Below are 130,955 nucleotides of genomic sequence, written 5' to 3' on the forward strand. Positions count from 1 at the left end.
ACACTCAAGTATAACTTTTAGTAATAAAACATCTATAAAAGAAACTTAGTTTTAAAAAATATGTTAAAAATACTTAAACTTGCTGTTGTAAGAAGAAAGTTAAGATGAAACTGAGAAAAAACCTGATGGAATGCTCATCTGTTTTTTTTTTACATTTTTAAACTGATACTGTAAAGTGTTTAATTGTTTTGAAATGTTAAGCAGGAACTTAAAACGAAATTAATAAAATTAAACAAAAAACCAAAATAAGTTTAACTTAATTTTTTTTTTGCTAAGCGGGCCACAAAATTTTCTTTTGCGGGCCGCATTCCATTCAAAAAATAAACGTGCTCGCGGGCCGCAGATTTACTCTTCAAGGGCCACATTTGACCCGCGGGCCGCAGTTTGCCGACCCCTGGTTTAGATATATCACAGATTATTTAAATGGTGTTCTAACAATAAATACCAGTGCCTTAAAATTGATATTTTGGAAAAGCTAGATGATAATTGCACTAGTTGGCGCTCTCTCATTAAAACAAAATTAGGTGAAAATAAAACTTTACCATACCCTAGAGGAAAAAGGAACCACAATAACGTTCTTTAAATACTTTCTTATTTTATTTTTTATCTCACTTAATCTTATTTACTAATTAATTAATTTACCTTTTTACTTAATATTCTTGTCATATTTACTGTAAGTTTTCGTTTTTGTGTTATTGTATATACAAGTTCCGTGAGCATGTCACATATGACAGATTTTAGCTGTTATAATTATTGATAACAATAGAATAAATTTAAAAAAAACACGTTTTTTTAATGTTGTTTAACATTTTAAGCAAATCAACACTTAATTACGCAATCAACCTATATATTTATATAAAAAGTGTAAAAAAATGATACAAATACTTGCTTGTAGTAAGTATTCGTTTTTTAATTTTAATGAGAAACTAAGATAGTAACTATTTGAAAAACTATAAATTAGATAAGTGTCGAGGAAAAACAAGGAAAAAAATAACGGTAAAATTATTTTAAGCTAAGTAGTTGCTTGTTATAGTAAGAGTTAACTAGTGAGTTTAATAGGAATAAGACAGAATATAGTTAGACTTTACAAACTTTTATTAGGAGTTGAAAAAAAACAGGTCAAAATTAAACAAAATAAATTTTATTTTAAGTAATTTTAACAGTTTTACAAAGCTAAATTATTTAAATTAACTATGTATTGTATAAAGTAAAAATAAACTCCATTGATTTGTAGCCTTAAAAAATAAATAAAAACATACATTACATGATGAAATGTAAAAATGTATTTGATAAAAAAAATTACAAAATGATTAGTTTTTAAGCGTGTAAATTAGTCCAAATTCAATAAAATATAATTAATACACTAAAACTTTTATGTATGTTTGATGAAAATGATAAAAAAACACTTGAATTAAAAAATATGATTAAGAAGTTGTTAAAATATTTATACTTAAAAATATTGATTTGACAGTAAATGAATAACATTATATGAAAGACATTTTTAAGGAATTCTGGGCATAATATTGATAAATACATAACCTTCTGATTGCATTGCTTTTCTCAGTTCTATCTGTTTAAATTTTGTATATTATATGCTTTATCTATGTAAAATAAGCTTTCAAGCTTTCAATTCTTTTATCAGCATTAATAAAAACTATTATGTTTAAAGTATCATTTACAAACTTGATCTTAACAAAATGCTGTACCATAGTTTTATTCAACACTTTACACAGAAACACATTACGTACTTATGATGTACTTGTAATTATGAATATATACATTAGGGTGATTACAAATACGGCGACCTTTGAATTTTCAGCTTATTTGAAGCCAATGGGTGTTGATGACCCAACATCCAGAGGTTCATTTACCCTAGAAAGCTTACGCTTAGGGGCTAATTTAAGTGTGACTTTACTATTGGAATTATTTTATTGACATAGTTAACACTTTAGTCTAGACTTAGTATTACTAGATATAAATAACCAGGCACAACAATTGAGTGGGTTTTTTTATTAAACGAACTTCAATGAACACAAAACCAATTGTAAAAATCATAAGATCTATTAAATATGTAATTTGTGTACTAAAATACAGTATAATAACCACTATAAAAAACTCAATAATATTTTAAGAAATACTTAATATTAAATACAAAACCAAGTGTTGAAAAATTCATGAACTATAAAAGTATGTCACTTATGTGAAAAATGCTTTATATGTAACCACTGTAAAAAATGCTTTTAATAAATCACTTGTTGAAAATAAAAGGAGCTTCAAAATGTACAGTAAGAAAGTTAGAAAACTTTCTTTAAATAACAATCTTTAAATCTAACAAATACAATTATATATATGTATACTAAAACTTTATAAAACAACTTAAAACCAATATTCAAGTGTCTTTCTTGTAAACAGTCTCTGCAGCTCCTGGCGGTTCAACACATAACTCAGTCTGGACTGTCAGCTTGTGACTCAAAACATCAAAATTCAGCTAAAAACTCTTAGGTCCCATACAGTGTGCATTGGGGCGGTTTTCAGAAAATCAAATGTTGCCAAGTCGAGAGGTTCTTAAAATGATTCTACTATTATTTTTTTACTTCTGTTTTCAGTAGCCTTACAACCTTCTGTTTGAGATTAGCAAAGAAAAAATAAAGTCGATACTGTGGATCAACAGCTGTTGTGAAAAAAAACAAGTCTTATCATGAAGGTTTATTCGTGTGTTGTTATAAACAGTATAAAATCTTCTTTCAAAAGTCTCTCCTATATTTTTTGCCAAGGTTGTAGAACTACTTTGACCTGGTGGACTATTAGTTTTATGATAAAAAAAACTTTTTTAGTTCTGCTGAATGCGGGATTAAACTTGACAGTAATGTGTTATTTTTATTACACTGCTGCATTACTATGTAAAAAGGTTCGAGCAGTTCATTAAGGAGGCTAAAAGTTTCCATTAACTAACTGTAAGGATATTTTCGGGTTTAAATTTATTGTTAGCCACGTAGTTCTAAACACTTATTTTTTATTTTTATAGTCTTTTTAGCATAAGGTAAGTTGAGTTCCAGCTTGTTTCAACATCTTGCACAAGTAGCAATGCTTTTTGCATTGACACTGATGAACCTAAAGTGACCTGGAATTTTTTATTAGTTTCTCGCACGCTGTAGAAGAATGATTAAAGTGGCCAACAGTTTGACGGGCCTTGGCTATTGATACACTTATGTTATTTTCTGAAACCAGTGAATCTTTAATTATCAGTTGAAGCGTGTGAATGAAACAGGATGCTGAAGAGGATTCTAACAACAACATACCAGCCTTCATTTAAATGCATTGTCGCGCAGAAGAATGTGAATGAAACTCATATTAATAGCTCAATTTTCAAGTATATCCTTTATAATTTCACAAATATTAAAGCGGATGTGACAACCTTTTATTTCCTTACAGTGCAAATCTCGGTGTTTGTACTCAAAGCTTTCATTTAACCAATGCGCTCTTAAAAAAAGGTATGATTTCTTTGTCTTCAAACTTGTCCATATGTCACTTCTAAATGACAAAAACGAAGCTTCTGATACTCAGTTTGTATTTTTATCTTCAAACTTACTTTCATAAGTCTAAGGAAGCATTATATCAGTGAAATACTTAGTACTCGGAATCAAGTAACTTGGCTCTAAAGCAGCCAACACGTCTATGAAACCTTGATCGGTAGTAATTGAAAATGGTTGGTTGTCCATAGCAATACACTATTTTTAATCTAACGGATGTATGTACCTGTATGTTTACAACAAATAATTGAATTAACTAAACTTTAATTAGTCTGTTTCGCTTAACTAATTTTATATATATCAAATATTCAAAACACAATAATCTAATTATAAAAATCTGAAAGAAGTTGATCGCGGAAAACAAAATTTTTCCAAACTAACTGGATCTGGCAAAATCTCAGCTAGTATCCGACCGGATCCTGATCTTTTTTAGCATCCGGATCCGGATTTTGGATCCGGTAGATCACTAATTAAGATGTAGTTTTAAACATAATAATTTTCTTTTCAAAAGTTATTAGTTAGAAAAACTAACAAACTTTATTTTAACCCAAAACATTCTATTAAATTTCATTTACCTTAATAAGTTCAGCATTCAACAAACATTTATTATTTATAAAACAAACTTAAGCTTCGAAAAGTTTGAGACTAGTCTTAGTTGGCTTAAGTTTGTCTAAATCTTTAAACTAGCCTGATAAATGGTAACGCTGATTATTGTACTGACACTTAAAATATTTTTAAAATCTTATAAACACTTATTTTCATTTTAATTATGCTAAACAACTTTACTTATATGTTTGACTTCTACCATTGTATTATAAATTATTATTATTAGCCCAAAAACATCTATTTTACGTATTTAATTTAGCATTAGTTAAGTTTGAGACTTAAAGCAAGGTGTCTTTTTTATTAAGAAAACTCACAAATATTTTTGTTTGCATCATGCAAAATAAGTCAAACTATCTCAAATAAACTAAATTATTAAATAAAATGCAAAATAAAAGGTATATTTAACAAAACTTATAAAGGTTGACATCTTCCAAAACGTTGTTAGATTATGATATAAATGTTAAATTTTGAGACAGCAAGTAGTTCTTTAACAAAAAGGTCGGTGTTTATTTTAACATCCACACCAACAGCACGTTCAAGTATTGGGTTTTAATAACAGTTTTGTAATGACTAGGATGAGCTCTGTTTGTAAAACTTGCATTGATAAAAAGTGTTCGCCAATAAGTTACCAAATCAAGGCATGATAGAGAGGCTGAGGTTATTAGTGTGAAGGCTTTTATTGAGAAATTCTTAATAACTAAAGCAGATAATAAAACTTATTTGAAAAGCTTTAATGAAAAGTAAACGTATCACCTAGATCAGGGGTGGGCAAACTACGACTCGCAGGCAAATATGAACCGCAAAGCAAAAAGTTTGGACCGTGAAGTACTTTTTAGCAGAAAAACGGCTAACGCAGGAGAAAACAAAATTAATAAAAGACTACTGTTTTTTTCTTTTGAGTAAATGTTTGTTTCATTGTTTAGTTGCTTTTGTGTTCATATTTTTTACAATTAAAATGTTCAAAAATATTTTATACAGTGATAAACTTTTTTCAGTAAATTTGACAAGTTCCTTACAAAAGTCTGCCGACCTCTGTCTTAGATGATACTAGCCCCTTATATCTTCCTCTCCTACAAATAACCTAAAGACTTAAAGTAATTGAGGAAATGGATAGTAAGACCTTTGACTAAATAAGTTTTTTTGTAAGGACTGCACTGCTTGCAAAACTCATTTTGTTTAGGAAGTTGCACTGGCAAGAAACTGATCTTACTTAAGTCCAACTAAGTTTAAAAGCAAATTCAAAAAAACCATTCTGAAACTTTTTAGCAGCATAGTAAACTAACTCACTGCTTAGTTACCTTTAAAGTTAAATCAAAGCATTTCAATTCTCGAATAAGCTGGTATTTTATTAACTTTTTTTAACATTATCTTTTCTTGGCAGGATATACTATAATTGGTATACTAACATTTCTCATCCGCGCACAATTCCCACCCGATCGATTCCCAACTGAATCAAATTCCATCCAATTAGTTTCCACCCGATTAATTCCAGCACGAATCAATTCCCATCCAAGTTGTTCGTCACTTTTGCAAGGATCATTTTTTTAATGCACGACATCATTTCATACGGATTTCATTTTTGCCTACAACGTCATTTTTGGACGAGTATCCACTTTTGCATGACATCTCTTTTGAACAAGTCGTATATTTACACAGATGACATTTTTGCACAGTTTAAAACTTTATCAATATCAAAACATATTTAATATAAATTAAACTAAGTATTTTTGTTTATAGCTTCATATACCTTAAAAATATCAAATAAATCTGAAACTATATTTCAATTTTTATAATACAATACTTTAATTTATTTAGTATAAAATATACAAAAGCTAAATAAATTTAACTTAAAACTAAACTTAACAAAATGTTTACGGCTAACTAAAATTTATTATTAACTAAAGTATTTAAAAAATTAAATTAAATAATAAAATATATGCTTGTTTAATTTCTATCACTTTTCTAAATAAAAATTAATTTAAAGATGACTTTGATTTAGTTTTAAAGACACAAATATATAGACGCACAAAAACACGCACGAACCAGGGTTTTTGACAATGATTTTAAATTATAATCTTACAAGTTTAATTGTACAAATGTCAAAAGTGTTTAGAAAACTTTTTCAATTGAAAACTTTTTTAGGTACAGTAAAACAACAGTTTGATAATTTTACTTATTTTTAGCTAGTTTAAAAGTTTATTAGTTTTAGTAGTCTTTTTTTAATGTTTAACTTATCATTACGGCTTAAAAATTTGCTTAAACTTGTAAGTAACTTGTCCTTTATATTTTTTTAGACTTAATTTAAAACTATTAGTGCATGTTAGTATTTTAACATAAAAGTAAAGTTTAGTCTAAAAAATAGTAAAAAGTGTTTTAGTTTATAACTGATTGCCTCGTATCGTGTGTAAGTGCAGTTTTAAGCAATAAATTAAATAAATTACTATTTTGTTACATAACTCAGGGTTGCCACTCGTTTTTTCAATTTTTTTCCAGGTTTTCCAAACATCTTTCAGGTTTTTAAAAGTACACATTTTTGGGTCTATTTATAGTTTAAAGTTAAGTTTAAGGTAAGAAACTGTGTTAAATAGTATGAAAACATTAAAAGGATACTTTTAGCTAATTTAAATATGTTTTTAGATAAAAAAATTTTTGATGATGACAAATTTTTTTTATTAATATTATAGATTTTTTGAGTCAAATCGAAATCTTACTACTGAATATGTTGAGATGTTTTATGCCATCGATAATAAACAATGAACTTTACCGCAAGATCAACAACAACAACAACAACAAGATCAAACGAGCGCAGACTATAATCTCACAACAAGCTGACAATGTCTGAGACGTTGAGCTGTGAATGATATAGCTGTGTCATTTTCTCAACTTTACCCACAAACGGTCACTTCAGTACTTAGTACTTAAGCCCGCTTGTTTAAGATCACAATAGCGGTTTCTCGCGACTATTCCTGCCTGAGGAGTCCTAATAAGGACGAAACCGGTCGTAGGATTGTCTCGGATGCTGTTGTTGTTGATCTTGCGGTAAAGTTCATTGTTTATTACTGAATATGTGAAAATTGTTAAAATTCCAATTATTTCCAGGTTATTTTTAGTAATCTTTGTTCAAAATTCCAGGTTTTTTGCCTAAATTGTCAAATTCCAAGTTTTTCCAGGATTCCAGGTAAAGTGGCAACTTTGATAACTTTTACCAAGATTCGTGTGTAAATACTGTTATACAGTTTTATTACAATAAAATTATTTCTTACAAGCTCAATCTGTTCTACAACGTAGAACTTATTTGCTGTAGAATGTATGTACTGATTTTTGTTTTAGTGTGCCTTTTAGTTTTTTTTGTTTTACAAAAAAGTTTATGTAACTTCTAAATTATTCATACTTAAGCATATTAAATTATATTTAAAATGATAGGCTAAAACTATATAAACTTATTTATATTCTTTTTTTTGAAGTATTTTAGCAAAAGGTAATCTTAAAAATTGAAATTCAAGCTAAGTTTAAAATATTGTACAAATTCACGTGAAATAAAAAAAACTCTATTGCTTTTATTGTCAGCACTTAACTTATCTTGAAAAATAATAATGTTATTAGACTCTCTTTCGAAAAATTTATGCTTTAACAGCGTATAATTAAGTGTAGATATTAGGACCTGGTAAAATAAAAACAATGAATATCAAAGTAAGTATAGAAAAGTTAGTCCAAAAACACAAAACTTAATGAAACAATTTGTTCTCTGAATCGTCCGTATTTTTATAATAATAACTTTCATATATATTTTTTACTCTACTTAAAATAGTTTTCAATTAACTTTTACAGTAACCTCTCGCTTATTTACGCACATAGAGTCCACAGAAAAACTGCATAAAGGTACGAGAGATCGTAAAGATACGAGAGGTACCAAATATACTTACTAAAATGGCTGTTTTTTGATATTGCTTCTAATTAAAAGCAGACAGGGGACTTACTCACTTTTTAAAAAATTGTTTAACTTATTTCTACATGTGAAAACAAAAGATAAAACTATACATATATTTAAAAAGGATTTAAATTTATATTAAATAATAATACTTTTAGGAAATTTTTACTAATTTTAATAATAAGTAGATTTTATCTTTATTTATATGTGATTTATTTGATACTAAACATTTTTATTCTATTCTACTTTGCAAATTCAATTTATAATTAAGCATTTGTGTTAAATGTAAACTCTATATTTATTAAGTATCACTGCTACTTTTTGCTAGGAAGTTTCATAAGATTTCTTTTTTAGATGTTTGTTCATATATAGGGCAAGAGTGCTGTATTATTTGTTTGTGTTTTAAATTTTCATTATTTCATTATACTTTTATTATTTAACTAAGTCATATTTCTTTCAGAATTTTAGTTTAAACTCTTATTGTTAACAAAATTCCTGATATACTGAGGTATAACTAAATGTTTATCAATTAGTCAAGGAACATAAGTTTACAAAGTCTAAAGATATAGTGAAGTGAGTTAGCATTTAAAAACATATTTTACATCAAAAATATAAAATAAACCTAATTTATGCAATATTTTTAATTTTTTAGAATTCTAAAATGCGTAACTAAACGAGAGTGCGTAACGTCACGAGCGCGTAAAGATGTGAGAGGTTACTGTAGTTGTATTTAGTTTAGCTTTAATTTAATTTCAAACTTATTTTTATTTATATTCAAGTTAGTTTTATATTTATTCGTAATTAAAGTTTAAACAGGTAAAGAATAAATTTAGTACAATTTTAGTTTAATTTTTTTATAAACGTATTTAGATAAATTTCGTCAACTTAGTTTTATCAAACTTTTGAAAAAAGTCAGCCGTGCAAAAGTGACGACTGGTGCAAAATATGGCACCAGTAAAAAATTGATGCCATGCAAACAGAACGCTTTGTGCAAAATGCAGTCATAAAAAAGTTATAATTCGTGGAAAAAGGACCTATGCAAAACTGAAACTATGCGAAAATAACTCTACGTGCAAAAGTGATTGGGTGGGAATAAGTTTGGGTTGGAACTGTGCGCGGGTTGGAACTGAGCGGTTCCCACTAGAATCAAGCACGATTAAACATCATTATTTAAGCTTAAACTTCTATACAATTACCGTAGCTTATTACATGATGTTACATACCAACTGGTCGTCGTCATGGCACAAACCAACAACCGCTCCACCACTTCCGGGAAATTTTGCAGATGTTTTGAATTGACGAGCTTTTTCTACCATACGCACCATATTTTCACCAATGCATTTCTCCCCGTATATTTTTCTCCGTAAATCAAAGTTCATGTTCATGATACTGGCTAGCTCTTTCCAATTCTCCTCCAAAATTGCGATTCTAATATTATTTACATAAAGTAAATTGCAATTTTATCTTTTTCCTTAACTAAAACTAGTCAAAAAACAACTTATAAACAAATATGTACACGTTTGAAACAAAAGGAATGTTGCAGTTTAGAAAAGTATGTTTTTCAATCTTTGTGTAATTAAATACTTTAAGTAAGAAATAATCTTACAAACAGACTTACTGTTACCATTTTTTTAATTACTTAATTAAGTAAAATTTAATACGACAAGTCCAACAAAAACCAGTGTTATTAACTTTGCGTTTTCAGTATATTGCGCAAACTTTTTCATTGCTTCCAAAACTTCTGTTTCTCCTAAATCATATCTTTTTCTTACATCATTGTGAATTCTTCCTATGATGATTTTAAACTTACGTAGTTTAAAAAATTTCTTTAAAAAGCTATTATTAATTTAAATAACTCTAAAATTATCAATGCGAAATCCAATTTAGAATTATTTAAGTCTACCTAAAGAATTGATAAAACTAAATAATATTTTTTTAACACAGATCCATTACCAGAATCACTAGGATTTGCTAGGTAAGCAAGCCAAAATTTTGGTAAATTGTGAGTAGGAAGTGACTCATACAGGCCATGATTTTTCGATTGCATTAGTTCCTTATTAAAGTCCATGTAAACGAGTCCTTCATAAACCTGATAAAATTTTAAACATAGTATCAAAATCTGATAATTATAACTTTAAACATTACATTCACAATCAGTATTGTAGTCATACATTTAAAAAAAATGCATGTCAAATTTAACAGTATTATTTGGGTACACGACATTTCAAATTCCAACAATTTACATTCTTAAAAAATGTTTAAAGGGCCACAACTCAAAAAGTAATATATATTTGGAAAAAATTAAAAACTGTTTGTAGGTTTGGTTAATAAGATTATGGTAGTAAAACAAATTCTAAAAAATATTGAAAGAAAATATTAAAAATTGATTAAAAACTACTATATTTTGTAACTTATTTCAGCCATATCTCAAAAAGTATTGAAAATTAAAAAAAAAAGTGTTTGTAATACTTAATTAGACCTAAAAGACTTTTTTTTTCAAATACAATGACCTCTCACATCTTTACGCACTCATGACGTTACGCACTCTCGTTAAGTTACGCATTTTAAAGTTCTAAATAACTCAAAAAATAAAAAAATTAAAAAAATTTAATATTGCAAAAGTTAAGTTTGTTGTATATTTTTAATTTAAAATATGTTTTGAAATGCTACCTCACCTCTCTATATCTTTAGACTTTGTAAACTTATGTTCCTTGACTAATTTATAAACATTTAGTTATACCTCAGTATATCAGAAATTTTGTTACAATAAGAAATTAAATTAAAATTCCGAAAGAAATATGACTGTGTTAAATAATGGAAATAAAATGAAGTAATGAGAGTATAAAACACAAATAAATAATACAGCACTCTTGCCCTATATATGAATAAACGTTATATATGAATCTAAAAAATAAATCTGCTAAGTAGAATAGAATATAAATGTTAAGTATCAAAAAAGTCACAAATAAATAAAGATAAACATTAAATCTACTAATTATTAAAGTTAGTAAAATGTTTCTACAAGTACTATTATTTTAAATAAATTTAATTCCTTTTATTTAATATATGTATAGTTTTTTTTTTTTTTTTTTTCATTTTTATAAATAAAGTAAACAAAATGTTAAAAGTGGGAAAGTCCCCAGTATGCTTTTAACTAGAAGCAATATCAAAAAACAGCCATTATAGTAATTATATTTGGTACATCTCGTATCTTTACGCATTTTTTCTGTGGACACAATGTGCGTAAACAAGCGAGAGGTTACTGTATATAATACTTTTTGAATAGTAATCCTTTAAACATTTTTAAAGAATTTGGATTGTCCGAATTTAAAAAGTCGAGCACCCATAAAATTTACAGTCAAAAAATATTTAATAAGTGTTAAAAAATAGTAAGATACCAATAAATTATTTTTAATGAATAAATTTGATTTTAAAAATTGTATAAAGACTTTAAACAAAAGTATTTATATAAAAACAATTAACAATATTAATTTACTTATTATATTTGTTTTTCTTAACTTTTATTTTTTGTTTTAAAAATTAATCAACCTGCACCACTCTGTCTTGAAGTCCAGCATTTATAAAAAGCTCATCAGTCTCAACACTTAATATAAAACTTGCACGTACTTCCTTTGGCATATCCTAAATATTTTTAAACATTAAAAAAAGTTTACCTTAGAAACGTTTTTTTAGTAATTTAATTACTTCATTTTTTTAGCAGTAATTAAATAAAATGTCTGAAAACTTGTTTAAATTGTTCTGTTTTATTTAGACAATTTTGTAACCAATCAAGTATCAACACTTATATAACACAAGCTTCCAACTAACATGTTCACTAAGATTGTAAAACTTGATGAGACATCCAACAGCTGACGTCACGATGGCACTGGAACCTGCCAAACCAACCTGTCTTGGTATATTTGTGTCATACGAAATCGTAAAGTTTCTACGGTGAAGTGCTACACTGTACAAAAAGTTATTTTGTCAGTACTTAAACATATTGCATTAATTAAGAAAGGAAAATTTGTTTATAATGTGACGATCCGTTCAACCTCAACCGCTGTTCTCAATGTTGCATCTAAGAATAGTAATAGAACGATGCGAAAGCCACGTACAAAAGTTCGTTAAAAAGTAATTTAAGCTTTAAATAATAACTCATATTTAAGTAATAAAGATTAAGATTAAATTATAAATACAATATGTTTTAAACTATGATGTATTAAAAATTTATTTTTCTTCTCGTTTGCTTTTTAGAGTAGAACTTAAAAATTTATTATCTATATTTCACAGATACAAAAAGTAAAACAACTACAAAATCTTTAATTTTTTTTTTAATTTGTATTCTATTTTAAGCAATTTATTTAAGACTTTTAATCTAAAAAAGACAATGCAATTTTTTTGTTAGTTGAATGTTATTACTTTATGCAGCGGTATAATAATTATTTTGTAAGTTTATAAGTTAAGCTGTGTTTAATGCTTCAATTGCTGAAAAATATTTGTTTAAAGTGTAAATTAAAAGCAAAGTTAAGCAAGTTAGGTTGTAAATTTAAAGGTTTTTTATATTAAAAATAAAACATTTAATACTTGGAAAATTTATAACTTTTATAATTATTTTTTTCACAAAAGGCTAATAACATTATAAGAACTGCTGTGATTATTTTACGCTAATAAATAGGATTATAAAAATTTCATAATAATTATACAATTATTATCTTTGAATTTATAAATTACTTATTATTGTACACTATCAAGTATATTTAAAGCTTTTAACGAATAATAGTTTTATCTTACAACAATAGAAAATGTGCTTTAAAAATGATGTCGCAAAAAATATTATAAAATACAATTAAACTTTTTATTATTTTTCATAATTTTTTTCAACTTTTATGTGATGTTTTGATAATATAGATGTTTTTATTTAAGTATTTTGATCACATTCAAATTATACATTCTTTAAGATTGTTTTTTATTAATTTTAGAAAAGTAATTAAATACTTAAACTTATTTATGTACAGTCAACTATGTATTTTAAAAATTAATTTAGGTTGTTTAGAAATTGATAAATATTAAAGCACCCTTTTTTAGCACAATATTCATAGAACTTTTTGCAAGTAGCTTGAAGTAGCCGCAGACCTCCGAGATACCCTTCTTTCCTGCTAATACCATGCAAGTCTTGCAAACTTCCAAAACTTGTTGGATCATTTAGTGGATGCGGTTGGAGAACCTTTTTTCAATTGGCTCGATTTTTTTTTGAAACTATTATTTTTTTAAACTAACTTCTTTCATTAATAAATTCAAACTTTTTTTCAATCTAAGTAATACAATATACATATATTTTTTAATCACTATTCAAAATTCAAACCGTGTCCATAAAAGTAAACAAAGACGTACCAATTCTCTTGATTCTTTTATTGAAACTTCTGCCCAAAAATTTTCAATTGACAAAGAAATAGTTTTACCATAAAACCCATCACTTGGATTTCCTACAAGTCCAACTCTATTTGGTTTCATAGCATTTAACATGAGATGTATACTTTTAAGGTAATAATTAAAGTATACGACTTAATTTCATTTCACCGTTAAAATCTGCTTTATTATACTTAATTATAAATTTAAGTGTTTAAGTATTTTGAGATACAGTTTATCTAAAAGTTTATACTAGTTTTTAAAATGTACGATACACTTATAACTGTAAAACAAAATAAAAATTACAATGCTGTACACACTTTTCCAGATTATGTAATAACACACAATTTTATAATGTAAAGTGTATTATTTTTTTATTAAGTTTAAATAGAAAACTTAAATACAAAATTAAGAACCTTGAGACTTAACAATAGTCTTTAAATAAACTTCAAGTTCTATCTTCTCTAAACCCATGCATTTAAATTACTAGTTTTTAAAAAACATGTGTTTAAACATAAAAACACGTAGCTGAGTAATAATCTAAATTTTACATTAATTCTAGACTTTAAAAAAACCTTGCGTAAGCCCGACTTGTAAATGGTTTGTCTAGTATCTTTGACTCTCTTTTTTCACGAAAGTAATTTAACCATTGTGTGTAGTCGCTGAGTCTCTATTAAAAAAATAAGTATTTTCTTATTGAAAAAAATACAAAACAATAAAAATACCGTACTTAAATTTACAAATTAAATATATTTAAAAACTTTTTTTAAATGTATTAATACTTAGATAACCGGAAAATTTATTATTAATTATAACAAATTTATACAGCTTTTTAGATCAATCTTTTAAAAACATTTAAAATATATATAGTTATACTTATTTAACTAAAAGCTTATATTTTATACTTAAACTTTTTTTTTTAAACTAAGCAAAAATCAATCTGTTATAAAATTTAAGCTTTTACAATATTTACATAAATTGAACTTTTACCACTGGAATACAATCTTTATGACTAAAATGTTTTAAACCGCAATTAAAAAATATAATATAAACCTTTTTTGTTTCATCTATACTAAACTATTTAAAAACTGTTGTCTAAAAACCGTGTGATTGTAAAAGTTTAAAAAATACTATAATTAATCACGTTATTGACTACTAATTAACTATTTTTTGATAGACAACAATACTTAATAAAAATTAAACAATTCTTTTTTTAAGGTAAATTTCGATGGCAAATTACTAACGAATTTATGTTTTTAGATTTACAAAAAACCTAAGCTATCAAAATACTCAAATATTTTATATGAACATTGAGCATTTATAAAATCTTAATTTATGACTAAAACGAAAAATAACAAAAAAAAATCAAACTTTACTTTATAATTTTTTGAAAAATATAAAATTTAGTAATAAACCCAAAACATTACACACATAAATATTCATAACTATTTCTTATTTAATATTTAGTTTTACGATTACCTTAACCTTACAAATAAAAGAAACTATTGAATGGTGCAAAAAAATCTATATTAATTCCTTTAAGTAGAGTTAATTATTTTATCATTAAATTTTAGTTATGCATAGATTTTTTTATAAAACAGATAAAAAGTATTCACAGAATAATAACAACTAAATAAAACACTAAGTAAAACGTTTAAAAAATTTAAAAGTTAGAAATATTAAAACATATTCGGTTAGTTGCGAAAAAAAAAGGCTTCTTATTACTAAAAATAGAAAAAATAAACGTTCTAAATTAAAAATATATATAATAAGGAATGTTAAAAAATTGTAGACTATTGATTATTGAAAATAATTTTCGCTGCTTGTAAATAAAATCATTTTTATCATAGTTTAGTTGTCCTTATAGTAAAGTATAAAATAAAACCTATTAATAACTAAATAAAGTTTTAAACACATATAATGCAGAAACTTTAATCATTATTTTTGCACCATAATAACATACATTTACTAATACTTTGGATACCACTGCCTTTGGATACCACCGCATAAACTGAATTCAAAAGATTTTTTTTTTATAAAATATTTTAATATATGCAAGGGTTATTCCTTGGGCACAACAGGTCTCGACAATTTAAATAATTGGAGACAAAGTTAATTTTTTAATTTATTTATTTACAAGGCAACAATGTTTCTCCCCTAAGGGATCTTCAGGCCTGTAAAATAAGATAAACATAAGACGATGGACAACTTAAGAAAATACAATAATGCAAAAAATTATAATTGAATTCAAATTAAAATTAAAAATGTATAGCGCTATTACTAGATAATTAGTTAACAAAATTAAAAGTTTTATAACAATGAAAAAGACTTTTTTTAAAATTTTAAATATGATTTATAATTACAATAGATGATTTGTTCTATATAGATTTGGATTTAGCTTATAACAAAACAAAACAAAATGGCGCTTAACAAATGAGGGTACAAGTAATAACAAAAACAGAACTAAGTGATAGAAAAATTAATACGCTAAGTTTTAAAATAAAATTTCCTAAAGTGCGGGCAGGTGTAGAAGAGCTCTTGTCTTTTGTTTAAAATTCGTTTCTTATTAGCAAGTGCTATTTCTATCTTTTCCAAATTGCAAGTCTTACAGATTTTACCTATATTCTTCAAATGCTCCAATCCAACTTCAAACACAAGCTTGAATATGAAAACAAAGCCAACCCTGTTGACAAGAAGAAACGTAAACGAACAAGAAGAATTATGTATTTTAATCCCCCATACTGCCAGTCAGTAAAAACCAACATTGGGGGGAAATTCTTAGACCTAATTGACAAACATTTCAAAACAGAGAGCATGAAAAAGATCTTCAACAGAAGTAATTGCAAAATATCATACTGTTGTATGGATAATGTCAAATCACTAATAAGTAGCCACAATAAGAAGATACTAAATAAACTGGATCATAAAAACAACCAAGAGGAAAAAACGTGCAACTGCCGCGACAAAGACTCCTGCCCCTTAAGTGGCAAATGTTTGCAGGGGAATGTTGTTTATAAGGCGACGATTACCAGTCAGAACGAAACAAAAGAATACATAGGATCCACAGGAAGCCAGTTCAAAAAGAGATGGTATGCGCACATTAGTGATATTAAGAATGAAAATAACAAGGGAACAGAGCTTTCCAAGTACATTTGGAGACTAAAAAACAATAACACCAGCTACGATTTAAGATGGAGCATAATGCACAAGATCAGGGAAATGAAGAATATAGGTAAAATCTGTAAGACTTGCAATTTGGAAAAGATAGAAATAGCACTTGCTAATAAGAAACGAATTTTAAACAAAAGACAAGAGCTCTTCTACACCTGCCCGCACTTTAGGAAATTTTATTTTAAAACTTAGCGTATTAATTTTTCTATCACTTAGTTCTGTTTTTGTTATTACTTGTACCCTCATTTGTTAAGCGCCATTTTGTTTTGTTTTGTTATAAGCTAAATCCAAATCTATATAGAACAAATCATCTATTGTAAGTATAAATCATATTTAAAATTTTAAAAAAAGTCTTTTTCATTGTTATAAAACTTTTAATTTTGTTAACTAATTATCTAGTAATAGCGCTATACATTTTTAATTTTAATTTGAATTCAATTATAATTTTTTGCATTATTGTATTTTCTTAAGTTGTCCATCGTCTTATGTTTATCTTATTTTACAGGCCTGAAGATCCCTTAGGGGAGAAACATTGTTGCCTTGTAAATAAATAAATTAAAAAATAAAATATTTTAATAATAAAAACATTTGATGAAAATTTATTTTGAACAAAAACTGAAAACCATAGTTAGTGATTTTTCTTAAACACACTTAATAAAAAGAAGATCTAGTAATATATGACTTTAGAAAATTGATAATTAGAGAAAAAGATATTTAAAGTGATTACTTACAACATCACCTATAAGTTGAAATCTAGATGGTAACTTCATTCCATAAACTATAGCTTCCTTTTCACTTATCAACCAGTCCTAAATTGTTGGCTATATTTTATTTTCTATACATTTTTAACTTCTTAATAAAACAACATTATTAAAAAAACAAGTATTCGATCAACTCCATATGTTAGTGCTTAAGTTTATTTACAAACAATTGCATCTTGTTGTAAGAATTAGATTCATCAAATTAATCTGAACAGCATTGACGTTCTTTGATCGACTGCGCCAATTTTTGATGAGCAGGGTGGCCCATTTCCTAATTTTTATTGAGGAAGTTATCTCAGATACTGACTTAGTCAAGTTATTCTCGGTACTAAGTACTTCTCTCCTAATTCAATCGTCACCCAGACCTTGCATTTCATAACTTACTGATTTCTTTATGTAGCTTTTCACTTTTGCTTAACACGTTCGCATTCACATAGTATTGTAAAATTACAATTTTCTGCTTTGCTCGAGTGGCAAAAATTGTGAAAGGTTTATCATTGTCATTGTGCAGACTCATAAGCTTTGCTCTTTTCTAAACATTTTCAGATGTTGAATTTAAAAATATGCCAATGTTAATATGGAACATTCTACAATTAATAATATGTAGATGAGCTGGAAAAAGCGTTAACACCTTAATAACCACAAACTTTTAGACTACTTAAAGTAGAATAAACAACATTAGGATACTTAAAAATAAAAAGTTTTGTACAGTTTTAAATTATGAACCAAGATTAACATATTTTAACTATAGATAAGAAAAAGGAATATTTTACATGATATTTAGTTAAAATTTCAAAAAATTATTTGTTGCAAAATAAAATTCCCATAATTGTTTAAAGTCAACTTTTAACATTTGTCGAACTTATTTTAACTTCTAATAAGTCACTGCTTAAAATTCATTATAACCTGCCATATAGAAGCCCCTATTTACAAATACTTACTTAGAACTCAAGGCTAGCATGTTAATTAAAATTAACATTATATATGTACTTGCAAAATTATTTGTCTTTAGCAAAAAGAATCATGTGAAAACTTTAATGTTAAAAAAACAACTAAAGCATACTATTTTGTTTTGCCAATAAATTCTTTGAAAACTACATAAATTTACTAAAAAAAAAATCTCACTAAAAAAAATAATAATATAAGAAAGGTATAATGACCCATAAAAAAACTACTATTACGGCCTTGCAATTTTAAAACTTTTTGAAATTTTACCAAAACTGAAGGGCTGCATAATACAGTTGTTGTGTTAGAAATTAAATTTATTTACAATATAATTTAAATTTAATACAAAACTAATCAAGATGTACAATTTATTATGATTCTTATTTAAGGATAAAAAGAAAAAACAAAAACTATAAACTTAAGGATATAAAAATCAAGTTTTTTTTATATACTAAAATTAAAGATATTCAAGGGCTTTTTCTAACAAAAACACTTCATTTAGAAGTTTTTAATCATTTTCAATGATTTTTCTAAGGAATGAAAAAACCTAGATACTTTTAAATATTGGAAGATAAGTGACCAGTAATATATATTTCAAGCAATTGTCATCAGTAGAGTACAAAGCTAACAAGAGATAAGATTTTACAAACTTATATAGTAACCAAGTAATCATAAAGTAATCAAAAGATTCTTAAAAGACAAAAGCAATTAGTAACATTTGAAATCATCTAAGTTTACTTAAGTTATAATTAATCTACAGTAAAACTATACATCAATATAATAAAAGTATTACGAAAAAAAAAAAAAATAGTATAGTCAAAATCTTTTTGCTTACATAAAACAGGTTTCCTTGACAAAATACAAATAGCATCTAGTTTAATCAAATCGAAAACTTTACTACAAGTTTCAATAATTCTAAATCTATTTAGATTATAACTGTTTGCTCATGTTGAATTATTAACCAAACGTTATGCAATGGATAAACGTTTAGATGCATTTAAAACCTTAACCGGTATATCATATTTCTTATCTGAAATACAAAAATTCTCTACACTCTTTGGGACATGCTCTTTTATCCTTTTCCTTAGATGTCTTTTTTTAATCCAATATAGCTTACAGCTGTATTGGTAAATTACCATACTTATATTTAAGTTTGATATTGGATTCTTACCATCTGGTGTTAATAGTGGTTTAGAGGTGAAGACGATTCTAGGGTTTGTTGCATAATAAGCATTTCTTACCAATTGTCTAATTTACTTTTATAACATTTCTGACTTTTTATTAATGAATGGAATTTTTAAAGAAACTGCACATTTTTCGGTTCCTAATGTCTTAATTTTATCAAAATTTTTCAAATGCAATGAATTGTTTTGTTATCTAATTCTTGTGGTAATCCGTTTTTGTTTCATAGTAACTTGATCTGTTTGATTTCACTTAAAAACTTTTACTTTAATTCTTGATTTTTAGAATTTCAAGCTTAAGAAACTTGTTGCAATCCTAACTGGAGTTTACAAAACTCACCTACCTTTTGTTTTTGTATTTAAGTATAGTAAATTAATTTAATAAACATACAAAATATCTTGCTTTCAGGTTATTATTAGGAATTTAAATAGTAATTTTAAAATATTTATTTTAAAATAACGTAAAATGATTAAGTGATGTTTTAACAAACTTGAAAAAATATGTATGTTTATTAGCGAAACTATAAATTTTTAACAATCTAAAAATGGCTATAAAATCCTTAATATTTTTAAATCAATATTTTTCATGTTGATATTGACTTAATAACAAGGTCTTAAAGAAGTGGATTATACAATTATTGTAACGAAGTAAGAATAAATTATTTGTTTAGGTGTGATAACTTCTACATCAACTGTTAATACAAATATTCAATTTTATAGTAGTAACTGTTAACATTAATAAAGTTTTGATAAATCACAACTAAAAAAAATATTACAATAGATGCAAACCATGTACTTTCCAAAAGTTCTTTCTTCAAGACGTTTGTGGTGCAGTAGATACTCAGATACTGTGGACAAGGTTTCCATTTTGAAACAGTAAAAAACGATACTTGCTAGCCTTGAAGTGACATTATCAGATAATGAAGGTTTTTCCACAAATTTTGTAATTCTGAAGTTGTTGAAACTTTATTCTAAGGTTTATTTTATTTTCATTAAAAAATATGTTAATTAATTTAATTGTTTAAACAGTAAGTGGATTACAGAAAATTTATGTTAATATTCAATAAATAATACGCAACGTCAATTAGTTTTTCTTTTTCCAACTTGATGTATAAACTACAAAGAATGAACGTTATTAAAACAATTGCGTGGCAAAAACCTATTTTTTGTTGCCTTTGTAGATTATTTGACACAGTAATGTTTTAGCACATTTTTCAAACTGTGAGCAGGCTAATTCTTCATATAAAACATTGTTTAGCCAGTTTTGGAAAGCAATTTTCGACTCACGCATTGCTTGATGCTATCTCAACAAAGTTTTCGGCGAGTTTAAAATTGTAACTATCAGGATGAGTTTACTGTTACTTCTTCCTTTAATCAAACATTTCCGAGTCAGCGCATTCTGCATTGACGAAGCATTGTAAAAATTGCTGATAGTCTACAACAGTGGTCTTCACGTCAGCACGAAATTCATTTTAGGGTGCACAAAACTCATGAAGGGATGCACTAAACTCTAATTGTAAATATTCTGAAACTTACACTAGATATTCCGCGGCTCGTGGTGAATAGAAAAATAAAGGTCTACAGCGCACTTTACCGAAAACTCGAAACTTACACTAGATATTCTGGGGTTTGAAATGAAGATCAAAAAAAGACAGTTTTGAGCTTGGGGTGCATAAATTTTTTTCAGTTTATTGTGCACATATTTCATTAATATGAATATTACAGGTTTACACCAGTAAGACTGTGTTTGCTATTTTAAATGTATTTGTCACACGAATTTATTAAAAATACAAAAATATAAAAACGCAGGCATTAAGCATTGTAACATTGCTTTTATGGTGAGTCGGAAGTTTCCGATGCGTGTATTTTTTTATGATTAAATAAAACAAGAAATTCATGTATTTATTCAAAAAAATAAGCTTGCAATTACAAAAGGCATCTAAATAGTTAAGTTGTAGTAAAACCTTTTACTATCGCTGTCAACTTCAACTATTCCCCGAGTTTGCTGGTTTTCACAACTTTCCATTTCATAATATATTGCTAAGTTTCCATCTTCCTTTTTTATTCATTTTATTGAAACAAGAAAGTTTAAAGCTAAGTATTTATCATTTTGAAGTTTTATTTTAAAATTAAAAGGCTTTAATAAATAAAAACTATCTTAATAGAATAAAAGCTTTAGAAGACTCTTTCAAAATAATATGAAATTAACCTTGTGTTGGAAATACCTTATAACTTGCGAGATGTCAAAATTTTGGTCTTCAAACAACATATCACCTGCGACCTAAATTAATATTTCTAATTAAACACTTTAATTAGGTTTCTTTATTTCTTTGTCTACCAATTAATAAACTTGTAGAAAACTAAAAGATTTAGCGTCATTTTCTACGAGTATAAGTAGATTTTTATTACATTAATTAAATAACTTCTCACGCCTTAAGTAAACATTACTAGCTATATAAAACTTCATTTAAAAAGCAAAACTGTAAACGTACTTCAATTTCTATGTTAAGTTAATTTAGAGTTGTACGAAAAAAAATGTTTTGAAAATGTCTATTTAGATATCAATCACTAAAAAAATTAAACTAGAAAATTTCAAACCCACTAAGTTATCAAAGTTAGTTCTTTGATATTGAAAATAATAAGCCTGTAAACCTTGAATTTTGATACAAAAACTATTCAAAAACTTACTTAATCCTAAGTAAACTGTCAAACTCTCTTCAGTGATGAGTACAGTTGAAACACGAAAATTATTTCAAAATTTATGTAATATATACCACATAATGGTACAAAAATATTAAAACTATGTGTAAAAATTTTAAAAAAATGACAAAAAATTGAATCACAAGGGCGTTCATTAAACAATGTAACTGTATTGTTAAAATAGTTCTTAATTTAGGTTTAGTTTCAAATATTGAGTACAAAAAATAAAGTTTTTACATTATTACAATTTCTAATAAACTTAAAATTCAAGCTTTTTATTCTTATTTTGTTATTTATTTTTAATTCAGTCCAAGTAGCTCAGTAATTTTTTGAAATTTAAGCTCTTGGCTCTAAGAACTAGATAAAATTTGTCACTCAGTTGTAACCGAAAAGACAGTTGTAACTTAAACAGTTTTATGGTTTGTCGAAAATTTACTGTTTTCTTGTAAGCCTTGGTACCGGATTCCGTCTATCTACTATCTATAATTTTTAGTACCTTGTCTACTTAGCAAGACAACTTTATGCTCATTCAAAGTGGTGATTAAAGTATTAAAAGCAAGAATAAGCAAAGTCGAAGCCTCGACAAATTAACTATAAACTGCTTAATCTTTTTTAAACAATATATTTGCTAAAAGATAAAATCTACTATTTTAAAATATGAACGATTTTTTTTTCCTTTATATAAGAAGTTTGTTATCAAACAAATTATAATGACTCTAAATTTTTAACAATAATATTTTATATTACATCTAGTTTAAACTGATAAACAAATCAATAAGTTTGTTTATTAATCATGTGCTAAAATCAAGTAACTTATAAGGATATAAACTTCAATGGTAGGCTATTTTATACGTCTTCATCAAAGTAAAGTCAAGAACAGCTTTAGTTTTGCTAAGATTAGTTTGTTAAAGCATGTAGCATGTTTCAATTTGTTTTGATTTCTAACAAGACTTCTTTAAGTAAAAATTAACTAGAGAGTTGCTTTTATCTTTTTTTTTTTGTAAACAGTGACTTCGAAGTAGACTAATTTATAAATTTATTAGTTTTATAAAGTTTTGTGATTTAATATAATCTGTAACAATGTTTGATACACTTAAACTTGTTAAGATATTTTAGAAGGTTGCTGCTTGTTTGTTAAATAACCTCATGATAGATAATACTGACTTTTTAAGTCGTAAATAACTAGTTTTCTTTACTAAACAAAAGCTATTAAATGATGAAAAATGTAAAAGTTACTCAAGTATTTAATTAAACAAATTATTCAATTTTTTATTGTATATAATACAAGTTATTTTTATACGTACTTATAGTTAAATGAAGCATGTTTGTAAAAACCTTAAAACTATCTCAAAAAAAATGCATGAACTAGTTTTTTAAGTAAGAAATTAAAATGTTGTATAAAAAATTATTATCTTACTTAAAAAATTTATAATTTAAATGTTTTTTGAATTAAGTTAAACTTTAATGTAAATTAAGTTTTCTAAAAGCTTTAATCAAGTTTTTTTTTTCTTACTGAACTCCTTTTTTTTAATTCAAACTTATTTGTGCATAATTTTATTTTTTGTTTACACATGAGTGTGAAAATAATCACTATTTTTTACTCTTTTTTTTAGTATAAGGGTTGAAGAAAAAGTATAAAAGCTTATCTGACGGAATAAATACAATAAAAAATTAAGAGTAATAAAACAAGAAGTTTTTTTTTTTAATTCTGAACTTTTGAATATTAGTTACGTTTTTTTTTTAAATAACAAACCACCATAACATCTTCATTAATTTTTTTGTTACGTAACACCAATTCAAAATCTGATACAGAACCAAGTCTATTTGAGTTAGTTGTAGTTCCATCATTTACAATATTTTCTACAGGAAAATCATTTGCTGTAGCCCAACGCTCGAAATACTTGTATCTACAATTTATTTACTTAAACAACGTTTCAAGTTCTAAAAGTTTTTATCTAAAATTTATTATTTAATTCAAATCTTTAAAAAGTTGTTTGAAGTTTGAAATTTAAAGAATTTTCTTTAAAAAAAGCTTATTCCAGAACAAATCTAAATCTTACTTGTCAGCATTAGTCACCAAATAAACATCACTAAAAAGATTTCTCCTGTCAAAAAATATCATAAGAAGTATTGATAATAACTATATTATAATTTTGTTTAAAAATTACGTAAACTATAATTAAAACAACAACAACTATTGAATATAAGTAACTATAGAGCTAATAAACTAGTTTTGCATCAAAATATTTTATTTTATTAAATAAAATTTAATGGATGCAATTTTTAATTATGTACCTAAATATCTTTTATGGAGACGTAAATTTTCATCATAATCAAGTTTATAAGTAATTTATAACAAGACTTCGTACGTTTGAAAACTTATTATACAAAAATGTAATACAACTGAACTTTACACAAATACTTTATTGATTTATGTCGTTTAGCTGCTCATAAATTATTAAGGGCGTAGAGGGTCCACCTTGATTTTTACGAGTTGATCTTATTTTATAGAGTTTTATCTGAGATATCAGAAATTTTTAACCGCTTGAAAAAATTCAAAATAATTTTTGAGATATGAGCGATCAAAGTTGGTGACCTCAATAGGTTCCTAATGGAAGGCGCAAACTAAAAACGCAAAAAAAGACCACTTCATTTAAAATCTATCTCCTTTATTTTTTAAGCAATTTTCTTCAAATTTTTACAGAAAGTGTATTGTTAAATTTTAAAATGATTGAATGCAGGATTTTTTTTTAAATTTTGAAATATAAAATTTTTATTAAAAAAATACTACCTATTTTTTTTGTTTTTTTTATCTAAAATTTTTATTTTTGAATAATTTTAAAATTCCAACATTCAAAGTCTTTTAAACTATAAAAGGAACATCTCCTGAAAGTTTGAGGTCTCTAGCTCTAAAAATGAAGAAGATAAATTTTTAGTGGTTTTTTAAATTTCCAAGAAAATAGACCCAAAAAAATTTGCGGTCCATATGTTGTTGTACTGGAAACTTTTTATAAAAATTACAATATCTCAAAAGTTAAATGAGATTTTTCAATTCTATAAAAACTGGCTTGTAGTTTGTACTTTAAGCTTTCATATAAGATCCAATGTTATTTTAAGTTTAAAAAAAAAAATGTTGGTCCCCCCTATGCCCTTAACAGATCTACAGAGTCTGTAAAAGATTAACGTACACAAAAAGACATGCAAAATTATGCGTTTATCTTAGGAGCGTTTTTAGACTAGTTTACACTGAGAGACCCCTGAAAAAACATAAGAAAATAAAAAAACATCCATGAAAAGGTTTTTAATTAGAACTTTTTTAATTTTAGTACATTTACTTTTGGTTTTTACCAAATCTATAAATCATAAATAACTATAACTTATAACTTTTGAGAGAATGTTTGCAAAAGAAAACTTATAACTTTGTTCTATGAAAATACAAGCATAATTAAATAATTTAAGATAGTGCAATAGCTTTGAACTAACATTTCTAGTTTTACAAAAAAAAATTGATTAACTCAAACTATTTTAAGCATGATATAAAGCTTTAGTTCTAATTCTTAAACTTTACAAAAACTGACAATGTAGTCTCAACTACTTGACTAATATAGTGATATAGTGACATTCGAGTATTGTTTATTTGGCATTTAACTAAACAAGGCTAAAGTATAATTAAATTCTTTATTTTTGCAAAAATATTAATTAACATTACATGAGAATTTGATTATACTTTAGCCTTATTTAGTTAAAAGCCATTTGTTTAATTTTAATTTTTACTTATGTTGATTACGCTTAAATTTAGTTAATTGATAAATTAGTATGTTTTTTATATACATTGTTTGTGTTTTATCTTAGTTTATTGTTTCAATTGTACTTTCCCTGACGAAAATTGATAAATATATTGGAAAAGAAATATTTTGAGTCAATCTATTTTACAGTAAAATTAAAAACAAGTCTGATACTTCAATTGTTAAAATATTTATTATATATCTTTTTAATGTTAACCAATAGCTAATATCTCCTTACACTATCTACATATTTAATAAAAATTAATCATTTAGCTTCTTAATTCCTAAACTTTTGATCTGTCGTTTATAATCAGTTTTGTCTTTAAGTATCAACCAACAGTAAATACCTACTAATAATACATGTATACTTATGAATAGTATTTAATTAGAACTAGTTTTGTACTTGTTTTTAATTTATATATTCTTTTTTTCCTGTATTAGAGTTTTAGCCAATAGTTAATAAAAACTTTATTTTTGTCAGATATATTTATTATTCTATACTAATAATACTTCTAATAGTACTATTCTATATTATTACTTCATATTCTGGTATTTCTAATAAAAAATTTTAAAAGTCTTTACTATAATTTACAAGGGACTTAAAAATTACTCTAAATATTTAGGGGTTCATAATAAAGAGTAAAAAGGTGTTTGGTATAATTGACAGAACTTACACTAAACTTACACTATAAAAAAAGGAACATTCTAGGGTTTGGAATTTTAATCTAATATTAGACATTCTGAGTTTTGTAACAAAGTATGTAACAAACAAATGAAAGTTAAAATCTTGATTTGAAAATGAGATCTGGCAGAATCTTAACTTGAATAAAAAATCTGGATCTAGAACCTACCAAACTCAATTTTTGAAAGAGATCGGGTAGACCACTCACTACCATTCAGTATAGCATTTCAAAGATTTTTTTGGGTTATAGCTACATTATATTGTTACAAAATTAATAGTAAAAAAAAAATTACTGAAATATATTTTAAGGTAGAAACTATAATTATTATTATGTTGTTTATTGTGCAATGTTGGACTCAGGCATCAAAACCTGAGCCACTTAAACAGGACACACAAAAAGAGAAAAAGAAAATAAACTTATATTCGAGACTTTAAAATAAATTACATTTATATATATATATAGACATAATTTAAATGAAAACCCAAAGTTAAACACAATATGATATACAAATGAACTAAATTAAAAATTCAATTCAAAAAATTCAAACTTATATATTACTTAGTACACACAACAAAGAAGTTTATCTAAAATCATCGCTTATAAAAGAAAAATAATGATTACAAAATAAATAAATAAATAAATAAATAAATAAATAAATAAGTAAACTAAGAGTTTGTAGGGGAAGGCGTAGGGAAACGAATATTTTTTCTTTTTTTTTATAGTGGAAAATTAGTAAATTTTACTGGTATTAATTGTATTTAAATCAAATCTTTTTATCTTTAAACAAAATTGTTCTATCCCCTCACAAGATACTATATCCTGAGGTATTCTGTTCCACATAGCTTTTGCTCTGTGAAAAAATGCGCCTTGCCACTGACTGTTTTGAAAATCATGTTTACATTTTATTTTCAAATTATTTCCTCTTAGTTGATATTTATTTTGGGAAAAATAAAAAAACTGGTTAAAAAAGCTTTTATATTTGCCATTGATAATTTTGTTAAGTTAATAGATCAAATTCCCATCTTCTATATTCCAGTGATTTTAAGCCAAATTTAATCAAAATTAATCAAATTTAATCAAAATTAATTAATTAAAAACTTAATTCCATGAACTGTCAAGATTAAAATCTTAAAAATATATATATTATTTATTTTATTTTTTATTTTTCATAGTAATTACATTGCTGCAGTATTTAAAAAATATACTTATTTTAATCTTAAAAAAAAAAAGCTTTATCGGATATTTATTTAACAAAACTTTGCAACTAACACACATTTTTAAAACATTCCACCAGTAGTCCAAAATCTTTTTACCATCTAAACCTGGAAGCAGTGCCTTTGGAACTCCAGAAAGTCTTTGATATTCTTCATTTAAGCTTTCCTGTATCATTTATTTTTAAGAATTTAAATAATCAATTTACAAAAAAGTATAAAGAGCATTTTCAGTTGTAAGAGGATTGGTATGAATAAGTTTTAAATGTCATTAATAGTACTACTGAAATCCTTTCAGAAAATTAGTAAACATATAACACAGATCATTAGTTTTAGATTAGAACATTTATTTAATTTGCTAAAACTTATTGGTTAGCTGTCTTGCAACAAATCAGTTTGTTAGTATTAAAGAAAATAAAGTAAGCATAATTTGTAATAGTTTTTTTCTGTATTAACATTTCAAATTATCTTCAACAATGATAATTAGATATAGATTTAAATAAAGACGATAAGTACATATGCTTCAACTCAATGTAGAACACATATAAGTATCAAAAGTTAGGCAAAACTTAAATTTTTTTAACTAATACAGAAACATACTTCTATTATTTAAAGCAGTAAAAAAAAATATTCACTTTCAAATCCTTTTCCAATTGAGTTTGACGTCCAGCAACCAATATTATGCACAACATTGTATAAGAAGTACAATGTTAAGTCAATATACAAGTTTACAACTGACTGAATTAAGACTCAAATAAATTTCCCTAACTATAAATATATAAGTTTATTGAAAGAAATCAACGCTCAAGTGCTGTTGTATAGAAAGACTTTTCAGTCATCTAGCTATTTAACAACTATTTATTTTATATACTATTTTGTTATATAAAACAAAAAAGTTGTGTTTTAATCTGTACTTTTAGAGTATAAGAAGAAAAACATACATTAAAAGAGAAACAAAACACAATACTGGCTTGTCAAAGATTTTTGAATTTTTCTTTTTAAGTTTTCTGATTTTTTTCTAGGCTTTTTTAGTACAAGTTTTTCTGCACATTTTAAGTTTAAAGTTAAGTTTTAAGTAAAAAACTTTCTTAAATAGTATAAAGAAAATGTAAAGATATTGTACTTTTAATGGTTTTCATAATAAATAAAACTCTTAATACTACAAGAAAATGTATAGCACATATATGATAATTTTTTTGGACCTAATGTAAATTTATTTTTTCCATATAAGAATTTAATAAAAATTACAGAATTTTAAACTTTTTTACTTTTTTTTTTTTTGAAAGTTTTGTGTACAAGATTTTCTGTACATTTTAAAGTTTAAAGTAAAAAACATTCTTAATCAGTATAAATAAAATGTAAATATATTGTACTACTACTTTTAATGAGTTTCATAATATATAAAATTCTAAATAATACAAGAAATTGTATAGCACATATATGATAATTTTTTGTATCTAATTTAAATTTAATTTTTCTCATATAAAAATTTAATAAAACTACAGGATTTTAAATATGTTTATTTTTTTTTCCAGGTTTTTTCAAAATATTTCAATGCACAGGTTTTTTATTTTAACTATTATAAATATAAATTTAAGCATTTTCTAATAAAGATACAAGGGAAACAAGTTTGCTGGAATATTCAATAATAATAATTTAAACAGTATTTATCTTTATTACACTAGCTCATGTTTCTGTGTGTTAATCATGTCAAGAAATACTGATTAAATTAAATATACTGGAATCAGTATTTCTTGACCTTCATAGCTCCATTTAAGTGTGTTAACCCTTTAACAAACAGAAACATGTGTTAATGTAATAAAGAAAGAATACTGTTTAAATTTTTTATTATTATGTTTTTTTATTTTAGTGATTTTGTTTAAAATTCAAAGTTTTCCAGGTTTATTATCATTCAAGACTTCTCAAATTCAAAGTTTTATGGCAACACTGCACAGTATACTCATATACAAAAAACCAACACATTTAAATAAAATTACATTTAAATCAAAATAATTTATCATAGAAAAAACTATAAATGGTAGTTTAGTAGTAGAATAAATTTTTGCTTAGAACAATATACTTAGGCCTACTTGTTTTAAATCATATATATTGCAAATATATAGCTAGTAAGCAAACCACAAGAAAATACACTAAAATTGCATACTACAATAACTTTATCATATGAAGAAAGTAAATACAAAACTAGCTAAGATACTTAAAACTTTTTTTTTTCTAGTAACTTAGCATAATTATTAATTTAATTGTTAAACTTGTTAAAAGCAATTACATCAAGACTCTGTAGATGTACCTATACATACAACATATTATTTTATTAAATCAAATTGTTAAAAGTATAAAAAATTTTAAATATAATAGTATTTGATACAATCTAGACTTAATCAACGTCATTAGAACCCAATTAACAAACTTAGCAAGGACTTTCCTTATTTGTAGTAATTATCAGTGTTAACCTAAAATATGTTAAGTAATTATTGTCATTATAACCTGTATAAACTTTATTCATTTAATTATTTTTTCAGTAAAAAACTCTCAGATTGACCTTGTACCTTTTAAAATGGTACTACTATTTTAATTACTACTATTTTTATCAATTATATACATTAATTATAAGGATTTTTTAGTTGCACTCAAAATTCAAAGAGAGTAATATGAAATTTAAAAATAAAAAGGCTGTCTAAGCAAAAACGACTGTAAAAGCACATTTTCAGACTTCTGAAAGTTTTTTTAATTATAACATAGAAAAATAAAGTTTTAACTAGTTAGCATAAAATACTTACTTTAAAAATGCTAAATCTAAAATTACCACTTGTCTTAAAAACAAAATAATTAGATTTATTAAATTTATTTAACAAGAACTAAAATATTTTGTTTCAAAAATATTTTGTTTCAAAATTATTTTGTTTCAAAATATTTTGTTAGAGAAACTTTTACAACAGTTGTTTGCTGCAAAAAAAATTAAAAAGATTTGAATTGCTTGAACGAGTTCTCTACAAGCTCAAAATTCAAAATGTTTGGTTCAAAACTAAATGCAGTTTTATGTTTTTTTTTATTGTTGTTAATTATGCAACGATTTATTAAAACATCAAAATCAGAGCCAAGCAACTTGTATGGAAAATAGATTTATCGTTTAAAACTTAAAGATTTCATAATAACTCGGCCGTTTATATTAATATCCATTAACAACTGTCGGTTGTACAACAAACAACCAACTCACTAGTTAGGGTGGGTGTCAGAATAGCACAGTGACACTAAAGCACGGGTCGTCACTTTAGCACGGTGCGTCATTTTAGCACGGGGTGTCCTTTTGTACGGTGGGTCACTTTTGCACGGTGTCAGTTTTACTGTTCTCAATCTTTAAAACATTAAACACTGTTTTACTTGTATAGTTTAGCATTTTAGTAATGCAAAGATTTTCTTTAATGTATTTGAATAAGTTAACATTTGCATTTTATAATTTAATATGTTTACAAACACAGCATTCTTATTTTTTAAGACGTTTTAATTCAAAAATTCGAAAGTTAAAACAATATTGCAACAATTAATTGTTTATTTATCGTTTATTTTAAATTATATATTATATAATAACATGTTTCGTTTAGTTTTGTTATTTCTGAAACATTTTTATGAAAAGCATTATATTTAAAGATAAATAAACATAAGCAGCCATAAAAAATAAAAGATAAACTTAATAAAAATTTTGGTTTACAATCAAATTGAATTTTTTAGTATTTAAAACAAAAGTATCTAGCTACTATAATTATGAAACTTTAAAATATTTATTTTGTTTAAATAGTTAACACCAAAACTTAAAACAATACATTTGAAAACTTAATAACAATAGTAAATTTAATTTTTACTTTAAGTTTGTAGTACAAACTTTGTACAAGGGGCGTTTTTGACTTGTTCCCTGTTTCCTGTGAACCCCCTGAAAATAAAAAACAAAAAAAAAAGATTCTAAGATATCAATAACAACGTTATTTATTGACTTTGTTTTGGTTATTTGATAAACTTTGAATAATGAATGTTAAATTTATAACACCGAAAGATTATAAGTTTCCGTAACAAAAAATGCTCATTTTTGCCCAGCTAGAATAGATTTCAAATAAAACTTTAATTGTGACGTGATAATAGGTAAAAGCTTTAAAGTTGCATTTTTTTTCTTAGAAACTTTTTATTAAGATGCTTTTAGTTCCCATCATAAATTGTTACTTGGTGTAAATAACTTTTGATTAAGTATTGTTTTTCAACTAGTAAGTACAATTTTACTTAAAAAATGTCCTATATAATCACTTAAGTTTTATTTTACTTAGTTGATTGTAAATAATAATGGTGTGAAGCTTTTAAACCTTGAAAAGTTCAATTCAGAGAGTTTTCAAAATCACATTTAGACCACTACACCACCTGGCAGTTTGTTCTTTTATCATTTAATAGTATTTTTTTTTTTTTATATAAATTATTTTACTTTTGTATATCTGTTGACCACAAAATTGATTCATGATTTTTTGAAATTTTCAACTCAGAAAGTTTCAAAACCATCATTAGAATCCCTGCAGCATCAGGCAAATATTTAATTTTTATTTAAAGATATTTTAATTTAATTGTATAAGTCTAAACAATTTTTTAGTGAAATTTTATTTTTATTTAAAAAAAATTGTACAGTAATCTTTCCTTTATTGCACCAACATATGTTTCTGTGTGTTAACGAATCAACACACTTCAACTGGGTTCTGTAAAAAATAATTACTGTAATTAAAGAATAGAATCTGTATGGGATAATTAATTCAAACAACCGACTGCTACTTAATCAACCAATTATTTTTTTATATATATTTTATATTTTTATAATTATTATACACAATATATATGTAATTTTAAGTCATTGTGATTTTATGTATGTCACTGCAACTTAATTATCGGTCAGTACTTTGTAAGCTCATTAACAAGTTTGGTTTTTTTTGTGTTTTGATTTCTTAAATTTTAATTTTTTCATTTTTCATTTTTACATTCTAAACTACATCTGCTTTTTAATTGTATATAATTTTGATTTAATCTTTACAAGCATTTAATACATAATATACATGTTACATCTAGTTTCTGTGATTTTTATTGTCTTCGTCGTTGTTAAGTTTTATTAAATTTTGTTGATTCACTAACTAATGGTTGATGTTTTATTTTGTTTAAAATAGATTACAAACATAAAAAGTAAATTAACAAACTTTGCAAAATAAATTAAACAGTTGAAATAACCTCATTTATATTGTGACGTAACTATTAGATTTAATGAATGCATTTCGTTCATTGATTATGAACATTAAATTTGAATTAGTTATCTTTCCCATCAACAAGAGTGTTTTATTTATATTATGATTTGTTGTTTTGTTGGGTATTTTAGTTTACTTTACTTGTTTTAGACTTAATAATTACAATTATTATATAGTTTTATAACAGTCGGACTTAATATTAAGTATTTTAAGATGTAACGTTATAAGGCGTTAAATCCTGGAGATCCTGATAAGCTAAGCTTATCGGAATGTATATCACAGATGTTCTTGTGCTAAAACTTTATTTCAACTAACGGCGTTTCACTGCTCTCAAATAAATTTAAGAACAGATCTACGGAGTCTATAAAATGTTAACACACATTAGAAAAAAAGCAGAAAAAAGCATGTATAATTATGTATAGTATTTATCTTGGTAGTAACTATAAATGGACTTTATGGTTTAAAAACAAAGTTTGGGATAAAAGCATAAAATTATAAAATTGTCTACAAAAAAACAAATTTAATAAAAGTAGGCACTAACCTCAAAAAGCTCTAAGAATAGGCCAGTTTTAAAAATGAAAATTAAATTGAGTTGTGCAGAAATGTTACGTCATAATAATTTTAACAAATTGTTCAATAATTTATACAGCTTAAAAACATGAAGTATTAAACTTGCAAGTATATGTGAGTTTTGTGAAATAAATTAGTACATAAATAGACAGAGTTATTTAAAGTAGAATCGTCGGTTATGGGGACAGATATTCGATAAATCTTGCCGCTTATTCAGAAGTAGGTCTTTATCTTCTGCTGCAATTACTGCTCTTTCTGTATTGCAAGTTGGGCAAATTCTACTTACTCCGTTGGATGCATGTTTGATTTTTGAAACAATACTCCACTCCATGTTTGGCCTTTTACCGTACCTGTGAAAAAAGCTCCAGACATAATCCGATAAACGCGTGCTTTGTTTTTTATTTATATTTTTAAAAGTATGTTTATGATTAGCATATCTATCCTTGAAACTACCTGCTGTACTTCCGATATAAATTTTATCTGGGCCCTTACTTTCAACTTTAATTTTATAAATTACATTTTTAATTAAACAATTACCTTTTAATGGGCAGTTATCTTTGTTTAGTTTACGGCAATTACATGTTTTAGGCATATTACTTAACTTATTACTATTAGGGTTAGTTGGTTTTGAATATTTATTTATAGTTTTATTGTTATGCATTTTACTTATACTTTTAGCGCTATTATCACTTACTTGTTCTAAGTTTTCTTTTATCATTTTAGAAATACTTCTAGTTATACGTTGATTATTATAATCTACACTATTGTTAGTACTATTGATATGGATATTTTCATTATCATTAATATTAAAGTTATCATTATAGCTTATATCTTTAATGTTTAAAGTTTTAATATGTTTTACATTATTGTTACTATAATTAAAATTTTTACTATTAGGATTATCATTATTATTACTGTTATTAAAATTATTATTATTATTATTATTATTACTGTTATTATTAATTTGATTAGTATAATTAGAAATATTGTTCATATCTACGTTATTACTAACTTTATTACTAGAGTTATTATTTGTGTTAGCTTTGATATGTCTATTTTTAAAATTTGAAATTACTGTTTTGTTGTGCGATTGTATTAAAGTTTTAACATTACTCATGCAACTATAAGAAATTTTAACTGTCTTTCTATTGAAAATTTTGTTATAAAAGTGGCTATCGGGGAAGTGTTTATCGACTAGCTTTAAAAATTCTTTACCTAAGTTTATATTAACTGAAGAGCAATATGGAGGATTATACCACATTATATGTCGGTTACGCGGTTTTTTGCGTTTTTTATCTACATCTAATTTTTCATACTTTAATTTACATTTAAAACCTCGATTTTTTAATTCATTTTCGTACGGTGCTTTTATTTCGTTAAATATCTTTTCATTCGAAGAGAGGGTGCTTAGACGTTTTTGTGTCATTACCGGGAGGCATTTTTTTACATGATAAGGGTGGTCAGAATTAATATTGATAAAGTTTAATAAAGAATTCGGTTTACGGTACGGACGGTAAGTATTATTAGATAAATTTAAAGTAACATCTAAAAAATTCGTTATTTGCGCTCCTATTTCTAAAGTTATTTTAAAACCGATATCAGACATTAATCTAAACGTTGACTTTTTAATTTTTTCGTAAACAAGAGGTTTTGAAAGATCAATAACACCGAGTCCATCATCTCTATACAACCCACAATTATCAAAAATACTTTTAAGTTTATCTAGGATGTATAAGCCTACAAGATCGCATACCTCCGCTCCATGAAAACTACCCATTGGTATATCAAAAAACTATCGGTATCATTTCTGTGTAAAATTAATACCTTTTGAATCTGAATTAATTGATTTAATTAATAAAATTGAACTTAAACCCGGTAAAACTAATAACTTTCAATATAATTTACGTAAAAAGATTAATTCTATAAAAAAGTCTAATAAACTTGTTATTTTTGCAGACAAAACTAATAATTTGTATAAAATCAGTCCAAAAAATTATGATAAGTTACTTTTAGATAATATCACAAAAAACTATAAAAAATGTACCAATAATCCGGCTGATACGATAGACTCCCGTGCACAAGAACTTTTAAATGAAAATAATATTACTGGTAAACGTATACCTAAGTTAGAAAGATCGCAAGCATATATAACAGTAAAAGATCATAAAGATAATTTTCCTGCAACAGTCAAGTGCAGACTAATAAGTAAAAGTAAAACGCATATTGGTAAAATATCTAAACAAATTTTAACTAGTATAATTAAAGACGTAAGAACAGCCACTAGTCTAATCCAATGGAAAAACACTGGTGAACTATTACAATGGTTTAATAATATTAACAATAAAAGTAGTAAGCGTTTTATTAGCTTTGATATCGTCGAATTTTATCCGTCTATTACAAAAGCGCACTTAATTAACGCACTAGATTATGCATCCCAATTTTCGAATTTTAATAAATCAGATACAGACATTATATTCCATTCGTGCGACTCTTTGCTTTTTTCGGGTGATGATGTATGGAAGAAAAATGATACCGATAGTTTTTTTGATATACCAATGGGTAGTTTTCATGGAGCGGAGGTATGCGATCTTGTAGGCTTATACATCCTAGATAAACTTAAAAGTATTTTTGATAATTGTGGGTTGTATAGAGATGATGGACTCGGTGTTATTGATCTTTCAAAACCTCTTGTTTACGAAAAAATTAAAAAGTCAACGTTTAGATTAATGTCTGATATCGGTTTTAAAATAACTTTAGAAATAGGAGCGCAAATAACGAATTTTTTAGATGTTACTTTAAATTTATCTAATAATACTTACCGTCCGTACCGTAAACCGAATTCTTTATTAAACTTTATCAATATTAATTCTGACCACCCTTATCATGTAAAAAAATGCCTCCCGGTAATGACACAAAAACGTCTAAGCACCCTCTCTTCGAATGAAAAGATATTTAACGAAATAAAAGCACCGTACGAAAATGAATTAAAAAATCGAGGTTTTAAATGTAAATTAAAGTATGAAAAATTAGATGTAGATAAAAAACGCAAAAAACCGCGTAACCGACATATAATGTGGTATAATCCTCCATATTGCTCTTCAGTTAATATAAACTTAGGTAAAGAATTTTTAAAGCTAGTCGATAAACACTTCCCCGATAGCCACTTTTATAACAAAATTTTCAATAGAAAGACAGTTAAAATTTCTTATAGTTGCATGAGTAATGTTAAAACTTTAATACAATCGCACAACAAAACAGTAATTTCAAATTTTAAAAATAGACATATCAAAGCTAACACAAATAATAACTCTAGTAATAAAGTTAGTAATAACGTAGATATGAACAATATTTCTAATTATACTAATCAAATTAATAATAACAGTAATAATAATAATAATAATAATAATTTTAATAACAGTAATAATAATGATAATCCTAATAGTAAAAATTTTAATTATAGTAACAATAATGTAAAACATATTAAAACTTTAAACATTAAAGATATAAGCTATAATGATAACTTTAATATTAATGATAATGAAAATATCCATATCAATAGTACTAACAATAGTGTAGATTATAATAATCAACGTATAACTAGAAGTATTTCTAAAATGATAAAAGAAAACTTAGAACAAGTAAGTGATAATAGCGCTAAAAGTATAAGTAAAATGCATAACAATAAAACTATAAATAAATATTCAAAACCAACTAACCCTAATAGTAATAAGTTAAGTAATATGCCTAAAACATGTAATTGCCGTAAACTAAACAAAGATAACTGCCCATTAAAAGGTAATTGTTTAATTAAAAATGTAATTTATAAAGTTAAAGTTGAAAGTAAGGGCCCAGATAAAATTTATATCGGAAGTACAGCAGGTAGTTTCAAGGATAGATATGCTAATCATAAACATACTTTTAAAAATATAAATAAAAAACAAAGCACGCGTTTATCGGATTATGTCTGGAGCTTTTTTCACAGGTACGGTAAAAGGCCAAACATGGAGTGGAGTATTGTTTCAAAAATCAAACATGCATCCAACGGAGTAAGTAGAATTTGCCCAACTTGCAATACAGAAAGAGCAGTAATTGCAGCAGAAGATAAAGACCTACTTCTGAATAAGCGGCAAGATTTATCGAATATCTGTCCCCATAACCGACGATTCTACTTTAAATAACTCTGTCTATTTATGTACTAATTTATTTCACAAAACTCACATATACTTGCAAGTTTAATACTTCATGTTTTTAAGCTGTATAAATTATTGAACAATTTGTTAAAATTATTATGACGTAACATTTCTGCACAACTCAATTTAATTTTCATTTTTAAAACTGGCCTATTCTTAGAGCTTTTTGAGGTTAGTGCCTACTTTTATTAAATTTGTTTTTTTTGTAGACAATTTTATAATTTTATGCTTTTATCCCAAACTTTGTTTTTAAACCATAAAGTCCATTTATAGTTACTACCAAGATAAATACTATACATAATTATACATGCTTTTTTTTGCTTTTTTTCTAATGTGTGTTAACATTTTATAGACTCCGTAGATCTGTTCTTAAATTTATTTGAGAGCAGTGAAACGCCGTTAGTTGAAATAAAGTTTTAGCACAAGAACATCTGTGATATTAAGTATTTTATCTATTATTAACTATTATCTTTAGAAATTATTTTATCTTAATGAAAAACATCTATACATCCGCTTTATTCTATGCTTCTATTTTATCATTACAGTAATTATTTTTTACAGAACCTAGTTGAAGTGTGTTGATTCGTTAACACACAGAAACATATGTTGGTGCAAAAAAGGAAGATTACTGTACAATTTGTTTTTTATTTATATTCCAGTGAAGGTACTTTACTAGGATCTTTTATTAGCAAACGGTTAAACCTATTTTTGAACAGTTATTTTTATTTAAGTTGTTTTATTTTTGTATATCTATTAGCCACAAAGTTGATTCTTAATTTTTTGAAATTTCAACTCAAACAGATTTCAAAACCATCATTAGAATCCCTGCACCATCAGGCAAAGATTTAGTTATAATTTAAAGATTTTTTAATTTAATTGTATAAGTCTTAACATTTTTTAAGGGACATTTAAACTTTTGTAGATTAAATAACTTCAAAAAAAATATTTTATTATTAATATGTATAAAAATGTAAAGAGTTTAAAACTTAAAAGAAAAATTGGAAAGAACTCCATCTATACTAACATTTAAATCAAAATTTGTAAGTATATAACTTTTTTTTGGTTCTTTTAGTATTAATTTATCTAAATTTAATACAGTGTAATAAGAAAAAAAAAAGTTTTTCTTTTACTACTTATATGTTTTTTTTTTCTAAGCAGAAAAAAGCATTTTAAACACAGAGTTTTTCGGCTAAATATTGCGTACTTAACTGGCACTGCATACTTAAGAAATGCGTAATTAAGCGGCAAATTAAGAACAAAAAAATTGTGAACCCCCTTTGAAAAAGTCTAAACACGCCTCTGCACTACACCATTATGCACAGATAAAATTTTTCGATATATATTGGACAAGGTATCTTTGTATAGCAAATAACAATAATAAAATGTTTTATTTATAAACAACTACTTAATATATAAAAATAACTTACTAAATAAAACTTTAAGTATTCTAATTGAATCAATATTTAGTATAAGTTACGTAAGATTATTATTTTTAACTGTAAAAGAATGTGTAGAAAATATTTACTAGGTTTGCTGTAATTATAAAAATTTTGACTTAAAAGTTATTTAGAACTTGTTTAAGTATTTAAACAAGACTAACTGTCCTACACAAGACATTAAAAGGTATGTGGTAGACGACTCGATAACCGAAAGGTTCTTTATGCTCCAGGTCTCAGGACCAAATATTTTGAGCATTTTTTTTTTCCTTCAATAAACTATAATACAAATAACTAAAGCAAAAAAAAAATGAGTACGCACAGAATTATTTTATAAACTTTTAAATTTGTATAAGTAAAATAAAATTTACAATAAGTAAAAAAGAAAATTTAATGTGTTAAAAATAAATAAGTTTTCAGAAGACGCTAAGCAGATATTTCTTAAAAAATTTTTAGTTTTAAATAATGTTATCACAAATTTATAAAACTTAAAACTAAATTAATATTCTATTTGAAACTTTATTTTGGTAAAATATTTAGGGCTGATGAACATAATTATGGCAAAGAAAATAAAATAGACTGTATGCCTTTGTTAATGTTTTATTCTATAATTTTCTTGAATTTTAATAAACCTTTGAGTGATAAAACTGTGAACTTATAAAACAAACTAAAAATATTTTGTCTTATTTTTTAGGATACTCTGGCATCAAACTAGAAACTTTTTAAACTTGATTTATTCATTTTATGTATTTCAAAATTTCAATCTAAAATTTTTTTTTACAAATTCTTACTGTTTTCTTTAAAAATAACCACGAAAAACAACCATTAACTAAACGAGTTTTTTTTTTAAGTAGTATTTCTAGTTGCATTTGTTTTTCATTAAGGTGCTTTCGCAAAATAACTTACATAAAAAAATTATATTATTCTGATATAAAATTTAAAAAAAAAGGATGAAAATTTTAAAGTAAAAACGTAAATTTTTAAGAAACAAAAAAAAGCATTTGAAACTTTAAATGTTCTTGAAAAAAGTAAGTAAACAACAAGAAAAATGTTTTGATATTTGATCTGAGAAGTTTTTTATCAAAAAATGGATTTTTTTATGTTTGGAACATTTTGGCGCGTACTGTTGCTAAGAATTTGTAGATGTAAATACAATTAGGTAAAGGTTGATGTGATAAGCTAATGAACATATTCATGAATATTTTTTTAACTTTATTCCAAAAGATTAAACATTTTTTAATCATTTATCATCCTAAAAACTAAAAATAATTTAAAATCAAATTACATGTCAAAATTATTACAAATAAATTCTAAACTGATGCATCACATTATCTATACCCAAACAAAAAAAAAGTTCAAAAATTTCACTAGGTACGAAATTGAAAAGTTTAAAAAAATATTAATAAATATTTCCAATAGAAAGTTAGGTAATCAAGTACAAAAGGTCCACATGTAGCTAAGTTTTTTAGTTTTGATACTCATTATTTTTGCTTTTATATTCATTATTTGTTAACTAATAGTGCCAAATAAATACACTTTGTAACTAAAGAACAAATTAAATTATAATATACTAACATTTTAACTGCTAGCCTTAAAAAAATTAAATTTGCAAAGAAAGACCAAAATGTAACTGTTTCAAAGATAAAAATAGACAAAAACAAACTACAAATTTTTAAAGAAGTCTTAAAACTATTTAATATTTAAATCTAAAACATTTATCTGGAATTTTTATCTTAATACTTAAAATAGTTAAAAAAAAAAACAGTTATAATGTCATTAGAAGCTGAAAAGATATCATTATCTTTTGTAAGAAAGACACTATTCAGGGTTTGTGCGCGTCAGGCTAAATCAGGCTAAGTCAGGCTAAATCAGTTTTTTTGAAAAAAGTTGAAAAACGTCAAGCTAAATCAGTTTTTTTATTCAAAAACTTGAGAATCTCAGTTTTTCTCAGTTCAAATGCTCAGGGTTCGTGCGCGTCAGGCTAAATCAGGCTAAGTCAGGCTAAATCAGTTTTTTTGAAAAAAGTTGAAAAACGTCAGGCTAAATCTGTTTTTTTTATTTTAAAGTTTGAGAATCTCAGTTTTTCTCACTTCAAATGCTTGAAAATTTTTGATTAGAAAAAAATGAGAAATCTTTTTAAGATCAAATTAAAATGTGAATTTATTAAAGACAAAATCAGTCAATGTTTGTAAATATAAATGCTTAAGACCTTTTGTTGAGTTTCTAAAAAGTTTTTAAGAATCTTCATTGTTTTGTTTTGAGTAGATTATATACGTCATAATTATGAAAATTCATAAAAAAAATACAGTTTAAACATTACAATTTTATTCAACAACTTAGCTGTTTGTTTGAATTTGTTTATGTCAGCTATGTTTTTTAGAGCTTAGTTAGTTGAACTGTTTTAATTTCTAATTTAAAGGCACTATACCAAATAGTTTTTAGATTAAAACTCTTAGCAGTTTATTCATTTGTTTTACTGTTTGTTTAAAGTTATTAGAGATATTCACAACACTAAAACTTAGCTTTAAGATTCAAGTACTAAGTTTTGTGGGAGTACAAATTTTGCAAAACATATGATAATTGGATAAAAATGTATAGAAACAAACTTACCACAATCCATAAATATTGGAAAAACTTAAAAGAAACATTTTGATTATCAAAAAAATATTTTCAGAAAAGTATGTAGTAAAAGTATCTAGAAAAAGTAGTAAATTGGCTTTGTTGAAAAATAAATAGATACTATTAATATAAAATAGAATAAAAAGATAACAACAGAAATAAATTGAAGTGTAATTAAAGATTTAAACAACTAATGTTTTATCTTCTACCAAGGTCTTTTCAGCCTTAAAAATCCATCCTCAAATATGCAAATTTTTGCAACTTTTTCGAATGATTTTAATTCACATACTCAAACAGACTCTGAGTCTTGTTGTATGTAACCGTGTTTCCCTAATATTTGCTGAGTAGGCAAAAAAAAAAACATTATTCTATTATTTCTAGAATATAAAAACTTATTATATTCAAGGAAATACTTTTCTTAACTTTTTAATTTGAAAATTTTAATTCATAATCAACAAAGCAATCAAAACTGTTTAACATGTTTTTTGTTTAAAAACATTAAAAATTGTAAGAGAAAAAGACTTTTGAAAACACAAAATTAATATATCATTACTAAAACTAAAACAGCAAATATAAACTATTTCATTAAAAAATCTATCTCCTCCTACGTATTTTAAGATAACTACCTCACAGCTTCAGGAAGTGTTCCTTGATATAGTTAGAAAATTCTGTCAGAAAGAACTTGAAAAAAAAAATTCTATATGAAAAATTAACAGATAGACAAATATTTTTTTGTTTTATTGTTCTAAAATTTTTATTTTTCTAATTTTGTTTTGACAGAAATTTCTAAATATTGCAAGGCACACTTCTTGAAAATTTGAAGAAGTAATTTCAAAAAACGCAGGAGGAGATGGATTTTTAGTGATTTCTAGTCATTTGCTGTCTCTCATAAGGATCTTATTGTTGCCTTTGACTTTGACTGGCTATGTCTCAAAAATTATATTGAAAATTTTAAAATCTGTAAAAAGCATCTTGTAGCTTAGTAAACACTTAATAACATAAATTTAATTTCAAAAAAAGTATTAAACCCACCCCCCATATGCCCTTAACAGTTAATATATTTAATAAATAATCAAATCTATATGAAACAACCATTTTTTTAATTATTTAAATTTTTATTTATTATGCATAATACAGGGTTGCCACTTTACCTGGAAAAACCTGGAATTTGACAATTTAGGCAAAAACAACCTGGAAAAACCTGGAACTTGAGAAATTTTGAAAAAAGATCTGGAAAAACGTGTAATTTAAAAAAATTTCACATGTTCAGTTGTTAAATTTTGATTTGACTCAAAAACTCTATCTTATAAATAAAAACATTTTGACATCAGCAATTTTTTTTCATTAAAACATATTTAAAGTAGCTTTACAGTATCTTTTCAATGTTTTTATACTATTTAACACAGTTCTTACCTTAAGCTAAAAATTGACTCAAAAATGTGTACCATTAAAAACCTGGAAGAAATTTGCAAAAACTAAAAAATATTTTGAAAAAATAAGTGGCAACCCTTATAATATTTAAAGAAGAATTACAGTAATTTTATACCAACTAGTACAGGATTTCCAAGCACTCATGCAAGTTAGAAGTTAAAAGAAAACAAAGGTAACTAAGCTTGTTTGGTTTTTGCAAAAGTAGACAAATTGGATATTTTTATTAAATCTCAGGATAATTTTTTTGATATAAAACCTTTTTATCTAAATTAATGTGTTTTTATTGATTAATTTAAATATTTCTGATGCATTATAGAGTTTAAACTTGATTACCTAGTATATCAAATGCAAATGAAATTTAAATATTATTTTTAGGAATATTTTGATATTGATTACTTCTGTATGAAGATAAAAGATAAACATGTTTACCCCTAATTCTGCATTATATACTTTTCAAGTTTTCATTTTTATATATTTTTAGGATTGCTAAAGCTTTTACAAACGTATGTTTAAAAGAATGTTGTAATGTATTTTTTTAAAGCAAACATATATTTAAACAGCCATGCTCTTATTGATCTTTAAATAAAATGTTTTTATACTCAAGCACAAGTAATGATAATTTTTTTTTGTTATTTTTATACATTATTGGTGGTTAAGACAACTTATCACATTATTTATCTATCATAATCATAGGATTGCCACACACTCAGAATAATTAACGCTAGTTTGAGCTTTTTTCTAAGTTTCAGGCTAGTGTTCTTGGCAGGGTTGCCACACACTCAAGAGACTCAAGATAACTCAGGATATTTTGATTTTATTTTAGTTCAGGCTGACTCAGGAAAGTTTTGTTTTTTATAAATTCATGATAATTTTAAGAAAATAATCTGGACATTTAAAACATTTTTTGAATGTGATCTAATTAATTTAGTTGCAATATTCTTTTATTTTATAACCAATTTTGTTGAAGAAATAGATTTTTATTAATTTAAGTTAACATATTTTTTCAAGGATTTTAATAACTCCAGATAATTTAGGACAGTTTTTGGTCATTCAGGACAGTTTTTTGACTCAAATAGTGGCAACCCTGTTTTGAATTTTAAAGCAATTTTTTTAAATAAAAACTGATTATAAGTTATTTTATTTTTACTTTTGTGTTTTTTAGGAGTTTGATACGCAGATTTTTTCTTTCTGATTTTGCCTCAAGTTATTACTATTTTACTTAAAATCAGGCTGAATAAGGATAGTTTTTGGTCACTCAGGCTGTTTTTTTTGATTTAAAGGATATCAACCCTGAAATAACTGTTCAACATTAAGAATTTTTATAATGTTTGATAAACAGTGTAATTATAGAAAACCAAGGAGTATATTTTAGTTAAATAATTTTAAATCTTAATATTTTGATGTTAACTTATATATTTTTTTTTAATTGTTATATTTTTTAATTAAAATTAGGTTATATCCCAGTAGTTCAATATAGGTATAAAAAATGATTTAAACTTGGATATATCCTAATTATATTTCAATTAACAGCATTTAGATAAAAAATTAAATTGATATAAGCTGTATTAGCAATCATGGATTCTGTTCTTGCATCTCAAATTGTTCAAAAATGTCAAGACAAAATTGCATTAAAAATTCAGGATTCTTTTTCTGACTTTCTACATGAGTAAGTTTAGAAAATTTTATAATATTTTAAATAAGTAGGTTGTGCTCATTTAGATGAATTTAAATTTTAAGTATTAAGGTCTAAAATTGTAGTATTAATTTTTATAATAAATATAGTAATTTATATAATACTAACATTGGATATTAGCATTATAAAAGGTTCATCACTATGCCATGCAATGCTGAATAAGAGTTTTTTTGAAGTTCTCATATAATTTAACATATACTATTTTACAAAACTTACTTATATAATTTTAAGGTAAAATTATAGTTAAAATATGGTTTAGTTATGAGTTTTTAGTTACACAAAACAATCTCATTAACTTAAAATGTTCTATTGTTTGCTATAAAGCATTTCATGATTTATTGTTTAAATTTCAGATTTTAATTGCTATGCATTACTGCTAGTATATAATACAAGATTGTTGTTATGAAAATTTGGTCAAGTATAAAGTTTTTACCTGTGAACTCTAACAGTAAAGAGTTTTTTATGACAAAGTATTGAAAGGATAAAGCCTAGACTAGTACTAACTCAATATTTGTCTAAGAACAGTTTTATACAAACATACTTTTTAATAAAATTACTTTATTTAAAAATTTTATTCATAAATTAAAAGCTTGAATTTTTTATTTAAAATAAATATCTGTACAGTATTTATTTATTAAAAGTGTTTTTTATTGTTTTATTATGATTATGTATTACATTTTCACGCTGGTTTGCTTTTTCAATAGTTTTGAATAATTCAATAAACCCTAGTTTAAACTTAATCTCAATGTTTCGGAATCATTTCTGATTTCAGGTTTAATTATTTTTGGAAAATATGTAGAAATTAATATATAAAAATAAGATGTAGGTTTAACTTTATATTAAGTATTTTATATGAAGAATCTAGTTTTGGTTAGAAGTTATGCATACGATAAATTGTATGATTTATGTTAAATAATTTTTTATTAATTTCTTAAATTAATGGTATATTTTACTAGATTAATATATTACTAGATTACAATAATTATTTCTTTTTAATAACAGGTGTTTTTGTTTTATTTACAATATTTCAACAGCTGCCAGGTAGACGGTAAAGTTAAATATGCAGAATTAAGCTCTCATTTTACCAACATGGAAAATAACACTCTTGATATCAGTTGGCCTGATGTGCAAAATTACAATGAACAGCTTGCTGCAGCAATTTCAGAAGAATATTATAGGTATGTTTCAAAAAGCTTAGGTCTCAAGTATTTTGTTAAATAATTTAAATAATTTTAATAAGTTGAAATAGTAAAATTGTACTTAAAACCGTTCAGTTCAAAATAAAAGTGTTATTTTATCAAAAAAAAAGATAATTTCTGAAATAAAGAATTTTAGTTTTTTTTTTTAAAACACAGATTAAATTGTTATCAAAAAATAATAAAGTTTTAAAGTCTTAAGTTATTGTTAATTGCTATACAGGGTTTCCAGAAAACCTGGAATCCTGGAAAAACCTTGAATTTGATAATTAAAACTAAAAAAAGCTGGAATAACCTGGAATTCTAAACAATTTCATTTTAAGTAGTAAAATTTTTAATTGACATGAATAATCTACCATACAGATAAATTATTTTGTCATTATCAAATTTATTTTAAAACACATTTAAAGTAGCTTTACAGTATATTCTCAATGTTGTTATACTACTTAGCCCAGTTTTTAACCTTAAACATAGCTTAAAACTAAAAATAGACTTAAAAATGTTTTAAAATCCTTGAAGAAATTCAGAAAACCTGAAAAAAATTTCTCAAGAAAATTTAGCAACCCTGTATATAAGTATAACTAAGAATATCTAAGAAAATTAATAATAAATCTAGTAGATGTCTTGTTTAAAATTTAGCAGTCATATTAAATTTCCTACTCTAATGCAGAATTTGAACCTAATTTAAATTTAAACTATAAGTACTTCAGAACTTAAGAAAACAACAGTTTATTAAATATCAATTTTTATTACATGTTTTTACTAGCTTTAATGAAAATAAAACAATGAACCAAAGAAGTTTACTCAAAGCTATTTTTATTTTTATAATATTTCCAGGGTTTCACTTCCCTTTAAATCCCTATAATTCCCCATAAGTTTGCAATATTAAAAAAAAATCATCCCTATGAATCTCTCAAAAAAATTAAAAAATGTGTGAAAAGAAATGAAATTTTGCTTGGTGATTGAAATTTGAAAACCAAAACAGCGGTAAAGCATTGTGAAAAACACATAAAAAAAGTTTAATTATTTATTTCTAAGTAAAAATAATTGCAAATTCAGTACAAACTGAATTCGTAGCTCCACCTAGTGGATAAAAGTTTCTTTATTTAATTTTAATTTTTTTTCTTTAGTTTGCTTGTTTAACTAAAATTAGAGTAATAAAACACTCAAACTTTTTAAATTTGCTTATAAACGGTTAATTATATATTTTATTTTATGTACCTTAAAAAAATGTTTGTAGTGTTTAAAATTCCTTGTTTTTTTTTGATAATTTCCCTATAAATTTGCTATATTTTATGGATTTATCTTGAACTTTTTATTAATTTTAGTGGGAACCCATCCCTGTATTTCTCTACAACATTAACAAATTTGAAACAATTCTATGCTTGTTTGATAATTCAAATAAGAGTTTATGAAAAATATTTGTTTATAAAATAAATCTGTAAATAAGTACTGTATAATATTACTTGAATTAGTTTTTATACTTAATACTATCGAATGTTTTTTTTTAAATTGACGTTTTAATAAAATGCAACAAGTATTTACATTTTTTTTGTGTTTTAAATATTTACTTGAGTTGGTAATAATGATGGTGGTGATAACAAAGCATTAATTTAAGACCAATTATTTTTACTCTGTTTAAGTATTTTTTTGAGCACCAATTTATTTTTTTAATTCAAAGTTTTTGTTGTTATTTTAAAACAGAAAAATTATAAAATAGTATAATTAAAAATAGAAAAAAAGGAAGATAAGGGTAAATAACACACAAATTTTAATTAAATAAATACTTCAATATTTGTATTCAGAGTTTTTTTAGACTAAATTTTATTTTTAACAGGTTTTACCCATATCTCTGCCGTGCTCTTAAGGAATTTTCACTACAACACCACAGTGAAATTCAAAAAAATAAGGACATTTTTGTTGGTTTTAAGGATTTCAATAGTAAACAAAAGTAAGTTGCTCTTTTTATGCAAGTTTAGACTAAAAGTCATTTTTTTAAGTTTTTATGTTTAATTTGTTTATGTGATTTTACAAAATTATTTTTTACTTATAGTACTTTTATTAAATATTACCAATGTAATATATCTAAATAAAAGATAGATAATTAAAACTAGTTTAGTGGTAATATTTTTATTTAAATTAATGTTATCTAATATCTTTGTGTGTCTTATTGCAGATTTTATCATTTAAATTTTTGAGAAAGTCCGTGAAAGTTTTTAATAAATAAATTTAAAGCATTTTTGATTTTATTTTAAAGAATTTTAACATGGGTAGCAGTTGCTGTTTTGTGAATTTCAAATTAGTTTTTGAGATATGAGCGTTCGAAGTCAGAGAGTTCTAGAAGTTTCTGATGGAAGGACAAAAGTAAAAGGCAAAAAAAGACTATCTCATAAAAAAACAATCTTCTCCTACAGTTTTTAAGCAATCGTTTTGAAGCTTTCTCAGTTTAATCTTAACTTAAAGGCATAGGGGGTATTTCACCCTTTTCACAATTTTTTCTTATTTTATTAAGTTTTAATTAAGCAACACGTTGCTTTTTACAGATTTTAAAAATTCAAAATAGTTTTTGAGATTAGCAGGTCGAAGTTGGAGACTACAACAGGTATCTTATAAGAGGCGCAAACCAAAACGGCAAATAACTAGAAATCACTAAAAATTTATCTCCTCCTACAACTTTTGAGATAAACACCTCAATTTTTCAGGAAATTTTCCTTGGAATATTTAACAAAATTAAAAAAAAGTCAAAACAAAATTAAAAAAAAAAAGATAAAAAAACTTTTTTTTTTGTTCATATTTTTTAATAAATTTTTATTTTTAAATTTTTTCTAAATTTTGTTCCTACAGAGTTTTCTAAATATCCCAAGGAACGTTTCCTAAAAGTTTGAGGTGTTTATCTCAAAAACATATGAGAAATATATTTTTAGTGAAATAGTACTTTTTTGCCGTTTTAGTTTGCGCCTCTCATGAGGAACCTATTGTTGGCTCTGACTTTGAACTGCTATATCTCAAAAATCGTTTAGAATGTTTTAAACCTGTAAAATGCATCTAGAGGCTTAGTTAAAACTTTATAAAATAAGATAAAATTATGTAAAAAATGATTTACTCTCTGCCCTTAATGATAAACATTCCTATTGTAGGAATTTTAAAGATTTCAAGTTAAAGAAAAGATAGAGAGAGTTTAATTAGAATTTCAAAATTCCAAGAAAATGGGCTACGAAAAACTTCTTACGTTTTTATCAAAAACTTTTTTTAAAATTTACTCCATCTCAAATTTTGATATTTTTTTTAAAAACTTTGTGAAAAGTATCTTATAGTGTTTAATTTTAGTTTTCATTTAAGGGACAATGTTAATATTTGTAAATAAATCTTACACCCCTTATGACCATAATTTTTCTAGTATACTAGTTGTATTATTACAAAAATTTTGTGAAATATTTGTTTCTGTAACACTGAAGTAAAAACAATTTAAATTTGCATACTTTTAACGAAAATTTTCAATAAGTTATGATTAATGAATATTATTAACAAACAAAATAACTTAACTACTTAGTTGGAAATTATTGCAATCTATTTGATTTAATCATAAGTGAATAGTTTTCCTCTTGTAATAAATTTTAAGTTATTCTTAAATAGTAAAGTTGTTAAGGAAAGTAAATTTAAAAGTATAAACACAGTTCTTTTGTTTTATAAAAGTTCAGTATCTATTCATCTTACATTTTTCAAAAGTATTTATTAGTGATTTTGATGTTTAAGATGCATGTTGTTACTTAAAATATAATAGTAGTCCAGAGTATTAAAGTGATCTTATTAGCCATTGCACTATAAAAAAAAGTATCGAAAGTAACTTATTTCAAATAGGTGTTTTATCATTATACAATTGTATCATCTAATGATTAATAGAGATAAGTATTGATCTAATGCTGTAATTTCCAAGCAAATCAGGAGTAAAGCTGTTGTTCTGTAGCTAAAATCTGTTAAAAATAGTCAACAAATTAAAATACAAAATCTATAAAAAATATAGAATCCGAGAACTAAGGAATACTAAGGTTGGATCTCTGTTGAGCATTTGTGGTCAAGTAGTAAGAACTCACCCTGTCCACCCTGAAATAGTTTCAGCAACTTTTACTTGCTTGGACTGCCAAACCGAAATACCGGACGTTCCTCAGCAATTTAAGTACAGCCTAGTGAGTTTTCTGTACTTTCGTTGATCTTTTTAATATACAAAAAATTATTATAAATCATCAATTAAAGTTAGATTGTTTAATTTTTTGAACTAATTTCACTTATTCACATGGAATGCTGAGCTTTTTTTAAACTAAACTATTTTTTATATTATTCAGAATTTTTTATGTGTTTTTATTGTTTTAGTAAAGTATATATAAGTTTTGTATTCAATTTATATATGCAAACAACAAACAATAAAGTTTTAACATATATGAAGTACTTTATACAATAAAAAAAATGTTTCAAGTTTATTTGTTCAAACATAGAGCTATCTTGGGGAATTCAAGTATCTTTTTTGTACAAAAAGACAATAAAAAGTATAAATATTTTAAGATAGTTTGGTGTTCAAACAAATAACTTAGAACATATGTAGAATACTCTTTGTTTTCATTATAATTATACTTTTCATCCCTTTGTTCGAATAAACTTAAAATAAAATATACTTACTGTGAACATGTTCTTTGCAAAGCACAGTTTTCAATTTTCATCCCAACTTTAGAGAAATATAGTTACAAAGTATAGAACTAAATTTTATTTTTAAACTTTAGTAAAGCTAAAAATACTAAATTATTTTTATTTAACACTTAGTTGTATAATTGGTTATTTATATAGTTATAGAACCTGCTTTCTGAAAGATTAACATTGTAAAATGTCAACAATTATTAACTAAATGTTAATTTCTTTTTAAGATTTTTAAATATAGTACATTTGCTAAAACCAATTAATCTTTTTTTTGATAGCCAACAGTCTGCAGAAACCCTCAATGCGGTAACCGAAGAAAATTTATTCTTAATCCTCATAAGTCTAAATTTGTAGATTTTCAAAAAATCAGAATACAAGAAATTCAATCTGAGCTTCCGAGGGGAGCTGTTCCTAGAACGTTAGTTTTAGTATTTTCCTTAAATATCATATTAATTATTATAACTTTTTGGCTGGTAAAATCCTAGAACTTTGTAAAAATGGACAAAAATAGTTAAAAAATGATAAATTTTGAGATTTTTATAAATATGATAATAACATGGACTTTAATAATTAAAAATTAACTTTATTTTTGTTTGTTTAAAAATAACCAAATTTATTATGATCGATTAAGAGATTAATTTGTTACACCTAAACTACTACTTTAGATTTTTATGAATTATAATCTTACAGTGGTTTTTAACGCCTTTTTGTAGTTATAGATTGCTTAAAACCAATATATATATATATTAAATCTCTCAATAATCTCGACCTTATTGTAAAAAGAGTTAATAGTTTTACCTTTTCCTTATCAAATTCTATGTACATCTTGTGAACTGGGGTAAAATATCTGCTTACAGCAAGTTAAATAAAAGTTTAAGCAGTTTCTTTAGTAAGTTCAACTAATTTAAAACTTCACTTTAAAAACAACACATGATTTTAATTATTAATAATTTTTTTTTAAATTTAATGGGAACTAAAAAGTACAAAACTTGCTTGAAAAACATGAATGTTTTTAATTTGTTTTCTACAGTTTAGATGTTGTAGTTAGGGCTGAATGTGTTGAAAAAGCTCAAGCTGGTGATCGGTGTTTATTTGTTGGCACATTAATTGTTGTTCCTGATGTAGGTAAATTAGCTGGTCATGCTTCACCAAAAGTTCAAACTGCAGTAGGTGAAAAAGGCGGTGATAAGGTAAAAAATTCAAAAACATTTCTTCCAACTATATATGTATATATATTTAACCTTATATAATCAAAAATAATACGTATTTACTTTGATGTTAAAAATAAAGTCGTTGTTACAAATAAAAATGTGCTATCAGTTTTTATACAACATTTTAAATTACGTATTTATTATCCTATTCTAAATATAAAACTTGTGTCCTGTTGTGCTTATCCCAAATGTATTTTTGGCATTTATTGTTATATACAAAATCAAGTTATACAATTGTTAAATAAATATCTGTAATAAAAATAATTTATAAATTGCGTATGATCGTGAACTTTACAATATAAAATATATTAGATGCTTTGTCATACCTTTTTATTTTTTAGAACAATATTGAAGGTATTCAAGGATTGAAGGCTCTTGGTGTTCGTGAACTGACTTATAAACAAGCATTTCTTGCTTGCCATATATCTAATCTATACATTAACGTTAGTATTTTTGTTTTTCCCTGAATTTTTATATTGTTAGTTAGGTTAATTAAATAGTCAAAACTGTATATGTTTTGACATAAAAATATGTTTTTAAAAAACTAATTAAGTAAGCTTAAGCAGAATAAGCAATCAACTTTACTAAAACAGGCAGATGTTGGCGTAAGTGAGAATGCGTCCCTAAAAGATGAACAGTGGAGCAAGGTAGTTGACATGAGTCAAGATAAAAACTTGTACAGAAAACTGTGTTCAAGTCTGTTCCCTACAATACACGGTATGTTTTTATTTGTTACTTACAATTTCAGTGTGGTATAAAAGAAATAAGATTTAGAATAAGGGCTGGAAATAAGAATGAAACTCAATTTGCATTAGTTGTTTTTCTGAAACAATTTCTGGAAATGTTAATTTTGGCGCGTAAGCTATAGTTGTGCAACTTCATATCATAAACTATCGAAAATTGTCTAAAGGACACAAACTTGACTGATAACAATATTGCTTGAAATACGTATGTCGGGTCTAAATGATAATAGTTTTAATTACGCCATAATTAGATTTACCTTAGTTGCACTATTAGCATGGTTACTTGAAATACTTATTTACTTTTAATGTTTTTATTTTTGAAATATAGAACATTTTATGTGATAGAAATTTAAACATTTGATGCTTTAATCGTTTTAACATAATAATTTTTTCAGTTTTTGGATTTAAAAACTAGTTGTAACTGTTAGTTTAGAATTTAGATAAGTGTTTTTTTAGAGAAAGTCATTAATACGTCTTTATGGTGGAATAAATAATTGTAGGAAGAACTACATAAACTGTAGTACTTAGCTTTGTATTTGAGAGTGTTACACAGGGTTGCCACTTTACCTGGAAAAACCTGGAATTTGACAATTTTGGCAAAAAAAAAACCTGGAACTTTGAACAATTATTACTAAAAAGCCTGGAATTTTAATAATTTTCACATGTTCAGTTGTTAAATTTTGATTTGACTCAAAAAATCTATCTTATGAATAAAAACATTTTGTCATCATCAACTTTTTTTTATTGAAAAAACATATTTAAAGTAGCTTTACAGTATCTTTTCAAAGTTTTATACTATTTAACACATTTTCTTACCTTAAACTTGACATTAAACTAAAATATGAACTTTTAAAAACCTGGAAAAAATTTGCAAAACCTGGAACCAAGTTTGAAAAAAACGAGTGCAACCCTGATTACAGTTGTTTTAAAAAAATAGGTTTTTATCAAGCTTGATTCTACTATTTTGAGTTTGTTAGTTGATTCCAAAATTGTGTTTTAACAACACCAATTTGGGTCGTGTAACCGATGGGAAATATTTGTTCAATATAATTTTTTATTTTCACTGTATTATATTTTAATGTTTGCTTCTATCTAAGTGCTCATTTTGTACTTGATTTAATTTTTTCTCTTAATTAAAACTTTAGATATTGTTTTTTCTAGTTTTGTTTGGTTTATACAGAGTTGTTTACGATAACTATAAGTTTGATATTTTTTCTAATGGTGCAATAGTATTCTTAATTAGTTATATTAAGTAATATCATTTAAAAGTAGAATATTTATAAATGTAAATTGTTGAAACGAGTACTTAAAAAAAGCAAAATAATTTCAGTTGGATTTGTTTTTTTGCAAAATACTGAGTAGGTTAAGAAAACTGCTTGGCTGCTTTAATTAAAAATCTATTATAAATGCATTTCTTCAAGTAATATCTGCAAAAAAAAGCACTGGTTATAATTATATATATCCATTTAGATTTTCTTTTTAATTATAAAATATGGTTGTTACTTTTTAAGGTTACACATGTTAATTCAGGCCGAGTCAGACTGTTGAAAACTCACCCTTGTTCAAAGTTTTACATAAAACTGATGGCTCTTGTATTTTTAATGCAAAACTTCGTCTAGTTTTAATTTGAAAGTTTAGATAAATCATTAAAGTGTTTAGAAATATATATTTTTTACATTCTAGTCGTGTTCTACCGATAACTTTTTTTTTATATTGTGGAATATTTAATTTTAATTATTGAAAATATCTTATGTCGAGTACAATTTACCACTATTTTTAAATTTAATATATGTATAATAAGTTTCAAAAGTTAGTAAATTGATCAATCTAAATGAAACGAGTAGCTATAAGGCTATTCTATTCTTTGTAATAAAACTAGTTAACTTTACTTCCTTCGTTTCTTTGCTATTAAAAAAACAATGTTTAATTTTCCTAAAAATATAGGAAATGAAGAGATTAAGCGGGGAATTCTGTTACAGCTGTTTGGAGGGGTTGGAAAAACAACGGAAGAAGGTACTTCATTGAGAGGAGATTTGAATGTTTGCATTGTTGGTGATCCGTCTACTGGAAAATCTCAATTTCTAAAGTTGCTTGCTTTTTCATTGAAAAAAAAAGTGTTATATGTATAGTGCAAAGATCGGTTATGATATTTATTTACATTGTAAATTGAGCACTGTGCAAATGGTTGTTTTTATATTAAATTAAAGTTTTTGTTATACAGAAAAATATCTGAGTTTTCACCACGAACGGTTTACACATCTGGAAAAGCTTCTAGCGCTGCTGGATTGACTGCAGCGGTAGTAAGGGATGAAGAAACTTCCGAATTCGTTATAGAAGCTGGTAAATTTATCTATAATTTTTTTTACTAATAGCAAAAGGGTAACATGACGATTTGCATTCCGACATACAAGATTTTTATGAAAACAATTTAAAGGACCATATATCAAAAAGTAACTTGAAGTTCAAAAAATCTAGTTCTACTTATTAAAATAATGGTAGTAATAACAGAAAATATTTTAAGTTAAAATTCGTTCTACCAAAATTGCACGAAGATACTTTTGCACGAGTTACAATTTTGCACGGAGGGTCATTTTTGCATGAGAGTAAAAAAAAACAAAAAAATACTAAAAAATAAATTAGTAAAAAAACAAAAAAAAGTTACTGACTGAGGGTAAGGGTTAGAGGTAACAGTGATAGTAAAAAAAAATCAATTCGAGCAAAAATGTCTCCGTGCAAAAGTGACCCTTCGTGCAATTTTATCCGCTTGTTCAAAAGTGTCTTCATGCAAAAGTATTGTGCCCTCGTGCAAGTTTAACAACTACCCCCTAAATATAGGTGTATTTTAGTAAGTTTTAAAACACTTTTCAACATATCTTAAAAATAATTTAAATTTAAAAAAAAAAAATAAATTGTTTTTCTAGGTCTAGTAAATTAATACTATGATGGTCAAAAATGAAAAAAAATATTTTAAGAATAGATAATTTAAATAACTTAAGTTTTTTAGAGTTTTAAACGACAAAATTTAAATGATGGTGCAACCAACAAAAAATATAAACTAATTTTTCTGTTTTGTTTGCTACTATGTGCTATTTTAATAAGTATAAACATAATTTTAATTCAGTTAAAACAAATCAATTTTTTGTAAAGACATATTTATAATATTTAAAGTATTTAAGCAGGGTTGCCACTCGGTCAGGAAAAGTCAGGAAAAATTAAAAAAAATGACAAAAGTCAGAAAAAGTCAGAAATAAATGGGGGGTTTTGAAGAAAAGTCAGGAAGTTTTATAAAATTTAAAAAAAAGGTAGATTTTGTCAGTTTAAATTTACAAAATTCATTGTTTTCCAAAGCCTTCAAATGGTAAAAATTGATTAAAAGTCCGTTAAAGTCAGAAAAAATTTCTAAAATTTTCCTAGAAATTTACAAAAATATTTAATCTTATTTCCAATGCCTTCATCTGGTATAAATTGGTAAAATATCCTTTATAAAATTGCAAAAATTTTTCTATTAACATATTGAACAAGCAGATTTTGTAAGCTTTTTAGTATTGATGATCTGTAGCAAGGAAACTTCCATAGTGAAACTGTGATAAATACACAAAAGTTTATCTAGCATAGTTTTAGAATCAAAGTGTTTTTTGTTTAAGTAATTAATTGAGTTCTTTATAACTAAGCATTTAGTTTAGTATTTTATGTAACAAGTTAATGTGTATACTTTACCTCTTTATAATTTTTTCAAAATTGTTTAAATTTATGAAATAAGTTATGAGAGAGGTATATGCCAAGATTAAGTTTATTTATTATTTGTATTTTTTGTAGAGTAACTTAAGTTTTTAAAGTAAATAAGATTATATTTATTTGTTACAAATTTTATACTAAATGATAAGAGGAAATATTTTATACAACAGATATATAGTTTACTTTTTTATGTCTTTTTTATAGTTACTTAGGTATATTCTTTTTTTATTGATTTTTAATTTAAGGATTTTATATTAGATATTTTGGGTAGTATTTTATTAAACTAAGTGAAGAATTTATATAAGTAAAGCATGTTTTAAGTAAATACATAATGTCGTTTCGTTTATTTAGATACATTTATGCTAGGAAATTCTAAAAAATTGTGTTCTTTATTGTTTTAAGGTTTCAACTGTAAAAATTTGTTATTGTTTTAAGATTTTAGTTGTGAAAGTTCGTTATGAATTCAAGGTTTTAGTTGTAAAAGTTCCTTATATGTCGTTTGTGTATCTATATACATTTATGCTAGGAAATGCTAAAAAATTGTGTCTTTTTTCAGACAGGCTGTGTTTATAAGGTAATAATACAAGTATTTTGCTGATAGAGCTGTTTATTGCAAATACATCAATCATACACAGATGGTTCAAGTGATGTACTGTAAGTTTGATGATAGAATTCAGCAAAAAAAACTGTTGTTTTTAACCTGTATTAAAATTAGATTGAAAGCTTTATATAGTTTCATGTGTTAGATTATGTATTTTAGAGTAAGTTTAATTTAAGAGTTTGATTTAGAAAAGTCAGGAAAAAGTCAAGAAATTTTTCTCAGCTTGATCAGTGGCAACCATTTAAGTCTGTTGATTTACAAAAAAATCATTACAATTACTATGATATCATATAACTGGTTACAGGGTTGTCTCTGAATCAGACTGTTTAAAAAAACCTAGGCTGATTCAGGCTAGTTTTTTTTTAGAATTTCAAGTCTAGTAATAAAATACTTTGAAAAATTCAGACTAGATTTTTTATAAACTTAAACGAGTGGTTTTATGTTAAGTTAGCTTATGTTCTATTACTTCATTTTTGTAAATTTACAGTGTTGGTTTTATTTATTAGGTAAAATTTTTCGCTAGCTCTACATGACAAGGGTATTTAATTTTTTTTTATGTCAACATAAAATGTGAAAAAGAAATATGTTCTTAGTAATTTAAAAAGATCAATAATATAATATATATATATTCAGGGTTGCCACCCGGTCAGGAAAAGTCAGGAAATCAGGAAAAGTCAGGAAAAATTAAAAAAAAGACAAAAGTCAGGAAATAATGGGGGGTTTTGAAAAAAAGTCAGGATTTTATAAAATTTAAAAAAAGTCAGATTTTGTCAGTTTAAATTTACAAAATTCATTGTTTTCCAAAGCCTTCAAATGATAAAAATAAATTAATATTTTAAGCACAGACTACAAACAGGGTTATTACCATCTGCTATTGGCTGCTCTCTTTTTATCACCTCCCAAGTTAATTTAAATTCAATGTTTTTGCGCTTTAGGCCGCAAACATACTTCGAAAGCTTAGTTTCATTTTTGTATACACCACCTTTAAAAGATTTTTAATGCTTAGCATACCGAAATCTGAACTGAGTGGAGCATAAGCCGATTTAGAACTTCTTTTTAAGGTCAGAGTTAACTGCTGCCTTGTAAATAATATTCTCAGAACGGCAATTGCCCCCCTTCAAATCATATTTACAGCCACCAGCGCAATTACACTGTATTTTGATTAAATTACTTTTAAAATCAACAGCCGTTAATTAAAAGAATCAACAGCCGTTATGTATGCGTTAAAAAAGGAAGGTTGTTTAAATAAGAGGAGTGAATTCATATCGTCGTGTCGACATATGAAAAAGCTCCTCTTAAAATACAATAAATTTTGAATTTTGAAGTATTTTATAGTCACTTTACTGTTGTTTTTGTTAATTTTAGTTGTTTAAAAGTTAGAAGATAAATCGATTTTTGTACTGAATTTTTTTAATGTACAATATTACGTCATACTGTTTTTTTTTTTTGTATAACTTTTGCATCTATGTTTAGCAAAGTGCTTTTTATTTTGAATTTAGCTGGCTGATGATTAAGGCGTCTAGTCTTATCAAACACGTGTACCAGTATTTTTAAAATCTTATTTTTCTAATAAATTATTTAAAATCCCTTTAAGTGGGCTCAGTAGAAGGTTTTCAAATTGAAATAACTACCCTATTTTATATATATATATATAAGCTGAAAGAATTGGTTCTCAGCATTTTGAAAGCTGTGCACAATGTACTACTGAATAAAGGTGCTTAGTAAATAATTTAATTTAAACTTAAAAATAGAGACTTTTTAGATTGAGTCGTCTTTATAGTTGCTTTACGTGTTAAAATTTTTAATCATTATAATAAAAAACAAAACAAGTTTTTTTTAAATATATTTTTAAGCATACTCTTCTACTTCAATTTATTTTTGTCAGAATTGACATTGGCTTAAATTATTAAGATAAAACCAAAAAATTATTTTGAAATTTTAAATTAAATTGAAGCAATTTTTTTTTGCCTCAAAGAGTCACATAGTTGTAATATCACTTGACTTATTACTTATAAAAAAATAAAAGAATAGGAACTAAATAAAAACTTCAGACTGCTACAAGATAGTTAAAGCTGGCAGCTTTTTTTTGACCGAAGAATTAGCTACCTATTTATTAATATTTATATTCTTTAGTTAGGTATTTGTTTATATATTTTGACGCTTTATGTATATTAAATTTAACTATGAACATGTTGATATCTATTAAAAGCCTATCAGCTGTTCTTAATGCTCTGTTAATGAAATTTAAAAAATCTCAAACAGGAGCGCTTATGCTTGCTGACAATGGAGTTTGTTGCATTGATGAGTTTGACAAAATGGAAGTTAGAGACCAGGTAGCTATTCACGAAGTTATGGAACAGCAGACTATTTCAATTGCTAAAGCTGGGGTTAAAGTGAGTATTTTTGGTGATTATTATCAAATTAAATATAAATAAAAAATAGATTGACGGAATTATTTAATACCACAATGTAATATAAAATACATATTTAATATTTTTTTGTTGTTCATTACCGTTTATCTTTAAAAAATTGGAATCATTTTGAATACAAATTTAAAAACATAAAATTGAATACAACAATTATAAAATATATAATTACATAGGCTTCTCTAAACGCGCGTACTTCAATATTGGCAGCTGCAAATCCGATAGGAGGAAGATACGACCGTAGTAAATCTCTGAGAAAGAACATATCCCTCTCCGCTCCAATAATGTCTAGATTTGATCTTTTTTTTGTTCTTGTTGATGAATGTAATGAGGCAAGTTAATTTATAATATTAGCTGTTTTAATAAACGAAGTTAAATATAATTATATACAAGATCTATCACTATTGCATTTTTATTAGTACGTTTTCTTAAAGATATTACCTTTCTAAAACTTTATTGTTAATAAGCTTCTGTGAAATTTCTATCAAAGTTACTTATAATCTTAATAATATTTATCTAATAATAATATAATCTATTATCATTATTAATCTTGTTTATTATAATTAAGGTTGTAGACTACTCTATTGCAAGAAAAATAATTGACCTTCACACAAACTTAGAAGAAAGTTATGACCGAGCTTACTCTTTGGCTGATATCCAACTGTATATTCTCGTTGCTAGACAACTCAAACCTAAAGTTTGTAATTCAATGATTGTAAAATACTTAATGTCTTTAAACACTTAAATATAAAATGTTTATTATTTTCATTACTGTGCAAGCCTAGGCCCTTGACTTAAGGCTTTAATTGTAATTTTTTTTGTCAAATACACGGAACCAAAATAGGAACATAAAATAATTGCTTTGAAAATTAAGGGGAGTAATTAAACAATATAGTGTAAAAAAATGTCACTTACATTGTAATCTAACTACAATTATGAATGAGCCTTATCCATTGTTTTAATTTTTACTTTTCAGATAACTTTAAGACTAAACGAGCTAATTTAAAATAAATACCAAGATAACCGAAGAAGCTGAAGTCAGGATAATAACGGAGTACAAACGAATGAGGGAGCGAGATTCATGTGGAGTTTCAAGGAGTAGCTGGAGAATTACCGTTAGACAACTTGAAAGTTTAATTAGGTAGATTTTAATACACCTTTAGATGCATACATACTTTCTTGATTAAGATTCTTGCTTAAATCGTTAAAATTTAGCTATTATAAAATTATAATTAACGTTTCTAGTGACTATTTATGTATTATAAGTTTTCTAATTTTTGTAGTTCCCTCCAAAGAAAGAATATTTTGTACTTTCAATGAGCTAGTGAGGATATAGAGTTATGTAGCTAGTTGTATCGTATTTCATTAACTATTGTTATTTTTACGGATTGTTCGTTACTTAAAACTAACTAAACAATTTAAATATTGACTTCTTCTTCAACTCAGACTCTTAAACTCATGTTAGTTTAATTACTTTTTTAAAATCCAAGACAAGTAGTTTGCTAGAACTAGAGTTTTAACAGTAATAAATTAGAACTTTCCTAGTTTCCATTATTTTGTAATTATTTAGGTAATTTATTCTCTACCGTTATATTTTTGTTAAATGCAGGGTTGCCACAATGTCAGGAAAATTCAGAAAATCAGGAAAAACTAAAAAAATGACAAAAGTCAGGAAAAGCCAGGAAAAAATAGGTGTTTTTGAAAAAAAGTCAGGAAATTTGAAAAAAAAAACAGATATTTTCAGTTTAAATTTACAAAATACTTCAATTCTTAGCCTTTAAATGGTAAAAAATAAATTAAAAATACTTCCAAATCAGAAAAAAATTCCAAAATTTTCCTAGAAATTTACAAAATTATTTAATTTCCAATGCCTTCATCTGGTAGGGATTAATAAAATATCGTTTATAAAACTACGTAATTTTCTAGTAACATATTGAACAAGTAGTACCCTACTAGAACAAGCAGTTTCTTTAAGCTTTTTAGTATTGATGATCTGTAGCAAGGACACTTCCATAGTGAAACTGATATATGCGAAAAAAATTATCTAGGATAATTTTAAAATCCAAGTGTTTTTTAAAAGTAAATAATTGAGTTCTTTATAATTAAGTTTAGTATTTTATGTAACAAGTTGATGTGTATACTTTACCTCTTTATAATTTTTTAAAAGTTGTTTAAATTTGTAAAATAATTTATTTGCAAACACATCAATCATACACAGATGGTTCAAGTGATGTTATGAAAGTTTGATGATTGAATTCAGCATAAAAACTGTTGTTTTAACCTGTATTAAAATTAGATTAAAAGCTTTATATAGTATTGTATATTTTCAAGTGTTAGATTATGTATTTAAGAATAAGTTTAACTTAAGAGTTCGATTTAGAAAAGCCAAAAAAATTTTAGTAAAATGTCAGGAAAAGTCAAGAAATTTTTCTCAGCTTGATATGTGGCAACCATGTTGATGTTAATTTAGGTTGTTAGACATACATCTTACAGCTAACTCCAATTTGATATTATATTAGTTTTTTTAAGGGCATGGGGGAGGGAGGTGTAAATCACTTTTTTTTTAAATTTGATCTTATTTTGTTGAGTTTTAACTAAGCTATAAGTTGTTTTAAAAAATTTAAAAAAATAAAATATATTTTGAATTAAAGCCGGTCAATGTCGGAGACTATAATAGGCTCCGTATGGGAGGCGAAAATTAAAAAGGCGAAAAAAGACTATTTCACTAAAAATCTATCTTCTACGTTTTTTGAGATAATTACCTCAAACTTTCAGGAAGTTTTCCTTGCAATATTTATAAATTTCTGTCGGAGCAAAATTACAAAAGATAAAAATAAAACTCATTTTTTCTAAATATTTTTTCGACAGAATTTTATAAATATTGAATGAAACATTTCCTAAAAGTTTGAGATAATTATCTCAAAAAAAGTAGGAGATAGATTTTTAATGATTTCTAGTTATTCGCCGTTTTAGTTTAATTATGAATTTTAGATATAAGATGAGAACATAAACAGTTCAGATTATATAGTTAAATTTAATTCAGAGGTAATATCATTATATTGAACTAAAATTTAAAAAAATAACAAAATATTTTTCTAAACATGTTCTTATAGATTGAAGAAAAAATTAAAGCATGTAAAAGCATTTATATTTAAGCATGTTATAAATGGTTTAAGATGACTTAATCTAGTCTTTGCAGTCAAGCTATTTATATTGCAGCAAATAGTGTCAACCCTTTACTATTTATCACTGAACATGTTAAGTTGTGTAATACAAGACTAATGGTATAAATCAAGTTGTTTAATATGTCACCTGGTCCTCTGAGTGAATAAACTGATACAATGCAAAAATATTCAGCATATTTTTCTTGGATGATTTTGTTTTAAAACGTTAAAAATTTTTTGCCCTTGATTTAAAAAGTAATTTAACTAACATTTTACAAGTTTAATTTAAACAGAATCTACATACGTATAAAATTGTTTTTTTATTCAACAGGGTTGCCACACACTCATGGTACTCAGGGAAACTCAGGATATTTTAAAATTCTAAAAAGTCTCAGGGTAACTCAGGATATTTTTAATTTTTTTTTAAACTTAGGATGACTCGGCGCAGCTTTTTTTAAAGTCTCACAATAGTTATTAGATTTTTTAAATTCTTAGAAATTTTTATCTAGACCTCGAATGATTAGTTTACCCAGTTTCAATATTTTGTTATTTTATATACCCTATTTAGTTCAAGAATATGATTTTTATTGATTTTGAAATGCTTATTTAAAAATTTTTAGCCTTGTGGCTAGTTCTTCACTAATCGTAGAGATAACTTTTTAATTTTGTTTTGAATCTGAAATTAATATTTATCATGATTTGAGTTTATATTAAACAGAAACATTTTAGAGATATGAAAATTTAACTATACATAAATGAATTTTAATATACTTTGTAACTTTAGCTATTTATGTAGTTTAGTAAAGTTATATTGCTTTATACGTCTTTAATTCATTGATTAAGTTGTTTGTTATAACTGATAAATACTTGTTTTCAGTAAAAAAACTAAATAATTAGTATAGACTAGTGTTTTCTTATCTTCAAAAACAATATTTCTCATAAGTTTAGTTAACATCTAATGCAGAAGCATAATTATTCAACCTTTTTTTAATTACTAAGAAGAAAAATGAACTTAAGGTAAAGGTAGTTTGCGCCAATGGCAATTTTTTTTAAGGATTTAAAAAAGATTCAGGGTGACTCAGAGCAGTTTTTTGATCACTCAGGGTAGATTTTTCGACTCAAACAGTAATAACCCTGATTCAAAAAAAAGAAAAAAACGTTTACAACAAAAAACCTAATGAAATTTTATAGTTTGCTATTTAATTTATAAAAAAGTAGGAAGTTGTTAAAATAAGTGAAACGTTGGTCGAAAATATCAAATATTTTTTTTTATAATAAGTTTTAATTACAAGTTTATTTGAAGTATAAATACTAAACTGGAAAACATCCAGAATAACCGTATTTTGAAGTTCTTATAAAAACTAACAATTATTTAAACTGTTTACCTAAACAAAACATTATTACTAAAAATATAAATAAAACTATAGAAAGCTCATGTTTTAATCACTGCGAGTATTTAGAATCAAATAGTGCATACTAATCAAAAAAAGTTACGTAAAAAAAAGATTACTTCTTGTAGCGTTTTAGATCATAATATTACTTTTGCTATTTTATGCTTTTGTTAAACTTAGCAGTTATTTGTAAGTATATCGTGGTAATAGCTATTCTAAAAATATTAAAATACTAAAATGGCTTACATACTTTAATCCTTTAAATTTTAAAGATTATCAGAGGCGCTTGCCCGCTTGCACATGAAAGATGTGGTTTTGGCGAGTCACGTGGCAGACGCAGCGCGCTTATTAGACAAATCTGTCATTCGCGTTGAAATGCCTGACGTTAACTTGATGGAAGATTTTGAAGTTCCTGCTCCTGAAACTAATGAAGTTGAGGTTTATAAAAGTTTATCACTGTATAGTTATTAAAAGCTTATTTAGTACTAAACATAGTTTAATTTTCAAAATATAATCTATTTTTTAAGGCCTTAGTTTTATAAAACTTAGTGATTTACTTGATCGATTTTTTTGAACATCCGTTTTTTATGAAAAAATTAATAATGTTTATGATTCAAAATAATTTTATGAGAAAAATATTCAAGATTATATATATTTTCTTGTAAGTATCTACTAAGCAGTTTCATATTTTATTTTTGCTTGAAAAGGTCGCAATCTCTTGCCACCGAAACCGGTCGCGAATAAAATATACAATTTGCATAAATCTATTTATTGTAAGTATCTACAAAAATGATGAATCACTAAAGTTAAATATCCTTTAAGAAAATGTTTAAATCACTTCAACTTTAAAAAAATCAAATTTCTTGTTAACTTTATTTAAATGTGTTTACAACATTTAGTAAATGCGAAAAGAATTAAATTCTGCTATTCTGAGCTATAATTTAAAAAAAATAAAAGTTATTTTAAGTTTCTTGAAAGGTTTGCACATTTAACTGTATAAGCCTTAAGTAGGTTTGGCACAAAGTCAGGAAAAAATGGGTGTTTTCGAAAAAAGTCGGGAAATTTGATATAAGCATGCTCTTTTAAGGAAGTTTATCAACACTTAAACTGCATTTTGCTAATGTTGTTTTCTAAAAATATTGCTTTTGCAGTTTATCTTTTTACAGGATTTAATTGAATTTTTGGAATAAATTGAAAACTTTTATGGCCTCACGTATGTATTTTTATGTAGTAGAGAGTGAGTTTATTTTTTGTTTTAGTGTGTTTATTTATAATTACTTGTACAGAAAACCAATACTTTATGTATATTGTTTTCCAATTTAGACTGTTAATTGTTGTTTTTCATTCCAGATCAGTTTATAATACTTAGGTAAATTTGTTATAGGTATATCATATTTTAATTATTTCAAAGTCAAAACCAACATATTTCAAGAAATCTTGACTTTGTAAAAAAATCTGAATGGCTCATTAAAGATGACCATAAAAAGAATTTTTAATGCAAATAGTGTTCATTAGGTAGAACTATAAATACAGCGACCTTTGAGTTTTCAGCTTAAGTTTTTTTACATTTGCCAAATACCACAAAAATGTGCAAGATTATAGTTCTACCTGTGCAAGATTTTGGACGATTTGAAGAAACTTTCACCTTGGTGGAATTTGATTTTCTGAAAGATTTTTTGGCAATTATCACAAAAACCCACTGTGAACAATTTAAGACAATTAAAAAATTTTTTATGGTGGTACATCTTGATTTTTTGAACAATAAAACTAGAAGTTCAAGAAAACTTACAAAAAGTGATATTTGTTACATTTAAGAAAAGGTCAGGAAAACTACATAAAAAATCAGGAAAAGTCAATATTTTTTTTTTCAGCTCTATCTTGGCAACCCTGCTTAAGTTTTTTTTTCTTGTGAAAAAGTTAATTACAAACAATTAAATTTTCAGTAGTAGAGTAAAGTAAGTGTGTAGACAAGCACAACCTGAAATATAATTGATCGTTATAAGCTGAGTTTTGACTCAATTAGAGTACTTCGAACTGTTTTAATTAGCAGCTGAAATGATTTAGATTTATGATAGAGAACAAATATATTTCATATGTTATAAGCCATAAACTTAATGGTTATCTATAATTTTTCCCGTTTGATAGAGAAGCAAGAATTGCTCGTCCCGGAAGAAAATATAAGACAAAGATAATTATAAATTCTATTGTACTAGAGTAGTAAAGACTTTATTAGCTTTATGAATAATGCCAATTGCAAACCAGTTCAATCTTTTCAATTCGTGAAAAATCTTTAAAATGGTCAAAAGTTGAAGTTCAGAGAGAAATTTATGATAGCAGTTTGGCTAAAAATTCGAAAACCTTCTTTCCTTTAAACTGTAAATAACTGTAAATTATCGATTGAACCATGCGACTTTTAAATGAATAATTTAGTAATGTCATACTAAAAAGTTCTTAGTTTAGAATCTTTATTACAAAATTAAATTAAGTTCAAGCATGTTTGAAAATTCTGTACACTGGGAAAATGAAGTTCATAAATTACACAAAATGAAAACTTATATTCAGTTCGTCATTTTGGTCGCAGATTATTTTGTTAAAATTAGGTAGCAGGATATTGTTGGTTAAACACATTAAGAAGTAATGTTTTTATTTTCATTTATTTAAAGTCTGGTTAAGATAATACTCTATGTTTTTAGTTTAGTTTGTTATTCTGAAGTTTATTTTAAAACATTTTTTATGAATTTAAGTACATTTTAGTCTAAATAAGCAATAGACCACAATATTTTGAATAAGTTTTATCTAAGTTAAGATACCTTATTAATCTTTAACTATTTGTTTTAATATATAAAATTGAATAAGTATTTTCTTATAGAACAATTCATACAATATTTAAAAAATATATATATATAGCAAGAAAATCTTTCTACGGCAAATAACAATGATGTTTTGGACACATCTCAACAACCAGCATCGCAAATGACGTCCTCACAACAGACAGACGTGTCTTCACAAACAAGTTCACTTAGTTGGGAAGAGTACACCAGAATAACCAAGTTGTTAGTCTTACATCTGCGTCAAAATGAGGAACGTTTTGATAGCCAACAAGACACAGAAGGTTATAAGCATTCGAATTATAAGTTTTTAAGTGTTAAGTTTTTTTTTTTAATTGAGAAACACTTAACTATCAGGGTTGCCAAAAAACCTGAAATCCTTGAAAAACATGGAAATTGAATAGATGTCGAAGAAATTTATAAAATCTTTGGTTACCCTGTAACTATAGTATTGTTTAACTTTAAGTATAAGTATAATATAACTTATAGTATAATATAAGCCTATTTCTAATAAAAAATGATTTATTTTTGATAAGATAAGCATATATAGTTTTTTTAAGGGTATTAACTTTATTAATATGTACTAAAAAATCATAATTTTAATATAATTAAAATTTTGTTCTTAAAAAATGAAAATTTCTAGAAACAAATTAGTTGTATTTAGTTTTATGTTTTAACTTGCATAAACTTAAAAAATTACAAAGTGCTTTATCAAATTCAACTAAAAATTGTTTAAATAAATTACAAAATTTTGAGTAAATTTTTTTAAATACTCTTGAAAAACGTTGCTTTTATTAAGATTATTTAGTTTTATTTCTATTCAGATGGCCACAAAACCTGGAATTTGACTAAAAAAACCTGGAATTTTTAACAATTTTTACATGTTAAGTAGTAAAATTTCTTTTGACACAAAAAATCTATCAAATAGATAAAAATAAATTGTCATCATCAAAGTAATTTTTTATTACAAAACACATTTAAAGTAGATTTATATTATCTTTTCAATTTTGAACTATTTAACACATTTTTTACCTTAAACTTAATTTTAAACTAGAATAGATACAAAAACGTGTACTTTAAAAAACCTGGAAGAAATTTCCAAAAAACTAGTGGCTACCCTATCTATTATACTTAAAATTATTTTCTAAAAATGTAACCGGAATATTATAACATTTAAGTTGTAGCCCTTGTACGCATCATTAAACAAAAACAATTAAAAAAAACATCAATGATAAAGATGTATTTATTAACTAGTTGAATTTAATTTTGAACTAAACAGAAGAGTCAATGGAGGTTGACATGGGAGTAAGGAGGAGTGAGCTTGTAAACCACTATTTGGAAGTATGTGGACTTGACAGTATGGACGACCTTGTTGCTAAAAAGAAACTGGTTGAAAATGTTATAAAACATCTTGTTACAAAGGTTTGCTGAGTCTTGGTTTTAAGTTTTTGTTGATCAGTATATTTGTCATTAAAAAAAACAAATTTACAAAAGTTTTTTAGGTGAGTTTATTTTTTACGAGCTGTTTTACGTGTATAGGCACAATGATCACAGAAAATAAACTGATAAAAGACAACGAAAATTACTATATATAGATCTAAAACTTTTACCATTTTATAATCATTTAGTATTTTAAGTTTAAACTAAACTTACAATTTATTTATGAAGTTCCATAAGGGGTTATTTTTAATCTCATTAATCATAATTGAAATTTAATCATAATCACAATAAAGTACAATACAAAATTACAACAGTAAAAGTACAAAAAACCGTAATAATTATTTAAACTATAAAACTAAGTCGGGATAAAACTAAACACAAAAGATTTACAGACAAGATATAGAATCTTTATTTTTTAATAAAAACTTAAAATTAAATATGTCAGAAAAACTAGGATTTCAAGTAGAATTTTGCGAAGTGCTTTTACTTATCAATTAATTCAGATCTTGTGTTTAATAGTTTTTTATTATCTGTGAATGCAATCTTCAGTCTTAGTATTAATGAACTACTTTTTATTTATTTTTTAAATACTGATTAATTTATTATTAACAAAAATTTTTAAAGCCTATTAAATTGTTTTTGCAGTCTTGATTTATAAATATTTATAAATATTACACCTAATTTTCTTAAAGTATGCAACATGCTTAGAATAACAGTTAACAACATGCATTATAATAGTATTGAGAAGTTTTGTTAATTGTTTTTAGAAATATACTAAACCAGGGTTTCCCATACTGGGCCATTACAGAACTTTACGGGGCCATGAGGTCATAATATGAAACTTACACTAGATATGGAGTTGAATAAGAAAAGCAAATAATAAAAAAGTCTTAGGCGCGATTAATGGTAGTTTTGAAACTTATACTAGATATTATAGAAAACATTTAGGGAGCCGTAAAAGTGTAGGTTTCATATTTAGGGAGCCACAAGGCCATGATTTTAAGCTTCAACTAGATATTCTGCAAAAAAAGGTCTTAGCGGTTATAATGGTATTTTTTTAGGAATTTTGTTGGAGGGGGCCATAGCTTTTTTAATGTTTTTAAAGGGGGCCTTTTAAAAAAAAGTTTGGAAAACCCTGTACTAATCGTTTCATTACTTTTAAATCTGTTTGACAAAATACTTTTTATAAAAGTGCTCGAGTTCAAAACAAAAATAAAGTGTTGATAATAAAATTTAATGAATATTTAAGTATTTCGAAAGTAGTAAAAAACATATATAAGTAATCAAAAAGTTTTACTTAAACTATTAAAAAAATACAACAATCTTTAAGGATAACGTCTTGTTGGAGTTAGAAGCAGAAGATGAAAGCGATCCGTATATTGTTGCCCATCCTAACTACAATTTGCACAATTAAGTGCTGTTGCACAAATTAGTTAATGCTATATATTTTTCAAACTTATAGCAGTTTTTAATTGAAATGTTTTTTTATTTATTTGGTAGCTAACAGTCTTTATAATAACTGTATTATATAAATAGGACATAAAAAATTTTTGGATTAGAAGTCTTTGTAAAGATTTTATTCTTTAAATTGTATATAAGTTTTGTATTTTAGTAAAATAATTCTTGTAGAGCGTTTAAGTTAAAAAAAAAACGAATCGTGGAGTTTCTTTTTATAGTATGTTTAATTGGTACTTGAATATATTTTAAAGTCTTAATTACTTAAGTAATTAAAGATAAAAAAAAAACAAAGATTTTACTCATTTAAAAATACTTTCGACATAAAAAAAAAAGTAAAATAGTTTAAAAAAAAAAACTGTTGAACTTCTAAGTTATTTAAGTTGAATTGAGTAAACCAATGTTTTATTAAATATTTTTGTTAGTTAAAAGTTTTTGGATATATGCATGAATACTTATTGAAGATAAAGTTATAAAAATAATGTTTAAATTCGAAGTACTTACAAAGTTTTAAATAAGACAGACTTATAAAAAAGATCTAACAAAAAGTTCAGTTTGTGTAAATAAATTATTTGTTTGTTAATTTTTCAAATGTTCTTTATAAGCTAAAATGTTGTTATTTTAATTTTACAAACTAATCTCCCAAAAAATTTTAGATCAGTCTACAACTGTTTACATAAGGACTATAAGGTTGATCCAAGTTTTAGTAAGTACTGGTTTTTCTTTATATGACAATTTATAATTTTCTACTGCAAAACTCCCAGTTTTTAATGTTTATTAAGTTAAGTTATATTGTAAGTATATATTTCCTTGTTAAACCAACATTTTTTGAGTTCTGTAAAAACTAATTACTGCAAGAAAAAATTGATTACTACTGCCCTTTTTGATAAGAAATACAGTAACAAAATAAAGTGAATAAACACATACTTAACCACGGGTCGGCGACCTTTTACAAGTAAATTCAATTTTCTAAAAGTTTGCTCGTGGGCTGGTTAGTTAAAAAAAGCCGCATATCAAAAGTATATGTAGTAATCTATAAAAATATTGAAACCATAATTTTATATAATAGTATTGCTCTAGTAATTATTAAACCAAGAGCCTAATTGTAAGTTTGTTTACTGTAAACTTTTTTATTCTTTTAAAAAAGTGAGCTTAAGCTGATAAGCACACCGCCGTAGATAAATGCGAGCTGCTGCTACTCTTGAACTAAGAAAAGATTTTGTAAAATGTGTTAAAGATGTAATACAATTTACCAAAAAAACTAACATATCGATGAACATGCTAGGATAATCGAAGGATCTGAAAAAAAATTAGAACCACCAATGATTTGATGGGCCGTAGATAATTATTTTAAACTTAAAAAGTTCGATTTTCTGAACTTAATTAATACTAAGTTTAAATAGTTGAACTCTGTTTAAAGCTTATCGGATACAGAGTTTTTTCATATTAAATCCAGATCTAAAATGGCAATATCCAGCTGGAAGATCACTAATTTTTACATTTAAAGTTTCGATACTAAGAATCTATCATATACAATGTTGTTTATTAATTCTATTTATTATAAAACATACATAGCAGTACAGTATCTTTTCAACAGCTTTATAATAGTACCATAAATTTATACTTAAAAATGGAAGAAAAAACTTGTACATTCAAAAACCTAGAAAAGTTTTTCTAAAAACATATGACAACTCTGTTGGACATCGATGTGAAAATTTTATTATTTTCGCTTCGATAGTCCAAAAGTCGAGTTTATAAGTAATTTCATATTTAAATCCTTTTCTTTTACTACTAATTTTTAAAATGATTAAAACACTTTGGTTTTTAAAAACATTGTTTCGAAAAATAATAACAACCGCTAGTTGACGCATTTTTGCCTTGTAGAATTAACTACCGATCACACCGGGTTTCATGCTTTAATCAGCATGTTACATCATGCAACCATGTCTTGACCAGGCGATTGTTATGTAAGAAAGACGTATATAAACAGCAGAGCAAACGAGAAAGCAGATCATTTGGATTTCGACGTTAACAAGAAGCACCACTACGCCAGTTTGAAGCGTAAGCCGCCATCTTGGAAAAATAGCTGAACTCATGAAAAACTTTCTCTTGGCGCTGTGAGTGTAAATCGCCATCTTGGAAAATCTAGATGATTTCTGGTGAAACATTCTTACTCAAGTATTTGTTTGTTTGTCTGAAACATTTACTTTGTACTTAACTTCATAACTTCGTAGTTTTTATATCTTGTTCTATATACATTTTGTATAATATTTTAGCAACGTCGACGGGGCGTACAACTTGATTTAAGTTGTTAACGTGCCATACTCATAAGCCTACGCATACTGTAGCAGACAAGCAGCAACAACTTCCAGTTTGGATCATTTTGAACATTGAACTCGACCCATAAGCCCACGCATTCGGTGGCATAAACTTATTACTTTATTTCTAATTTTCTTTATTTGAATGTTATATCTTTTTATCTTGCGCGCTCTACATCCACTGTCAACGAGGAAGTATAAGTCCTTACTTTCTGAACCAGTAAACTGTACGAGCAACCATTTGTTAGAGCTCAACTAGAATTGTGAACTGCAAGAAGTCTTCTCATATAATAACTTTTATTATCGTTCTTTGATTGTATTGTATAATAAAGCATATAGATACTTGTTAGTCTATATTTAAACTTAAACTATAAGTAGAATGAGAAGGGTATTAGCTCTTACACCCTCTTGCACTCGGTCGCAGACCGAGGTAGTAACTAAAGATAAAGATGGCCCTGAAGCTACTGCTAATCTGGCTCCTGTCGAAACTGCCGAACCTGTTACAGAGGCGGTTTCCCACAAAGCTAGAAACCGCAGTAGTTCGGAGTACATCAACTCTCTTATATTAAAAAAAATTGCAATACCAAAAAGTTAAAAATAAAGATTGAAAACGCAGGTTAGTAATATGCATTATTTACAAACAATTTTTTAGCGTGTTTAAAGTAGACAAAAAATTCAAAATAAAAAGAGTATTGCTTTACCGTTTGATGTAATTTGAGTGGCAACGGGTCTAAATCGCACGAGCTTACTAAAATGCACAAGGGGAATAAATTGCACGAGGGGACTAAATTGAACTAGGTAACACAATTACACTAAGACGTTTTTGCACGATAGTAAATAAATACAGAAAAAAAAAAGTTACTGACCGAGGGTAAGCTTTAGGGGTAACAGTGATAGTAAACATAAAAATAACTTATTAAAAATATTATTTAAAATCTTATTGAAAAAAAAGCTACCGACCGAGGGTTAGGGGTAACAGTGATAGTTATAAAAAAAAAGTTTTTTTAAATAAATAATAACTTATCGACCGAGGGTTAGGGGTAACAGTGATTGTAAAAATAAAAAACTAAAAATTAATACAAAAAAAATCCGTTCAAAATTGTCTGCTCGTTCAAAAGTATCTTCGTGCAATTTTGTCCTCTCGTGCAATTTAGACAGCTACCTAATTTGAGTACTTGAATTAGGTTTTTGTTTCTTGATTAGTATAGATTCCAGGCTCTGTAAAATTTGTATTGTTATAAAACCCCAAAACTGTGGTACCACATCTGAGTTTTGGCCAATAAAATAAGGATCATATTTTACACTTATTTTAAATTGCTTCAGACATACTTCTGATATAGAATGATAGCTTCTTTCAAATGAAATCTTCAATATTTTTTTCAGATAAAATTAGTAGGGAATAGCAAGTTATAAGTACAAGTTAATTAAGAAATACTAATTTGAAGATAGTTGGCTTTTGGTTGACTGTTAAGAGAAAAAATATTTTTTCAAAAGAATCATTAATCTTTGATTACTAAGTTTCCTACTTTTGTATACATCATAATGTAAAAACAAATAACTTGGTAGAAGTGAAAACTCACAAAGATTTTTTTTTACTCTACTATCTTTTATTATACCATATGTATTCGATGACCGGTGGTATTTATGAACACTGTCCTTGGACCACATTTTAAGACTAAATAACTCGTGTATATCTATATAAAAATATGAACTATTTCGAAGAGCGCGTTACGTACACTGAAATCAATAAAAAGCTGTATACAATCAAAATAGTTAATCCTTAATTGATTTAACTAAACGTAAAAGAGAAAATTAGTAGGTTCAGCCAACATAGCTTTAGTTTTTATAAACAAGTTTATTACATAAACAAAAACTAAAGAATGAAAGTGATAATAATATTTTTAGAAAAGATTATAATTAAAAAAAATTTGTTTCAGAGCTGAAAGTAAAAAAGATCTTTAGTAAAGCACATCTGTACTACTAACAAAGCTTCAACTACTAACATTCTTGGTTGTCTGATAACACGTTTTAATATATCTATATAACAGTAGTAAGTTGAAGTTTCGCAGATATTCAAAATCAGATATTCGCACTTTGAAAAGATATTCGCTATAAACAAGTTTTCGTAAAAAATTAAGGGAGCTTACAATTCTTGTTTAATATAGACAAAAAACATCTTAAACGACTCGTCTGGCTTTTTATACATTACATTTTTGGTTAAGATTAAATAAAATCATCAAAAAATATATATTTTTTGACCTCAAAGTTCAACTAATTTTTTTCTTGTTTATTCTTTATAAAACAACTAAGTTTCGTAAAAAAATTAATGGAGCTTACAATTCTTATTCAATATAGACAAAAAACATCTTAAACGATTTGCCTTGCTTTGTAGATATTACATTTTTGGTTTAGATTGAATAAGAACAACAAAAACTTACTTTTTTCTGACTTTAAACTTAGACTATTATTTTTCTTGTTTATTCTTTATAAAACAACTAAGTTTCGTAAAAAGTTAATGGAGCTTACAATTCTTATTAAACTTAGGCAAAAAACATCTTAAACGATTCGTCTTACTTTGTAGATATTAAATTTTTGGTCTAGATTAAATAAAATATTCTTTCTAATTTTAAAATGTTTAAATTTTCTTTAATTAAACAACTAAGTTTCTTTTAGCTTACAATTCTTTTCATTTTAAATAAAAAACATCTTAAACGACTCGTTATTTTATTTATGACGTTTTTGGTTTAGATTAAAATATTGCAACGAAATAATAAATATTTTAATGAAACTTAAAGAATTTTATTATTTTAATCAAAAAGATAAGAGTCTTTAAATCTCAACGATACACTTCGTGTTCATTTTTCTTTTGCTGCTTCCTTCTTTAATTCATCTGTTGATGAAATTGCATAAAACTAATTATTAGAATTTTATTTTAGTTTATTTTATGCTAAAATACTTTTTCAACTGTTACAAACCTTCAGCTGCTAAAATAGAAATTTCAATTTTTACTCTTTTTTTATCCGATTTGTTCTCTGTATTGCTAAATTTTATAGTTTCATTTGGTTTTGTTGGAAACACTTTCAGTATCTCTTTAGCCATATGCATAGAATTTAATAAAATATTGAAATTAAATTGAAGTTTGAGCATTTTATGGTTTACTTAAAGTTTACACTTTTTAACCTCAACTATATGAATTCCACAACTTTTCCCGTCCATTTGTTGCTCATGCTGAATATAACCTTCTTCCCAATCATTTAACCATTCAATGCTTCAATAATTTTTTTTTTTAAATAGCGCTAAAAATATATAAAACTGTTAAAAAATTAATTCTTTATGATTAAAATACTTAAGATACAAAGAGCTTTACTTCAGTTTTTCGGAGGCTTTTTTTGTGTTTCAAAGTTGATCAGACTCTCTTGTTATTAAGGGATCCAAAATGTAGACATTTTAACATTTAAATACTGATAAAAAAAGGTTTTTACATTTAGAACTGTATACAAATATTTGTACAAAACTGTTTACTTACAGTCTCCAGTGTTTGTCATTTACTTGAAAAAATGACAATATTGCCTCATGCATGTAGAGTTTATCTGTAACTTTATGAATGTCTAAAGTTGAAGATTTACATTTTTTACTTTACTTTTAAATAATTTCTTACATCAGTTATAAATTTAAGTTGATTTTTATCAAAAGGAAGATCTAAATAGATATTAAATTTTTGTGTTTTATTGCTCCATATATTTTGTCTAAGTTTATTAAGAATTGTAAGCTCCATTATTTTTTTACGAAACTTAGTTGCTTTATAAAGAATAAACAAGAAAAAAAAATTGAAGTTTGAGGTCAAAAAAAAAACAGTTTTTTGTTGTTCCTGTTCAATCTAAACCAAAAATGTAATATCTACAAAGCAAGACGAATCAGTTTATAAGACAAGTTTATAAGTTTATAGTTCAGTTTTATAGTTTATAAGCAAGACGAATACGTTTAAGATGTTTTTTGTCTATATTGAATAAGAATTGTATACTCCATTAATTTTTTACGAAACTTAGTTGTTTTATAAAGAATAAACAAGAAATAATAAGTTTTTTGTTGTTCTTATTCTATCTAAACCAAAAATGCAATATCTACAAAGAAAGTTTGATGATTTATCAATAATTCTTATCTCGGTAACAAAGGGCTACATTAGGGTCATTAAGCGGTAGAGACGTTCACTTTTTCATTTTTCAAGTGTATAAAAACAACCGCTTTGATAGAACACCTAAAGCAGACATAAAATTGCGGAAAAACTACAGTACCTCGTTCGACTTTCAAAGAATTGTTTGAACAGCTTTTTTTCCGGTGCATAACTTACTAAAAATATATAACAGAATGCATTTCATTATCTTTAAATTTATTTAAGTACTTTCAAGTAGGACTCGTCAGAAATTGTTTCCTACTGGATTGGAATGAATACAAATTGAAATAAAATTATACTGCAGTTTAAAGTTTTAAGATATAAAATGACGTAATAATCAAATGTTAAAAATTAAATAAGTGCAAAACAATGCTAAATAATGCTAAACAAATTTGGTATACTAATAAAACTCGGTAGAATTAAAACAATCTAAATAAAAAAGCGATAAGAATTTTAAATTAAAACTATGCTTAAAAATAAAGTTTAACAAGAAACTAATTACTTTAAAATTACTAATATAAGGATTTAAAAAAGTCTAGTTTGGTAAACGAACTTTTTCTGCTTACATAAACTGGGCCTTAAAGATTGAATACATAAGGCTTCCAGAATATGCAATTGAAAAGAGTTCTCCGCTCTCACTAAGACTGAAAAATTGTCCTTTTTATAATTTTTAACACACTCAGGATTGTCCAACAAATGTTGCCCAATCGCCGAGAAGTATTTTTTAGTTGGTTTCTCAGAACGGCCATCAAACCACTTTTTCAAGACTTTCGGAACATGTTGATCGATTCTTACATGAAACCTTTGAGATGTTTTTCCCACGTAGTCACTACCACAGTGACAATTAAGTTTATAGATGATGTTTGATGGCCGTTCTGAGAAACCAACTAAAAAATACTTCTCGGCGATTGGGCAACATTTGTTGGACAATCCTGAGTGTGTTAAAAATTATAAAAAGGACAATTTTTCAGTCTTAGTGAGAGCGGAGAACTCTTTTCAATTGCATATTCTGGAAGCCTTATGTATTCAATCTTTAAGGCCCAGTTTATGTAAGCAGAAAAAGTTCGTTTACCAAACTAGACTTTTTAAATCCTTATATTAGTAATTTTAAAGTAATTAGTTTCTTGTTAAACTTTATTTTTAAGCATAGTTTTAATTTAAGTTTTTATCGCTTTTTTATTTAGATTGTTTTAATTCTACCGAGTTTTATTAGTATACCAAATTTGTTTAGCATTAGCACTTATTTAATTTTTAACATTTGATTATTACGTCATTTTATATCTTAAAACTTCAAACTGCAGTATAATTTTATTTCAATTTGTATTCATTCCAATCCAGTAGGAAACAATTTCTGACGAGTCCTACTTGAAAGTACTTAAATAAATTTAAAGATAATGAAATGCATTCTGTTATATATTTTTAGAAAGAATTGTTTGTTCGCGTTAAAAACAGCGATTTTTGATTTGGTTATACATTGGTTTTTAATGTTTTTCAATAGTTAAATGTTTGCAACTATGTTATCTAACTAAGTAGCTGTTGTTACAACAATGAGAACATATTTTATGTAGTTGTTAAATTTATTATGTTTATATTAATTGTAATTTTAGCTCTGTTATAATTCCGGTTTAAGTATACTGCTTATTTTCTTAACGGCGTCTTCTTTTGCAGGACCTTTTTCTTACGACGGTCCTCTTTTTTGGCTTGCATACCCTCTTTTTGGGTTTGCGACGACGGCGGCAGGTCTTCCTTTTAGGCTTTTTTGCCTTCTTGCAAGACCTCCTCCTGCGTTTTTTGGTCTTCTTGCAGGATTTTTTTGCCTTCTTGCGTCTGCGGGTACGCCTCTTCTTCTTGGGCTTGCAGGAACGCCTTTTCTTCTTGGGCTTGCAGCGACGACGTCTGCGTTTGCAAACCTTCTTGGTCTTCTTGGAAGATTTCTTCTTACCGGCAGATGGGTCGACGATTTGGAAGCTTCCGTTGTTGTTCTTCTCAACGACTCCCTTGGCGCACAACTTCTTAAGAACTTTAGCAGCGACTTTTGAGGCTTTCTTTTCTTTCAAACCGGCTGATGCAGCCAAAGAAGAAACGATTTCCTTGCTTTTGCCAGCTGAGACGCTCAGGGTATCCCTGACAACGTTCTCGTAGTTGGCTTCTTGAGCTTGGGTTTGTTGCTTTGATCGAACCATGATGCTTCGCTTTTTTACTTAAATTTTTTCGTTTTTTGACATGACGTACCGGACTCGAACCATCTAAAGTTTGACATATAACCTGAAAAAGTTAAGTTTATAAGCATGAGTAGCAAAATAATTACACAAATAAAGTAACTTTTACGATTTCTATATAATGAAGATAAATATTTTTGTACAAATATTAATCTTGTATGTTTTTTGAACAGTTTTATCTTTGTGGAATATTTAAATTTTTATAATTGACTTACTATTATTTAAAAATTTATAAGTAATTTAAATTTGTTTCTCATAAACGGATATTTCGCAGTGAACTAACCATAAAAAACTATAAAAAAATAGCTAGTGGTAATTAATTAAAATTAAAGTTAATATATAATACCGATATGTATGAGAGTATGTTTTAAAAAAAGTGTATTTATGAGTTGGTTTTATATAACTTCTTTTAAAAATTTAACTATTTAACAAGGTGCACTGAAGATTAATTATGCTAAGAATTTTTTATAGACGCAATAACATTGACGTTTTAACAAATAACATCTAGTTAAGTGTTTTGTAAACTTTTGAAAAGCTGACAAAGTTGATAATGGAAGAAAAAGATTGTTTACACTTTTGAAATTGATACTTTTACTTTACATATGAAAATTGTATGTACAGGTAGAGAAAAAATGTTTCAAGAACTTATTAAAGGATTTAGTTTTAGTACTTTATTAAAGGCTCATGTTCCATAAATTATAGCAATTTACTAACTGTGTACACCAGGGTTTCCCAAACTGTGGATATCGGATTTCAGGGGGTGTTAGTTTATAAGTTGGAGAAAAAGCAATTAAGTAATAGTTAAGTACAGGGGTGATATCTTATAAATAAGGGAGATTTTTTATTCAATTTCTACCAATAGGGCGTGTAAGCATTAGATTCTTGTTCGCCGAATGATATAGAAAAAGAAGAGTTGTTTAATGTATCATAACATTCTACTTGAATAAGGCTATATTTAAGTAAATTAATATGTCTGAATTGGAAATAAAAAGTATCATTGAAAACTGCTAAGTTAGTAAAGCAACAAAGGAAAGTTTGCTACAACTAGGAAGAAAAAATGATGCAAAATTTCAATCAATGGAAAAAGAAATTCATAACTTGAAAAGTCAGTATGAAACTAAAATCAAGGAACTTGAAATCAGTATCCAGAATACACAAAAAACTCATGAGGAGGTCTACAAGAAACAAACTACAGAAAAGTCTCTTGATGACAAAATCAGTTCACTAAATGAAAGTTTTATGAAATTTAAAACAGAGTTCTGCAAAAAGTTTGATAATTTTGAAAAGAAACTTTCAATGTATGCAGAAGCATCAACAAACTCCTTTCAAAAACAACCAGACTTTATCAGTAACATTGACTGTAAATTGTCACTAGTAACACATCAAATAAATGCTGAACTGAAAAGAAATTGAAAGAAAAAAAAGCTTTAAATGTCATAGTATTTAATATTCCCGAAAACATTAGCAATACATCAGTTTATACGGTAGAAAATGCAAAAAATGACCTCAGTAAAATACAAAGTTCTCTAGGTTCCAACAAGATAGCTGAAACTGAATTAAATACATTATACCGTATTGGTATATACAACTGCAATAAAACGAGACCAATAATTTTGAAACTACTGACACAATCTAGCAGAAAACGACTATTGAGTCTAAGAAACCTTAAAATACAGCATCTGGGAAAACAAATTAGTATCTACATTAATATTGGTCGAACAAAATCAGAGATGGAACATTTTAGAAAATTGAGATTTGAACTAAAACAAAAACAAGCAGAAGCTGAAAGTAAAAATTTTAACATAAGATACCTTATAAAACAAAACAAAATAGTTGAAAGTACTCAACTGCCCTTTCGGTTTAACGCCCAGGATCTCTGGGCCTAATAAGTCAAGCTTCAACACTGACATGCACCTTAAGTCATCTAGTTTAATCTTTAATGGTTCTAATACAAAGGCCTCAGGCACAGTTTTTTCTAATAGTTTAACCTCTAGTAGAGATTTATTTTTAAATGTTTCATATACAAATGTAAGATCTATTTAAACAAGATAAGCTTCATTGAATGTTATATGTGTACACAAAATTTAGAGTTTTTTATAACTGAAACATAATTAAATTCAAATGTTATTGATTCAAATTTTCGTCCTCTAGGGTATAATATAATCCGTAATGACAGAATAGGCAGGGGAGGAGGCGTTGCTGTTATATTTAAAAACTTTTTAAAATTAATTGAAGTAAAAACTAATTTTGTTTCATCTGATGGTTTTGATTTTTTATGTTTTGATTTGATTCTTAAAGGACTCAAATTGAGATTTTTATGTGTCTACATCCCTCCAAGTTCCTCTAAATCTCTAGCTGTTGTTTCAAACATGATCGACTTAATCAGAAACCTTATTCCAAAACAGTCTCCTTTTTACATTTTAGGTGACTTTAATTTGCCAAATACAGACTGGAATATCCCAAGCACAACCTACAATGACTGTCACAAATGTTTTATTAAATTTTGTTCAGATAATCTCCTTACACAACTTATTGACTCACCTACCCATAAGAACGGTAACATCCTCGATTTACTGCTTTGTAATTATATGGCATTAGATAGAGTTAAGTTTCATTTGGTTGATTCACCTTTAACAAATATAAATGATCACAATGTTATTTTGTTTGGGATAAGTGTTCACAAAAGTAAAAAACCATCTCCTAAATCACTCTATCCAGATTTTCGTAGAGCAAATTTTGAGAATATTAATAAATTTTTATCAGAAATAAATTTGAAAGTTCTTTTTAACAACTCAAAAAATCTACAAATGTTTTATGATAAATTTATCAAAACAATAAATTTTTCAATCAAACAATTTGTGCCTTTAATTAAACAAGACAGAAAAATGAAAACATATCCTTCTGATATAAAAAAGCTGTTAAGAGAAAAACTAAAACTCTACAAACAATGTAAGCTAGATAAGCAGATGATACAAAAGTACAAAACTGTATCAAAAAAATATGAAAAAGCAGTGAAAGTGTTCAATATAGAACATGAAAAACGTTTTTGCCAAAACACAAACTCAAAAAAATTCTACAGCTATGTAAAATCAAAGCTCAAGTTAACACCTTCTTTACCTGTATTAATTAATGAAAATAATTTTCCATTAATATCAGAACTTGATAAAGCCTCTTTTTTTAACAGGTCCTTTCAAAAGGTATTTATTAAAGATTGTGATGACAAAAATTTTAAACTTGTTAGTAAAAAGTGTTTGGAAATGAAAAACTTCTTCATAAGCAATGATGAAATAATTAAGTCTGTTAATCATTTAAAAGATAAAATAATCAGAACGCCTGAAAACATTCCTTCATATTTTATTAAATGTACTATTTATTCCCTTATTCTTCCAATTTCACTAATTTTTAATTGTTCACTAGTTACATCCGCTGTACCAAACCAGTGGAAAGTCTCATATGTCATACCAGTGCACAAAAAAGGTAGTAAGTACAACCCTTTAAACTACAGACCCATTTCTTTGACAAGCAGTTTTTGTAGAATTTTCGAACATATAATTTCTCTAAAAATACTCTATCATCTCTTTTTAAATAAGATAATTTCACATAAACAGTTTGGTTTTCTTCCTAATCGATCATCTAGTTATCAACTGTTGAATTGCTTTAAACTCATGGTTTGTTTCATTTCTAAGCAATAAGTCAACTAAAGTTATTCACACAGACATTCAAAAGTCTTTTGACTCTGTATCCCATTTTAAACTAATAAAGACTTTAATGACCTCAGTGATGCGAACTGGAAACAAGGTATGGTTAATCGAGGCTCGTCTAGTATTATACTGACCACTTATGGTGGTTAATTGATTTTAGTAACTACTTTATTAAAACAAAAGTTATTTTTGTAATTAAACGTTAACTTCCTATGCTCTAACTTTAGAAGTTTATATTTACTTAATTATATCTTACTATTACTAAGTAGAGAATTAGCAAACTAAATTTATTTACAATTTTTAAAAATACAATACGATATAAAAAAAGAGACACTCACACACGTGCAGGTCAGAGCCCAGAGGTTTTGGTGGATAATATCTCACTAGATTTTACTCGTGATTTGGTTTTAAAAGAACCAAATCAATCTAGGATGAATCTGATAGCAGTCGTCTAGGGGTGGTTTCTAACGCCGGTAGTCGTCTCGTGTTGAAACTGAATCCCTGAATCGAACGTCTAAGCGGAATGGCTAAGTGGAAACTGCCTCTTCGCTGAATGTGTATACTCAAAGCCTTCTGTGAGATCTTATGCGAAATGTCTAAGTCATACGTCTTCGCTGAGTGTGTAATTATGAATGCCCGCGCCCTTACTGCGAAGTTTGGTTTTGTGCAATTTGGTTTGCGTAGAAAAAAAGATTCCTCTCTTCTCTCGGAAGCAGTGTAAAGCAGGCGCAATGCTTACACCATTATTAAAGTTTGTTTTGTTCGTTTTGCGAAAATGACTATACTCTATTGTCAAAATGGCTTTATGATAATTGTTAAAAGTTTTAGACCTGCTATTAGTAATTATGACTCTTTCTATTCTGTGTTACAATTTCTTTTTTATTAAAGGAATCAAATACTGCAGAATTGTTTTTCTCTTTAGCTAATATGTTGCTTGATACGCTAGTTTGCGATTTTGTTTTTGAAGAATTGTAATAGCCTGAGTCTTGTTTATAACTTTTAAGCTGCACTGTTGGCACATGATATTTTGGCTCGCTATCATACTTTTTATTGTAACTGATATTTTTCTGCTGTTGTTTCTGGTGTTTTTCTTTGCTAAGTTTACCTTGTTTTGCTGTAAAAGAAAAAACTTGCTTATAAGCTCTATTAGCTTTTCTTTTCCGCTGTTGAGGGTTACTTGAATAATAGTTTCCGATTAATCTTTTTTCTTGAGACTTTTGGTTGTAGTTTGAATTCTTATCTACAGCATATTTAGACCCTTGAACTGTTTTACCATTAGGACCTGTCACGTTTGCGGCTTCTGACATGTTATTTTTACCTACAACAATATCAAACTGGACTTTTTCTCCTTGTGCAAGAGACCTTAAGAATTTGTTAGGGTTGTTTTTGACGATAGCTGTATAATGAACAAAAATATCGCTGTTACGATCATCCCGATGAATAAAACCGTAACCTTTGCGAACATTAAACCATACTACTTGACCAGTTACTCCAAATGCTATAGTGTTTTTGGTTACCTGAGCTTTTTCTTTGACTGTGTGTGACGCTTCAGTTATATTAAATGTTTTTGTGGGTAAGTATTGATGACATGACAAACACTGTGCTATGTTAACAGTGTTACTACTATTCCCATTGTACGATTCTTTTGGTTTAACATTATCTCTATCTTGATTATTTTGACGATAATTGTAATTATGATTAATACCATTATCTCTTAAATGAAAATGTTGTTGATTATTAGGACAAACTCGCTTATGGCAATTTATTTTAGACTTATAATGATTTTGCTCATACTGCTGTAGTCTATCGTAATTAAATTGATTAGGTATTAATGCGTTTTCTTTATAAGCATTCCATATGGCTTGTCCTTTTCTTTTAAAAACTTCTAAGCTTTCATCAAAATGTTCCCTAATCTTATCTTTGATCGAAAAGGGCATTAAGTATGCAAGAAAAACTTAATTCTGTCCTGCTCTGGACATTTGGCCCAACTTACGGCTGTAGCAAATATTTTATTAAAGTTTGTACACTCATTCCAAATTGGAATTTTATCTAAAATTCCAACTAACTGGTTGTCCCTATTGATAAAAAAGTTTTTTAAAGAACTGTAGTTTCTTTCACCTCGTTCTGTCATTTTATAATAGTCTGACAACTCTTCTCTTGGCCAAAACCCTGTTAAAAACTTATACTTTTCTGTATTACTAAAAATACCTTCATTTAATATTTCCTCCTTAAAATATCTTAAAGTGTCACGAGGGTTTCTTACAAAGTCTAACCTTTTAAACTTTTTACTCAGTCTTTGCGCCTTTAATGTGTCGCTAAAGTTATTTTTTAATTGTAAAAAAAAATGTTTTACTTGAACATTTTTTAAAGTTATTACCAAAGGATTGTTTGCTATTATAAAAACAGAAATATTTTAGCATGAAGTTTTAGTAAGAAATACTATATTTAAACTTTCTGCAATTAAAATTTTAAAGTTTTAAGAAGTGTATTAAACAAAAGTTTTAAATTTTTTAGATTTAAAGTAATACAATAAAACAAATGTTTATGCACTGCTTCGGTTTATTACCTGGTTTCGGTGAGCTGACCTTGTCAAATAATAACAAAACAGTAAATAACATTTAGACAATGGCAGTAATGTGAATCTGAATTCATTGATGCGTAAAAACATAAACAAAAGAAGAATCTTCTTCTGATCTTTTATTAATGCAATTTTTATCCGCTTGAAGAATCATCAGTGCTTCCTTCAAGCACAATCTGCACGTTTCTATTCTGGGTATTGATTTATATTCTTTATCTAGTACTTTCCAAGTTAACTCGAAATTTTTATTCTCGTTTTTCAATTTGTGAATGTATTTTGATAGTTCAGTTACCTGTTGTATTGCAAATAATTGCGATCTACTAGATTGCTGTTCATTGTTGTTCTGTGGGTTGCCACTCTTTTTTTAAATTGGTTGGCGCTTAGACCTCTATATGATTTAGTTTCATTGTCAGTTTTTATTGTGGCTTGGTATATAACACTTTTTGCTCTACAGTTTCAACCTTACAAAAGACATTATTTCTCTTTGTTTCTACAGTTACATGTTTCATCTTCATTATTCTTGTTGCAATTTGTGAGCTTCTTGTTATGATTCTTTATGATCGTCTCAATGTTTGGCAAACAGCTGTAACTTAACTTAATGTTGTTCTTGTTCAAGTATTTTTTGAAATTACTTTCTAGTCCAAATTATTTGATTATTATTTAGAGAAATTTTTTGCCAATGTTTGTTTTTATGGATTTGCAGTAAGGTGGATTAAATCATATTATTTTCCCTTTTCTTTTTCTAGGCCGTTTCTTCTCTTCATCTTCACTTTTAAACTTTATTTTGTAATTGTAGCCACTTAACTTTGTCGCATCATTGTAACCCTTATTTATTTTATTGAATAGGTTTCATTGCTAGAGTTTTCGGAAAGCCTTTCTTTTATCCTTTTAGGAATTTGCTTCAGTATTGCTGGAGGGTGGTTAGACTTTGAATTAATATATATGATTTTGCTGTTTTCTTTTTTGTATGGGTGGAATGTATGGTTGTATACATTGAAGCTTAGGTCTAGATAGTTACTTTTACGTGAAAGATTTTCGATATCTAATTTTATTCCCATGTCTTTTGATATACTGTGCATATATTTTTTGATTTTCTCTATATCAACATTACTTTTGTTTTTCTCTATGACAATTAAACCGTCGTCGTGGTACAGTCCTGTTGTTAGATTTGGGAGCGCATTCTTAAGTTTATGTAGTATATAAAGACCTACTAGCTCGCATATTTCTGCCCCATGCTTTCCTCCCATGGTGATATCGAAAAGTTCATTCTCTTCTGTGTTACTTTTTCTTTTTACCCAAACTTCTACTTTATTGTGCAATACTGATTTAGATGCATTCAAAATAATTTTTATTTCCTGCTCGCTTAATTTTGTATTTATTTAAAGTAATTAAAATGATGATGAAAATTACCACTATATTTTTTAGGTTTAATTTATTTGTCGTAGTGTAGGTCGGATGTTGTACAAAGGAGTAAAAAAATTAAGCGACCTCCTATTGTATCAACAGGATTAGGCTTATTGCTTTCCGTGTTGTATCTTTACAAAAAAAAAACCTGCGAATTTTAATGACTTATTTAGAGCACACAGCCGGAGCATAAAATTACTGAAAGTTTCGTTTTTGTCCTTGCAGCAGGAAATCACTCTCCACGAAAAAATATTAGCGGAGCATTATAGCTGATACAGGCAAGACTTATCATCGTCGCAAGAGCTAGCGGAATGACACTACAGTGACAGACCTGCTACACGGCTCAAACTTCAGGTTTTAGATCATAATTTTGCATACAACAATGATGCAATCTTCTTGATGAATCTTAATGAATTGAATCATTTATCTAAGCTAAGAAGTTCCCTTTACCCGATAGTTAAAAAATTATTTTGTCTGCTTTATTTTCAGGGTTTACTCTCAAAGTCTCCACAACACAGTTGGGCTTAGCAAAGGTTCTATGAGCTGGTAGCTAGACTAGCTCTAACTTATTAAGAAAAAAATTTAAATATAAACTACATTTATCACATAAGAGGTTTTTATTATCTAAGAATATCTAAAGATGACCACAGTCTACTTAAAAAATAGAATCATTTTAAACACTTTAAAATAACTTTGATGTTTATAAATAAGTTAAAAAGTAAGATTAAAAGTACACTGTCTACCGTTTAAAAGAAAAAATATATTTTTAAATAAATTTTAAACAGCAGACTTTTTACTGACGTTACTTAATGTAACTTCTAAGATTTGTGCTTTTTTGCTTGCGTTTAAAACGATGTTTAGAGAGCTTAATGAAAAGCTAAACACAAAGAAAACTAGAAAAAATAACTTTAATTAACAACTCATTTTGATACAATAAGTCCATTAAGCTTATCTTTTAGTTTACAAAACAGCAAAAAAATGTTTTTTTATTGCCAAATACAAAAACAGTATACTTTGGATGTTTGTTTTTACATAATTTTACTTAATACTTTTACAGGGTTATAAAAAACGTATAATTAAACATTTATTGTCGGTCATAAAAAATTATTAAACTAAACAGTATAAATAATCATAAAAACTGTTTATGTTTTTATTTAAGTAACACTACAAAAAACTACTTCCTTAATATTATTCATCAACAAAAAAGTTATGCATAGATTATGTTGTATAAAAAGTAACATATAATAAAGTTTACTGTATTACTAAAAACAGCATTAAATTTGAAAAAAAAGAAAGTTGTACAATAGGGTGCATCTGTTGCCCGACCCTCAAATTTCCGGATGATATTTTTTCAGCAAGGGGAATCACATTAAAAAAGATATTCTAGCTTTTACTACCATTGAGCTTTTGACATTTATCTGAAAACAACCCCTATGTAAATTTTATAGGACCTTGAAAATTCGACCTTCAACTTTTTGGTTGGAAATTTTTCTACATGTATTAATTATCACAAAAACACATTCTACGCGTTTTAAGACGACTTGAAGATATTTTCGAGGAGGAATGTTTTGATTTTCTGTAATTTTTTATCATTTTTCGTTAATTTTGATTTTTTTTTCAGAAAACCAAGAAGTTCCTCTAATAAACTTTCATTACATTTCATAACAGATGCACCCTATTGTACAAGTTTAAACTATAAAATCAATTCCATAGATAAATAGATAACTTTTGAAAGGTATAAGATGATTCTAAAACAAGTGTTGTATAAAATTTTTATTAAAAATAAGTACTATGTATGTACACATGAAAGTTTTTATGAATTAAGTAACGATAATGATTGATTATTGACGATTCATTTTCACTATAAAGGTTTTTGTATTACTTTTACATTATTACTCATACGATTATATGTCTATATACTTTTTAAATTTTATTCAAACGACAAATATTTCTTAATTGTTTAAAAAAATTATACAGCAACTAATTATAATAAAATACCAATTCTTGCTCGATGTAAAGGTTATAAATTACTTATTGTGTGTACTAAAGTATCTTTTATTATTTATAAATTAAAAAATAAATCTGTGATTTATATTTGGTTTTCGTTTTACTCTTTATTTGTCATCTGTTTAAGCGGCTCAAGCTTTGATGCCTGAGTCCAACATTGCACAGTAAATAAAAGAGTAATAAGTTTAAGACACTAAAAAGATTTAGGTTAACAAACTCAATCTTGTTTTTAAGCACTTAAAAAAGTTTTAAGCAAAGCTTCTGATAGTGTAGAAAAAAAAATTGCTAACAAAACAAGAATGCTATTATACAAGGAGAAAATAAACTTGTTGTTGAGTTCATAACTAACTAAAAGAAAATAGTTTGTGGCTTTTAAGGAAAATGTTTCAACTTTTGAAACATTGATGTTGGAGTGCAACAAGGTTCAGTCTTAGCACCTTTATTGTATCTAGCACATGTTAGTGATTTCATAACAGTACCAGTTTAAGGGTTTAAAATTTTACTGAAGACACATTACTATACAAAAACTTATACAAAAATTACATGTAAAAGACAGTGACAATCTTTATTTGGAATTTTAAATAGTTTAGACTAGTTTATTGTAAACAGACTTAAGTTAAATGTTGACAAAACAAGACGCATACTTTTTTATTTATCAAAAAAACTGGTTAAACATAAAAAGTAAAGAAAAATTAGGAAAAAAATTGTATAATAAACAAGTAGTTATAAATAGTTTGGTATCATTCTGAATAATAATCTTAAATAGATGAAATATGTAGAAACATTAAAAACTAAGTTATTGAAAACAATTGGTGTTTTACATAACGAGATACTTTTAAAATGAAAAATCTATGCATTTAATTTTTAAATTAGTGTTCACGAGTCACACTAGATACGATTTGTTGAGCTGGGACAAAGCAATTAAAACTAGACTCAATGAAGTTAATGTACTTATCAAGAAAGCTCTTATATGTATTCATTACAATTGATATGATGAAAGTATAAAAACCTAAAAGAAACTATGTGTCTTTATGTGTAAAAATAAATACGACTTTTTACCACTTGATTTCAAAAACTATTTTTAAAGTGTAGATAAAGTTCATAACCTATCAACAAAAACTTCTCAAAGAAACTTTTTCTTACCATGCTGTAATAAACATGGTCATAAATCTCTAGCTTATTAGGGTAGTAAACTATGGACTGATACGCCTAATGACTTAAAAGATCAAATTTATATTGAAAGATGTAAAATATTTTTTTATAAAAGAACAGTTGAATGAATAAACTAAAGATAATGCTTCTAAAAGACAAACAAAAGCGCCTAAAACAATTGATCTTAGGTTTTTGTGTACGAAAAAACTTTTCGGTTATCGAGTCGTATACCACTTGAATACAGTTTTACGTCTTGTACTAGCACTAACGACATTATTTACACTATTTAGGATTATACTGATAATTACTATACTGTACTGAGTATCCTTGCTAAGTATGTATACTGGGTTCTGATAACATTGATCTAGTCTAGCTGGTAGCAAGTACAATTAAAACTTTATTATCTTCAGACTTTAACTTAAGTTTAATTTACTAAGTTGATACTATTTTGTATGGTTAGATATATTTTCAAAGTCTTTGAAATAGTTACTTTAAAAATAAAGAGTAATTACATTATTAACTATACTACTGTTAAAATATGCATTAAAAAAAATCTTAGCTAGTATTTGTATTTTTTTTCTGATATACAAGTTATTTTAGTAAACAATTTATTGTATTTGTTTACGTGATTTATCTTCTAACAGCTGAATCTATAGGTATATATGTTTATTTAAAGTTATAAGTTTAAGAGTTTAAAACAAAAAAATACTTTTTTTTTTCTAAAAACACATAGATCTTAACTATTTTTATAATTCAAAACAATAAATAAGCCTAAGTTTCTAAAAAAATATTCTAAGAAAAAAATTATTCTACCATTGAAAAACCATTAACTTATTTTTCATGTTAAGTTATTCTAAGTTAAATGTCATACACTTTAATTTTTTTCTGTTAATATATGTTTTTCTTCTTGTTATGTACTTTATTTTTTTAAAGTTTTATTTAATATTTCTAAATAATACGTTATCTAAAATTCATTATGTAACAAAAATAATTAAGAAAACAAGTTGTGTGTAGTTCAATGAACTTTCATTCTATATATCATTCCTTTGACCAAAACTTTTCAGCATCGATTCCTTTATCGTGTTCAATTAAGTTCTACTTAATAAAACAACTTATAACGCGGCAAAATAATGAATTTGTTGCATTCGAATTAATAATATGATTGTGTATATTGTACTTTTCTGTTTTTAAAGCGTGCGGGAGTAGTTTTAGGAAGTTATTTTACTATTTTCTGATGACAAAAAAAAATTAAAGTACAAAAAATATATTTTTTAAACTATTTTTTTTAATGTCGCAACTATTACAATATATACTAAGAAATAGATACTAATCATACTATATTAAACTAACTGGCTTTTTTTTAGAAAATTTTAAAGCTACTGTTGTTAAATGTCAACAAGAAATTTTTACTTAATAAAAAATAAGTAATATTTTTAATAGAGTTTGTGGCTTTTCTAAATAAGTTGTTAGCTGTACAACGATAAAGTTTTGTAAATTATAAAGGTTAAGTAAGTCAAACTTAAAATGACCAACTCTGAAATAAACTAGTTTAAAATGATCGAGTTTAAAAATATTATGTTCAAAATGTTGGAGTTAAAAATAATCATGTTAAAAATGGTCGAGTATAAAATTATTTATTTCGAAATAACTTGTTAAAAAAGAAAGTAAACTTTTTATAAGAAGAATGTTCTTCTTCATATATACTTAATTGTTAGAGGTCGTTCGACAACCTAGTTGGCTCTATTATTTCTGGTTTCTTGTGTAGAACTGATAAATATCTGAAGTATCCAGACTATCTATTTAACATCTTTTTTATAATAAAACTATCAAAAACTTTTAAAAAGTATTTTTTGAGTTATGCAGGAGCCCAAAACGTATTAAATTAGAAGCTTTAAAGTTGCTGATATTTTACATTACACAAATGTATTTTTGCAAGCTGAAAAGATTGGTTACTTTTTAGGCTTTACAAGATACTTAAGCCTGGTAAGTGGATTTTTTCGATGGCAGTTTTTTTTGTAATTTTTCATTTTCGTTATTAAACCTGTACCAGTTCTTCTTAGTGGAATTTTCTCCGATGCTACTTGGATGTTTCTTTACCTTAAGAACTGATAGGAGTTAATTCTAAGGAGTTTTATCGAACTGCCCTTAGCATTACTTGAGGTTAATTTTATTATGTAAGCCTGTTTGGAGTTTGAAATGTATTTTATTACAAAGTGCAAATGATTTAATCTATAGTTTAGTTTACTTTGCCTGGAAACTAAAACAAAACACTTTTTAAAAGTTTACGTCAATAAAGTGATAAACTTTGTCAAAGAAATGATGACAATATATATAGCTTTATGTTTTTATTTATTTTAAAAATGTAGAAAATTGTATTTAATTTAATGTGAAAAAAATACTCTATTTACATGAACAAATTCAGATAAACTCTGCGAGGATTTAGGTTATAGACAAGGTTAAACTTTATTATAAACATCTATGTTTTAAAATTGTTTGCGCTATTTTTTGAAATATGAACCGAAGTTCACTGAAATCATTCATATTGATGTTTAGCTTGAATGCAAAAAGAGCACACCGTCTCGATTATTGGTTAACGTGAGATGGGAACTAACTCCGTAGTTTTTTTTTCGAAATAGTTTTTTCGCTTACGTCTTTTTGCGTGCTCTAACTTATAACTACGAATAAAGTTGTAATATTCAAAAATGTATGTGTAGCTATACTTTTTGGTGTCAAAACTTTGTGTACTGTACAGTAACATTAAAAAAAAGGTTTTGAGTTTAAATATTCAAAGTTGTTCTTAACTTTAGCAAATACAGCCTTGAACAAGACGTTAAAAGGTACCCAAGTGGTGTGCGACTCGATAACCGAAAGGTTCTTCGTGCACCAGGTCCTAATACCAAATATTTTGAGTGCTTTATTTTGTCGTTCAATAAACAATATATTGTTTATTTTATTATTATCTTTTAAAGATAAAAAAGCGCTCAAAAAGTTTGGTCTAAGGACCTGGTGTACGAAACTTTCGGTTATCGAGTCGTACACCACATGCTTTTACAATATCTTACGAGCTTTTACACATACTTTTTTATCATCTAAATATTTAGTAATAAAACAATCAATTAAACGGAATGAAAAAAGAAAACTAAACAAAAATTAATAGAATTTTGTCTTTAAAATGTACTTAAAAACTTGTTAAATAACATGTTAACTAAAAAAAATTATGTATATATATATATATATATATAACTTTAAACCAACTTCTAGAAGGAGATAAACAATACTAACAGCAAACATGTGAATACTTGAATGATAGGTTACAACTTCTTTAAAGAAGGTAAAAATGTAATACGCTGAAATATTTTCACGTTAAATTTTATCAGTATTTTGTCAAAAAAATGTAACTTTTCTTTTCTATTTAATAATTTTACTTGAACAGTGAAGAAATTTTACATTTGAATATATAAAATAAATTATTGCATAATTTTATAATAGTTTAAAGAAAAAATTCTACCATAACTGAACTTAACTTTTATAAATGAAAATATAAAGATAAGTACTATAGCAGTTATGCACTTAATGAGAAAAAAACAATAATAATAAATAACATTAGTAACAATAACAACAAATTTCCTTCTATTTCAAAATATACTTTTTTATATTTTGAATACTTTTTTAAGTCTAAAATTGTAATAATAGAAAGCAATAAATTTTTGCAAACATAAAAAAGAAGATATTTTTGTGATTTTCTTAAGAAAGAGTTTTTTAACATAAACTTGCTTAAAACAGTTATCTCAGCTTACTATTTAAATACTTAATTTTCTGTTAAAGTATATACATCTTTAACTTTTTTATTTACATTGGCATGCTAAAAAAGATTTTTAAAAAATAGTTTGCAAGTATTCTGAACTTAATTCAAAATATTAATCTTAAAAAATAATCTAAAGAACAACCCAGATAGAAAATGCTGCAATCTAGACTAAACCACTGTTTACAAGTTTATATATACAAGTGTTTATTATCTAATCAAATAGTTTGCGGAAAAGTAAAACAATCTACAGGTGAAACCTTATAATAAAAGTGAAAAAGCTTATATAGATTAGTCAATAAAAAAAAACAGCCAATTGTATTAAAACTTTAAGTGTCGAAAACTTTGAAAGTATTTTGTAGCTTGTTTATAAACTAAATTTACTTCGAATAAAAACAACTTTAAGTTTGTACTCTGTTCAATGGTGTAGTTTGAAATTGTAAACAAGCAATCATTCTTTTCAGTAGTGTTTGAAGTTAAAACAAAAATGAGTATTGTAAAAACATTCTTAGACTAAATTTTAATGTTTAATGAAACTTAACACAGATTATATTCCTAGGTTAGATAAAAATTGGAAAAGTAAAAAATGCACGTACGACAATTCAATTCGACATTTAAAATTTTTGAAATTCAAATGCGATATCCTTTACTATCAAATGCATCAGCTTGATTTACCAAAAAAATTTAGTTTAAATAAAATAAACTATTTCCTCTTTATGAAAATGTCATTCTTATCTAGTGATGTTTTAAATTGCTTTGTTGATAACATTAAAATATTTTGTTTGTTTTAAAATAAAGCTAATATATCAATAAGTATAAAAACACGTATTGGTAAGGCCCCAGGCACTTTCGCTCGTTTGACTGGAAAAGTTTGGGATAACCGAAAGTTAATCATTAGTAACGTTTATTGCTCCTGTGTATGCAGTACTCTGCTATACGGTAGCGAAATATTGACGTTGTCTAGCGTGCAGGAGAAGAAAATCAACAACTTCCACCTACAATGCCTTCGTCGAACCCTTAGAAATGCATGGCAACAAGGATCATCAACGAGAAAGTGTTGAGAAGTACTAGTCTTACTACCATGTACTTAACCCTCAGTCAGGGCAAGCTTCGCTAGTTTGGTCATGTTTTAAGTGAAGAGTGTATTTCAAAGTCTCTGTTTTGTGGGGAGTTGGTTGTTGGCAAACACAACCAAGGTCGCAAAAACTACGTTTTAAGGACGTATGCAACCGCTATCCAAAAAGCTTGAAAATAAGAACTGATGAGTGGGAGTTGCTTGCAGATGACCGTGTCAAATGGTGATCTACTGTACACAAAATACTGAAAGAGAGGGAAAACAATGCTTTAAGAAACCGAAGCAGACGAAGAAATGAGAAACAAAACATATATTTTATATATTTGTTTATATTCAATCAGTTTAAAATAAGCTAATAAACAATTTAAAAAACTTTAAGAGCTTCAGATAAACGATTCAGTATAAACGATAAAAAAATTGAAAGACATCCTTGTTAAAGCCGACAAAACGACAAACTACTACCAAATTCCAAAAGACGATTACAACAGAATGATACTAAAGAGTATAAGAGAAGATTACAAGAAATGCGATAATAGCATAATTGATGAAATAAACACTGAAGTTTTTGAAATTGCTAAAAAATTTAAGCTAGATAATAAAATAAACATCCTCCTATCGAAACAATGTTACATCACCTTGAAAGAACATAAGAATGACTTCAAAAGCAAAATGCAATCAAGACTAATAAACCCAACAGTCTCAGAAATTGGAATTATTAGTAAGAGAATAATCGACAATATAAACAAACAAAAAAGAAGCAAAAAAGAATATAACCAATGGATAAGCTCTGACGAGGTCCTAGCCTGGTTAATAAATTTAGAAAAAGGAAAATATAAACTGCTTAAATTTGACATCGCCAACTTTTATCCTAGCATTAGTGAAAGTCTATTAAGAAAAACATTAATATTTGGAAAAATATATGAAAAGATAGAAAATCATGAAATCAACATCATATATGAAAAATCATGCAACAAGATTCGTCCTTTACCATCAACTGCAAGTTTGGATCAAAACAAATAATAACAACAGCAGTAAACTATTTGAAACAACCATAGGAGGGAAGCACGGTGTTGAAAATTGCGAGTTAGTAGGCTTATACATACTGAATGGCATAAAAAGTAAACTAAATGGAATAAAAGTCGGTATTTATAGAGGTGATGGGCTTATAGCGATTGATAAAAATACAAGTGGACCAGATATCACAAAAATCAAAAAGAAAATCCACGAATTTGTCCTGGACATGACATTAAACTGTATCCTGGTGTATGACTCGATAACCAAAAGGTTTTTTTGTACACCAGGTCCTTGAATCAAATTTTTGAGCGCTTTTGTTTGTTTAATAAACAATATATATATATATATATATATATATATAAGATGTAACGTTATAAGGCGTTAAATCCTGGAGATCCTGATAAGCTAAGCTTATCGGAATGTATATCACAGATGTTCTTGTGCTAAAACTTTATTCCGACTAACGGCGTTTCACTGCTCTCAAATAAATTTAAGAACAGATCTACATATCTAAATTCAAGTAATGGAACATTCCATCCATACAGAAAGCCAAACAACGAAATCAAATATATTGATGTTAACTCAAACTACCCTCACACTATCATAAGACAAATACCAAGTATGATTGAAAAAAAGACCAACAAATATTCAAGTATTAAAGAACTATTCGATTAATCAAAGTACGTATACAGTAAAGCACTAAAAAGAAGCGGATACAGCTAAGAGATTAAATACATCGATAAGAATAAAATTACAACAAAAAAATTTAAAAATAGAAAACGAAAAGTATTGTGGTTCAATCGACCATATGACAAGGCAGTAAAAACAAACATAGGCATAAATTTCATCAACATAATAAACAAACATTTTCGTGAAAAGATTGAAATGAAGAAATTCATCAACAAAAATAATGTAAAAATCAGCTACTCCTGCATGATTAACATTGAATAAATCAGAAATGTCATAACTCCAAAATCCTCCAAGCCAATAAAGATAAAAAATAGTTCAAAAAAGTGAAATTGCATAAAAAAAACACGAATGTCCATTAAAAAACAATGAGTGTAGAAGAGAAAATGTCATATACGAGGGAAAAATAGAGTCTAACAATGACAAAAAAGTATATATAGAACTAACAGAAAACGATATCTAAAAAAGAATCGCAGTTCATAAAACAACATTTAAGATTGACCCAGATAAGAAGAGTTTTGTGTATCCAATTAAATTATTTATATTTATAACTTGTTAGTTTTATTTATTGCATCATTTTTTATATTTGTTATTGTTTGTTTTTATTTTTCTATGCACAATAAGTGTAGCCCATTTCGGCTGGTAGCGGGCCTAAAAACACGACAACTATTCAAATAACACTAAGTATAATTATTGGTATGCATCATTATAAGCAGTTAACAGTTTTTGAACATTTGTTTTTCAGTATTCAAAGGTTTTTATGAAGTTTGTCTTTGAAAAATATAGAAAATTTTAATAATTAATTACCACTTTGTTTTTTATGATTCTTTTGACTACTTATTTTAATATTTATCAAAAATAATAATCTTATTTCAATTTAATTTTATTTTCAAACGTTTTCTAGTTACTAAAAATAAAGAATGAACTTCACCACACGACAAACAACACAGCATACGAGATAACCCGTCCGTGGGTTATTTCAGATGCTGTTGTTGTTGGTTGTTGATAATGGCTGAAATAAATGCTGGTTAGTTACTAAAAGTTAACTAGTAACTAAATATATATGATCTATATGACGTAGTTTTGAAAACTTATTTGTAAAATTATTTTGAGTAATGTATTTTTTTTCTAAAACTTCTGGACGTTATGTTTTACTGCAAAATAAACACACCACAAACCAGACGAACAAAAAAATAAAAAGAGAACTTTGTAATTTTTGTAAAAACTATGAATGAGCAGTAAATTAAAAACTGTTACATAGCTAGTACGAAATTTTTAAGGCAGAAACTATAGTTTAAGTTATTATTAAATATAGACAGCCGTTAATTAATTATAATAAAATTTAAAACTTTTAGTATACTTTGCTGTTATTTATTTGACTTAAATATCATGTTATGATATTTTTCTTTACTGCTTAATTCTTAACGGCGTCTTCTTTTGCAGGACCTTTTTCTTACGACGGTCCTCTTTTTTGGCTTGCATACCCTCTTTTTGGGTTTGCGACGACGGCGGCAGGTCTTCCTTTTAGGCTTTTTTGCCTTCTTGCAAGACCTCCTCCTGCGTTTTTTGGTCTTCTTGCAGGATTTCTTTGCCTTCTTGCGTCTGCGGGTACGCCTCTTCTTCTTGGGCTTGCAGGAACGCCTTTTCTTCTTGGGCTTGCAGCGACGACGTCTGCGTTTGCAAACCTTCTTGGTCTTCTTAGAAGATTTCTTCTTACCGGCAGATGGGTCGACGATTTGGAAGCTTCCGTTGTTGTTCTTCTCAACGACTCCCTTGGCGCACAACTTCTTAAGAACTTTAGCAGCGACTTTTGAGGCTTTCTTTTCTTTCAAACCGGCTGATGCAGCCAAAGAAGAAACGATTTCCTTGCTTTTGCCAGCTGAGACGCTCAGGGTATCCCTGACAACGTTCTCGTAGTTGGCTTCTTGAGCTTGGGTTTGTTGCTTTGATCGAACCATGATGCTTCGCTTTTTTACTTAAATTTTTTCGTTTTTTGACATGACGTACCGGACTCGAACTGCCTAAGCTTGCTTTAGACTGCAACTGAAACAATTAAGTTTTGCACAACTTTTCGTTTTTTTGTACGAGACAGCTTAAAATTAATTTGTAGGTGTTATATAATGTTCTAACTTTATCTCGACTGTAAATTCATGAAAGTAAACTTGACTTTGAAAAATAGTTAAGTAGCAAAACTACTTATCTATGTTACAATTCAAATACTAGTTTTAAGCTTTTTACTAGTTTACCTACTCAAATTCTTTGAAGTGCTACAGTTAATCGACATAGCTAATTTTTAAACCGCAATATGCTACATTAATAAAAATTCCGTCAAATTTCATATTTAGAGAGGTTTTTTAAAGCTTCATCTAAAAAATGTATATCTTATTGTTGATTTTCTAAAGTTTTATATAAAAAAGTAAAACTTAGTTTACCACCTCCTGAACATTTCGTTAGTTTTCGTGATTGAAAATTTTTTGGCCATTCATTAACTTATTGCAGTGAGAAAAACATTAGTATTACGTTGTAAAACCAACTTGTTGAATAAGAAAAAATGACAACTGACATTAAAGTGTTGGTAGTTTTGTATGAAATGTTTGAAAGTAAGTTTTTATATAGATCTAACTAATACTATTTGAACAATAGAAAAGTATCAATTTATCTTATAAGTAATTTCTTAATAATTTATGGTCAAAATTTGTAGGTTTATACTTAAAAATTCGTCTAACTTACATTTTTTATCTATTCTTTTCAGTAGACACATCTTGTTGGTCAAAGCTTCATAACAATAAAATATTTTACGCTCTTTTGGCATATTAAGTTTTTTTTAAGCTTAGGGAAAGTGGTGTATGATTTGCTGCAAAAATACGCTTCTAAAGTCTATAGAAGTTTATTCTGTTTTCAACGAACGTATTATCTGTCTTGACTTACACATCATGAAAACTACAGCGACCTAACATGCGCTCACGCTATTTGAGGAAGTGTAAGATGCATTTTGTCACTAGCTGATTTTTATTTAACCAATTTTCCAAACGTTACCAGCTTTTTATTCTTTGTAACTTTTATTATTGCAGGGTTTCCCTAAACTCATATTCATAACTAACCTCTTGGCATAAGTTTTTAAAATAAATTTTCTGGTTTCGTCTTTTTACTAATAAAATAATCATGTATATTTTTGTGACCTTACTGTTTATTGAGCCCTAATAGTCAAAATTGCCCCAAGGGCGATATCGTTCACCCTTAATAGAAGTTTTGAGTGGTGAGCGTTGAAAAAAGCTAAGATAGAACAAAAATTTTTAGAATCTAGCTTGCAAAATGAGTAATTAAAAAACTAAACAGTGTAGAAAAGACACAAATTTGACTACCAGCTGCTGTAGTACTACTTATATATTATTGGCTAAAATTTTATTATGTTTATTTCTAGCGTAGTTAACTGTATTTAATTAGTCACAACTACATTTATTGTATGTTTGGGTAGGGATTTTAAAGTTAGTAATGTACTGCTGTATTGTTCTTGCTTCTCATTTGCATAAATAAACCGTATTAAAAAAACGCACAGTACTACGACCCAAATTTTTACAAACAAAAAAGAAAGATTAAAAAAATCATAAATGCTAGCCGAAGTTTTGCAAAACAGACATCAAATTAGCAAGCATATTTTATAATCTTAATTACCCCGAGTGTGTAGCAAAGTTCAAAAACAGTGTTATGTTACAATCATCAGAATAAATCGCGCAAGTTATTGAAGCTTTTAAGTGTTGTTGCCCTTATGATGTCATGGTTATTACTGATATATACCAAATTAGTTAATTTGTACCTCCAAAAATTTTTCTTCACACTTAATAAAAACTCACAAAAATTTTCTTTTTTTTGGTTTTTCCCTTTGTGAAAACTTTTTCAGCTCGGTGTTAAAAAGTTTTGTTTTTATAAGGATCCTAATTTTCAATGATCTACAATAAAACTGGTTGAAAATTTATAAACTAACAATTCTACATCTAATTTTTCTAAGCTAGAATATAACAGGTTAACTTCATAAATATCTAACTTTTAATTGGCATTAACAGTTTGGAAAACTTTCGGATTCGACTAGAACCCTTGGATCACTATTTGATACAAACATTTTGACAAATTTTTTTTTATATTTTTGGTACGTGCATATTCTATGAAAAAAGAGAGTTGGAAAAAAAGATTTGACCAATTTGGTAAAATGTAACAAGTAGGTTATATTTTTCATTTTTTTTCATTTGCAAAGACTCAAGCGTCGAAAACAATATAAAACTAACTACATACAAGCATTTTCCTCTTAATTTACTAATGATACAATTAGAAGAATAGATCAAATCCATATTAAATCGTTTACCTGAGGAGTCCTGCTGCTATACGATAATGAAATAAAAACGTGATATGATTAGTTTTCTATTCAAACTTATGCTATTTCAATATACAAAATGTAGAATTTATTTTATCGTATATATTTAAACGAACGAGACAAATACTAACAATATTTACTAAGTAAACATTTACCTATGTCAGTAATTAAAGTTTTTTTTTCTATATTTGTAAATTTGGTGGTTAAAACAGAAAATGCTTAAATTAATCTAATAGAATGTATTTTCAAAACAACAAAAAGTCTACATTTTTGTGATATTGAACTTATTAAACTAAAAACTAAAAGAGAAGTTTTAAAAAACTTCTGTCTAGATCTCTGAAACGAGTATTAGCTTCAATTATAAAAATAGTCAACATAAAAACTTACTTTAAATAAATTTGTTTTAAAATTTACGTTAAACTCGCTAAAAACTTATTTCTTCGATCTAAGAAGTAAACATTTAAAGTCTTAAGAATAGTTCAATCAAAAAAAGGAACGAAAAAAAACAATGTTGAACTTTGAAATGTTTAGTTCGGTGTTAGATAAAAATATTTTTTTAGAATTTAAACAAAAAAAATGCAAAAATGTACTTTAGTTTAGCTAAAATGTTAGTTTTCTACAAGCTTTGATTCGAGTTCGTCATCGTCTTCAATATCCTTAAGTTGGATGATGTCTTTCTTGAAGTGGCTTTTAATTTGATCTAGAATTTCACGGTCCTGGCTATTGGAGATAAAATTAACTGCAACACCGGATTTTCCAAAACGACCGGTTCTGAATTAGAAACAATTTGTTAATTTCAATTAAAACTTAAAAATTTGCATATAATATTTGAAAAACTATTCATAAGAAATCTACGCTAAAAACGTTACATCTTAGTTTTGTAGAAATTTGTCTATAGATAAATATAAAAACTTAAAAGAAGTTATTGGTAAAAGTAATTACATACTACATACTTTTTCGTGTCAATAAAAGTGTTAACGAATAAGTTACTTATGGAATGCGTAATAAAATTATAGGTAACCTTCCAATTCTATGTAGATAAGTTTCACAATCAGCAGTATGAGTGTCAAAGGTAATTGGCAAATCAAAGTTGATAACAAGTGTCACCTGTTCTACATCAATACCACGTGAACACACGTTAGTGGTCACCAGCCATTTCTCTTTTCCAGCCTTAAATCTAAAATAACAAGAACTTTTTATATAGTTTGTATACAAAGTATAAACGTAGTTAAATTTATAAAACAACTTTTTTTTTTAATTTTTGTTCTAAAATTTGAAAGATTTGCTGTTATTATATTGAACAATACATTAAATATAAATGTTATTTTAATGTAGTTTTAAAAATAAAATTAAGTATGCAAAAAATGTTTGTTTAAATGTTTGTAGTTTACCCCTTTGTTTGAAATAAATTTTTAAACATATTAAAGTTGTACATAAAACAACTTTGTTAACTTGAATATGGTATCTAACCTTTTAAGCACGTCAGCTCTGTCTACAACATCTAAGTCTCCGGTAAGCATGGAAACAACATATTTGTCGTTTAACATTTCTTCGGCTAGCCACTTGGCCATCTTTTTTGTTCGGCAAAATATTATACCTTGACCGACAGACAAAACTGAAGAGATACTGACAAGGGCCTGGTATTTCATCTCTGGCGACTTACATTCAACATAGTACTGTTTGATATTATCCAAAGTTTCTTCGTCTCGCCGTAACTGCAAAATTTAATTCAATTCGGAAAGTGCCATATTTTATTTAAATCTAATCAAAATTAGTTTATAAGATCAATACAGTTAATTAATGAATAAGGCGTTAATTCTGACGATCAAATCAAGTAAACAATATCTTTTAAGGGCATAGGAAAGTCTTTTTTTTTTTTTTAACATAAGTTAAAATTGGCTTTTATTTAAAAGCTTACTATACTATAAGATACTTTTTATAGAATAAATCTAATTTATTTTGAGATATAACAAGTTTTGTAAATAAATTTGATACAACCGTACAAAATAAAAAAATTCAAGACCGATTTTCTCTTAATTTCTAAAATTCACTAATAATCTATATTCTCCTTCATCTATAAGCTATTGACCTCAAGTTTCCAGGAAATGTCCCTTGCATTATAAGAAAAAATCATATTGTAACAACTAAAAAATAAATTTAAAAAATACCTTTATAATTAAAAGAATTAAAAATATCTATATTTTAATATTTTGTTTAATAAAAAATTTTTTACTCAAAAAGTTTTGAAAATTCCTACAATAGGATTGTTTGTTATGAAATTAAGTCTAAACTGAAAAAGTTTTAGAAAAATTGCTTAAAAACTGAAGAAGATAGATTTGTAATGAAATAGCCTTTTTAGCTTCACCCTTCCATAAAAATCCTATTTAGCTCTCTGACTTTGTCTCCGCATATCTCAAAAACTAGTTTTAATTATAAGAAACGGCAAAAAGCAACTGATAGCTAAGTTGAAGACCTTTAAAAAAAAATCAACATGTAAAAAAAGTGCATTACCCATCCGCCTATGCGATCAATAAAAAATACTACTTCTGATTGATAACTGACATATACTTTTGTCAATTGACTATACAGGTACAATCAATTATATAGCACATATACGACTAAACGACTACATATACTACAGTAGACTACCGCTTAAGTACGCACTTTTTTTGGTACGCATCACGCCTTAAGTACGCACTTATCAAGAAAGGTAGAATGGCCAACCTGCTGAGTTAGCCTAAGACTTTCACAAATTTTAAATTAGGGTGAGTAATCCTGAGTAGTCTAAGTGGCCAATTGTGACAGTCCTGTTGCTAAATGTTAATAAACTAAATACTTATGTAGTGGTTACAGAAAAGTGAAAAGAATAATGATATTTGAGCTGTAATGCTATTAAATTAATAAATCTAGATGACAAAGCTAAAAAACCTACAAATACAACATAGTTAAGTCATAACTTAATTTAAATGTACAAACATTGATGTTTTCAAAATGTTTGGTAAACACAATGTAGTTTGGTACTTTGCTTCTAACAAAACAAAATATGGCTTAATATTCTTTTTTATACCATTGACTGACATTGACTTTCTATATTAATAGTATGTATTAATTATGTAGAAACTTTTTATAGACAAATTAATGTTTTTCAAATCTAATAAAAAGTTTTGCAGATTAGAATTATGTATTAAATGTTATTTAAAATAAAAAGACTTGTTTATTTGGCTTAATTATTTGGTGGCTAGTTTTAAGAAAGAAAACAAACAACTAAAGTTTATATTATACTTTGTCTTTAAAAAGTACGCACTACCCGTGCTAAGTACGCACTTTTTGGTCGGGTTCAATTTGCGTACTTAAGCGGTAGTGTACTGTATATGACTAAATGACTAAATACAACTGACTATACAGGTATGTACAGGGTGGACACTAGTTTCTGGCAAATTTTCCGCAGGTTTTCAATATTTCTTCTAGGTTTTTCAGAATTTCTTCCAGGGTTTTGAAAGTACATCATTTTTTTGATTATTTTAAGTATTAAATTAATTTAAGTTAAAAAAATGGGATTTTTGATAGATTTACTCATTAAAACCTTGAATTATTAACGAACTTTCACAACTAAAATTTTAAAACAATAACAAATTTTTACAGTTGAACCTTAAACAATAAAGAACACAATTTTTTAGAATATGTAAACTTTGGCATAATCAAAATATAAAAAACAATTAAATACTGATCTGAAAAAATACAATGGTTAGTCTGAGTTTGAAAACCCAAGTTTTACATAAAGTAACAGTTTTCTGTACAAATAATTCTAATCTAACACCTTAATACGAAGAATAAATTTACTCTCAACCAGTAATAATCTATTTATCTAACTAAAAAAGTAAACTTTAGTCAGACTTAGCATATAAGTTGTAAAGCAACCTAGAAGTTAAAAATATCTAATAATAAAAAGTATTTACTTAAAACATATTTTATTTATATAAATTGTTCACTTAGTTTAAAAAAATACTACCCAAACTATTTAAAAGAAAATTCTTAAATTAAAAATCAATTAAAAAAATGATATACTTAAGTAACTGTAAAAAAAAGACATAAAAAAGTAAACTATATATCTGTTGTATAAAATATTTCCTCTTATCATTTAGTATAAAGTTTGTAACAAATAAATATACTCTTATTTACTTTAAAAACTTAAGTTACTCTACAAAAAATACAAATAATAAATAAACTTAATCTTGGCATATTTCTCTCTCATAACTTATTTTATAAATTTAAACAACTTTGAAAAAATTATAAAGAGGTAAAGTATACACATTAACTTGTTACATAAAATGCTAAACTAACTGCTTAGTTATAAAGAACTCAATTATTTACTTAAACAAAAAACATTTTGATTCTAAAATTATGCTAGATAAACTTTTGTGTACATATCACAGTTTCACTATGGAAGTGTCCTTGCTACAGATCATCAATACTAAAAAGCTTACAAAATCTGCTTGTTCAAGTAGGGTTCTTGTTCAATATGTTAATAGAAATTTTTTGCAGTTTTATAAAGGATGTATTACTATTTTATACCAGTTGAAGGCATTGGAAATAAAATAAAAAAATCTTGCAAATTTCTGGGAAAATTTTGGTATTTTTTTCTGACTTTAAAGAGGCTTTTAATTAATTTTTACCATTTGAAGGCTTTGGAAAACAAGGAATTTTGTAAATTTAAACTGACAAAATCTGACTTTTTTTTAATTTTATTAAATTTCCTGACTTTTGTCATTATTTAAAATTTTTCCTGACTTTTCCTGATTTCCTGACCGAGTGGCAACCCTGACCACAACTTAATAAAAACATTAAACCTAATTCAATGATATTTATTATAGCTTCTTTAAATAAACTAGGACTACTAATGATTTTGGTGGCCACTGGTTTTTGGCAATTTTTCTCCAGGTTTTTGAAAAATTTGTTTGTGGGTCTATTTTTAATTTAAGATTAAGTTTAAGGTAAAAAACTGTGCTAAATAGTATAACAGCATTGAAAAATACTGTACAGCCAATTTAAATCAGTTTTTAAGATAAAAAGATATTGATGATGACAAAAATTTTCATATGACAGATTTTTTGTCTGTTATCGAAATTTCACTATTTAACATTTAAAAACTATTTAAAATTCCAGGAGTTTCAGTAACTTTTGTATAAAATTCAGGTTTAGTGGCGACGCTGTAGTAATGTCAATTTTTTTATGTGTGAATATCTTGTTATTTTTATCTTTTATTTTTATTTATATAAAATTTTTGTTTTTAAATCGACAATTTTAGTTAACTTATAATTTTTGTTTGTCTGTAGAAAACATAGTCGAGGGTAATTAAAAATAATAAGTTAAAGCAAAAAACTGAAACACCTAAATATAATTTTCTACGCTTTAGATTTTGACACAGGTATTTGAACAACTTTTTTAACCGGCACATAAATTAATCTAAAATTATAACAAAACACATTTCATTTTTATCTATTTAAGTACTTTTAAATAAGGCTTATCAAAAAATATATCTTACTAAACTAAACTAAATTGAAACTGAAACAAATGTATATTGTAGTTAGAACTTTAATGATTACAAAGATTAAATAACGTAATAATCAAGAGTAGACTTAAATATTAACTAGGTGCTAATACTAAACAACATGTGCTAATAAAACTTGACATATTAAAAAGAATAAATTAAACCACCTGACATTGAAAATAATAAAACTAATTTTTTTTAAATATTCAACGAATAAATTACTATAAATTACTTGATATAAAGACTTTAAAGTCTTGTCTGGTATACGAACTTATTTTGCTCACATAAACTGGGCCTTTAGCTAAAGATTTGAATGCATAACACTGTAATTTTCGACCACTTTACTAATTTAATAAATATAAGTAATGTGTTTAAAGAAAAGTAATAAAATTGCTTAAATAATTGTCAAAAAATACATAAGTAGTCAGTTAAAGTATATACACAATTATAAAAACTATAAAAATATACTTTTTTTATAAGTCATATGAACTTTTAAAAAACATAAGAAACTAGTAAATTTTCTATTTAATATGATTAAAATAGCAAAAGGCTTGATAAAAAAGGTCTGTTGGAATAATACATATTAACCCTTTTTTAAGTATAAGAATTCTAAAGAAATATACTAAAAATTTAACTAAAAAAACATTTTAATTTGTTTTGTTTGAGCTTAAAAGAATTATGCTATAGCATATGCGTACAAGTACTGGTTTACTTTTATTCAATAGCTAGAATTTTTTATCAACAAAAACAAATACATATTAAAAGCTGTGATAAATCGATTACATTAAAAATAAAACACGTGTAAATTTACCAAAATGAATTATTTGTAAATTTGAAGCGTGGGCTACAAACTTTAGTAAGTGTTTAGATAATTTAATAGCAGTTTATATAAATTGAGTTCAATTAAACCATAAAAAAACATCCACTATTATTAATTTTCTTAGCTAAACATCAGCTCTACAGTTTATTAGTTGCTAAAACACCGTAGTTTTTTGATTATTTAGTTTTTTATAAATAATTTAAAAAACGCCTTAAGAATAAATAAAATTAATTAGACTTTTTTACAAAAAACAGACAAAATCCACTGTGTTCTCAAACCCTATTTCTAATTATCCTAAATAGTTTGATTCAGTCACGTAGCTTGGTAGTTTCTGCAAATCTACAGAAACGTAAAAATTTGTACGAAAAAAACTCGCTTTTGTTTCGATTATTTAGCTTTTTAGACCTTGTTTCTTTAGCTTTCAGTATTCGTTTATACTTAGTTTTGCACTCCTGAGAGATAATTTTTACAATAACTGTACTCTCTAGCACTTTTAGTGTCGTAAATATTGAACAAATTGAATACATCTAAATTGCATGGTGTAGCTTCCTGTTATCAAATAGCAAACTATAGTAAAAAAATCCATTTAAAAGCTGTAGATTTGGTTTAAATGATGTGAGAGAGTAAAAATAATAAGTAAGAGAGAGGATCTTGTACTATTAAAATGTTTGTGGTGAGTCCAAAAGAACTGATTTTTTTTTTGAAATTTACATTTTTGTGTTACAAAAGAGCAAATACAGATAGAAGATATATAACAAGATGAATTTTAAAGTAGATGAACCTCAAAGTAAACTAACATAGAGAATTAACTTTTGTTTTAAATCAAATTGACTCTCTGAGTTGAATGTTTTAAGATTAAATCCCTGTGGTTGACAAATATACAAAAATGAAAAAATTTTGAAACAGTGATGATAATATCATTTCCTGAAGTTTTATCAAGAAGATTAGAATCTATTAAATCAGAAAAATCAACACAATAAGACATATAGCTTGCAACAAGAAGACAATCTGAAAAACTCAATAATATAAAAAAAAATTCAAGAATAATATATACAAATTATAGTTTTTTTTTTAATATTTTGGAACTTTAATTCTTAATTAAAACTTGTTTTAAAGATTTGAAAATGTTGAGACAGGTCATTTGGTGGCACATCAAATATTTAGAAAAGATTTTTATAAAAGTTGTTCTGAAATGCAGTTAGGTGAGTTTTTTAGTAATATTTTTAAGAAATTTATCCTTAAATTAATATTAATAAGCTTAAGCCACAATTAAAAATTTATTACCAAAGAGATAGCTTATGGGAAGAATCATTGGAAAAATTATTAATAAAAATATATATATCAGTTTAATTCTTTGATCAATGTTTGATAAATGGTTTTAAAATAAGTTTTATATAACTTTTTCAATATAAGATTTAAAAGAATAAGTTAATAATGTTTATTTTAACAAGTGTATAGTGGTATTATTAATTCTTAACAAGTTTAAAAAAATAAAAAAATTAATATATTTTATGTTTTGAAATCTTTATGTTTGAATTTATTTATATGTTTTAAATTGTATCTGAAAAATATTGATGTTTAATATTCAAAGTTTGTAGTTATTTAACCAAGTTGTTTTATTTAATAAATTTGTTTTCTATAAAAAAAGTTTGATTCTTTTTACAGCTTTTGTTTAACAATTTTTTTTTAGTAAGAAAATGTTTCATTCTTTTTTACAGCTTAAATCTTTATGCTGCCAAAGCTAAAAATTACATTTACAAAGCCATGTACTCTTCATTTCTTTATGAATTATTGTTGACAATAATAAAGTAATTGTACATCTGAATTTTATCTAATGTTGTGAACTTTTTTATTTTTTATCTCTTTTTTTTTTTATTCAACTCCTAAAGTTTATGATTTTTCTCTAATAAAAGCAACAATTTTTGCAAATGTTTTCTGAATATGGGGAAACTGTTTTCTAAATTATATATTTTAGGCCTATCAGTAATACTATTAAAATTAGTATCTTAATTAATATTTTTATTTTAAATGAAAGGTTTTATAGGTTCATAAAAGTTGCCACACATAAAGAATTATAGGGGGTCAAGAGCAGTACAAATTGCCTTGTATTCAGTTGTTCATTATACTTCAACATTCTTTTTTTTTTAATTTTTAACAAAACTGCACTTTTTCATATAAAATTAAAGGTAGTTAAAACTATTCTATTTCCGTTATGACGTCATCGCACGTTATTCTTGTTTTTTTTTTGCAGATTCGTAACTTTTTTGAGCTAGCTACGTCCCTGGTTTGATTTATAAGTCTTTTTCAAACAGTTATTTATTACTATATATCAAGGGTCAGCAGGCATTTTGTTGTCGCGCGACAAATTTCAAAATTGAAAAGACCGTTTTACTCTTCATAACAAACCCCGGAATATCTATGTAAGTTTTAAATCTCCGTCAATTATACCTTATATTTTTATAACTCTTTATTTCAAACCGCAGAATACCTAGTGTACGATTTTAATATTTTTCTAGCTGGCCAGATTTTCATGCAGATTGCCGACCCCTGTACTAATAAAATATTTTTTTGTATGTTTAAAAAAAAACTTACTGTTAGCTTTATCGAAATCCATAAAAAAGTACATACTAAAGTTATACTCATACTGAATGGGCAACCGCGTGTTTCATTTTATAAAAACAAAAAGATTTAAAAAAAATTATATTCTTGAAAATAAACACTCTTCTAAGTTATGTAAATAAAAAAATTGTCAAAAATACTAAGTTTTATATTAAAAAGGAGTAGCTTTCTTTGATATGCGTTTGAAACGGCACTAATCTTTCGATTTCGAGCAGTTACAAAAACCGACTTTACGGAACACTGGATACTTACCAATATTTACTCAAAAAAAAATTGATTAGTATAACTTGTGAGCAAATTATCAAGTAGATCAATTTTCAATCAAGGCTCTATCGAGATCAACCAAATTATGATGTTATTATTGACAGTCAACCAATCGCTTACACAAAAGGGCTAACTTGTTTGAAACCAACTTATAATTTGAAGTGAAACCATATGTTATATACATGTTATGGAAATAATAAAAAATTAGTGATTTATTTTTACTTTGTGTTGTAATTCAGTTGTTTTGTAGTTTACACTACGGATTTTTACACATTGTTTCGGACTTCACAACATAACTTTGTACATGTATAAAAATATAACTAAATTAAAACCCATAACTTTAAAAAAAATCCTCGTGCGCTTAGTCTTGGATTTAGTCTTACAACTCGATCCAGGAGCAACAAAGTCACTAAAACTTTAATAAAGAACCTATTTATACACCAACAACCAACCAAGAGGTATAATACAAAATTTCGGCACAACTTCTCAGCTTCATAATATACCAAAAGTTTGATTAAATATTATTCTTTGTTTATAATAAATTTTAGTGCAATTTTGTTTGTTTAAAATAACAATTTGAATAAAAAACGTTGCGTATAAAACTAGCCATAATTTTACACCACTTGTACTACAAAATTTTATAAGCGCTAACTACCTGTCACCTTAGTAGAGTATCAAATTTAAAAAATATAACCTAACAAACCTTAATAACGTTTGGTTTTTGCACTACCCTCTTAGCAAAGTCCATGACAGCATCATCATAAGTTGCACTGAACAATAGAACTTGACAAGTAGTTGGAAGGGACTTGTGTAGTTTAATACTCATTTCTTTGAAACCTTGTGTATCAATCATGACATCAGCCTCGTCTAATACAAATACTTTTATTTGCTTCATATCCACTACCTGAAAATTAATTTACGCTTAAGATTTTTAAATCTAAAAAATATTAAAATACTATTAGTTATAACGTAAGTCACACTTACACATTTTTATTTTTTCAAACATATATTAATTTTTTGAGTTGTAGCCCTTTAAACATATTTTTAGAATTTGAATTTTCATGCAACCCTTTCTCCCTAGGACCTTAATACTGCATTACTTTTTTTAAATTCTAATATAAACATTTTGAAATTTTAGGATAGAGTAGTTTTTTAAACATGATTTAGTTATAAAACTATTTTAAAAAATTCAACAAACATACTCGTTTTTTAATACACCACTCTAGCATTGTTCCAGGTGTTCCAATAATGATTTGTGATGGAATTTTGCTGTTTCTGCTTACTGTCAATATAAAAATTTATATTATTATAATAGTCAAAAGTTATAAAAAACAAACTATAGACCTATAGTTGGTATTAAAAAATTAAACATTTATGCCTAATTTAACAGATTTAGAAAAATTAAAGAAAATCTGAAAATAAAGTACTGTTTAATTAACTATTACAAAAATTTAATATATATTAGTTGCTTAGACGTTTTCTAATGTTTTTTAATATCTAATCAACTTCAATACTAATACCAATAAATAGAACATTAGTTTTATATTTTCAGTAATGTAAATAAATTCTGTTTGAGAATGTTTAGGTATTTCTGATTTTATATTAATTTTCTTTAAAACACATTCAGTCATAAATCAAATTATACATTTAAAACTTAATTTATGATTACATGGTAAGTTTTTAAGTTACAATTAGTAAAAGAGTTTTTAAATAGTTTAAAAATGATTACTTAAGGTTGTTGTATGTTTCAAAATTCCTTTAACCTAGATTAGAAATTCTTAGGATATGGAATGCTTATAAAAAAACAAGAATAATTTTAAATACTTATCTTGGTGAGATTAGACTCAGAAATTCTAAAAACATTTGATTAACAACTGTAGGAGAAAGTCTATTGTGGCCTTTCTATTTTAATTTTTCCATAAGGAAGTTGTTTAACTCTACAACTTAAATCTCAAATTTTTCTTTGGATTCTAAAAGAATTATTAAAAATAAACCGTTGCTTTATTATTAATGTAAAATATGACTAATTTTTGAAAAATAAATTACCTTTTCTATGGCAGTTTTGCCACTCTTATAGTCAAAAAAAACTATCCAGAGTGACCAGAAACTGCTTTAAGTGACTCTAAACTGTCCTGAGTCATCCTGAGGTATATAAAATTCTTTTCAAAAGTTATACATATATATAAGTTTTTGAACAACATTTGTTATATTATATCAAAATACAGAGACTGGAAAAACTAAATCTCATTCAAGATCAAGAATAAAACTGGACTGAGATTCTTAAATCTTTAGACCTATCTTTAAATTTATTTTTTTATTTCAAGTAACCTTTTTTTTGCCTAAATTAAAAATATGATAATGTTCAACTATATCTTGCCACAAAAGCATTAGAAACATAAATAATTAAGAGAGGGTTGCCAAATGTTCTTGAAAATTTTTCAAGATTTATTAAATTTTATCCAGTTTTATTAAAAAATAATTTTTGATCTATTTTTAGTATGAAGTTCCAAAATTACAAAATACTATTGATATTTGAATATTGTACTAGCTAAATCAGTATCGTCTTGTAAATTTACTATGTTATGAGTTCAGCTATTAACATACTGTAAGATATAGATTGTTTAAAATTTATAAAAGTAAAGCTATATTTGAAAGTAAAAACTAAAATATTCAGTATAAGTTATAACACTATATAAGGTAAATACAGAACTGTATTTCTACTATCTAGCTAATTAACAGATTTATATTAGATAAAATATTAATAATTTTTAACTTCAAAACTCTACAATAGTTTTTTTAATGTTATACTACAAAATACTTATTTGAAAAAATATCTTTAACTAATAATTAGGAACGACTTAAAACCATGGAAAATACAAAAGCACACTGATAAATACTTAAACTTTAGCTCATTTAGAAATAAACTGTTCCCTTACCTTTATTACTTTTCACGGCATAAGCTACAGAAAGACCTTTTGCAGTTAAATGTTTTCCCATGTCATTTACTGTTTTTCCAGTCTGTAATGCCAATTCATAAGTTGGCAAAAGGCAAATGCATTGAGGTACTTGTCTTTCTAAATCAACTCTGTGCAACATAGTCAATACAAAGGCTGCTGTTTTACCAGTACCAGATTGAGATTGAGCAATCATATTCTCAGGTGGATTAGCAAGAAGCATGGGTAATGCAGTTTCTTGGATTCTTGAAGGGTGAGAAAACCCCATATCCCAAATTCCTTGCAGCAAATCATCCGGAAGGTGTAAATCTTGAAAATTTTTTATGGAATAAAGAGGTGAGTTTGGATCTTTCTGTTGCACTTCTAATTTGACTGTATTGCTACCTATGTCAACTAGGGTCTGTCTAAGTTCTTTTTGAAGAAGAGATGTTTCAGCTTTAGTAGCAGTGTCTGCCTTTTCTTCTTCATTTACTGAATCTCCAGCACCATTTATTTTAAGATTTTTAAACTTTTGTTCTTGTGCATCTGCAGCTGCTGCCCATTCATCTGCCATTGGTGCTTTTTGATTTTTTTTTAATTAAAATTTCTAAAAAATAACTACAACTTAAACTACAAATTAAAAATACTTTAATGTGCATGTTAAAATAATCATAATAAAAAATTACAGAAATATTTCTAGATCTGCTTTGTTAAATTAAAGAATCTAAATTTTTATCTATTAAATCTTTTATTCATTATTTTCTATTATGATTAAATTAGATAAATTATAACTACTAGTACCTCCAATCAGATAAAATATTCTAAATATCAAAATGATTGAAATTATATTTACTTTTTTTTACAAATGTCAAACCAATAAGCTATTACATTTAACACACTCACAAAGAAATAATCAAGGTTAAAAAAACTTAAAACTATTATTTAGTGTCTTGTAGAGCTAAAATTATGCAATAATTATACATATTTTGTATTTGAAAATAGAATAAATCAATTAGAAATGTATGCAAAGGAGATTTTGAAGTTTCCAGTTCTTATTTAAAAATTTAATTTTAATAATGCTCTAATAAATACAGGGTTGCCACTCGTTTTTTCAAAAATTTTTCCAGGTTTTTAAAAGTACACATTTTTGGGTTTATTTTTAGTTTAAAGTTAAGTTTAAGGTAAGAAACTGCGTTAAAAAGTATAAAAACATTGAGAAGATACTGTTAACAGGGTTTGTGCGTGAAATTTTTTTCATTTAGCCTGACTGAGACCAATTTAGCCTGACATTTTTTCAAAGTAAGGAAAATCTCTTTTTAAAAGTCATTTTAGGTATTGTGGGGTTTTGATTAGTACTATTGTTGTCTCCGACTTCAACCAGCTTAATCTCAAAAATAGTTTGAGCTTTAAAAATCTGCAAAAAGCAACTCTTAGCTTAATAACAACTCAATAAAAAAAGACTAAATTGTGAAAAAGGTGATTAACCCCCCTGTGCCAATTACATAACAAATTAAGTGATAAGTTTTAAAATAAGTGTTATATCTAATCTATTACTTTTAGTGATTAGTTTTAAAATACTAAACACATTTGTTCAACTTAATTTAGCACTAAGTAAAAACATTATAACCAGAAGATTTATAATAAAATGATATGCATTGTCGTGTTTTATTAAAATTTAAAATGAGACGCTTACACGAGTATAAAGTAAGTAAAAAATGTTTACTATAGTATTTTGACTAATACTTAAAATTGATACATAATTATAAATCTTAAACTCTAAATAAATACAGTGATTTTTGATGTCGTATCAGTTTTAAAAAGCTTACACTTAAATAAAAAAAAAAAATTAATATTTTGTTCTTGCAATAAAAATTGAATTGTACCTAAATTTTGTACTCCCACAAAACTTAGTACTTATATCTTAAAGCTAAGTTTTAGTGTTGTGAATATCTCTTATAACTTTAAATAAACATTAAACATACATAAAATGCTAAAAGTTTTAATTTGAAAAGTATATGGTATAAAGCCTTTTAATTAGAAATTAAAACAGTTCAACCAACTAAGCTCTAAAAACATAGCTGATGTAAACAAATTCAAACAAACAGCTAAGTTGTTGAACTAAACTGTAATGTTTAAACTGTATTTTTTTATGAATTTTTATAATTATGACGTATATAATATACTCAAAACAAAATATAAAGATTCTTAAATTTTCTTTAAAGATTTAACAAAAGGTTTCAAGCATTTATTTTAACAAATACTGACTGATTTTGTCTTTAATAACTTAATCTTTATTTAGAAATATTCTCACATCTCCATTTGATCTTAAAAGATTTCTCAATTTTTTTTAATCAAAAGTTTTTAAGCATTTGAACTGAGAAAAACTGAGGTTCTCAAATTTTTAAATAAAAAAACTGATTTAGCCTGACGTTTTTCAACTTTTTTCAAAAAAACTGATTTAGCCTGACTTAGCCTGATTTAGCCTGACGCGCACGAACCCTGCTGTTAAGCTACTTTAAATATTTTTTTAAATAAAAAAAATTTTGATGATAGCAAAAATCATTTATTTATATGATAGATTTTTGGAGTCCAATCGAAATATTACTACTGAACATGTGAAAATTGTTAAAATTCCAGGTTTTTTTTAGTGATATTTGCTCAAAATTCCAGGTTTTTTTTGCCTAAATTGTCAAATTCCAGGTTTTTCGAGGTTTCCAGGTAAAGTGGCAACCCTGTAAATAAGTCAAAAGAATATCAATTAGCCGTTAAAAAATACAATTTTGAATATGAATAAAAAATTCTGCAAAAACCCAAATTTAAAAAAGTTATATAGTTAGGTAAAATCTAAACTTAAATTAAGTACTGCAATACCCCTTTGATATGACAATGATAAAGATAAAACATTAACCTCAGATTTTGAAATAGCCTCACTTTTTAACAGAAGTTTTCAAAAAATATTTAAAAAAGATGATATCCACCAAAGTTTTAAACTAACTGAAAAAAACTGTAGTAAAATGCAAAGCTTTTTTATAACCAATGAAGACATTAAAAAATCAATTAAGCACCTAAAAGATAAGGTCATTAGAACCCCAGAAAATATCCCACCTTATTTTATTAAGTAAGCAATTCCATCCATAATTTTTCCACTTTCATTGATTTTCAATTGCTCTATAGAATTAGCTGAAGTACCAAAACAATGGAAAATGTCTTTTGACATTCCAGACTATAAGAAAGGTAACAAAAACAATATACAACTATAGGCTAATATCTTTAACTAGTGGCTTTTCTCAAATTTTTGAACACATTATATCTATAAAAATTCTAAATCATCTTTTTGAATATAATTTACTATCTGAATTACAATTTGGTTTTGTCCCTAACCACTTGTCAAACATTCAACTATTAACATGCTTACATTTATGGATAGTTCCTTATCTTAAAAACAAATGTATTTAAAGTAGTTTAGACTAATATTGAAAAAGCTTAGGCATAGGGGGGGTAAACACCCTTTTTTGGTTTTTGATCTTATTTTATATAGTTTTTACTAAGCTACAAGATGCTTTTTATAGATTTAAAAAAATCAAAATAGTTTTTGAGATATAGCCGGTCAAAGTCAAAGCCAACAATAGGATTCTTATGGGAGGCGCAAACTAAAACGTCAAATAACTATAAATTACTAAAAATCTATCTCCTCCTACGTTTTTTGAGATAACTACCTCAAATTTTCAGGAAATGTTCCTTGCAGTATTTAGAAAATTCTGTCTGAAAAAAGTTAAAAATAATTAAAAAATAAAAAATTTATAACAAAAAACCAAAAAAAAACTGTTTTTTTTGTTTATTTTTTATATAAAATTTTAATTTTTAATTTTTAAAAAAATTCCTTCCGACAGAATTTTTTAAGTATATCAAGGAACATTTCCTGAAAGTTTGAGGTAGTTATCTCAAAAAACGTAGGAGAAGATAGATTTTTAGTGAAATAGTCTATTTTTGCCATTTTAGTTCGCGAATCCCATAAGGATCCTATTGTCGGCTTTGACTTTGACCGGCTATATCTCAAAAACTATTTTGATTTTTTTAAATCTGTAAAAAGCATCTTGTAGCTTAGTAAAAACTATATAAAATAAGATCAAAAACCAAAAAAGGGTGTTTACTCCCCCCTATGCCCTTAACAATATTAGTTCAAACATTGATACTAAATGTGATATGAGTTTATTTGCAGATGATACAAAAACTTTAGTGAGTCAAATATCTCTTTACAATCTACTCTAGATAATATCTACAATTGGCTAGAAAAAAGAAAACTCTATTTAAATCCTATAATTGCTAAATATACTGAATTGTAAAGAGCTCAAAGAGATTTTCATGCATGAATAAGTTTTCAAATAACATTATAGATAAGCAGCAGTGTAATGTCAGTTTACTATTTTGTTGTACTTGAAAAGGTCGCAATTTTTTGCTACCAAAACGTGGATGTAAATAAAATAATAAATTTGCACATCTTTATTTAGAATAGTACTATAAAACTATATGAACTTCATAAAAATATATAAATACAACTTTTTATTTATATACATAAAAACATTAAAAATTATAAAGTTTTATTATTTCGCTAATGCTGTAAACAAAAATAAAATTGTTTACTTTATAAGGTTTTCCTCAAGTCACAATAACAAAAAAAAATTGATATTTTCGTTTTTTTAATATCACGATAGTTATTTTTTGATACAAAAAGGCAAACCTAATTTTATATAAGTAAAAATTGACAAAATGAGTATGAGGCACAAACTGAAAAAACTACTTTTAACAAAGCTTTAATACCAAAATAAAAATAAATTTACTTTAAATCAAAAATTTATTCAAACAAATTAAGTCAAAAAAACTTGCTTTAAATTTAGGAAAAATTTTAAAATTAGTCGGAGTTTTTTTTTTCAAACTAGTCTGAAAGTTTAGCAACTCTGTTTTATATCCTTGTCCTTCTTAAATAAACTTTTGACACTAATACCCTAAACTAGGTTTTAAATTTTGTATTAGGTGGATTAAGGATTTGGGTATAACATTGGTTAATATAACTCAATAAAAAAAATTCAAACTTTTAGTTGCATCATAACAAAAAAATATGCAGTTGAAATGGTATTTCCAGTTTACATATATCAAAGTTCAAATGATTATTGTCAAATTTTAGCTTTTCTGTAAGACTTGGCTGAGGTAGTTATGAAAATAATGAAATAAGATTTTGATTAAATATTAACAGTTCACTATTTTATTTTACTTGAAAACGTCACAATTTTTTGTCACCGAGATCTGGTTGTAAATAAAATATTTAATTTGCACATCTTTAATTGAAAAATTATTGACAAAATACATTTAAAAATTAGTATTTTTAATTATTACTGGGTTTCTACTTGAATTTTTGAAAAAATTGTAGGGAAATCCATAGAAAAGTAACAAATTTCTAGGGAAATTATCAAAAAAAAATGTGTGAAAAATAGTGCTAGAGAAGAACTTATTGAGCTACTGCTCATATTCTACTTAACTTTATTTTAATATCTATTTATATAAAAATATAATTAATGTAGGGTTGCCACTCGTTTTTTCAAAAATGTTTCCAGGTTTTCCAAATTTCTTCCAGGTTTTTAAGAGTAAACATTTTTGGGTCTATTTTTACTTTTAAGTTAATTTCTATAAAAGAAACTGTGTTAAATAGTACAAAAACATTTAAAAGATGCTGTAAAGTTACTTTAATGTGTTTTTTAATAAAAAAATTTTTTGATGATGACAAAGAAATCTTGTTTATATGATAGATTTTTTGTGTCAAATTAAAATTTTAGTACTGAAAATGTTAAAATTATTAAAAATTCCAGGTTTTTCCAGGTTTTTTGATCAAAATTCCAGGTTTTTCCAGGTTATTTTCGCCTAAATTGTCGAATTCCAGGTTTCCAGGTAAAGTGGCAACCCTGTATTAAGTTTATTTTACGTTAAAAAAAAAATCCACAAAATTCCACAGAGGATAAGCCTGTACTTTATTATGCCATGAGACAAGCTCAAACCTTGATGTTTTATTTGTTAAAATAGAGTTTGATATTCCACAATCTTAATGTCTACTTTATATAGTTTGTAGCATATAAAAATAATAGAATAGAGTTTGATATTTCAACATTAATGTCTACAAAATACAGTTTGTAGCATAATAGAATAAAATTGTTATTAAACTTAGAAATAGTTATATTAATAAAAACTATATCTAAAAAGCAGGGGTAGTATTCTATTAGGTCAATATTATAATTAAGGGCATGGGGAGGTCCAACTTTTTTTTTACAAAAAATAACATTGGCTCTCATATAAAAGCTTTTAGTACAAATTAGAAGCCATTTTTTATAGAAATTTAAAATTTTATTTAACTTTTGAGATATTGTATTTTTGTAAAAGTTTCCAACACAATTCAATAGTTTAAAGACTTTTATTGTTGCTGTTTTTAAAATATTGAAAAATTGAAATTTTAGATAAAAAAACCAGAAAATAGGTGGTTTTGTCTTATAATTTTTTTTAATAAAAAACCTACACATTAAATATATTCAAATTTCAGTAATGAACTTACTGTGAAATTTTAAAGAAGATTGGCTAAAAAAAAGAAGATAGATGGCATGCATATTTCATCTAAAGTATTGTTAACACAGGGAAATGATTTAGATTTTTCAAAAACACACTCAGGTGCTACTTCCTTCCAATTGCAGTAATTCTTTTTCACCATTTCTAGTTGACTAGTGTATGAGTTTGAAAAATCATTTTGATCAGCAACATGTGTTTGTGAAATTGAGACAATATTTGAAGAAAAATATGCTCTATCAAACTTGCATTTTATTAAACTTTTAAACATGTTGTAAGAGCTCCTATTATGGGTCAAATTGAACACCATTAACTTTAAAACATTTTTTCTTGTAAGAGAAGAATCTTTATCAGATTGATCTTTAAACCAATTAGCAGCACACTTAATACTTTGTTCTGTATGTGCACCATCTAAATAAAATGTTAACCTATTGTTGTACTTTACAATGTGACTTCTACCATTTAACTTTCCTATAGACAAACCTTTGATAATTTTGTGGTCAAGCTTGGAGTCTATAAATTTTATACCTCTGCACTTTGAAAGCCATTCTCTGCTTAAGGCAACATCTAATGAACCATTAAGTTTTTGATGATTTCCAGCCATACTCAACCTTATTTCTTCAGAATTCAGATACTTAAGTGGAAGTGCTATATATTCGATATATAAATAGAAAACGCTGACGGGAAGACTTGACTAAATAAAAGGTACGAACTAATTTACTAGTTACCCCATTTCAAAAAGTATTATTTTTATTTTTATTTTTTATAAACACATTTCTGCTTTAACTTAAGTTAGTTAATATTAAACTCGACTAAAATAACTACAAAATTTAAAGCTTAAATATTATTAAATTTTTTCAACAAATTTTATAGTTAAGTTATAACATAACAGTTCATTTTTTTAGCGCCAACAAGTTTAGTTAGAATTTATTTACTTTAAAAGTGCACAGCCAGTATTTAGTAAGTGTGTTTGAACAATTTAAATAAAACTTATAGTGTCCTTGAAGTTTTTCTTGTACTAGTTTTTTGTAATAGCTTTCCAACCTCGACGTAAACTAATTTTGATAAACCACCTAATAATAAACACCATATATTTTTCAGATTTTGTTATCAACTGATGTTTTTTTTATAATTTTTAAAACTTTAAGTCATAAAGATCTTTATTTCATAGATAGAACAAATATGTTTCTAACTCTCAAATGCATATTCAGCAAATTAAGTTTCGATCAAAGAGCTCGTTCGCGCACTAAATTAATAATTCTGACAAATGCACGTAAAAATCTTGGAAAGTAAATTGGTAATTGAGCAGTTAGTCAATATTTTAATCAAAAACAAAACAGTACAAAACAGAACAAGTTCAACCTAAAACAAAACTACATAACTAGTTGAGTAAATCATATTTTTTAAACAAGAACTATGAGTTAAAATTTATAGAGTTTTAAAATTTATCGTGAAAGCTTCTGTTTTCGACATTCTAATACAACTGATCTGCTTGAAGAGCGTAAAATAGGTAAATTTAGATAAAGATAAACCCAAAAAAAATTGTTTTAGAAATTGCTTTGAATTTCAAACTTTTGTCTTGTTTTGTAGGTTGACTTCTAGACTAAGTTATAGTTTAGTTGTAAATAAAAAGAGTGAAATAAATAAATCCTAGTTGTTAGTTTTTTTTTCTATCTTTGATGGTAATAAAAACTGAAAATAAATATCAATTATAATTATTAAGATTAAATATATGATCTTCAGAACATTGAAGTAATTACTAGAATTTTGTTATTATATTTACCTTGCTTATACAATGCTTGTACAAAGCTTTCAGTTCGAAACTTTAAGTTAGCTACATAACTAAGAAGCTATTGAACTTGGATAATTTTTTTTTATTAAAAACAATAGTTACAGTTGAACTTTTATACATGTGTAGAATATTAAGGCATGTGTAGAAAAGCTCGTATCGTTTATTTAAATTGTCTCCCCTATCAGCCAAAGCAATATCAATTTTATCAATGATGCAGTTGCTACAAATACTGTGTGGGTTTTTGTTTCTCCAATCTAATGAGTTTTTACCAAGCAAATATAAGATATTTTGCGAATTCTCTTATTTATTAGTTTGTTGTCCTATTTGAAATGTTTGTCTAAAATTGTAAAAACACTAATCTGATGATGGTAAAATACTTAATGGTAGTAGGAAAATTAAAATACCTTGTTTTTCTTGATCGTGCTGGTTTCTTTTTCATGTGTACATTTATCATTTGTGTATTTAAGTTTTTAATAAAAATCAGAACTGTTAAATGCATTTTGGTATCTAGCTATAAAAATTTCTAGTTTTTTGACAGCCTGTTGCGCCATTATTCTACCATTTTTGAGATTTGTTTTGATAATAGGTGGGTCGTTCGATCAATTGTTTATCTATAATAGTGCTTTATTTTTATTTCTAGTATGGTTTTGATTTAGTGTTTACAGTATCTAGGGTATATATAAAAACTTTATTTTAGTTGCGCCTTTAAAATTAATATTTTCAACTCGAGCTCTTTTAAAATTATTTTTTTTCATTTTCTTAATTAGTCTTTCTAGTTCTTAATTGCTTTTCCTTAAAAATAGTATATGATGGTGAGGCCTTCATCCAAGTAAAGTCCGATTTCTTGAGCTTTATATAAACATCTGAGGTTGCCAAAGGCTCACACGGAGTCACAAGGCTCCGTGCCAAAAAATGAACCCATAGGTACGTCAAATTGTCCCTGTTTTGTTTTTAATCTATACTTTTTTATCATATGTTATTATATTTTTGTATGTATGTTTTACCTGGATAACGTCTTTAGTCTTTATTTCAGTGTAATTTTATCAAATTATGGGTTTTTGTTAAGTGTTCACGTTTAATACTTAGATAAAAGGTAAGTATGAAGAAGTTTACAAAACAATTGTTATTCATATTTTAGATGTTGTTGAGTTGTTCTATTACCTCATACGAGTTTTTCAATTAAATATGATTTCTTAATATGCCATTGACAATCTTTCCTAGAATTACCTTGCAAAGTAAGCCTAGCTAGTTTTCTATAGGGTTTATTTTTCTACATTCGGTTTTGAATAAGAATTCTGGATTTTAATCTTTTATCGTTATAAATGCAACAAAATAGTGTATGCATTGGTATTTTCTTATTTTTAGTTTTTCTGTCGAATATATACTTTTCCGAATCAGAATTTATAGCTTCTACTAAGCTATTATTGCTAACTTTATGATTTTTTGTAATGTTGTCTATCAATTTTTCTAATTAACTGTTTGGTTTGATTAGTTAATGTTTATTGTTTTTACTACATGAAGTATGATTTTTTATACTGTCAGTCACTTTTTTAAATCGTTTAGTAGCGTTTTTTGAATGTTATTTGGATGAATATTTCATGAATTTTTCTTTTGTTCTTTTTGATGTATTGTGAAATATTATTTTAATTAAGTCAATAATGAGACTTTCTAATTTTCTGCAAACCAAAACTGACCTGGTAATTTAAAATATTTTAGTTTTTTATTTATTCACTGTTTTTTTTTGTTGTTAGTAAAAATGTAATTTTTATCTCAATCCTAAAACAAGTTTAAATGCAGCCTCGTACCGTATATGTTCTTTTTCGCTAGCTAGTAAAATTTCTTTTAAGCTATAATTTAAGTTCAGCTTTTTAATGTTTTCTATTATTTAAAGTAGGGATGAGCAACATTATCAGACAATTGGTCATATGTTAAGAAAAAAGTTGGTTCCTGAGCATTTATCTTTCATTCAAACTTTAGAATATCTTGTATAAGTTTTGAAATTCCGGTATATTTTACTTTTTAGATCTCAAAATATATTGTTTAAGTTTCAAATATTTTCGTTCGCGAGCCGCAAGTTGTACCTTTGAAGTGCCGTAGCTTTCCCAACCCTGTAAGTTTCAAATTTTGTTTGGTAGTTCGGTTAACATGATCGCGGGGCGCAGTTTCACCTTTTGCAAACTAGTTACCATTTGATTTGCTAAACATTGACTGGCCGGATCCGATCTCCGGGCTGTACGTTACCCATCATTAACTTAAAGTATTGGTTTCCTTTATAGAAGATTGAATTTAAGATTGAATAGCTCTTTTAGCAGAATTTAGTTGACTGAATATTTTTTTAGAAATTTAAATAAATCTTCGCAAAAGTAATATTAACTTATTAAATAAAAATTTACTAATAGTCTAGATGTCATAAAACTTAAATGAAATTCTTGACTGAATTAAAGTTATTTGAATCGAATTAAAACACTCAGTAAGGATTATCCTGAGTATAAAGTAGTTATTAGGAGTGCACGACTATTCAAATTCGGACAATTCAAATTATTAAAAATTTTTTAAGGGGTCACAACTCAAAAAGTATTGTTTATTTGAAAAAAAAACTTATGTAGATTTTATTGGTACCTATCTAGAAGCTGTTTTTTTTTTTTGCAAAACTATAAATTTATTCTAAGATATGATTAAAACAATATAGTATTTCTTAGTAATTCTTAATTATGTCAAAAAATTTTTAACATTTTGTAAGATAGAAAAAATAGCTTGCAGATATTAATAAGACCTTCATACCTTTTTTTAAAATATATACTATGTTTTCAGATATTTTCTTTTAAATGTTTTTCAAAGAACTTGAATTGTAGAAACATTAGTTGTCCGAACTTGAATTTTTCTGTAACCAGTTATCAGTATCTCCTACAACATGAAACTAATAAATCCATAGCAACTTTTTTATAATTAATTTATTAAGTTGTACTTTTAGTAAAAATGCTTTAGATCAACTTGGTACCTTTCAAGATGGCAGTTTTAAGTCTGAAATATTAAGTCATCTTGCAGTCTCGTCCAAAGTTTACTACCTTTATTGCTAATCGCATTTAAAAATCAATAATTTAGAAAGATGCTATTTCATCTCTTTCTTTAAATGATACAAATAGGTATAACAACTTAGTTTAGTTATAAAATTAATATCAAAATATATGAACAAATTAATAAATTCACAAGAAAAAATTGTGCGAGACGCTGGAGTTTTCTACAAATAAATTTTACAAAAACTTCAACGCCGATAAAGTCGGAATAGAAGGTACTTCTGATTATAGAAATCCTATTAAGATTATTTCATATCATTCTATAGTTTCCGTTTACGGCCTCGAGTGCAATAGGGTGCTTATAAAATTAGTGACTTTTGAGTTTTCAGCTAATTTTACATGTGGCAAATTATCACATAAACACATTGTGCACAATTTGAGATGTTTTAAAGAATGTTTTCTGGTGGCACATCTTGATTTTTTGAAAAAAATCTCAAGATTTTAGAAAATGTAAAAAGAGTGATAAAAATTACATAAATCAAGAGTTGTCCCTTAACAATTTCTTTAAATCTTCTTCAATTGTGCACAATGCGTTAATGTGATAATTGGCCACATGTAAAATATTTTCAGCTTAAAGTTCGAATTTTTTGGGTCCCATACAGTTTGCATGGGGGTTATTTTCAGAAAATCGAAAATAGCCTCTTTGTTGCAGTTTTCAAATCAGCTAAAATTATGCACATAATGTTTTTGTGATATATACTAAGTGTAAAAAAAATTCAGCTGAAAACTCAAAGTTCACCTATTTTATAAGCACCTTACTGTGCAGTACCACGTTTACTATTTAGTACCAACCACAGCTTACGTCTCCGACCTCGAAGTCTCACGTAAATTGCTTGACCGCATATACCTATTACAATCTCTTTTGCAGGTGTCTTGATATGTTGATAGTTGCAGGAAGCTTGACATGTTGATAAATAGCTAGCTTTGCACAAGGCACTTAATAAATACGAAGCTGTATTCTTTGCTTAAGTAAATAAAAATAGATATAGTAGAATTTAAATTAATAAACTGTTGTTATTATTAATTAAAAGTAGTTTATCATGGTGGTTTTCAATTAAAACAGTTTTTAAAGAAATTTTTTGGCGTAATAACTGATATTTGGACGATTGAGATGAAATGTATCAGATTTCACATAAAAGTCCAACACACTATTTAGCTAGAGATTTATTCCTATGTAGATTAAAGATTAAAACGAAAACGTTTCTTTAAGTAGAATTTATATCAATGGTTATATATATTATGTTTATTTCTTTAATACCTCTTCTAAATAACCAGGGTTACCACTCGCTTTTTCAAAAATGTTTTCCAGGTTTTCCAAATTTCTTCCAGGTTTTTAAAAGTACACATTTTTGGATCTATTTTTAGTTTTAAGGTAATTTCTATATAAGTAACTGTGTTAAGTAGTATAAAAACATTGAAAAGATACTTTAAAGCTACTTTAAATGTGTTTTTAAATAAAAAAAAATTATGATGACAAAAACCTCTATTATATGATAGATTTTTTGTGTCAAATCGAAATTTTACTACTGAAAATGTTAAAATTATTGAAAATTCCGGTTATTTTTGCCTAAATTGTCAAATTCCAGGTAAATTGGCAACCCTGAAAAACTGATAAAATTTATACATAAAGACTTTTCTCATATTAGAAATTTTTCCTACATTTATTATTTTAAGATTTCTTACTTTTGATCGTAAGTATTATAGGAAATACATCTAAGTGCTTTATCAAAAAGTATATTGATTTTAAATTTATTTAGTCCCAGCTCAACAAACCGTATTTAATGTGACTATTCAGAGTGATGGAAATCAAATACATAATATAGTATTTTATCTAAGAGAAAGACTTGATCATACTTCGATCATCAGACTAAAAGCTTTCGTTCTTATTTAAACTCGAAAGTAAGCCGCAAGCAAAAAACTTCCAGTCGTCAATCTACAAACGATTTACCATAAAGCAACCGTTTATTGACATGATCAGTGATGTAAGCTCGTCTAATTGCCGCGCAATATAATTTTTTCAAAACAATTATACATAGTCCACCAGGCAAGACAGCTGGTACGCTCGTTTTAAATACGATGAAAGAAAACATCGGCGAAAGTCTTCATAGTTTAAGCTTTCGTATTGTGGTCTGATTATTGAATTGATCAAACCTTATGTTAAATTGTCTCACAGGCCGTAAGTAACGGCAAACGAAAGTCTAGGCTTAAATTATGTAGACTTTCGTCGACGTTTTCTTTATTGGTTTAATTTAAAACACCGTTTTTTTAGATAACTTAGTTTTCAAAGGTCCAACATGTTATATCCATTATTATACCGACACCCAAACATCTATACTTATTTTACCAATCTTCACGTTAATACCCTAGCTTTTTCAAGAGCATGCACCTTTATTCATTTAAATCAATAAAAACTCAAGTCTGTTTACAATAAGTTTGAAAGTATTAAGACAGTTTTACCTATGATTTTACTCTAAAGTCTAAACTAAAATGTTTTATTTTCACCAGGTATGCTTAAAGTTTAATTATAGACTTATTTTTAATAAATCTTAAAATTATTTTCATAACTGGCGTACCTACTAACTGTCAATATTAAAATGATGTAACTGAAATACTTGAAAACTGTAAAAATAAGCTATAGATCGAGAGTTGGTATTAAAACATTTATGCCCTTAAGTAAGAGAACAAAAAATTGATAATATAGAAAAAAAATTATATTCAACTAGCTATTATATAAAAATAATACAATTTTTTTGTTTTTATACTTAAGAAATTTGTGCTTTTTAATAATAAAAAACTTAATTTATCAACTTAAATATTGTTGCTAAAAACTTGTTTAGTATCTACGGGGACGGGTCAAATATGCACAAAGACACTTTTGCATATTTAGAAAGGGTTATTTTTTCACGGAGGGTCAATTTTCATCGAGAGTAAAAAAATAATAACAATAAAATTATTTAAAAAATTACCGATGAAGGGTAAGAGGTAACAGTAATAGAAAAAAATAATAAAAAGTTATAAGAATAAAAAAAACAAAAAAAGAACTAATATAAAAAACATTTACTTAAGAGTAAGGGGTAAGAGTTATAGTTAAAGTTCATCAAAAAAAAAAAAAACAATAGGAAAAGTAAAAATATACTGACCAAGGGTAAGGGGTAACACTGATAATAAAATTTAAAAAAAAGAACATTTTTTTTAACCCTTGCAAAAATGTCAGTCCCTGCAAAAGTGTCCTTTTGTGCATATTTTACATCTACTGTATAATAGTTATTAAAATTTTAACCAATAAAACTTAACTAAAATGTTATAGGGATTCAATTAAACAAATAGAACGAAAGTCTTATGTTTTCAGAATTGCAATTAACTTTTTTCAAGAATGTTTAGGTATTTCTGAATTTATAATAATTTTCTTAAGAACTCACAATCATAAAACAAACTATATGTTTCAAAAACTTAATTAATGATCATAAGATAAGTTTAAAATCTATATTTTTTTAAAGAATTTGAAAATGATTACTAAAGGTTCTTTTATGTTTTCAAATCCCTTTAACCAAAATAGAATTTGGAATACTCATAAAAATGCAAAACTACTTTTCCTAGTTAAGTTAGACTCAACAAAATTAAAAATTGTACGAGGTAGATTGTTTGTTATATAGTCTATTTATGTTTTTCTAGTTAACCGTAAGGAACTTATATGACTTATGCCTCCAAATCAACTTCGGATTCCAAATATGATTTAAAACAAACGGTAGCTTAATTATCGGTTTTTAATTTTTGAAAGAAATATTTACAATTTCTACTGCAGGTTTGTCACACTTTAAGTCAAAAAAATATTTAGAGTGACCAGAAACTGCTTTAAGTGACTCTAAACTGTCATGAGTCATCTTGAGTTTTTGAAAATTCCTTTAAAAAATCTATATAATTAAGAAAAATAAAAAAGAATTAAATTCAAGTTTTTTAACAATTTCTAACTAAAAATTATGAAACTGGAACATGTAAATCTAATAAAAGATCTAACTAGATTAAAACTGGACTGAGATTAAATTTTTTTTAGATCTATCCTAAGGTTTTTGTAAAAAAAACTTAACTAGCCTGAGTCATCATGATTTCAAATAAAAATTAAATTGTCCTGAAATATCCTGGGTGTGTGGCAACTCTTAATGGCTTTAATAGACAATTAATTTTATGAAAAAATTATAGTTTGTTGAAATTTTAAGTAATTTTTTTTTTGCCTTAATCAAAAATATGACAATGTTAAAATATATCTTGCCACAGAGGCATTTAAACAAAAAATAATTAAGAGTACACCCTAATTAAACTAAAAGTTGTTTAAATAAATTTTCACAGAAGACTATTTATATATTGTAAGATCTATATTAGTATTAAGATATAAATTGACTATGTTAAGAGTACAACTATTAATTTACTGTAAGATATAGATTGTTTCAAATTTATAAAAGTAAATTTAATATTTCAAGCATAAATAAAAATATTCAGTACAATTTGTAACATTATAGAAGGTAAATACGGAATTATATTTCTGCAAACTATCGAATATACAGGTCTATATTAGACAAAATGATGATTACTTTTCAACCTCAAAACTCTACCAAAGTTTTCTAAATCTTATACTATAAAGTAACCAGTGAAAAAAAAATCTTATCTTAAAACAGTAAAGAACTTATAACCAAGAAAAAAAAAACACTTATAAATATTTAAGTTTAAGTATGTTCAGAAATAAGTTGTCCCCTTACCTTTATTACTTTTAATTGTTATGCAGTTAAATGTTTTTTTTATGTCATATGCCAAATTCATAAGTTTGCAAAAGGCAAATGCATTGAGGTACTTGCCTGTCTGAATCAACTCTGTGCAACATAGTTAATACGAAGGCTGTTGTTCTACTAGTACCAGATTGGGCTTTCATGTTCTTAGGTGGTTTAGCAAAAAGCATCAGTAATGCAGTCTCTTGGATCCTCAAAGGGTAAGAAAACCCCAAATTTCTTGCAATAAATCATCTAGTAAACCTAGATCTTGAAATTCTTTATGGGATAAAGAAGTGAACTTGGGTCTTTCGGTTGCACTTCTAACTTGACTGAATTGCTGCTTATATCCAATAGGGTCTGCTTAAGCTCTCATTAAGGAAGTAGCAGTACTCGCCTTTTCTCTTCATTTACTGAATCTGAAGCACCATTTATTTTAAGACTTGTGTTCTTGTGCATCTGCAGCCAATTCATCTGCTATTATTGCTTTTTGATCTATTTTAACAAAAACTTCTAAAAAAGCCACTACAAATTAAACTATAAAATTACAAACACTATAATGTACAAATCAAAATTATCGACAAAAAAATTACAAAAGTTTCTAGATACTTTCTATATTAAATTAAAAGCGTCTAAATTATTACCTATTAAAAATTCTGTTTAATCATTATTTTCTATGTATGATTAAGCAAGACAAATTATAACTACCAATACTTCTTTTCAAATAATACATTTTATAGGTCAAAATGATTGAAATTAGTTAATTAACAAATGTCACACCAAAAAGCTACATTTAAGAAGCACACAAACAGATAACCAAAGTTAAAACAACTTAAAACTATTATTCAGTGTCTTGTAGAGCTACAATAGTGCAACAACAAACATATACATTTTGTATTTGAATAAAAAAATCAATTTTAAGTTTATGCAAAATGAGATTGTTCTTATTTATAGATAAATTTTTACCTTATACAATTACTACCAAAAAAAAACAAAATACTTCAAACTAATTCTAGAATTAATGTTGACAATAAACTTAATAAAAAAAGAATACTCATAATTTTTATAAAAACAGTTATTGTAAACTTGGTTATTAGAGAATTTTAAGAACAATCTTATGCAATGTCAGTTGAGCTAATTGTTATTGTATTAACTGTTACATACACTTTTGCAAATTTCTACTGAAATTTGTAAATTTATTACTTGAGCTTTTATAGAATTATGAAAGGAACTTAGCATTTATATTTAATCAACAAAAGGCAAGCTGAATATTAAGAAACCTTTTAAAATTTATTCTTAAACGCTGTTAATTAGGCACTAAGATTAAATTATTTATATTAAAACACCTAGAAGTTTCTTTACCATTACATAACTGTATTTAGTTTTATGATTTAAGCATTTGCTCATAACACTTATAAATTCATAAAAGACCACCTTTTTTAATTAACATAAAATATCATAGGATAATGAACTAATATTATCATGACTAAAACTGTCTTAAAAGATTCATATAGAATAAACTATTCTTTTATTATTAATATTTTTAGTGTATTGAATAAATAATTAAACAAAAATAACAGGCTTTTTTACTTACTGAACCAAAATTGTAACATTTTATAGAACAGTACAATAAAATATATGAACTTCATATACAACTTTTTCTAACACTAAGTTGTTAAAAAAATAATTCAATTATTTTGCTTAATAGGATGCAAAAAAACTTCTAAATACTTTTTTGTTTCTTTATTAGTTGATTTTATACCCTTCTCTTTAACTCACTGTAACAACTTTTTTTTAATATGTTAGCTTCATTTTTTATCAGGGTAGTCATTTTATGATATCAAAAGGGTGTTAGTTTTATAAAAAAAAAAAGAGCTTGAGGCATAAATAAAAATTACTGTTCCAAGCTTATATACCAAAATAAAACAAAAAGACATTTTATCAACAAACTGTTTTAAAAAATACGCCATAATAACTAGCTTGAGATTTACAAAAAAACATTCAAATTAGCTGGAGTTTTTTAATATTTCAAACTAGTCTGAATGTA

The 130,955-nt window shown here is 26.1% G+C and overlaps 3 protein-coding genes across 8 annotated transcripts; 1 reads left to right on the forward strand and 2 right to left on the reverse strand.

Annotated features, from left to right (window-relative positions):
• Positions 1 to 1,261: 1,261 nt before the first annotated feature.
• LOC145829177 (uncharacterized) lies at positions 1,262 to 28,677 on the reverse strand. Of its 6 annotated transcripts, none has more exons than XM_082936928.1 (17): positions 28,543 to 28,677; positions 27,970 to 28,076; positions 24,289 to 24,333; positions 23,982 to 24,135; positions 21,738 to 21,809; positions 21,493 to 21,584; positions 20,318 to 20,477; positions 17,373 to 17,450; positions 14,046 to 14,140; positions 13,456 to 13,561; positions 13,140 to 13,288; positions 11,893 to 12,028; positions 11,614 to 11,706; positions 10,018 to 10,153; positions 9,757 to 9,853; positions 9,288 to 9,492; positions 1,262 to 1,566 (listed from the first exon to the last, which is right to left on the reverse strand). In XM_082936928.1, the coding sequence occupies exons 1-17, from the start codon at positions 28,597 to 28,599 to the stop codon at positions 1,561 to 1,563; spliced, it is 1,788 nt and encodes a 595-aa protein (XP_082793054.1). In that variant the 5' UTR covers positions 28,600 to 28,677; the 3' UTR covers positions 1,262 to 1,560. The 6 variants fall into 6 exon arrangements, with proteins under 6 accessions (XP_082793054.1, XP_082793039.1, XP_082793031.1 ...); XM_082936913.1 differs by having other exon boundaries at positions 1,262 to 1,570; XM_082936905.1 differs by lacking the exon at positions 1,262 to 1,566 and adding an exon at positions 3,621 to 3,756.
• A 16,286-nt stretch (positions 28,678 to 44,963) lies between these two features.
• LOC145845835 (DNA replication licensing factor MCM6-like) lies at positions 44,964 to 70,204 on the forward strand. The gene is made up of 18 exons (XM_082952877.1): positions 44,964 to 45,101; positions 46,163 to 46,306; positions 48,162 to 48,275; positions 50,346 to 50,508; positions 51,289 to 51,428; positions 52,041 to 52,200; positions 52,563 to 52,664; positions 52,815 to 52,938; positions 54,909 to 55,050; positions 55,186 to 55,304; positions 59,563 to 59,693; positions 59,903 to 60,058; positions 60,295 to 60,423; positions 60,746 to 60,867; positions 64,554 to 64,719; positions 67,189 to 67,393; positions 68,389 to 68,531; positions 69,880 to 70,204. The coding sequence occupies exons 1-18, from the start codon at positions 45,010 to 45,012 to the stop codon at positions 69,961 to 69,963; spliced, it is 2,436 nt and encodes an 811-aa protein (XP_082809003.1). The 5' UTR covers positions 44,964 to 45,009; the 3' UTR covers positions 69,964 to 70,204.
• A 30,418-nt stretch (positions 70,205 to 100,622) lies between these two features.
• Positions 100,623 to 119,377, reverse strand: LOC145844327 (ATP-dependent RNA helicase DDX19A-like). The gene is made up of 7 exons (XM_082951720.1): positions 119,278 to 119,377; positions 112,686 to 113,249; positions 110,952 to 111,031; positions 110,453 to 110,653; positions 101,969 to 102,213; positions 101,520 to 101,675; positions 100,623 to 101,269 (listed from the first exon to the last, which is right to left on the reverse strand). Exons 1-7 carry the CDS (start codon positions 119,327 to 119,329, stop codon positions 101,107 to 101,109), a joined length of 1,461 nt encoding a protein of 486 aa, XP_082807846.1. The 5' UTR covers positions 119,330 to 119,377; the 3' UTR covers positions 100,623 to 101,106.
• Between the last annotated feature and the right edge of the window lie 11,578 nt (positions 119,378 to 130,955).

Source organism: Thalia democratica, chromosome 1, assembly GCF_965202585.1.
Source record: "Thalia democratica chromosome 1, ktThaDemo2.hap1.1, whole genome shotgun sequence".
NCBI lineage: Eukaryota > Metazoa > Chordata > Thaliacea > Salpida > Salpidae > Thalia > Thalia democratica.

Coding starts and splice junctions, on each gene's coding strand:
- LOC145829177 (XM_082936905.1), bottom strand. CDS start 28,599: ATGTTGTGCATAATATTGGTTGCTGGACGTCAAACTCAATTGGAAAAG. Junction 13,562..14,045: donor ACAAGTCGGGCTTACGCAAG/GTTTTTTTAAAG, acceptor GAAACCAAATAG/AGTTGGACTTGTAGGAAATC. Junction 9,493..9,756: donor CAATATACTGAAAACGCAAA/GTTAATAACACT, acceptor AAATAATATTAG/AATCGCAATTTTGGAGGAGA.
- LOC145845835 (XM_082952877.1), top strand. CDS start 45,010: ATGGATTCTGTTCTTGCATCTCAAATTGTTCAAAAATGTCAAGACAAA. Junction 46,307..48,161: donor ATTTCAGAAGAATATTATAG/GTATGTTTCAAA, acceptor TATTTTTAACAG/GTTTTACCCATATCTCTGCC. Junction 60,424..60,745: donor CTAGACAACTCAAACCTAAA/GTTTGTAATTCA, acceptor ATAAATACCAAG/ATAACCGAAGAAGCTGAAGT.
- LOC145844327 (XM_082951720.1), bottom strand. CDS start 119,329: ATGCATGCCATCTATCTTCTTTTTTTTAGCCAATCTTCTTTAAAATTT. Junction 111,032..112,685: donor TGCCGTGAAAAGTAATAAAG/GTAAGGGAACAG, acceptor TTATATTGACAG/TAAGCAGAAACAGCAAAATT. Junction 101,676..101,968: donor AGAGCTGACGTGCTTAAAAG/GTTAGATACCAT, acceptor TTGTTATTTTAG/ATTTAAGGCTGGAAAAGAGA.